Source organism: Tetrao urogallus (genome assembly GCF_951394365.1).
Source record: "Tetrao urogallus genome assembly, chromosome: 1".
NCBI lineage: Eukaryota > Metazoa > Chordata > Aves > Galliformes > Phasianidae > Tetrao > Tetrao urogallus.
This window is the reverse complement of record NC_136813.1, coordinates 26,289,470-26,394,026: the sequence shown is the minus strand read 5'-3', so window position 1 is coordinate 26,394,026 and position 104,557 is coordinate 26,289,470. Positions and strand designations below refer to the sequence as shown.

The following is a 104,557-nucleotide window of genomic DNA, read 5'->3' as shown; positions in this document are numbered from 1 at the left end:
CGCTAGCATCCGCCGGCGTGCTAAGTTAGCCTTTCCACTAGCTTCCTCCGGCGCACTAACTTGCCTTCCTGCTAGCCTCGTCCGGCGCACTGACTTACCTGTCCACTAGCCTCTGCTGGCACGCTAACTTGTCCTGCCCGCTAGCCTGCACCAGCGCACTAACTTGGCTTGTCCGCTACCCTCCTCCGGCGCACTAACTTGCATTGCCCGCTAACATCGTCCGGCGTACTACCTTGGCCTGCCCCCAAGCCTCATCCAGCGCGCTACCTTGGCCTGCCCGCTAACCTCCTCCTGCGCACTAACTTCACTGTCCGCTAGCCGACACCGGTTCTCTAACTTGGCCTGCAAGCTAACCTTCTCCGGCGCATTAACTTGCCTGCCCGCTAGCCTCCTCCGGCGCACTAACTTGCCTGCCCACTAGTCTCCTCCGGCGTGCTAAGTTAGCCTGTCCACTAGCCTCCGCCGGCGCGCTAACTTACCTGTCCACTAGCCTCCGCTGGCGTGCTATCTTGGCCTGTCCTCTAGCCTCCTCCGGCGCACTAACTTACCTGTCCATTAGCCTTCTCTGGTGCGCTAACTTACCTGTCCACTAGCCTCCGCCGGCGTGCTAACTTACGTGTCCACTAGCCTCCGCCGGCGTGCTATCTTAGCCTGACCGCTAGCCTACTCCGGCGCGCTAACTTACCTGTCCACTAGCCTTCGCCAGCGAGCTATCTTGGCCTATCCGCTAGCCTACTCCGGCGCGCTAACTTTCCCGTCCGCTAGCCTCCTCCAGCACGCTATTTTGCCTCGCAGCTAGCCTTTACCGACGTGATAAGTTGTTTGGCCGCTAACCTCTTCTGGCGCGATAACTGGGACTGCAAGATAACCTTCACCGGCACACTAACTTGCCTGTCCACTAGCCTCCTCTGGTGCGCTAACTTGCCTGCCCGCTAGCCTCCTCCGGTGCGCCAACTTACCTGTCCACTAGCCTCTGCTGGTGTGCTATCTTGGCCTGTCCGCTAACGTCCTCCGGCGCGCTACCTTGCCTGCCCACTAGCCTCCTCTGACGCGCTAACATGGCCTGGCCGCTAGCCTCTGCCGGCGCGCTAACTTGCCTTCCTGCTAGCCTCCTCCGGTGCACTGACTTAACTGCCCGCTAGTCTCCACCGTCGCGCTAACTTGGCCTGTCCACTACCATCCTCCGGCGCTCTAACTTCTCTGCCAGTTAGCCTCCTCTGGCACACTAACTTACCTGTCCACTAGCCTCTGCCGACTAGCTAACTTGTCCTGTCCGCTAGCCTCCACCAGCGCGCTAACTTGCATTGCCCGCTAATATCGTCCGGCGTACTACCTTGGCCTGCCCCCAAGCCTCATCCAGCACGCTACCTTGGCCTGCCCGCTAACCTCCTCCTGCGCACTAACTTCCCTGTCCGCTAGCTTCCATCGGTTCTCTAACTTGGCCTGCAAGCTAACCTTCTCCGGCGCATTAACTTGCCTGCCCGCTAGCCTCCTCTGGTGCGCTTACTTGCCTGCCCGCTAGCCTCCTCTGGCGTGCTAACTTACCTCTCCACTAGCCTCCGCAAGCGCACTAACATGAACACTAACCTCCTCCGGCACGCTAACTTGGCCTGCACGCTAGCCTCTGCCGGCGCACTAACTTGCCTGACCACTACCCTCCTCCGGCGTGCTAACTTACCTGTCCATGAGCCTCCGCCAGCATGCTATCTTGGCCTGTATGCTAGCCTCCACCGGCGCGCTAACGTGTCCTGTCCACTAGCCTCATCCAGCGCGCTAACTTGCCTGGCAGCTAGCCTCCACCGGAGCACTAACTTGCCTGGCCGCTAACTTTCTCTGGCGCGTTAACTTCGCCTGCAAGCTAACCTTCTCCGGCACATTAACATGCCTGCCCACAAGCCTCCTCTGGCACACTAACTTGCCTGCCCGCTAGCCTCCTCTGGCGCACTAACTTCCTGACCGCTACCCTCCTCCGGCGTACTAACTTACCTGTCCACTAGCCTCCACCGGCGTGCTATCTTGGCCAGCCCCCTAGCCTCCTCCAGCGCGCTAACTTGGCCTACCCGATAACCTCCTCTGGCGCACTAACTTGCCGGCTCGCTAGCATCCGCCGGCGTGCTAAGTTAGCCTTTCCACTAGCTTCCTCCGGCGCACTAACTTGCCTTCCTGCTAGCCTCGTCCGGCGCACTGACTTACCTGTCCACTAGCCTCTGCTGGCACGCTAACTTGTCCTGCCCGCTAGCCTGCACCAGCGCACTAACTTGGCTTGTCCGCTACCCTCCTCCGGCGCACTAACTTGCATTGCCCGCTAACATCGTCCGGCGTACTACCTTGGCCTGCCCCCAAGCCTCATCCAGCGCGCTACCTTGGCCTGCCCGCTAACCTCCTCCTGCGCACTAACTTCACTGTCCGCTAGCCGACACCGGTTCTCTAACTTGGCCTGCAAGCTAACCTTCTCCGGCGCATTAACTTGCCTGCCCGCTAGCCTCCTCCGGCGCACTAACTTGCCTGCCCACTAGTCTCCTCCGGCGTGCTAAGTTAGCCTGTCCACTAGCCTCCGCCGGCGCGCTAACTTACCTGTCCACTAGCCTCCGCTGGCGTGCTATCTTGGCCTGTCCTCTAGCCTCCTCCGGCGCACTAACTTACCTGTCCATTAGCCTTCTCTGGTGCGCTAATTTACCTGTCCACTAGCCTCCGCCGGCGTGCTAACTTACGTGTCCACTAGCCTCCGCCGGCGTGCTATCTTAGCCTGACCGCTAGCCTACTCCGGCGCGCTAACTTACCTGTCCACTAGCCTTCGCCAGCGAGCTATCTTGGCCTATCCGCTAGCCTACTCCGGCGCGCTAACTTTCCCGTCCGCTAGCCTCCTCCAGCACGCTATTTTGCCTGGCAGCTAGCCTTTACCGACGTGATAAGTTGTTTGGCCGCTAACCTCTTCTGGCGCGATAACTGGGACTGCAAGATAACCTTCACCGGCGCACTAACTTGCCTGTCCACTAGCCTCCTCTGGTGCGCTAACTTGCCTGCCCGCTAGCCTCCTCCGGTGCGCCAACTTACCTGTCCACTAGCCTCTGCTGGTGTGCTATCTTGGCCTGTCCGCTAACGTCCTCCGGCGCGCTACCTTGCCTGCCCACTAGCCTCCTCTGACGCGCTAACATGGCCTGGCCGCTAGCCTCTGCCGGCGCGCTAACTTGCCTTCCTGCTAGCCTCCTCCGGTGCACTGACTTAACTGCCCGCTAGTCTCCACCGTCGCGCTAACTTGGCCTGTCCACTACCATCCTCCGGCGCTCTAACTTCTCTGCCAGTTAGCCTCCTCTGGCACACTAACTTACCTGTCCACTAGCCTCTGCCGACTAGCTAACTTGTCCTGTCCGCTAGCCTCCACCAGCGCGCTAACTTGCATTGCCCGCTAATATCGTCCGGCGTACTACCTTGGCCTGCCCCCAAGCCTCATCCAGCACGCTACCTTGGCCTGCCCGCTAACCTCCTCCTGCGCACTAACTTCCCTGTCCGCTAGCTTCCATCGGTTCTCTAACTTGGCCTGCAAGCTAACCTTCTCCGGCGCATTAACTTGCCTGCCCGCTAGCCTCCTCTGGTGCGCTTACTTGCCTGCCCGCTAGCCTCCTCTGGCGTGCTAACTTACCTCTCCACTAGCCTCCGCAAGCGCACTAACATGAACACTAACCTCCTCCGGCACGCTAACTTGGCCTGCACGCTAGCCTCTGCCGGCGCACTAACTTGCCTGACCACTACCCTCCTCCGGCGTGCTAACTTACCTGTCCATGAGCCTCCGCCAGCATGCTATCTTGGCCTGTATGCTAGCCTCCACCGGCGCGCTAACGTGTCCCTGTCCACTAGCCTCATCCAGCGCGCTAACTTGCCTGGCAGCTAGCCTCCACCGGAGCACTAACTTGCCTGGCCGCTAACTTTCTCTGGCGCGTTAACTTCGCCTGCAAGCTAACCTTCTCCGGCACATTAACATGCCTGCCCACAAGCCTCCTCTGGCACACTAACTTGCCTGCCCGCTAGCCTCCTCTGGCGCACTAACTTCCTGACCGCTACCCTCCTCCGGCGTACTAACTTACCTGTCCACTAGCCTCCACCGGCGTGCTATCTTGGCCAGCCCCCTAGCCTCCTCCAGCGCGCTAACTTGGCCTACCCGATAACCTCCTCTGGCGCACTAACTTGCCGGCTCGCTAGCATCCGCCGGCGTGCTAAGTTAGCCTTTCCACTAGCTTCCTCCGGCGCACTAACTTGCCTTCCTGCTAGCCTCGTCCGGCGCACTGACTTACCTGTCCACTAGCCTCTGCTGGCACGCTAACTTGTCCTGCCCGCTAGCCTGCACCAGCGCACTAACTTGGCTTGTCCGCTACCCTCCTCCGGCGCACTAACTTGCATTGCCCGCTAACATCGTCCGGCGTACTACCTTGGCCTGCCCCCAAGCCTCATCCAGCGCGCTACCTTGGCCTGCCCGCTAACCTCCTCCTGCGCACTAACTTCACTGTCCGCTAGCCGACACCGGTTCTCTAACTTGGCCTGCAAGCTAACCTTCTCCGGCGCATTAACTTGCCTGCCCGCTAGCCTCCTCCGGCGCACTAACTTGCCTGCCCACTAGTCTCCTCCGGCGTGCTAAGTTAGCCTGTCCACTAGCCTCCGCCGGCGCGCTAACTTACCTGTCCACTAGCCTCCGCTGGCGTGCTATCTTGGCCTGTCCTCTAGCCTCCTCCGGCGCACTAACTTACCTGTCCATTAGCCTTCTCTGGTGCGCTAACTTACCTGTCCACTAGCCTCCGCCGGCGTGCTAACTTACGTGTCCACTAGCCTCCGCCGGCGTGCTATCTTAGCCTGACCGCTAGCCTACTCCGGCGCGCTAACTTACCTGTCCACTAGCCTTCGCCAGCGAGCTATCTTGGCCTATCCGCTAGCCTACTCCGGCGCGCTAACTTTCCCGTCCGCTAGCCTCCTCCAGCACGCTATTTTGCCTGGCAGCTAGCCTTTACCGACGTGATAAGTTGTTTGGCCGCTAACCTCTTCTGGCGCGATAACTGGGACTGCAAGATAACCTTCACCGGCGCACTAACTTGCCTGTCCACTAGCCTCCTCTGGTGCGCTAACTTGCCTGCCCGCTAGCCTCCTCCGGTGCGCCAACTTACCTGTCCACTAGCCTCTGCTGGTGTGCTATCTTGGCCTGTCCGCTAACGTCCTCCGGCGCGCTACCTTGCCTGCCCACTAGCCTCCTCTGACGCGCTAACATGGCCTGGCCGCTAGCCTCTGCCGGCGCGCTAACTTGCCTTCCTGCTAGCCTCCTCCGGTGCACTGACTTAACTGCCCGCTAGTCTCCACCGTCGCGCTAACTTGGCCTGTCCACTACCATCCTCCGGCGCTCTAACTTCTCTGCCAGTTAGCCTCCTCTGGCACACTAACTTACCTGTCCACTAGCCTCTGCCGACTAGCTAACTTGTCCTGTCCGCTAGCCTCCACCAGCGCGCTAACTTGCATTGCCCGCTAATATCGTCCGGCGTACTACCTTGGCCTGCCCCCAAGCCTCATCCAGCACGCTACCTTGGCCTGCCCGCTAACCTCCTCCTGTGCACTAACTTCCCTGTCCGCTAGCTTTCCATCGGTTCTCTAACTTGGCCTGCAAGCTAACCTTCTCCGGCGCATTAACTTGCCTGCCCGCTAGCCTCCTCTGGTGCGCTTACTTGCCTGCCCGCTAGCCTCCTCTGGCGTGCTAACTTACCTCTCCACTAGCCTCCGCAAGCGCACTAACATGAACACTAACCTCCTCCGGCACGCTAACTTGGCCTGCACGCTAGCCTCTGCCGGCGCACTAACTTGCCTGACCACTACCCTCCTCCGGCGTGCTAACTTACCTGTCCATGAGCCTCCGCCAGCATGCTATCTTGGCCTGTATGCTAGCCTCCACCGGCGCGCTAACGTGTCCTGTCCACTAGCCTCATCCAGCGCGCTAACTTGCCTGGCAGCTAGCCTCCACCGGAGCACTAACTTGCCTGGCCGCTAACTTTCTCTGGCGCGTTAACTTCGCCTGCAAGCTAACCTTCTCCGGCACATTAACATGCCTGCCCACAAGCCTCCTCTGGCACACTAACTTGCCTGCCCGCTAGCCTCCTCTGGCGCACTAACTTCCTGACCGCTACCCTCCTCCGGCGTACTAACTTACCTGTCCACTAGCCTCCACCGGCGTGCTATCTTGGCCAGCCCCCTAGCCTCCTCCAGCGCGCTAACGTGGCCTACCCGATAACCTCCTCTGGCGCACTAACTTGCCGGCCCGCTAGCATCCGCCGGCGTGCTAAGTTAGCCTTTCCACTAGCTTCCTCCGGCGCACTAACTTGCCTTCCTGCTAGCCTCGTCCGGCGCACTGACTTACCTGTCCACTAGCCTCTGCTGGCACGCTAACTTGTCCTGCCCGCTAGCCTGCACCAGCGCACTAACTTGGCTTGTCCGCTACCCTCCTCCGGCGCACTAACTTGCATTGCCCGCTAACATCGTCCGGCGTACTACCTTGGCCTGCCCCCAAGCCTCATCCAGCGCGCTACCTTGGCCTGCCCGCTAACCTCCTCCTGCGCACTAACTTCACTGTCCGCTAGCCGACACCGGTTCTCTAACTTGGCCTGCAAGCTAACCTTCTCCGGCGCATTAACTTGCCTGCCCGCTAGCCTCCTCCGGCGCACTAACTTGCCTGCCCACTAGTCTCCTCCGGCGTGCTAAGTTAGCCTGTCCACTAGCCTCCGCCGGCGCGCTAACTTACCTGTCCACTAGCCTCCGCTGGCGTGCTATCTTGGCCTGTCCTCTAGCCTCCTCCGGCGCACTAACTTACCTGTCCATTAGCCTTCTCTGGTGCGCTAACTTACCTGTCCACTAGCCTCCGCCGGCGTGCTAACTTACGTGTCCACTAGCCTCCGCCGGCGTGCTATCTTAGCCTGACCGCTAGCCTACTCCGGCGCGCTAACTTACCTGTCCACTAGCCTTCGCCAGCGAGCTATCTTGGCCTATCCGCTAGCCTACTCCGGCGCGGTAACTTTCCCGTCCGCTAGCCTCCTCCAGCACGCTATTTTGCCTGGCAGCTAGCCTTTACCGACGTGATAAGTTGTTTGGCCGCTAACCTCTTCTGGCGCGATAACTGGGACTGCAAGATAACCATCACCGGCGCACTAACTTGCCTGTCCACTAGCCTCCACTGGTGCGCTAACTTGCCTGCCCGCTAGCCTCCTCCGGTGCGCCAACTTACCTGTCCACTAGCCTCTGCTGGTGTGCTATCTTGGCCTGTCCGCTAACGTCCTCCGGCGCGCTACCTTGCCTGCCCACTAGCCTCCTCTGACGCGCTAACATGGCCTGGCCGCTAGCCTCTGCCGGCGCGCTAACTTGCCTTCCTGCTAGCCTCCTCCGGTGCACTGACTTAACTGCCCGCTAGTCTCCACCGTCGCGCTAACTTGGCCTGTCCACTACCATCCTCCGGCGCTCTAACTTCTCTGCCAGTTAGCCTCCTCTGGCACGCTAACTTACCTGTTCACTAGCCTCTGCCGACTAGCTAACTTGTCCTGTCCGCTAGCCTCCACCAGCGCGCTAACTTGGCCTGTCAGCTACCCTCCTCCGGCGCACTAACTTGCATGCCCGCTAGCCTCCTCCGGTGTACTAAGTTACCTGCACACTAACCTCCTCCGGCGCGCTAACTTGCCTGCCCACTAGCCTCCTCCGGTGCACTAACTTGCCTCCCTGCTAGCCTCCAGCGGCACGCTAGCTTACCTGTCCATAAGCATCTGCCGGCTCGCTAACTTGTCCAGCCCGCTAGCCTCCGCCGGCACGCTAAGTTCGCCTGTACACTAGCCTCCTCCGGCCCGCTAACTTGGCCTGCCTGCTAGCCTCCTCCGGCGTGCTAACTTGTCAGCCCACTAGCATCTGCGGGCACGCTAACTTGGCCAGTCCGCTACCCTCCTCTGGCGCGCTATCTTGCCTGCCCGCTAGCCACCACCAAGGCGCTAACTTGGCCAACCCACTAGCCTCTGCTGGCGCACAAACTTGCCTTCCTGCCAGTCTCCTCCGGAGCACTGACTTACCTGCCCGCTAACCTCCTCCAGCTCGCTAACTTGTCCTGTCCACTAGCCTCCACCGACGCACTAACTTGGCCTGTCCGCTACCCTCCTCCGGCGCACTAACTTGCCTGCCAGCTATCCCCCTCTGGTGCGCTAACTTGCCTGCCCGCTAGCCTCCTCCGGCGCGCTAACTTGCGTGCCCACTAGCCTCCTCCGGCGCATTAACTTGCCTCCCTGCTAGCCACCTCCGTCACGTTAACTTACCTGTCCATTAGTTTCCGCCGGCTCGCTAACTTGTCCTGCCCGCTAACCTCCTCCAGCGCACTAACTTGTCTGCCCGCTAGCCTGCACCGGCACGCTAATTTGGCCTGTCCGCTAGCCTCCTCTGGTGAACTAACTTGTCTGCCCGCTAACCTCCTCGGGCATGCTAACTTACCTGACCACTTGCCACCGCCTGCGTGCTATCATGGCCTGTCCGCTAGCCTCCTCTGGCGCACTAACTTGCCTGCCTGCTAGCGTCCTCTGGCATGCTAACTAGGCCTGCCCGCTAACCTCCTGCGGAGCACTAACTTCCCTGTCCGCTAGCCTCCACCGGTTCTCTACCTTGGCCTGCAAGCTAACCTCCTCCAGCGCACTATCTTGCCTGCCCGCTAGCCTCCTCCGGTGCGCAAACTTACCTGTACACTAGACTCCGCCAGCGCACTAACTTCCCTGAACACTAACCTCCTCCGGCACGCTAACTTGGCCTGCACGCTAGCCTCTGCCGGCGCACTAACTTGCCTGACCACTACCCTCCTCCGGCGTGCTAACTTACCTGTCCATGAGCCTCCACCAGCATGCTATCTTGGCCTGTATGCTAGCCTCCACCGGCGCGCTAACGTGTCCTGTCCACTAGCCTCATCCAGCGCGCTAACTTGCCTGGCAGCTAGCCTCCACCGGAGCACTAACTTGCCTGGCCGCTAACTTTCTCTGGCGCGTTAACTTCGCCTGCAAGCTAACCTTCTCCGGCACATTAACATGCCTGCCCACAAGCCTCCTCTGGCACACTAACTTGCCTGCCCGCTAGCCTCCTCTGGCGCACTAACTTCCTGACCGCTACCCTCCTCCGGCGTACTAACTTACCTGTCCACTAGCCTCCACCGGCGTGCTATCTTGGCCAGCCCCCTAGCCTCCTCCAGCGCGCTAACTTGGCCTACCCGATAACCTCCTCTGGCGCACTAACTTGCCGGCCCGCTAGCATCCGCCGGCGTGCTAAGTTAGCCTTTCCACTAGCTTCCTCCGGCGCACTAACTTGCCTTCCTGCCAGCCTCCTCCGGCGCACTGACTTACCTGTCCACTAGCCTCTGCCGGCACGCTAACTTGTCCTGCCCGCTAGCCTGCACCAGCGCACTAATTGGCTTGTCCGCTACCCTCCTCCGGCGCACTAACTTGCATTGCCCGCTAACATCGTCCTGCGTACTACCTTGGCCTGCCCCCAAGCCTCATCCGGCACGCTACCTTGGCCTGCCCGCTAACCTCCTCCTGCGCACTAACTTCACTGTCCGCTAGCCGACACCGGTTCTCTAACTTGGCCTGCAAGCTAACCTTCTCCGGCGCATTAACTTGCCTGCCCGCTAGCCTCCTCCGGCGCACTAACTTGCCTGCCCACTAGTCTCCTCCGGCGTGCTAAGTTAGCCTGTCCACTAGCCTCCGCCGGCGCGCTAACTTACCTGTCCACTAGCCTCCGCTGGCGTGCTATCTTGGCCTGTCCTCTAGCCTCCTCCGGCGCACTAACTTACCTGTCCATTAGCCTTCTCTGGTGCGCTAACTTACCTGTCCACTAGCCTCCGCCGGCGTGCTAACTTACGTGTCCACTAGCCTCCGCCGGCGTGCTATCTTAGCCTGACCGCTAGCCTACTCCGGCGCGCTAACTTACCTGTCCACTAGCCTTCGCCAGCGAGCTATCTTGGCCTATCCGCTAGCCTACTCTGGCGCGCTAACTTTCCCGTCCGCTAGCCTCCTCCAGCACGCTATTTTGCCTGGCAGCTAGCCTTTACCGACGCGATAAGTTGTTTGGCCGCTAACCTCTTCTGGCGCGATAACTGGGACTGCAAGATAACCTTCACCGGCGCACTAACTTGCCTGTCCACTAGCCTCCTCTGGTGCGCTAACTTGCCTGCCCGCTAGCCTCCTCCGGTGCGCCAACTTACCTGTCCACTAGCCTCTGCTGGTGTGCTATCTTGGCCTGTCCGCTAACGTCCTCCGGCGCGCTACCTTGCCTGCCCGCTAGCCTCCTCTGACGCGCTAACATGGCCTGGCCGCTAGCCTCCGCAAGCGCTAACTTGCCTTCCTGCTAGCCTCCTCCGGTGCACTGACTTAACTGCCCGCTAGTCTCCACCGTCGCGCTAACTTGGCCTGTCCACTACCATCCTCCGGCGCTCTAACTTCTCTGCCAGTTAGCCTCCTCTGGCACGCTAACTTACCTGTCCACTAGCCTCTGCCGACTAGCTAACTTGTCCTGTCCGCTAGCTTCCACCAGCGCGCTAACTTGGCCTGTCAGCTACCCTCCTCCGGCGCACTAACTTGCATGCCCGCTAGCCTCCTCCGGTGTACTAAGTTACCTGCACACTAACCTCCTCCGGCGCGCTAACTTGCCTGCCCACTAGCCTCCTCCGGTGCACTAACTTGCCTCCCTGCTAGCCTCCAGCGGCACGCTAACTTACCTGTCCATTAGCCTCTGCCGGCTCGCTAACTTGTCCAGCCCGCTAGCCTCCGCCGGCACGCTAAGTTCGCCTGTACACTAGCCTCCTCCGGCCGCTAACTTGGCCTGCCTGCTAGCCTCCTCCGGCACGCTAACTTGCCAGCCCACTAGCATCCGCGGGCACGCTAACTTGGCCAGTCCGCTACCCTCCTCCGGCGCGCTAACGTGCCTGCCCGCTAGCCACCACCAAGGCGCTAACTTGGCCTACCCACTAGCCTCTGCCGGCGCACAAACTTGCCTGCCCGCTACCCTCCTCCGGTGCACTGACTTACCTGCCCGCTAACCTCCGCCGGCTCGCTAACTTGTCCTGTCCGCTAGCCTCAACCGACGCGCTAACTTGGCCTGTCCGCTACCCTCCTCCGGCGCACTAACTTGCCTGCCTGCTATCCTCCTCCGGTGCGCTAACTTGCCTGCCCACTAACCTCCTCCGGCGTGCTAACTTGCGTGCCCACTAGCCTCCTCCGGCGCATTAACTTGCCTCCCTGCTAGCCTCCTCCGTCACGCTAACTTACCTGTCCATTAGTTTCCGCCGGCTCGCTAACTTGTCCTGCCCGCTAACCTCCTCCAGCGCACTAACTTGTCTGCCCGCTAGCCTGCACCGGCACGCTAACTTGGCCTGTCCGCTAGCCTCCTCTGGTGAACTAACTTGTCTGCCTGCTAGCCTCCTCGGGCATGCTAACTTACCTGACCACTTGCCACCGCCTGCGTGCTATCATGGCCTGTCCGCTAGCCTCCTCTGGCGCACTAACTTGCCTGCCTGCTAGCGTCCTCTGGCGGACCACTAACTTGTCCTGTCCGCCAGCCTCTGCCGGCACGCTAAGTTAGCCTGTCCGCTAGCCTCCTCCGGCGCATTAACTTGCCTGCCAACTAACCTCTCACGACATGCTAACTTGCGTGCCCACTACCCTCCTCTGACGCACTAACTTGCCTGCCCGCTAGCCTCCTACGGCGCACTAACTTACCTGCCCGCTAGCCTCCGCCAGCGCACTAACTTCCCTGTCCACTAACCTCCTCCGGCGCGCTAACTTGGCCTGCTCGCTAGCCTCCTCTGGCGCACTAACTTCCCTGACCGCTAGCCTCCGCCGGCGTGCTAACTTACCTGCCCAATAGCCTCCGCCGGCGTGCTATCTTGGCCTGTCCGCTAGCCTCCTCCAGCGCGCTAAGTTGCCTGGCAGCTAGCCTCCACCGATGCGCTATCTTGCCTGGCCGCTAACCTCCTGTGGCGCGTTAACTTGGCCTGAAAGATAACCTTCTCCGGTGCACTAACTTGCCTGTCCACTAGCCTACGCCGGCGTGCTATCTTGGCCTGTCCGCTAGCCTCCTCCGGTGCGCCAATTTGCCTGCCCGGTAGCCTCCACCGACGCGCTAACTTGGCCTGCCCGCTAGCCTCTGCCAGCGCACTAACTTGCCTTCATGCTAGCCTCCTCCGGCGCACTGACTTACCTGTCTGCTAGCCTCTGCCGGAACACTAATTTGTCCTGCCCGCTAGCCTCCACCGGCGGGCTAACTTGGCCTGTCCGCTACCCTCCTCCGGCGCACTAACTTGCCTGCCCACTAACCTCCACCGGCGTGCTAAATTGCGTGCCCACTTGCCTCCTCCGGCGCACTAACTTGCCTCCCAGCTAGCCTCCTCCGGCGCACTGACTTACCTGTCCGCTAGTTCCGCCAGCGCACTAACTTGCCTGCCCGCTAGCCTCCTCTGGCGCGCTAACTTACCTGTCCACTAGTTCCGCCAGCGCACTAACTTGCCTGTCCGCTAACCTCCTCTGGCGCTCTAACTTGGCCTGCCCGCTAGCCTACTGTGGCGCACTAACTTGCCTGTCCGCTAACCTCCTCCGGCGCGCTAACTTGGCCTGCCCGCTAGCCTACTCTGGCGCACTAACTTGCCTGACCACTAGCATTCTTTGGCGTGCTAACTTACCTGTCCACCAGCCTCCGCCCGCGTGCTATCTTGGCCTGTCCGCTAACCTCCTCTGGCGCGTTAACTGGGACTGTAAGCTAACCTTCTCTGGCGCACTAACATGCCGGTCCGCTAACCTCCTCCGGTGCACTTACTTTGAGTGTCCGCTACCCTCCTACGGCGCACTAACATGTCTGCCCGCTTGCCACCTACGGCACAATAACATGTCCTGCCCGCTAGCCTCCACCGGCACGCTAAGTTAGCCAGTCCACTACCCTCCTCCGGCGCACTAACTAGCCTGCCTGCTAACCTTCTCCGGTGCGCTCACTTGGCCTGTCCGCGACCCCCCTACAGCGCACTAACTTGCCTGCACGCTAGCCTCTACTGACGCGCTATCTTGATTGGCCGCTAACCTCCTCTGGCGCGTTAACTTTGCCTGCCCGCTAACCTTCTCAGGCGCACTAACTTGCCTGTCCACTAGCCTCCGCCAGCGCACTAACTTACCTGTCCACTAACCTCCTCCGGCGCACTATCTTGGCCTGTCCGCTAGCCTTCACCGGCGTGCTAAGTTAGCCTGCCCACTAGCTTCCTCCGGCGCACAAACTTGCCTGCCAGCTAGCCTCTGCCGGCGCACTAACTTGCCTGACAGCTACCCTCCTCCGGCGTACTAACTTACCTGTCAACTAGCCTCCGCCAGCGTGCTATCTTGGCCTGTCCGCTAGCCTCCTCCAGCGCGCTAACTTGTCCTATCCGCTAGCCTCCTCCAGCGCGCTAACTTGCCTGGCAGCTAGCCTCCACCGACGCGATAACTTCTCTGGCCGCTAACCTCCTCTGGCGCGTTAACTGGGACTGCAAGATAACCTTCTCCGGCGCACTAACTTGCCTGCCCACTAGCCTCCTCTGGCGCACTAACTTGCCTTTCTGCTAGCCTCCTTCGGCGCACTGACTTACCTGTCCACTAGCCTCTGCCGACTAGCTAACTTGTCCTGTCCGCTAGCCTCCACCGGCGCGCTAACTTGGCCTGTCAGCTACCCTGCTCCAGCGCACTAACTAGCCTCCTCCGGTGCACTAAGTTGTCTGCGCACTAACCTCCTCCGGCGTGCTAACTTGCCTGCCCACTAGCCTCCTCCGGTGCACTGACTTATATGTCCACTAGCCTCTGCCGGATCGCTAACTTGGCCTGTCCGCTACCCTCCTCCGGCGCACTAACTTGCCTGCCCACTAACCTCCTCCGGCGTGCTAACTTGCATGCCCACTAGCCTCCTCCGGCTCGCTAACTTGCCTCCCTGCTAGCCTCCTCCGTCACGCTAACTTACCTGTCCATTAGCCTCTGCCAGCGCGCTAACTTGCCTACTCTGGCGCACTAACTTGCCTGACCACTAGCATTCTTCGGCGTGCTAACTTACCTGTTCACTAGCCTCCTCCAGCGTGCTAACTTACCTGCCAACTAGTCTGCACCGGCATGCTAAGATAGCCTATCCACTAGCCTCCTCCGGCGCACTAACTTGCCTGCCTACTAGCCTCCTCCGGCGCATTAACTTGCCTGCCCGCTAGCCTCCTCTGGCACGATAACTAGGCCTGCCCTCTAGCCTCCACCAGCGCGCTAACTTGGCCTGTCCGCTACCCTCCAACGGCACGCTAAGTTAGCCAGTCCACTAGCCTCCTCCGGTGTGCTAACTTAACTGTCCACTAGCCTCCGCCGGCGTGCTATCTTGGCCTGTCCGCTAGCCTCCTCTGGCGCACTAACTTGCCTGCCTGCTAGCGTCCTCTGGCATGCTAACTAGGCCTGCCCGCTAACCTCCTGCGGAGCACTAACTAACTTACTATACGCTCCTCAGGTTTACCCTCCTCCTACTTACTATAGCCTCCTCCGGTGTGCTAACTTACCTGTCCACTTGCCACCGCCTGCGTGCTATCCTGGCCTGTCCGCTAGCCTCCTCCGGCGCGCTAACTTGCCCTGCCCGCTAACCTCCTCTGGCGCACTAACTTGCCTGCCTACTAGCCCCCTCCGGCGCACTAACTTGCCTGCCTGCTAGCCTCCTCTGGCACGCTAACTAGGCCTGCCTTCTAGCCTCCACCGGCGCGCTAACTTACCTGTACATTAGCCTCTGCCGGATTGCTAACTTGTCCTGCCCGCTAGCCTCCAACGGCACGCTAAGTTAGCCTGTCCACTAGCCTTCTCCAGCGCGCTAACTTGCCTGCCCGCTAGCCTCCGCCAGCGCACTAACTTCCCTGTCCACTAACCTCCTCCGGCGCGCTAACTTGGCCTGCCCGCTAGCCTCCTCTGGCGCACTAACTTCCCTGACCTCTAGCCTACGCCGGCGTGCTAACTTGTCCTGTCCACTAGCCTCCGCCGGCGTGCTATCTTGGCCTGTCCACTAGCCTCCACCAACGCGCTATCTTGCCTGGCCGCTAACCTCCTCTGGCGTGTTAACTTGGCCTGCAAGATAACCTTCTCCGGTGCACTAACTTGCCTGTCTACTAGCCTCCTCCGGCGCACTAACTTGCCTGCCCGCTAGCCTCCTCCGGCGCACTAAATTACCTGTCCACTAACCTCCTCCGGCGCGCTAACTTGTCCTGTCCGCTAGCCTCCTCCAGCGCACTAACTTGCCTGGCCGCTAGCCTCCACCGACACGCTAACTTACCAGTCCATTAGCCTCCTCCGGCTCGCTAACTTGTCCTGCCCGCTAGCCTCCACCGGCATGCTAAGTTAGCCTATCCACTAGCCTCCTCCGGCGTGCCAACTTGCCCTGCACGCTAACCTCCTCCGGCGCACTAACTTGCCTGCCTGCTAGCCTCCTCTGGCACGCTAACTAGGTCTGTCCGCTAACCTCCTCTGGCGCACTAACTTGCCTGACCGCTACCCTTCTCCGGTGTACTAACTTACCTGTCCACTAGCCTCCGCCGGCGTGCTATCTTGGCCTGTCCGCTAACCACCTCCGGCGCGTTAACTTGCCTGCCCGCTAGCCTCCACCAACGTGCTAACTCGTCCTGCCCACTAGCCTCTGCCAGCGGACTAACTTGCCTTCCTGCCAGCCTCCACCTGCGCACTGACTTGGCCTGCCCCCTAGCCTCCTCCAGTGCGCTAACTTGGCCTATCCAATAACCTATTCCGGTGCACTAACTTCCCTGTCCGCTAACTTCCACCGGTTCTCTAACTTGGCCTGCCCGCTAACCTCCTCCAGCGCACTAACTTGCCTGTCCGCTAGCCTCTGCCGGCGTGCTAAGTTAGCCTGTCCACTAGCCTCCTCCGGCGCACTAACTTGCCTGCCCGCTAGCGTCCTCTGGCGCACTAACTCGGCCTGCCCGCTACCCTCCTCCGGCGTGCTAACTCACCTGTACACTAGCCTCGGCCAGCGCGCTAACTTGTCCTGTCTGCTAGCCTCCTCAGTCACACTAACTTGCCTGGCAGCTAGCCTCCACCGACGCGATAACTTGTCTGGCCGCTAACCTCTACCGGCGCGTTAACTGGGACTGCAAGATAACCTTCTCCGGCACACTAACTTGCCTGTCCACTAGCCTCCTCTGGCGCACTAACTTGCCTGCCCCCTAGCCTCCTCCGGTGCGCTAAGTAACCTGTCCACTAGCCTCCGCCGGTGTGCTATCTTGGCCTGCCCGCTAACCTCCTCCGGCGTGCTAACTTGCCTGCCCGCTAGCCTCCACCAACGCGCTAACTTGGCCTGTCTGCTACCCTCCTCCAGCGCACTAACTTGCCTGCCCACTAACCTCCTCCGGCGTGCTAACTTGCGTGCCCACTAGCCTCATCCGGCGTACTAACTTGCCTGCCAGCTAGCCTCCTCCGGCACGCTAACTTACCTGTCCTTTAGCCTCTGCCGGCTCGCTAACTTGTCCTGCCCGCTAGCCTCCAACGGCACGCTAAGTTAGCCTGTCCACTAGCCTCCTCCGGCGCGCTAACTTGACCTGCCCGCTAACCTCCACTGGCACGCTAAGTTAGCCAGTCCACTAGCCTCCTCCGGCGCACTAACTAGCCTGCCTGCTAACCTTTTCTGGCACGCTAACTTGGCCTGTCCACTACCCTCCTACGGCGCGCTAACTTGCCTGCCCGGTAGCCTCCACGGACGCGGTAACTTGCCTGGCCGCTAACCTCCTCTGGCGCGTTAACTTGGCCTGCAAGCTAACCTTCTCCGGTGCACTAACTTGCCTGTCCACTAGCCTCCTCTGGCGCACTAACTTGCCTGCCCGCTGGCCTCCTCCGGCAAGCTAACCTACCTGTCCACTAGCCTCCGCCAGCGTGCTATCTTGGCCTGTCCGCTAGCCTCCACCGATGCACTAACTTGGCCTGTCCGCTAGCCTCCTCCGGCACGCTAACTTGCCTGTCCAGTAGCCTCCACCGACGCGCTAGCTTGGCCTGCCCGCTAGCCTCTGCCGGCGCACTAACTTGCCTTCCTGCTAGCCTCCTCTGGCGCACTGACTTACCTGTCCACTAGCCTCCGCCGGCTCGCTAACTTGTCCTGCCCGTTAGCCTCCACCGGCGCGCTAACTTGGCCTGTCCGCTACCCTCCTCCGGCGCACTAACTTGTCTGCCCGCTAGCCTCCTCCGGCGTATTAACTTGCCTGCCCGCTAACCTCCTCCGGCGGGCTAACTTCCCTGTCCGCTAGCCTCCTCCGGTGCTCTAACTTGCCTGCCTGCTAGCCTCCTCCGGCACGCTAACTTGTCTGCCCGCTAGCCTCCTCCGGCACGCTAACTTGCCTGCCTGCTAGCCTCCTCTGGTGCGCTAACTTACCTGTGCATTAGCCTCTGCCGGCTCGCTAACTTGTCCTGCCCGCTAGCCTCCACCGGCGTGCTAAGTTAGCCTGTCCGCTAGCCTCCTCCAGCTCACTGACTTGATCTGCCCGCTAGCGTCCTCCAGCGCGCTAACTTGCCTTGCCCGCTAGCCTCCGCCGGAGTGCTATCTTGGCCTGCCCGCTACCCTCCTCCGGCGCACTAACTTGCCTGCCCGCTACCCTCCTCCAGCGCGACAACTTACCTGTCCACCAGCCTCCTCCAGCGCGGTAACTTGCCTGCCCGCTAGCTTCCTCCGGCGCGCTACCTTGCCTGCCCGCTAGCCTTCGCCGGCGCACTGAGTTTACCCTCTAGCATCCTTCAGCTGTAATGTTCTCTTGGACGTCGCAGGTGTTCCCTGTCCTCCCTGGATGCCCTCCATTTATCTTCCACACTTTCACTCCCTGTCTTCCCCCGGTGCTGTCTTTCTTCCCCCAGCGCACTCCCTGAGACCTCGGCAGGTGCTTCCCATCCTTCCCCATCACCCTCCATCCAGCCTCCTTGGCACACTGCCTCCAGCCTCCACAGTTGCTTCCTCTGTCCTCCCCTGATGCTAACCGTATTCCCCTGGTGCACTCCCTTGGACCTCCGCAGGTGCTCCCCATCCTCCCCCGGGCAAACTCTCTCCATCCTCCCCCAGCATGTTAACTTGGATCTCCACCGGCACTCGCTCCAGCCTTCCCCAGCACGCTCCCTCAGATTGCTGCAGGCGCTCTCCATCCTCCCCCATTGTTCTCCATCTGGCCTCCACCAGCAAGCTCCCTCCGGCCTCCACAGATTCACTCTTTGTCCTCCCCCGGCGCTCTCCCTCAGACCCCTGCAGGTGCTCTTCTCTCCCCATCCTCACCAGGCACGCACGCTCCTTCCAGCCTCCCCCGGTGCGCTCCCTCAGACTTCTGCAGCCATTCCCCCTCCTCCTCCAGCATGATCCCTCGGTGCTCTGCAGGTGCTCCCCATCATCCCCCTGCGCGCTCCCTCAGGCCTCCACAGGTGCTACCTCTGTCCTCCCACCATGTGCTCCCTTGGACCCCTGCAGATGCTCCCTATCCTCCCCCGGCACGCTCCCTCTGGCCTCCCCCAGTGCTCCCCATTCAGCCACCACTGGCGCACTACCTCAGACCTCTGCCGGCACACTACATCTGTCCTCCAGTGGCACGCTACATCTGTCCTCCAGTGGCACGCTGTTCCTGTAAGATTGGTGTTTGATTATTGATTGCATTACACCAGTTTAGATGTGAAATAAGAGTGTATAGTACAAGTTATTGAGGGATTGCATTTTTGGGCATATATTTGAAGTTCAGGGATTTGACTACTCTATGGACCAGAACCACCATGCCCACTTTTTAACAAGCATGTAAATAATGATTGTAACCACCAGAAAGATCAACACAATTTAACAGTAATCTAAGAGGAGTAATGACAAAGGGACTAGCACAATAGTAAGGTGTCATTAAGGAACATTTAAAATGACTGCCTAAGCATCACTAAAGATCTAGGCTCACAGGGAAAAAAATCCACAAATAGCATATCTCCAGGGAGAGATTCTTCTACAGTGGCAGTCAGCCCTGAAATGGGATCTATGAGAGGTGGAGCCAGGCTCCACCCCTTCTGGTTTCACAGTTGAATTGCCTTCCCCTGTGCTCCCAGGGCTGACTGGGACCTTTCCCCAGGTGTTTAAACAGTGGTTCAGGCACTGAGACACAGACTCAACAGTTACCACACAATGACTCAGGGAACTACTTACCTGTCTGCACTTCAACGCTGGGGAATATCATGGAGCAGATCCTCCTAGAAGCTATGCTAAAGCACATGGAAGTGAGGAAGATGGTATGAGATAACCAGCATGACTTCACAAAGGGTAGGCCCTGCTTGTCACTTTATGATGTAACTGCATCACTGGGCAAGGAAAGCACCACCAGTGTCACACATTTGGACTTCAATAAGGCCTTTGACATAGTCCCCCATAACATCCTTCTCTCTAATTTGGTAACATTTGATGTTATTTGATAGGTGAGGAGTTGGTTATGAGATCACACACAGAGGATGGTGGTTAATGACTCCTTTTTGAAACGGATTTTAGTGAAAAGTTGTGTCCATCAGGGGTCAGTGCACTTTAACATCATCATCAGTAACATCAACAAAGGAATTGAGTGCAACCTCAGCAAGTTTGCTGATTACACCAAGCTGTGTAGTGAGATATACATACCCAAAGGACAGAACATCATTCAGAGAGACCTGGGCAGGCTCAAACAGTGGGCCCAGGAGAACCCCAGTGCAAGGTCTTGCATCTGAGTCATGGTAACCTCCATTACCAGTACAAGCTTGGGGGAGCAAGGATGGAGCACAGCCCTGACAAACAGGACCTAGGACTACTGGTGGATGGCAAGCTAGACATGAGCCAGCAACATGCCCTCTCAGCCCGGAAAGCCAACTATATCCTAGGCTGCTTCCAAAGAAGTGTGGCCAGCGAGATGAGGGAGGTGATCCTGCCTCTCTGCTCTGCACTGGTGAGACTTCACCTGGAGTACTGCATCCAGATGTACTCGTGAGACACAGACCTGCTGGAGCATGCCCAGATGACAACCACCAAAATGATCCAACAGATGTAACATCTTCCCTACAAGGATAGGCTGAGAGATCTGAGGCAGTTCCACCCAAAGAAGAGAAGGTATCCCAATAGCAGCCTTTCAGTACTAAATGGGAGCCACAGGAAAGAAAGGGACAGTCTCTTTAGCAGGGTCTGTGGTGATCAAACAAGGAGAAACTGTTTCAAGCTTCAAGAGGGTAGATTTAGGTTGGATATAAAGAAAAAGCCTTTTACACTGTGGGTGGTGAAACAGGGCAACAGGTTAGTGGTGGATGCCCCAGCCCTGAACACATTCAAGGCCAGGCTGGACCATGCTCTGAGCAATGTGACTGAGCTGCAGATGTCCCCGTTCATTGCAGGGGAGCTGGACTAGATAGCCCCTAAAGGTCCCTTCCAACTCTAAGGACTCCATGATTCTGGGTTGGGTCCCACTGGGCTTCACGCTGCAGAGCAGCCCTGCAGCTGCTCAGCATCACAGTCATTTACTCAGTCCCTCCGGGGTGGGATTAAGGGAAAAACTGAAAACAAAATACTATTTGTGCGCTGTAACAGCCAACTACCAAGACAGAAGAGGAAAACAGACACCAAAACGTTATAGTAACTGCACGCATAGTTATAAAGCAATTACTCACCGTTCACCGACGAAAACACAGCACCAAACACATGCCGATGCCGCCGATGCCGCCGATGCCGCCGCAGCTCACACAGGTACCGAACAACGACAGCCCTGCCCGTAGCATTATGGCGTTCGCCTGACGTCACGCGGTACGGAAAAGCTCCCGCTCAGGCCCGGCCCCGCCCCGGCCCCGACCCCGCTGCTGCCCGTCATGGCGGCGGCTCCGCTCCGCTCAGCGGCTCGGCCTGGCACCGGGCGCGGTCTTACGACTCAGCAGCAGTTCTCCTGCAGGAGCTGGCAGCACGTGGTTTGGACAGGTACGCTCTTGGCTGGGTAAGGAACTGGCTGGAGGAGCGGGCCCAGAGAGAGGTGGTGAATGGAGCTAAATCCAGCTGGCGACCTGTCACGAGTGGTGTTCCCTGGGGGTCGGTACTGGGCCTTCAGTATCTTTATTGATGACCTGGCAGCAAAGCTGGTGAGGGGTGTGGAGCACAGGCCCTACGAGGAGCAGCTGAAGGAGCTGGGATTGTTCAGTCTGGAGAAGAGGAGACTCAGGGGAGACCTCATTGCTCTCTATAACTGCCTGAAGGGAGGTTGTAATGAGCTGGGAGTCAACCTCTTCTGTCATGTAACTGATGACAGAACTAGAGGGAATGGCTTCAAGCTGTGCCAGAGGAGATTTAGGCTGGATGTTAGGAAATACTACTTCTCTGAGTAGAGAAGAGTGGTCAGGCACCGGAATGGGCTGCCCAGGGAGGGGATGGAGTCACTGACCCTAGCTAAGCGTATATTGCTAATTAACTTCTCACATTTGCTCATTCAGCACTGGGCCATTATTCCTGGACACCTGCTGTCCTGGGATAGAGGTAAGTTTGAAGGAAAAAGGTAGGGGAACATCACTTGCATTCCTCCTAATCCAAAAAAGGGACAGTTTGACCTCATGTCAGAGGCCCCTTAAGTTGTTCTTTTGTTGTTCTTTTGCTGAGGGCCTCTTGGCAAAACAGAATAGTCTATAATACAAAAGTTACAATTTTGGTACTTATTAAGTATTTCATCTTATCTACTAAGTGTGCATAAATGTGGAATAATAAGCCACTTTCTTCCAGAGAGGCTGTGGATGCCCCGTCCCTGGAGGTGTTCAAGGCCAGGTTGGATGGGGCCCTGGGCAGCCTGGTCTGGTATTAAATGTGGAGGTTCACAGAATCACCCAGAATCACAGAATTGTAGGGGTTGGAAGGGACCTCCAGAGATCGAGTCCAACCCCCCTGGAGGTGTTCAAGGAACGTTTGGATTTTGTGTTGAGGGCATGGTTAATGAGAACTATTAATGAGAACTATTGGTGACAGTTGGATGGTTGGACTGGATGATCTTGTAGGTCTTTTCCAACCTTGGTGATTCTATGATTCTGTGAACTGAACCTCAGTGTGCTACTAACACTTTTTTTGCTGAAACTGGGACATTCTCCTTGTAGAGATGTGCAGAGATGTGTTGAAAGACTTTGAAGTTTATAGACAAAGAAGTGTATGGTTTTCCTTGAGTAAATAACTGGACCATCACAGAACAATCAGTCCCTAATTCTTGATGCGCTTTCTGTGGGTGTTGGCAACTCAGCGTGTAATAACCAAAGTGAAACAGAAACAAAAGTGTGGGATATAGTTCCTCAGATACAATAAAATGAATTTTCCTTCATGTAATTATATTCCTACAAAAGTAGTATATATTGGATTATGTATTTTAATCAACACTGTCATTCTGGACTTTGTAGTTATAGGATGTGTCTTATTTCATAGAATCACAGAATCACAGAATCATTTGAGTTGGAATGGACTGCTAAGACCATCTGGTCCAACTGCCCTGCAGTGAACAGGGACACCTACAGCTCCATCAGGTGCTCAGAGCCCCTCCAGCCTGACCTTGGATGTCTGCAGTGATGGGGGATCCACCACCTCTTTGGGCAGTCTGTGCCACTGACTCACCACTCTGATTGTAAAAAAATTCTTTTAAAAAAAACACTGGCTTGGGTTAGTACAGTTAAGGTAGATTGTTTAAATACAGTGCAGTGATAGCCTCCAGGTTCTCATGCAACTCCACTGATGCTTCTTAATATTTCCACTACAGCTGTACTGGAATTTTTGATACCCACATATAGTGACCAGAGTCCAAAGTTCCAAGTGTACAAATTACTTCTTTGAATTAATCCATTTGAAAGAAAACATCTTCCCTTAATTTGCCAGAAAACATAGCTCTTTTGAAGCATCTGAAATGCTTAGTGCTAAGTTCTGCTATGTAATTCTTAAATCCTTCCTCTGCTGCCCTGCAGGATGTCATGAGAACACCTGCTTTGTTAGCTAGGATCACCTGTTTCACTGTCTCAGCTGTCAAAATGATGAACCTTCTGCTGAGGTTCATAAGAAAAACATAGTGTTTCAGGCTCAGGAAGAGCTTTTTGATTTACATCAGGTTTTTAATTATTGCAACATTTTAAAAAGATAGAGATGATAAGCAAACAAAATCAGTCTGTCCAGAAGGTATGGGAAAAAAATATATACTCTGCTTTGGATGTTGTATACTCTGTACATTTAAGCAATAGCATAACTGAGTCTCTACAAATAAATTAATTAATTAAAGTTTGGTGGTTTGTTGGGTGTTTTATTTATTTCTTTATTTGTTTAATCTAATGAAAAATACTGTTGCTGACCTGTGATATCTTTTTACTGTCAATTGCACATGATAGCACTGGATGGATAATCACAAAGAAATTAGTGTACAGTAGAAAAGAATGCACCCAAAGATTTCAAATCATAAAAATAAATTGTTACTGTGCATGTTCTTTCTGGCTATGCCATCTCTATTCTAGGGCTCTATGTGATCTGAGTTGCACAGAAACCCTCTGAGGTCACCAGGATTTAAGGGTAGGAATTAACAAGCTCTCAAGTGTTCCTGAATTGAGAAAGACTGATATAGGGAGATCATTTTTTGAGGCAAGCAAACTTATTCTGGTGGACAAGAGGACTGCACACCTGGATGTTTTTCTTTGTATATGCCAGCACATGTGTTTCATATGACCAAAATGGCAATTATCCCTGTCACAGAATGAGGCTTTGCATGTGTGACAAGATGATCCCATCGCATGTGTGATGAGATGATCCCATTGCCTGTACTGTGGGTGATAGATGTTGTGTTTTGGTTGCATCAGAGAGTACTTTTGGTCACGTAATGAGGAAGGACTGCGATTTGTTTTGGTGGGTCAGAACACAGATACTTCATCACCAGCTTATGCTCTATTGGAGTATGCTAAGAATATACCATTTGTCGTTTAAATGAGCTCATTTTAATGTGCAATGAAGCATGATTCATGTTTCTTTACACAATTTTGTTAGCCTTTTCAGTTTTTGTATTTATCTGTTGTTTTTCCTTTTCAGTGTATCCGCCATTAGTCATGAGGATGAAGGGCTGTGATTCTTGTCTAATAGGAATAAAAATAAGAAGAAAAATAAACTTGTTTCAATGCCAGGAGCATTTTTGTTTTGAGCAAAACCAAACAAAACAATAATGTGACATGTAACAAGAACAGTATTTCATACTACATAGCATAAAATGAATTGTAATTATTTTTACACTAAAGTTACAAGTATCGACTGGGCTCTTACTCTTCTGAAATGTAGCACTGTTCCATGCAAACAGCTGACCCTTAAACCTGCAGATCAGTGGATTTAAAGCTACAACTGTAAATCTTTGGACCACCAAAGCATAAATTGATAAATTTGGCCGTAATTGTAATTTGTGTGTTGGAAAATTGTAAAATGAAACATAATCATAAGCGGAATCATTTCTGTCTTTTAAACAACCTTTACTTAGCAATGAATCACACTTCTTTCTAAACCTTGGTTCAATTGCTCCAAGTAAAATTTAGAAGTTGTTGATTTCAAGTTTGTGTAGCAGAGGAGAAAGGGATAAATTCCACAGCTGAAGGTGGACAAAGGTAGCATTTCTTTGGCAGCAGAAAGTAATTTTTGTTTGGCAAAAAGGAATGCTTGCATTTGTGCAGACATTTGGATTATTGGAAACAGCCTTAACAGAAGTGAATGAATGGACAACCTGCAGGTGAGGTTTGAATGCATATCAAATGGCTCTGAAATGTGTAAAATGATTGGCCTCCAATAGGATGCAGTCCCATATTGCATCCATTTAGCTTTCTGTAGTGATGAGTCATTTGGACCCATGTGTGTAAAATTAAGATTTGAGTATTTACAATGATATCACCACAACAGTTCAGAGCAATCCAGTGTTTTAAACTGAGGCTTTTTCTTTTTCTTTTTCTTTTTCTTTTTCTTTTTCTTTTTCTTTTTCTTTTTCTTTTTCTTTTTCTTTTTCTTTTTCTTTTTCTTTTTCTTTTTCTTTTTTTTTTTTCTTTTTCTTTTTCTTTTTCTTTTTCTTTTTCTTTTTCTTTTTCTTTTTCTTTTTCTTTTTCTTTTTCTTTTTCTTTTTCTTTTTCTTTTTCTTTTTCTTTTTCTTTTTCTTTTTCTTTTTCTTTTTTCTTTTTCTTTTTCTTTTTCTTTTTCTTTTTCTTTTTTCTTTTCTCCTGGCAGGTATCAGGAAGGTTTAAAAATGCTGGCAAGCCTGGAGGAAAAATATTTAATCCTTAAGCAAATGAGTTTTTACTACCATCAGCTACTGACAGAGAAACCCCAAATTAGTATAATCTTTTGTTTGTAATGATATCATATATAATTGGTTTATAAAGACAGATAGTATATCACAAATGTGTGTGAGCAACAACAGAAAGTTTTAAATATTTAATATGTATAAATCACTGCATTATTTTTATTCCAAACCAATGTCATTTTAAAACATTATTCAGGCCCATTCAAGAATTTCAGTTTGGGGCATTTTGAAGTACATGAGGAAAAACATTGTTAAGTGGAAGTTCATGGAAAAAAAAAGGAGGGGACGGGAGAGGAGGGGAGGGGAGGGGAGGGGAGGGGAGGTCACCTGGAATATCCATTCAGTTCAACCGATGTTAAGCACTCAGCACATCTGAAAATGAGCTTGCTTACCAGGTGCCTAAATTAGGAAGGATTGGTGCTTTGAAAATGCGAGCTTGACAACTCAGTTTTGCAAATGTATAGAAATGTTTGCTATAACACTTCCATCACACAAGATCCTGCAAACAACAGTCAGAGAGGAAACAAGACTTCTGGAACAGACAGGTGATGCCTCTGGGCTTGAGTTTGACACTGCAACTGGTGCTTGCAGGATTGGATTCCCATCTTCTTGAGCCTTGTAAAGCATGGCAGTGTACAACAGCCTACCATGCATCACATTGTCTTTTCAGGACCAGAAGTCAAACTGTTATTGTTATTTACAGAGAACCATTTCACCATATGGGAGGCTTTACTTCTAGAAAGGTTTTGAATGCAGCAACAAATCCTGCTCTGCAATTCCAGTGCTCTTGCACGGGTCACGGTGGGACAGGTGGGAGCCTCTTTCTCTCTTCATTAAACAAGTACCAAAGAGTGTTACAAGATCCATCAGCAAATGCTGCAATCCAGGCACGTGCTAGGGCAACTCGCAGTCACTTTGTAAGCAGAACTGCTCTGTGATTTCAGCAGGGACTTCTTCAAAACACATGGTGCAGTGTGGTCTTTGGCATTTATATCCTGCCTCACTTCAGGCAGGGGAAAAAAAAGAAACAGGAAAATTAAAAAAACAAATTTAGATTAGTGTAATCTCAGAGTTATGAATGTATATGCTCTGACTTGAGGAAATTATTTTTTTCAGCCTTACATCAACTCAGCTGTTTTGCATATGTTGGCCTTGGTTAGCTGTGTTATGTTTGGGGGCATAAACGTCAGTATGTTTTTAATATTTGTTTCATATCTCCGAGATTTACAATTGATATGTATACTTTAATACTTCTGATAACATACAATGTTTGTCTTCTAAATCTCTGGGACAGTGGCCATCAGCCCATTCTTGTGCTGGTAACAATAAGTTTATGTACACGTGCACATGTATGCATATGCATGGTTCCAGATTTGTGACTGTGTCTCCTTGGGACTATTGGTAGGTGCAGGACACATTTACCAGGATATTATGCACCTCCGGAATCATAGAATCATATCATAGAATCATAGAATGGCCTGGGTTGAAAAGGACCACAATGCTCATCCAGTTTCAACCCCTGCTATGTGCAGGGTCACCAATCACCAGACCAGGCTGCCCAGAGCCACATCCAGCCTGGCCTTGAATGCCTCCAGGGATGGGGCATCCACAGCCTCCTTGGGCAACCTGTTCCAGTGCATCACCACCCTCTGAGTGAAAAACTTCCACCTAATATCTAACCTAAATCTCCCCTGTCTCAATTTAAAACCATTCCCCCTTGTCCTATCACTGTCCACCCTCATAAACAGCCGTTCCCCCTCCTGTTTATATGCTCCTTTCAAGTACTGGAAGGCTGCAATGAGGTCTCCCCAGAGCCCTCTCTTCTCCAAGCTAAACAAGCCCAATTCCCTCAACCTTTCCTCATAGAAGAGGTGTTCCAGACTTCTGATCATCTCAGTGCCCTCCTCTGGACCCATTCCAAGAGCTCTGAGTCTTTCTTGAGCTGGGGCCCCCAAGCCCAGACACAGTACTGCAGATGGGGCCTCACAACAGCCGAGTAGAGGGGGACAATCACCTCCCTCTCCCTGCTGGCCACCCCTTTTTTAATGCAGCCCAGAACACAGTTGGCCTTCCGGGCTGCAAGCACACACTGCTGGTTCATGTCCAGCTTCTCGTCCACCAGGACCCCCAAGCTGGGCCAATGACAGCAGCTTGATTGGGCCATGTCCAGTCTGGGCTTTAACACGTGTTAGCCGAAAGCTGGCAGAACATGAGCCAGCAGTGTGCCCAGGTGGCCAAGAAGGCCAGTGGCATCCTGCCTTGTATCAGAGGCAGTGCTGCCAGCAGGAGCGGGTAAGTGATCATCCCCCTGTATCAGCTCTGGTGAGGCCACACCTTGAGTACTGTGCTCAGTTCTGGGTCACTCATTACAAGAAAGACATTGAGGCCCTGGAGCGTGTCCAGAGAAGGGCAACGAAGCTGTGAAGGTCTGGAGCACAAGTCGTACGGGGAGCAGGTAAGGGAACTGGAATTGTTCAGGCTGGAGGAGCCTCAGGGAAGACCTTATTTCAGCACAGACAGGCAGCAGCAGGCGCGGGGCAGCCGTGGCCGCCCGACCGTCCTCCATAAGCAAAACGTGCGATGGGGCAGCGGTAAGAGAAGGACGCCTCTGCCTGACAGAGCTTACCAGCTACGATCGCGCCCCAAGACCGAAAGCCGCACGGTACGACGAGACTGAGCCTCTCTGCCGCCGTCCGCCCCGCCTGCAGCGGCTCGTACCATTCTCCCCACGCAGGAGGGGGGACAGAGCGGGTGATGCGCGCCGCCGCAGCCGCCGCAGCTCCCGCTCCCCCTCTGCGTCCCGCGAGGTGGTGCCTTCCTGCCGCCGGGCGCGGTGCCCTGCGGCGCTCGTGTGGAGGGGCGCGCGGTGCTTCTTCCCGCTTCTCCTCGTGCCGTCCCCGCCCCGCCTCCGCCGCCATGTTGTGGAGGCGGCGGGAGCGGCGGCGGGAGCGGCCGGCGGGGGTGGAGGAGCATGCACGGCGCGGAGCGGCGGCCCGCGGGCGCGCACCCTGACCGGTGGGTGCTCATTGCACCAGGTAACCCCGCGGGGCCCCGAGGCGGGACGGGCTCATCCGCAGCGCCGTTTGCTCGCCCGCCCCATCCCGCTGACGGAGCTCGGCAGGAGGCGAGTGCCTTGCGGCGTGCAGCCGGCCCCGGTTCTGTGACACGAAGTCCCGAGAGGACCCCCGGAATCCCGCACCGCAGCGAGGTGCTTTGTTCCCTGTGGTGGTAGGGCCGTCCCAGTTAGCAGGCGGTGCTGTGCCTCAGTTTTGTTAACAAGCTCATTGGGAAACATTCACCCTCATCGGCCGTGAGGTCTCTGTACTTTCTGAGCATTCTATATGCAGGGCAGCAAGGCCTGCACGTGTCCTAGGAATACAGGCTGAGAGTTGGGGCTGCCCTCAGGACAGCTGAGCGGCTTGTCAGTGCCTGAAGGGGGAGATTTAGAATAAGGAAAAGCTTTTTTAGAGTAGGAGTGATGAGGCACTGGCGCAGGTTGCCCAGAGGTGGTGGATGCCCCATCCCTGGAGACATTCGGGGTCAGGCTGGGTGGGGCTCCAGGAGCACCCTGGAGGTGGCCCTCTTTGCACGGGAGCCGGAACGGGTGGCCTTTAGGGCTTCCTCCCAACTAAAAACAATTTTGCACTGTACGTGGGCTGTAAACATGGCTGTCTTGGCTTCTCTCCCTTTGCATTTAGTAAGCGTTGTTGGATGTTTTTCCCCCTTTTACATTCACTTCTGTCTGGTATCAGATTTTAAGGCTTTAACTTCACAAGTCACAAAAGGTTGTAGTGTTAAGGATGATGCTTGAACATGACCTATTTCACTCTCCAAGACACAGAGCAAGGAAGCATTTTGCTAAATGCCCTTTTACTAATTTGATTTCCTAAGGCAGTGAAACTTCCCCAGTTGTGAGCCAGCTTTGTACTGTGCCTATTTCTTCTTTGACCCAAAATTTTTGAACTCTTGTGTTAATTTCAACCAAACCTGATAACAAGAAGGAGCTCTCTGGAGTATTTTTATGAGCTTTGTGAAAGTGTCTGTGATGATGTGAGAAATGCTTTAAATGGCACCCCTGGAGGGAAGGTGTAGCATGAGTTTGGTTCTGCAAGGATTGGAAACCAGGCAGGGGCTCCGCCTTGGGGGAACTGAGAAAGTGGGCTGCTCTAGTTACAAGAGCAACAGAACCAATTGTTATGGTTTCACTGACTCCTCTCTTCCTCAGGTTGTAGCTTTTCACTTCCAGCCTTTGTTACTGACATACTTGATGCCTAAGAAAGGAATTTAAAAGTGAGGAATTCCTTTCCCTGCAGACTAGGATTTAAGTTGAATCCTCTATCAGATGACTGGCTGTGTCAACAGATGTCCATACTGTGTAAATATTTACAAATATGCTTAATTTATGCACGAGCAGTGAGTTCTGTGCAGTAAGTTAAATTCTTCCGTAAGAGTTGGCAGGATTGGAGCCAGAGCTTGTAACATCCACAAAGCCAGACAGTTTGTATTACCAATTATGCCAGAGCAACTCTGTCAGAATTTATATAGTGCTCCAGACCTGTAAGAAGGTTTATTAAGCCTTACTAGAACCCCACGGCGCACAGCAATTTTAACAGATCACTGGCTGATAATTTCAGAACTCCATTGCTGATAAGACTTGCCAATCATATGAGTAGGACTGCTGAAATGAAATAAATGTAATAGTTTTTGTTGTGTTTTTTTTTTTTTTAACAGATTTTGTGTAAGGAGATTCTTAAAGTTAGTATCTGTTGCTTTTTAGAGCTTTTTAGCTCTAAAAAGAGCATATTTCTGAGCTGTTAAAAAAAAAAAAAAAAAAAAGTGTAAATGGCAAGTTTACCTTGCAGGAAGAAGAAGGACGTGTTCTAATGCTATGCAAAAGAAGCTCCAAAAGTTTTCTCACAGTAAAGGCACTTTCCAAGGCCCTGATTTCAGGTACTTAAGTTAGTTTGGACTACTCACCAGAGCAGTCTGTGTGGAACAGCTTGCACAGTTAATGCATATCATTCTATACACCTTAATACCTTTTCCACTTGGAAAATTCATTCATGTTACGTTGATTGTGACATCTTAGAAGTTCCTGTATGGTGCAGATGACAACTGTCTCCACAAAGAGGCTACATAGGAGTCTAAAAAAGAACAGTCTGTTGTGAGTATGGAATTAAAGCTCTGAGAACTGAAACTTGAGTTCTTAACTGTCAGTGCTTCTCAGTCAGTCTGACTGTTCAGTAGCTTTCTAGAGCAAGGTGAGGTTGTGGCTGGAGTTCTGAATACTGGCATGTGTTACTCATGTCTCTTAATCTTTACACCATTTTCAGAATCTTATCTGTTCTTGCAAAAGTCTCTGAGCGCTCTCGCTATTTGTATGACATGTAAAAGTGTAGATGTAAGGAAGGTGAGATTCTTATTTGGACTATGGTAGTTGCTGTTGAAGCATGCACTGCTGGGCGGTGTGCAGCCTTATCATGAGCATTCAGAGGAAGCTTGTGAAATGGGTTCTGCCCCTCTACTCTGCTCTTGTGAGACCCCATCTGCAGTGCTGCCTCCAGTTCTGAGGTCCCCAACACAAGAAGGATATGGAGCTATTGAAGAAGGTCCAGAGGAGGGCCATGAGGATGCTCAAAGGGCTGGAAGTACCTGCCCTACAAAGCCAGGCTGAGAGCTGGGGCTCTTCAGCCTGGAGAAGAGAAAGCTCTGGGGGAAGCTTATAGAGGTCCTCAAGTACCTGAACAGGGCCTACAGGAAAGCTGGGAAGGGACTCTTTAGAAGGGCATGGAGCAACAGGACAAGGGGAATAGTTCTGAAGTGGAAGAGGGTACATTTGGACAGAATATAAAGAAGAAATTCTTTCCTGTGAGGGTGGTGAGACAGTGGAACAGGTTGCCCACAGAGGTTGTGGGTGCCTCCTGCCTGGAAGCATTCAAAGCTAGGCTGGATGGGGCTGTGAGCAACCTGGTCTAGAGGGAGGTGTCCCTACCTGTAGCAGGGGCTTGGAACTAGATGATCTTAAAGGTCCCTTCCAGCCTCAACTACTCTGATTCTATGGATGTGAATCACCGAGAGAAAGCAATAAGCAATCAGAAAAAGGGAGGATTGGTCATATGGAGTGAGGTGATTAGGGTGTAAAACTTGGTGAGGATGGAAAAATTGGACATGCGCATAACGGTTGAGCTGTGCTTAAAGTCAAGTCAGCTCTCTGGGCGGTTTCTCCAGATTAACTATGTCGTGGATATACAGGTTCCAGATTTGGCCTATAGCAGATTCTGCTCAGCACTAAAAGTTTATTATTTCAAGTGCTGTGCCATGCTAACACATCTCTGCTGTTTCTAGAACCAGTATTGCAGTACAGCTGCTTTCAGCAGTGTCTGAAATAAGTCCTGGTGGACCTGAACTGGGCTCTGTGCAGACCTGCTCTGCTCCTTGTTCAGGTATTTTATGAGCTTGGCTGGAAATCTGAATGGGGGTGGTTGACATCTATGGTTAAGACGACAAATTTGGAGCACTGTAGGAGTCATAGTAGAGATACTGAAGTATTTCTGAGTATCGAAGGACACACATGAACTTCACTTTTGGGTGTCCGAGTTTCCAGGTTGTGCTCTTCTGCATTTTTCATAGTATTTGGATAATCTGGGTTGTTATATTACATTTGTGTCCACTTCTCTCCCTTCCCCTTGAGAATGTAGAGCTTTGTATACAGATTCCTCCTTTAGGAGGCACCACAAAGAGGGTGGTGATGCACTGGAACAGGTTGCCCAAGGAGGCTGTGGATGCCCCATCCCTGGAGACATTCAAGGCCAGGCTGGATGTGGCTCTGGGCAGCCTGGTCTGCTGGTTGGCAACCCTGGACATAGCAGGGGGTTGAAACTGGATGATCAGTGTGATCCTTTTCAACTCAGGCCATTCTATGATTCCTCTTACATAGGTTTAGCTACTGAATAGTTGCAAGGGAAGCAAAGTGGCTCCTGAGGATTATAATCCATCTGTCTCCCAGCCAGTATGTTGCTAATGATATGCATTTGTGGAAGAGGTTCTGTCTGTTGTTTGTTTGTTTGTTTTTTAAATCATACCCACTGATTCTGCAGTGCTTTTTAAGTGTGCATATAGGATATTTCTGCTTGCTTTGTAGAGCCTATTGTCAACATTTTCTCTGAAAATCGTAAGAGCTAGAAATTATTTTTGCTGGAAAAAGAAATAATAATGAGACCTCATCTAATTGTAGGTTTGTGAAAGTAAGGATCTTTAAGAGCCAAATACCATTGTGTGACAGATCTGATCTAGGTTCGGTATAACAAAGCAGCTTTCTTATCTAATGGCTTCAGACTGGCCTTACCAATAGCAGCCAAACACATGCGCCAATTGCTGAACGGGGAGGGGTGTGAAGGACAGTTTTGCAGGGGGAGGTGTTATCTCAGAATTGATATATTGATATATTTATATCCTCCACTGGCTTTAGCAAAGAAGTCAGCATTTGAAGGTGGTTTTCTAAGTCTGATGTTCCTCTCTACACCCCCAAGTTTAGACTGCTGCATTTGATTTGTTCTGTATTAGTAGAAGTAGGGGTTAGCTGCAAGCTGATGATTAAGTTCAACTTTTATTTTTCTGAAGTAGATAAGTTTAGATTACTACATTTTTTCATTCCTTTGTTTTCTTAACCAGCAAATTGATTAGCTTTTGTATTGTTTTATGAGAGCTGCTATTTTAGTGGGTCTGGAAGGGCTGCACAAAGGGAGGGATTTTAACAGTCCTATTATTTTTAGGAACTACTTATTTAAAAATAAAAGGAGTGGTTTCACATAATGGTTGGCAAGATTTTTGAACAAATTTCATATGCCAAAAGTCAAATGGAGGCAGAAATAAATGAACTGTGATGCCAAACCATAGGGCATAAGCATGCATTAAATTAATCCTTTCTTTCAAATGAGACTGAGGAACTTTTGTCAACATGCAACAACAGAGGACGCATTTTACTTGAAAATTTGGGGTTGTATTTAGAGAAGACGTCATATCAAAAGAAGTTTTTGTGTAATGCATAAATGCAGTTTGCACTGAAATCTGATGTAGGCAGTTTCCCTGTTTTTTTCTTGACCATTCTCACACCTTGTGTTTAAAAGCACTTTGATGCTTGCTTTATTTAACATTAAAAAAATTGTTCAAAGCATCTGCTACAAAACAGCCCGCAGTGCTGTGCTGCTAGAAAACTTGATTCAGAAGTTGTAGCAAATGTCAAAATGGGGTGGGCCAGTTGTAATTTGGAGAGAGAACATGGAAATAGTGCTCACAATTAAAAATGTGTATTTTTAAGTATCTGACTTATATTTATATAATCTTTCTTACATTTTATGTGCACATATTAATAATGTGCACCTTCTCAATAAATGAGTGTGAATATGCATATTTTTCCTTAAACTCCCTCTAAACTGGCATTTGCATCTCTTGAACAAAGCCCTTTGCCTGCAGGTAATTTGCACTATTTCTTACATCTCTTAAAATGCATGCTGAGCTCAGCTGTGTATAAAGCAGATAAAACTGGCAAGCTAAGGAGCCAGAAGGAAGCATAGCAAATAAAAGAACTGAAAAGAGATGTTTTAATGTGTAACACCATCTCTTACTTCTGCTTTCTGCCATCTGGCTTGGAAGAGACCAACATATGCCAACTTAGGCCTCTCTGCACATGGGAATAGGGCTGATTCAGCCAGTAATACAGCTGCACTGGTGTTGACCCTATAAATATTGAGAAGGGAAGTCTGAAGTTTTTAGCCTTTCAAGTGATAACCTGTTCTTGAACTTCTCAAGATTGACTTCATCATTCACCCCCAACCTCTCTGCACAATTTGCCCAGCCTCTCGATTGCAGGAACAGCTGAGTTAGTATTCTCCATTACTGCCAGTGAGTCTGCGAGCACGTGGTTTTGGATTCAGAAGTGAGTTGTGACAGCGTAAGGCAAAGCTAAAGGCTGTTCTTAAGCAAAACCCTTACCATTCAGTGCAGCTGCTTGGTTGTGTACCAGGACACAGGACTCCTCAAGCATTTCCATGGGAAGGTTTATTCAAGATAGAAACTTGGTGTCATTTTTTGTATCTCATTAAACCTCTTTCTTGTAATGTTTCCAGGTGAAGTGGGAGCCAGAAACAGCTTAAGAGGGTGTCAGTTACACTGCATTAAATGTTGTTTGCTTAAGGCAGCAGATAATAAATGTGATTACCAAAACAGATTGCTGTTCTAGCTTTTCATAATAAATGTTGCAGAAGTCCCTTTGCTGAAGCCAGTACTGCATACGGTCAGGAGGATAAGAGGGTGAGGTAATCAAACTATCGTAACTGAGTAAAGACCAAGGTGAGATCTCCAAAAATGAAGTAGGTGCTCATGCAAAGCTCTGCCTTCTGTGCGAGCATGCAGGAGAGCAGCTGTTTGCAGAGGTGATGGAGCTGTGTTTCTGTGTAGCACTCTTCTAGAGCATAGTCCAGCCAGGGACACAGTGATGTCTTGTGGCTGTTCTCGTGCTTTCCCACCTCTGTAATTCACATGTAATCTAGTTTTCTAATACTCTTAAACTAATCGAGGAGCCCATTGTCACATACAGAACATAATAGGTTATTTTCTGTATCGCCTGCTGCTGCCACAGCTTCTCTTCCACGTGTAACTGTATGGTGAGTGGGCAGTAGTTTACTGATCTGGGTGGAAATGAGCGTTTTCTTCACGGCTGGATCAGCAAACTGAGCTGACTTGCCATGTGGCCACAGAATTGCTGGTTTGAGTGGAAAGAAAGCAGGAGAGATAGGGAACTCAAGATTGTATTTTTTTAATGACCTGTGAATTTTGGTATTTGAAGCCATTTATAGAACTGTGTCCTCCGTCAGTGCATACCTGGATTTGTTCATTACACTAATACATAATTACCTTGAAAGTTACAAGGATATTTTCAAGCTACGGCAGGGGAGATTCAGGCTGGACATGAGGAAGTATTACTTTTCAGAAAGGGTGGTCAGGCACTGGAATGGACTGCCCAGGGAGGTGGTGGAGTCACCGAGCCTGGGGGTGTTCAAGGAAAGGCTGGATGTTGTGTTGAGGGACATGGTTTAGTGGGAGCTATTGGGAATAGGTGAACGGTTGGACTGGATGATCTTTTAGGTCTTTTCCAACCTTGGTGATTCCATGATTCTATGATATTAAAAGTGAGAATGATACAAAGTTCTGGATTATTTTTTGTTGGGCTTCTTTTCAGTTTGTGCTGCAGGACAGAGGACTTTGCTCATGTACCATTAGCACAGGCACTGAATTAAAGCTATTTACTTCAGGATTGACTGATTCTGGAAGGAATGTAAATAAAACAAATATTAGATCTAACGTATTTGCACCTCTAGACTGCATAGTTCAGTCTTCCATAAAATGTCCATTAAATGAGCTCCATCTGACACACCTTTTTTGCATGACTCAAAGTTCAGAAGGGAATGGAAAAGACTCGTGTAGGTGACGTATGGTTTAATATCTGTTTTTAAATGAAATCTTAACTTTATAATTCCAGACTATTAAATGATCCTGGTTTTTTGTAGGGTGATGGTGGAGGGTTTTTTCCTCTTACGCAATTGACAGATATTTACAGCCTTTTGCTTGCTTGGCTGGAAGCTTTTTTTCATGGGAATTCCATATAACTTGATATTAGTCTGTTATATATAGTATCTATAAGCAGTTTTTGGGGAAAAAAAAAAAAAAAAAAAAAAAAAGGTGAACAGACCTTGCATCATCTGTAATAGTTTCATAGATCTTAGTGGGAGTTTTATGTTCTTTTCCAATTCATTCATGTTGCAATACCAGCAACATTTTATTTTTTTAATGGCTGGATTCATTAATGCCTCATATCAATCCATTGTGGAACAAACTATTGCCAGAAATCCTAAGACAGCTGGTTCATTTTCACTTTGTTCTGTTTATACGTTTTACAGAATTTGCCTGGTTGCATGTCTGACCTCCACAAAATACAGTAGGCTTTTCTCTTTCTCTGTAATGGAAAGCTGCTATAAAGCTTTTACAGTCTCCGTAGCTCAACTTCAGGAGTCTGAGGTTCTCTCTGTGGACTCCAGTGCCACTGGTGGATGTATCACCCACGCTTCTAGGTGGGCTTTGTGCAGCTTGGTTACCAGTGAATGCGCAGTAGGCTGTAGCTTCAGCAAAGTGTGCCAACTTAGCAGCCTGGTGTTGGCATTTGGTTGTCCTGCCCCCTGCTCATCTCAGAGCTGCCTGTTGTGGTGTTGCTCCTGGCTTGTTTCTGCAGGACTGGTGTGGGGACTCTCTGGGTGTGAGACAGGACTGAGGTGGGCCAGCTGCCTCATGGAAGTGTCTGCCTGTCTGTCTTCCCTGGCAGCTTAGGGAACAGCTTGCTTTTTCACTGGGATGGGGTTATTTGGCGCCTCTGTACTCTTGAACCCAATTTTTTGTACCTTTACAATGAAACTTGTCCTAGGAGAGAGGCGTGCTGTACTGACACACCTGCTGGGGAATTGTGCTGTACAGCTGTGTGCTGCCTGTAGCTGAACTCTGCCCAATGCTTAGGAGAGAGCATAGCAGTCAGAAGAGTGCGATCCCTCTCACTTGTTTTTCCATTCTGTTACACATTCTGTGTCAGCTGAGCTACAGAAAAAGTTGCTGTTAAGAGTAGTGACATTTAGCTGTCATTTTCCATTAGAATTAGACCTATTTTAACTTAGTTTTGCTAGAAAATCTCTTCAGAACCACTTTTTAGGAAGTTTGTTTATTTAGCTGGAACAGATCCTTGCCCAAACACAAGGACTGATAAATGTAATGACATTAAAGAAATCCAGTTACCTTTCTTCTGGCAGAAGGCCAGAACACACACCAGAAAGGCTTTGGACACCTAACTTTGAAAATCCCTTGCTCAGCATTTTCCTAGTCAGTAAGTGTTTAAATTCAGATAAATAGGGCCTCCTTTGCCTATAAGGCCTCATTACTATTGCATCCAGTTTTCCAAGCAGGCATTCTCCCAAATGCCTCTTTTTATTTGCCAGTTTGACATCTAGTAGGGCCAATCTGTAACAGAAGGATACTTCAACTAGGCCTAGAAGCAGAGCGTTGAACACAGGTAGAAGAAACCCAAGGTACAAGAAGCTGGGAGAAATCACATTTTCCTTTGCCCCCTCTTTCCCTTTGTGTGTCCCATCTGGAGGGTGCCGTGTGAGATAGGGGGGGTCAGCACTGCAGCCCTGCAGTGGTTTAGCTGAGCTCCCTACGTGCGGGCATCCCAGTGAGGATGGAACATGCACTTGGTGTCAGAAAGCTGGGGAATGAACACATCAACTAAATAAAGATGCAGACTTCATTAAAAACAGCTACATTAGGAAGGGTTGTCTGCTTAATTGTTCACGTTCTACAAGATGCAGCTAGGGCTCGGCTGGATGTGTTCCCAGTGTTCATAAATCTACTCATGAAGAAAGCGGAGCAAGTGAGCGCTAAAAATTCCTTTGTTTTGTTTTGCTTTGTGTTTTAAATTTTGAAAATCATATTTGGTGTGTATATTTTCACATGTTCATATGAAACACGTCAAAATAAACACATGCAGTGTGTTTCTTTCGCTGTCATTAATCACGGCAGCGTTTTAAAAAGTAACAAAAAATACAGCAACGTTAAACTGTGGTCAAAAAATGAAATATACACAGCTATAGAAATTTGAAGTTCTCCTTTGCCAGGACAAATGTAGCTTGACAACCGTGTGTGTTTATGTATCAGCATATGAAGTAGGTCTGGTTAGCAAATATGGACTTTTTTTTTCCATTAAAAACCTCCCAACTTATATTGAAACTTTTTCGAGTACTTTTTCAACCTACCTGAAGACTCAACTGAAAATTCAGGGAAAGAAAATGGCTGTAAATTCTTCAAACACCTTTAAAAACCATTGTCTTCCAATACTTTGCCACAGAATGCACTTGAAAAACAAACAAACAAAAAAAAAAGACATTCTCTTTAAACCCTGCTTATGGCTTCATCTGGGCAATTTCTGTTTGGGGCACAGTTGAGTACCCAGGAGTAGATGTGAAAGATGAGAGTTGTTTGTTTCGGGCTTTGGGTTTGTTTTCTTTTTTTTTTTTTCAGCCACTGAGGTACCTGAGAACAAACAGCCTGTGAGAAGTCCACCCACCTGTCCTTTCCTGAGGTGTTAGGGAGCAGCTTTCAGGCAGGGGGTGGCTATTTTTGAATGCATTTGAGCTTCCTATTTCCTTGTTTCTCACAGAAAAGAAGTTTGTAGTCTCTGTGTCATTAAACCTGGATACTACCAAAAAGGGAAGGGCAGCATCACAATTCTGTTCCCTCCAGCAGCCTCCCCTGGGAGTAGATAGATGCGCAGCCCACCTCTGCTGCTTCTCTCCTCTTTCAGCAGCAGCCCAGCAACCCAACCAGCAGCCTGGTCCCTGTCAGCCCATTCTCCAGGGTCTGGATGCTAGTTATGGATGTGAAATGTTTTAGTTATTTTCCTTGCTCTGATGAATGCGTTTATGAGAGGAACTGGGACAGAACTGGCAGTCTGCAAGTTAAGAGAGATGATGCTGTCATGTTGCTCTTCAGTCAGATGTGGGAAGTTGTTTTCATAAATATAAGTTAGACTTTCCCTACAAAGAGAACTTGGATAGAATATAATTAACTGGGGATCCTTAAAGATGGTTTTCAAGCTTCAGTCCTTATGGGAGCTGTTTCCTTTCTTTTTTTTTTATTTTTTATTTTTTTTATTTTTTTTTTTTATTTTCACATAGAAATTGTACTTTTGCAGCTCTGTTTTTTGTCTAACTTTTTTTGCTTAAATACACAGAAAAGAGCACAACCATGAGGAGGCTAAGCCAGAAGTGCTGTATTTTCTCAGCTTCTTTTTCCTGCCCTCTTAAATGCACTCCTTGTTTTTTAAGATTATATACAACAGATAAACAAGTGTGCATACTTTTCACGTAACTAACAACCGCTCAGACAGTTCCTGCCTCATATTGCTGAATAATCTGAAACTTCCTGAATGCTATAGAAGACCACTGTTTCTTCCTACAAGTATTTTAGCTTGTGGGTTTGCCTAATTTACCAAAGTGTTCCAATAATCTTTGAGACTAAATAAGGCAACACATCAGTTCATTATCAAACTGAGTTATCAAACTTAGGAGTACTGTTGCTTGAGGCTCTGTGAGGGGAATTGGGTTTCAGAATCTAAATCATCCCCAGGTGCATATCTTTTCTGTGGCAAACAGAAAGTGCCAGAAGTCTGGAATCACAATTTAGGTACCTTGATCAGGTAGGATGGATTTGGGCTGAGGCATATAACTTTGTAAGCAGAAAATATGTGAGCTTTCAAATAGTGTCAAACCAGTTAATTCTTAACGTCTTGGAGAAGCATGGCAGAAAGTGAAATGCTTCTCAGTTCTCAAGTTCATAACTTTTCCCTTTCCCTCCACAGAGGCTGCTACCGACCCCCCTACAGCACCTGACAACGAACCTATGTTTACAAAACTACGCAGTCCGAGCACAGGCAAGTTTTGGAATTGTGACATGAGCCTGTTAATGCTTTGGTTGATTCCCTCCACCACCAAACTATTCGTATTTTGCAAGCTGAAATAGTGATGATAATGTAAGTCTTATGTGCCAGAGATACTGCTGTTGATGCCAGATAGCTAATGCTGTGCAAACATTTCTTTTATAATTTTAATTGGTTGAACTGTTTATTCATCAGGAATATTGGCAGCACAAAAAAGAATTGTAATTTAAGTTGTGTTTTTAAATGCATTTGATTTGGGGAACTTGCAGTGTTGGGTGTTGAACTTTGGCTTTTTTTTTTTTTAATCCAAATTTAGGCTTCATACCATTCATCTTATGCTGTAAAATAAACAGGCAGAGTCAGAAAAGTGATACAGTTATACTTACCAAGCTTTTTGAGTCTTTTCATTTTTAAAGCTAATATTCTTCTTTCCTTGCTTCAAGCAGTGCTATCTCTTTTCTTATTAATAGATGATGAGGCACTTTAAATACAAAATACATTGGAAAGACCAGCAAATGCGATATGCAAAGGTGATATAATGCAAAGGTGATATAATCATACCACCATCCCACAAATAGTTACTTTCCTCTGGTCAGATTGCCCTTTTTGTCAAGGATTTCTTATTAAGTATGAGTAATCTAATCACAGAATTGTAGGGGTTGGAAGGGACCTCCAGAGATCATTGAGTCCAACCCCCACTGTTTGCAGTATGAGATACTGGAATAGAAACTTGCAGCAAGCCTTGGTTAAGGTTAATGCGTTTTGTTTAAAGACAGAATTAATGCATTTTTTCCTTTTTTTACAATCTCATTTGATTTCTAAGTTACGTATTTTTATATTGAAATTCACTATTCTTATTTATGTGTTTGTGACTGGAGTCTTCAGGTACTTTAATACATGATATACTCATTTCTAAGTCTTCCTGAAAGAGTAATTTAAAAACAATAGATACAGAATATGAAATCATTTATCCTCATCATGATACCTATTTTTTGATTGCTCAGATTTACTGTGAGAGTATACAGCCACAGACATTTTCCACCTGCTTTATTATGTTGTCTTGTAATTTATTATGTTTTTAAAAGCACACGCGTTAATTTGCTTTTCTCTGTGGAAGATCTATTCAACTTGATGAATATGAGATCTTGGGAAAGGTTTCTGGGAAAAACCAAGAGTACAATGATTTGACTGGGTGTGTTCCTTTAGAATTTATAGAAGCTTATTTGTAGACCTGCATGAACTTCCAGTGATGTAGCGTATTAATATTTGAAAATAGAAGGACTGAGAACTCCTGATGTCTTTTGCTTATGTTTGGATCTAACAGACAAATTGTTGTTGACAAATATTGTATAAATAGCCACTGAAAGATTCAGCGTACAACAGATATTCATGCTAACCACTTTGTTTAATGAAAGCATGCATGGTCCTTTTTATAGGCAGGTAAAAAGGACAACGTTTCTGTCCTGTACAAAGACTACAAACTGGAGTTTTAGCTTGTAATTCAGAAGCGCTGCGAGAAGCATTTTTCAAAGTTCTGAACTAAAACAAGGGAATATTTATGCTACAAACTTAATCAGCTAAATGAAGTGATAGAGAATGTCTCTAATGATAGTGTTGATAACCTGCAGTGCTTGTCCTTTTAACGTAAGCAGGTAAAACAAGGAGCTGAAGTTAGGCAATAGAAATGGTCCATTTCACAACTTTTCCTTACTCTCCACCATGCTTGGCTGGAAGACTCACTGGTAGGAGTCTTTTAAGTTGTGCAACAAACTCTTCTGTGATTAGTCTTGATGTCTGGTGCTGATCAAACTATGATGTAGACCCTTGTTGAGAATCACATGGTGATGATGGATATCTCTGCTCTTCCTAGTATTTGCTGTTCATTCCTCCCACATCCAAAAGAAATGTGATTGTCAGATAACTGAATCTGTAACCTTAGGTGAAGTTAAACATCCCATCAGCTTTTGAATAAAGGGGGGAAAAAGCATCATCAGTCATTTTTTGGGAAAAGATGCATCTGCCCATTTTAGCTGACCTTCCTTCAGTAAGACCCAGGTATCTGTCCAGGCTGAAAACAGCAGTGATGACATCAGCTTTTAAGGGCTTGCACTGATACTTTTTTGAGCCTGCCCATGATCTTTAAGTTTCCAAGCTGTATTTTGAGCAGGATTGCAATAGTTAATGTTGCCTTTTGAGGATGACAGGACTAATTCAGCCTACAGACTCAAGTACCTGAACATCTGTGGCCCCTTCTGCAGTTCTGTGACTTCCTAGTTTAGACGTAGAAAATGCCAGTCTTTTTTGTAATGTATGTCATTTTTCCATTAGAGCCCAAAACTAACATGAAACAGCAGAATTGTGCTGTGGAGCAGCCTAAAATAAAGCTTCCCTTTTCAGACTGTCAGTATTCTCTTGTTCACCTTACTTGTGTACTCATACTGAGTTACTGCTATCTGCTTAGATGCACAAAAAAAGATATCACTGTCACTTGAGGGTTTTGTTCCTTACTTCTGATATCTTAGATACAAACATGAGAGAAGGCAAGGAAATTTTCTGGGTTTCCACCTTCCCCCTTCAGTACAGACGAAAAAAGTAATTTCTTGTGTGATTTTGATTTGGGTTTGGATCAAAGGCTTTGTGTTGTAAGATGAACTATTCACACATCTTATTTATTGATTCAAATTCAGTTTGGTTTATAGAGCTGGTAAACGAACATCTGTATATAATAGTTTTCTTTGTCTGAGCTTTCTTTGTAGTGAGTTTATGTAGAATGTGCGTATGTTTGTGTGTATGTGTATATAAGACACATTCTTCAGATGTATTGGGTATTCTTTTGATTTTTGTGAAAGCTTACAACACAAACCAGATTTCTTTTTCAACAGGGGAAGCAACTCTTTACTTATTCAATAGTGGTGCACAGCAGCTGTTCGAAGTAAAAGCTTTTCATGAGGAATATCGTTCCTGGTTTATAGGTGAGACTGTTCAACAAGGTGAGTAATGTTATGTATCCTTCCCCCAACCATAACTAATGTTCATACAAAGAGACCTTCTCTCTTTCTTCTATTAAATTTACAGGTGTTTCTCTTAGTTGTTTGAGGCATGCTGCATCACGTCCCCACCTTCTGACGCACTCATTTGCCATCTGGATTTAAGCAGGGCTAGGGGCTTTGTGGTCTCTCTTTAAAAGGCTGCCTTTGGCAGCTTCAATTAGACAGATGTTGATTTGTCTTTGAGGAAGGGTATGGTGGGATGGGGGAGTTGTTCAGTTGTGTTTAAACTGAAGTGCCATAAAATACTTAGCTTTCCTTGTCAAACCAGAAAGTCCTTGGTGTACGTAAAATATTTCTTATCCTATAGAAGGGGAAAAAGGGCTGGAAAGCCTGAGCTAGCTAAGTGGAGCAACGCTAAGCAGAACTCCAAGCACTGGAGTGTGGTTTGATCTGGTTTTCTTTTAATTACCTCTGTAGTCTTCTCTGTAAGTGCTGTGGGATAAGCCTGCTGTCTGAAGGTGTCATTTCAGTGCTGTGTCTAAGTGACCTCATCTGTAGCATCATAGTCTCTGATCCTAGCTCATCTTTCTGAAAATGAGAAAGAAGTTTGTGCAACCACTCGTGATGGCTTTAACAATCCTTTCTCAGTAAGGATGTCCCTGGTGTAGTGTTTCACTCCCAGAATTTCCATAGACTATGTAATTAGTATCCCTTCAGGAGATGAAGGTGTGTCCTTTTTGTCTGTTTGTAATTAGAAAAAAGACCATTTCTAATATTAAAATAAATAAAGTGACTCGAGCAGGCATATACCTTCTTTAATGGCAATATCCCAAATGTGTGTTAATGTTAAAATGTACTTTGCAGGTGTATATAGCAATGCAAGCAGTAGATCTACGAGCTTTTCCTTATTCCCTTTAGGGGTGAGCCAAAAGACTGAGTCTGCTCCCAATTATGTCCACTCTATATTCTCCCCCTCCCTTTCTAACCTCTGCTTTGGCCCTTGGGAAACAATGGCCTTAAGGACTAATTGCCTTTTTCTTTTTTCTTTTTTTTTTTTTTTTAATATATAAAAAAGGGGAAAATTTTTTCCTGAATGGAATTGGGCTGCTGCATCTCTGAAATAGTTGGGCCATGAACAACTCAGAAAAACTGTGTGTTTGCAAATCATCTCATTATCTGCCAAGAAGGAAATGACTGGAATGTAGGAATAGACAGGTATAAACTCTTCAGGAAGGACAGGCAGAGGAGAAGGGGAGAGAGGTGTTGCCCTCTGCATCAAGAACCAGCTGGAGTTCATTGAGCTCTGCCTGAGGATTGATAAAGTGCTGGCAGAGAGTTTATGGGTTAAGGTTAAAGGGAAGGCAGAGGAAGGAGACATCGTAGTGTGGGTCTGAAATGGGTGGCTCAACCAGGAAGACCAAGTGGATGAGACCCTCTATAAACAGATAGGAGCAGCTTCACATTCATAAAACACGGTCTTTGTGTGGGCTTCAATCACCATGGTATCTGTTGGAGGGGCAACACAGCAGGGCACCAGAAATCAAAGAGGTTTCTGGAATGTGTTGGTGATTACTTCTTCTAAGTGGTACAGGAATCCACAGAAGAGGTACTGTGCTGGAAATTGTCCTCACAAACTAGGAGGAGCTGGTGAGTAATGCAAAGTTCAAGGGCAGTCTTGGCTGTGGTGGAGTTCAAGATCCTCATCCACAGAATGGTGGAGTTCAAGATCCTTAGGGTGTCAAAGAGGGCTTGCTGCAAGCCTGCTACTCTGGACTTCAGGAGGGCAGACTTCAAACTCCTCAGGGAACTGCTTGGCAGGATGACATGAGATAAAGCCCTGGAGGGAAGAGGGTCCCAAGAAAGCTAGTCAGTATTAAAGGACCATCTCCTCCATGTCCAGAAGCAGTGCATCCCTAGAAGGAAGGCAGGCAAGAATGCCAGAAGGCCACTGTGGACCAGCAAGGAGCTCCTGGACTGACTTTGACTTAAAAAAGAAGTGCGTAGGGAGTGGAAGCAGGAATGGATTGCCTGGGAGGGCTACAAAGAAGGAATCAGGTTAGGAAAACTAAAACCCAGATGGAATTAAATCTAGCCAGGGACATAAGGGGTAACAAGAACAAATTCTACAGGTATATTAGTGATAAAAGGAAGGCCAGGAAAGATGTGGGCACCTTCTGGAACCAAACTGGAGACATGGTCACAGGGGATACAGAGAAAGCTCAGAAGTTCAATGACTTCTTTGCCTCAATCTTTACCAACAAGGGCTCTAGCTGCACTGCCCAAGCTGCAGAAAGCAAAGGTAAGAAATGGGAGAAGGAACCCCTGCTGCTAGTGAAGATCAAGTTTGAGACTATCTGAAGACTGAAGGTGCGCAAGTCTATGGAACTCAGTGAGATCCATTCATGGATTACAAGGGAACCAGCAGATGAAGTTGTCAAGCTGCTATCCGTCCTGTTTTGAAAGGTTGTGGCAGCCTGGTGAAGTTCCTACTGACTGGAAACATAATCCTCATGTTCAAGAAGGGAAAAAAAGAAGATCCAGAAAACTATGGTCTCATCTCTGTGCTTGTCAGCATCATGGAAGAGTTCCTCCTGAAGGCTCTGCTGAGGAGGAAATATGGAAAACAAAGTTGAGGTGATTGATGGTAACTAATATGGCTTCACCAATGGCAACTCATGCCTGACAAACTTGGTGGCCTTTTATGATGGAGTTACAGCATCAGTGGATAAAGGAAGAGTAACTGACATCATCTACCTGGACTTGCGCAAAGTGTTTGACACTGTTTGCACGACATACTGATTGTCAAATGGAAGAAAAATGGATTTGATGGATGGACCATTTGCTGGATAAGGAATTGGCTGGATGGTTGCACTCTTGAGAGTTGCAGTCAATGTCTTCAATGTCTCAGTGTCCAAGTGGAGATGGTGACAAGTGGCATTCCTCAGGGATCAGTGCTGGGACCAGTAGTACTGAACATTTTGTAGGCAGCATGGACAGTGGGATCAAGTGTAATCTCAGCACGTTTGCTAACAACACCAAGCTGAGTGGTGCAGTTGACATGCTAGAGGAAAAAGGATGCTGTTCAGAGGGTCCAGGAAAGGCTTGAGAGGTGGGCCCATGCCAGCCTCATGTATTGCAACAAGGCCAAGTGCAAGGTCCTGCATCTGGGTCAGGGCAGTCCCAAGCACAGATACAGGTTGGGTGGAGAATGGCCTGATAGTGGCCCTGAGGAGAAGGATTTGGGGGTATCAATTGATGAAAGGCTCAACATGAGCCAGCAATGTGCATTTGCAGCCCAGAAGGCCAAATGTATTCTTGTATCAAGATTGCATCAAGAGAAGCATGAACAACAGGTTGAGGGAGATGATTCTGCTCCACTACTCTGCTCTCATGAAACCCCATCTGAAGTACTGCCTCCAGTTCTGGGACCCCCAGCACAAGAATGACGTGGAGCTGTTGGAGCAGGTCCAGAGGAGGGCCACAAAGATGAATAGAGGGCTGGAGAATCCTCCCCTACCAGGACAGGCTGAGAGAGCTGGGACTTTTCAGCCTGGAGAAGAGAAAGCTCTTGGGGGAGTTTATAGAGGCCTTCAAGTACCTGAAGGGGGCCGACAGGAAAGCTGGGAAGGGACTTTTTAGAAGGGCGTGGAGCAACAGGACAAGAGGAAATAGTTCTGAAGTGGAAGAGGGTACATTTGGACAAAATATAAAGAAGAAATTCTTTCCTGTGAGGGTGGTGAGACAGTGGAACAGGTTGCCCACAGAGGTTGTGGGTGCCTCCTGCCTGGAAGCATTCAAAGCTAGGCTGGATGGGGCTTTGAGCAATCTGGTCTGGAGGAAGGTGTCCCTGCTTTTAGCAGGAAGGCTGGAACTAGATGACCAGATCTTAAAGGTCCTTTCCAACCCAAACGGTTTCATGATTCTCCAAGGTCTTCATACAGCTACAGTGAGTCAGAACTCCATAGAACAAATTAAAATACTTTTTCCTGAAGGTACAGATGAAAGCTTTTAAATGGGAGCTTTAAGAAAAGGGCTAGCTTTTTCTTTTTTTTTTTTTTTTTTGTCTCCAGTCTTATTATCAAAACTTGCAGGTTTGTGAAGAAGTAGTCTTGGTACTTTCTTTGCTAATAGCTGTGGAGTTGGGATTATTTTTGTCTAATTGTCAGGGAAATATATTCCCTTGGGACCTGGGTAGTATTCTTCCAGGGACCTGGCAGTGCCATACTTGGAGAAATATTTTGGCCCTGAATGCCTTGGTTTGACTTGCTTGGGCCGGTCTTTATAATTTTGATGCCTTATATTTGTTTTTTTTTTCATTTGATTCGCGCTGAGTACTAGAGCCATGTTTCATGGCTGGTACTTGGAGGCTTAGATTTTGAGTACTGATTTTCAGAAGGAAGACAGCAGAGTACAGTGTAAGAGCTCACTCTGCTCCAGCCTACGTGTCGTTTGGTATCCTCGAGGCTTGTCAGAAACTGTAGAAGTAGTCTTCTAACAAATAGCCATGTCTTCGATACTCCCTCTGGACAGAAAAATTGAAATTAGCTTAGAAATAAATGTGAATTGGATGCCCAAGCTAATTTGGCTGTACAGATGTAGAGACTGGAGGCATTGTGTGATCTCAGTTTTACAGACAGATTGTCAACTTTGACCAGACCATGTTGTTGCCACCCTGTCTTTTGTTAGTTTTAAGGCTGTTCCAGTAGGATTTTCTTTCTTTAATTATCTTAATCATGTGGATTGAAACAAAAAATTAAATTTATTTGTTTTCGGTTTGCTAATTAATGTCAAGTTGTTATCAATTATTTGATCTAATTAGTGGAAATCCTTAATGTTACATTGTTTCAAATTATCTATGATTGTGCAGAGAGCACGAGTACACTGTCATTCTGAAATGGTGGTGTAATTTTGAGTAGAACACTCAGTTATATATTCTCTGAACTGGCATTGCCTTGCCCAGTATCTGGGGCAGAGTGTGCTGGATATTTATCTACTACCTCAAAACAAGATTCTACTACACTGAAATCTGCCAATGGAGGGCAGCTTTAATTTTGTTGTTTGTCATGTATCACTGAAAAAGGGAAAACATAGTGCTTCAAGTCAGAAGCAACAGAGCTTGTGCTTTCATTTGGCAGGGTTGAGAATTGAGCTCCCTGTATTTTTAATACAAAATCACAAATAGTGTTCCTGACTATTTTAGTGAAATACTGGAATGCTTAATGTGAAAAAAAAAAAAAAAAAAATCCTCTCTTCTTGCTTACACTCCTAAAAAGCATCTTAAAAAAATGATCCAGTGGTAGTTCTGTGCCTAGTAGTACTAACAACACTTTTATATATCTGTCCCTTAGATGGGCGCCTGCTCTTTGTTACACCGATGGACCCCTTATTTCTGATACTTTATTACCTCATAAAGGCGGACAAAGAGGTAAGCCTGCTTATTTTTTTCATTGATATTCTCAGGAGGAAACATTATTTCTGTTATTGCATTAATTTTATGAAGAGGGACTTCAGTACTGTGGGAAATATAGTTTGCATTTAAAGCAGAGATGTTCATCCCATACGTCTTTGTTTTCATCCTTTTTATTTTTGTGACCAATAAAGTATATTCCATGAATCAGCTTGGAACCTGAACAAAATGTAAACCCCCTCTTTGTAAGAGAAGCAGAGAATCTTTTGTCCTTTTGCAAGAGCCTATCCCAGAACTGTTGAATTTAAAATGGTAGATGTCATCATAATAAAACAAACTGGTGCCCATCGTGAGGAGTGGGTGATTCACTTTGAGAAAGAGAGGAAAAAAGAAAGATGAATTTGGATGCTGTGGAAGAGGAACTTCTATGTTGTGGTTTGAACTTGAAACATTGGCTTTTCAGAAATAGTGTTTGTAGAGATGGTGTATTGCTGAACAGCAAAGAGGTGAACAACTACCCAAAAGATGGATAATACATTAATGGGTTAATCAATTTATTGTGGGCATTGCAAAACCTTACTTAAATTTCATAAGTATATCAAAAGACATAGACAATATTGTTGTTTTACAGTTTATTATCTGCCTTTGAAGAAATGACAAAATAAAAGCATGAATCCATATTTTGTATTTCATGGAGGCACTGATTTTGTTTCATGCATCCTAAGAGGTTTTTCTTCCATTAAGGTGGCTTGCTGTTTTCTGCTTTGGGTTACAAGTAGAGACTGCAGAAAAACTCTTCTTCTCTACTGAAGAAATAAAGTTCTACTAGACATTTGTATTAGTAACCTATTGTTCTGTAATTGTTTCTAAATTATTTATGGTATAGGATATACCAAGATATTCAGTTTTTCTGTGATCTGTTCTGCTTCAGGGTGGCCCATTAGAAGTCTCTTTACAGTCATAGTATTTTCATTTCTCTAGGTTTGAATTCAGCATCCCTTTGAAGACTTTATATCAAACTTAATTAGAGAATCAGTGTATTTCTGTCTGTGATAAGTGCTAAGGTAAATTGAATAAAGGATGACCTTTCCTATGCATAGAAACTGCAGCAATAGTCCTGTACTGCCCTTTTCTTCTTAGGTACGTTGTTTCCTAAGTGTGACATGGTTCCAGATAAGTGTGTCGAGCTGTTACGGGTTACTCATTAAAGGCAAATGCATTTCTGCAGTGTCCTGCCTAAATTAATTTACTCTTGAGTAAAGGGAAGTCTTGAGGCCTGTGTGGCGGATACTTCATGCAAAGCCAGCTTGAATGCGGCAGATTTATTTTCTGGCTTGAACTAGTAAGTGTTAAGATACTCACTGGGTTCTGTAGAGTTATTATTTGCACCATCCTTTCATTTTGAAAATACAGTCCAGGGTTGCTGAAGTCTCTCTGAGCAGAGCCATCTCCTGTCCAGTAGACCTTAGCTTAGGCTCTGTGTTGCTTCACAAGGTGAATGTGGCTGTCTTGCTTCTGGACACAAGCTGGCTTGTGCGTGTAAGTTATCCACAGGAAGCTGTTTATTTCAGCTTTGTTTTTGCCTCTCATAACGTTTTGCCATTGTAATTGTGCCTTTTTAATTGGAAAAAATAAAGTGCATTTTTTTTTTTTAATCTTACTTTACGATATATGGTTATTTTTATTAAGGCTCTGTCTGCCTAATAAGAGGATTAATTAATAACGAAAGCGTTTTACCCAAGTACTTTTTTTTTTTTTGTCCTAACCGATGTAATGATTTCAGCTTTGGCTCCTGACACCGTGCACTCCCAAAGGATGGAGAGTTCACCAAGTCTTTGTACTGATGCGCTGAAGGATCTTTCCAAGGGGAAGGCTGCCAGTTGTGCCAAACTGTGCTGAGTGATTATGCATTGTTTGGCAACAGCAAGATTTGTTTGATGATTCTGTCATATGTAGGGCTATTTAAGTGCTGCCAAAATCACTTTATATGCATACTGTGGCCAAACTGAAATTGACTTTGCAGAGGTGAAAGGTTAATACTATGTTCCAGAAGTATGCCCTGCTCCTTTGAGATTTATCTTTATGGAGGGAAAAGCAAAATTTGAATGGGAGTTATGACACTGGATTTAATCCAACAGGTTTTGGTCTCAGACACTATTGGCACACATTGACTACTGTTTCTTATGTCATCTTCCAAAAAATTTTTGCTGTACTTCACATTAGTTTATCCCATGTAGTTTTAAATTTGGATTCTTATGTGCAGTCGTTGAATAGTTCGGCATTTAGGAGATATTTGCTGGTTTGAAATAAATATTTATAGTTTACTTTGTAATCAGTTTCTAAATGTCATGTGGTACCATTCAAAGTAAATCTTCTTTAAGTCCTTTATTTTAAAGCTGTGGCAACTGCATGCATCTGCATTTCTATATGTGCATATGTGTGTATGTCTTAACAATATAATAATGCTTTTATTGTCCCTTTGATGTATTTTCAGCAGCAAGGAAAGTTCCAGCCACTGGATCAAGTTGTGCTAGATTCAGAGTACCCGTATTGCCCATTGCTGCTGAAGTGTGAAGGAGTCAAACGATCCATATGTCATATAACAGAAGAAAAAGGTGAAAAAAGTGCAGGGGAGGGTGTGGGAAAAGGCTGGGTTTATCTGTGCTTTCATTACAATATAGATTTCAGTACTGTTTTTTGCTTTCCAAACAAATCAAGGTATGCAAGATGAGGCTGTACTTTCAAAGCAGAAGTTTAGGCTTAGAAGTCATTGTTGCAGTATCGTGAATCAGGTGTAACTGCTGTTACTGAAACAGTTGTGCAGTCTTCCTGCAAAGTGACATAAAAATGAAGAACTCATCAGAGCTGGCTTCCTAGACGTTCCTGTCTTCCACTAACAAGTAATATGCCAGACTTCTTTATCATTGCATAAAACATCATTGTGGCTGTGAGCTTTTCCTGAAGGATTTAGATGCACAAGCTCAAGTATTTCCTGTATGCTGTGATATATATAGAGAGAGTTAACATGGAGCTCTTACTTCTCTAAAAGAATCAGTTTGAACTTTGTGGCAGGACTGGTTTCAGTTGAAATGATAACCAGACAGCAGAAAATCTAGGCAGTGAGATAGTATGTTTTGCTGGGACTGAGGTAGTTGGAATTATGTACTGTCCTGGATTTTCAAAAGAAACTGAGGAAAGCATTAACTTGCACTTGGTATTGGTGGGAGTAGGCAACACTTTTCCTAGGATGAGTTGTGATTTTTGAGAAGACTTCCTTAACACGGGTACATCTGAATTACAGAACCTCTTTTTTTCTTCCCAGAGTGATAAATGCTTCCAATAGAAATTAGCATTAAGCTTTTAGGCATTTTCTGTCCCCCTGCAGCTTATCTAATGCTGACTAAGGTGCTGTGAGTGAGAGAGAAGATAGTAAAATTCTGCCCACCTGTCTGGGAAGGTGAAAAATGCTGTCAGATTTTCTTGACTGTCAAACTAGATCTCTGCATAGGAACATAGGGCAAGGTGAAATCATTTTTCTGAAATGCCACTTCCCCCAAGCAGGGGTACTGTGTTTGGGCAGCATTTGTTTTCTTTTTAACAGCAAAAGAATGTATATGTATATTTAAAGTATTTGCCATAGACACATAAGATGTGGGACTTGTTCTTAGAATTTCTTTAATTTCTTAGAATGCTAAAGTTGTGATTATGCAATAGACACATTAGGGCTTGCCCACTTGTCGTGCACGAGATCACCTTTTTGTGCAATCCCCCTCTATGTGTTTCATTTTCACATCTCTTTTACTGCTTGTAAAAAAGTACCAATATTATGACTAATATACCCTTTTCCAGTGCTAGGACTTGTCCCCTACGTAGCCTTTCTTATTTAAGGAGTTGGGCTTTAGGGTAAGAAGTATCTGTCATGTTCTGTCTTCTGCAACTCTGTTCTGTTTGGCAGAAGCTAACAACATGATTATTTCACTTTCAATTTAATTCAAAGGCTCTTAACATCTGTATAACAAGCTCTTACCCTAGAGCACTCACAGTTTACACTTAATGAGTTAGTAGAAAGTCCACCTTCCCTGGCCTCACTGTCAAAGGGCACTGAAAATTCATTTTGCTGGATTAAATTCCCATTTACCTGCTTCAGTAGTTGGGGAAAAGAGTGTGTTATGGCTCACTAAGCCTGGGTTGGGCAGGTTGTTTGCTAATAAATTCAAAGATTGGATAATGTGTATGACAGAGAAGGTTTGAGAAAAGGTTATGAACTCCAGTGCCAAAGTGTTACTCTTTGTTTCATTTTGCAAGGCAAAAACTGCACTGTGATCTTGTCTGATGTGATTAACATGAAGAGCCAAGAGAACTTACCTGATTAGAATAACTAAGTAATATTGCCAAACTTGTATTCCCAGAAGGAAGGAAAAAGGGGCCATATGAGTTTCTGAGTTATGGAAAACACTGAGAAAATGGATGTTAAAATGTGCTTTAGGCAGTTTGCTCAACAATACATCGGGGAAACTTCCAAGTCTACATAGCGATTACCCGATCGCTGAACATATTATTTAATTGTAGAACCACTTATATTCCATCTGTATTTCTCAAACCCAGTCTTTCCAGATGTCTCAGACCAGTTTTATAGGCACCAGACACATTAGGGGGAAAAAAAGCTTTCCAATATATACTCATATTATCAAACATAGTCACTAACTCTCACCAATATCAAATGTGCATCACATGTTAAATCCACGTTCCAATATTGAATCCTTTTGTCAGCAGTTTGTGACTTTCATAACTCACTTTAATTCTTCAGAGGTCTCAGATACTGTCAGTTCTAGAGTTTAATAGTCAAAACTATCAAGCACACAAAATATTTTCAAACAAAGTGATCTCTGAAGGATTCAGCATAATTATTTTTCACATGTTTTAATGAAAATGGCTTCACAGTTCTACGTTTCCTTTCCCTAACTGAGTCACTCTGAATCATACTGTTGTGGGGGAGTCTGCCTGGGAATCCAGACTGGAATTACTTTTCAGCGTGGGTTGGGGGATGGTGGCAGGAGGACGTCCCTTCCTCGAACTTTTTCAGATAAGAGAGGAATCCATGAATCGTACTCACTGTACTTGGACCCAAACCATGTTAGCTCTTTGAGAAGCAGGTTCAAGAATCCAGAGTGTCTCCCCCATTTTCTGCTTCTCTTTCAGATCTTGTAAGTCACTGCAGCCAGCAATGTCACGCCTAATTATTTTATCTGTGACTCATCAACTTCATGAAGCAAAGTATATTAGCCCTTTTTTCCTTCTTATTCAGAAAAAATTGTGTTTTACTCTTCTACAGCTAGCGAGATGGATTTAAACTTTATCTTGAAGACAGCTTTCCCTGACCTCTCTGTACCCCCTACCATGCATACATAAAGAGTGCATAATAGTTAGATATTTGTATGCAGTTTGAAGGAGCCAAGATAAACCCCAAAGAAGGAAATGCTGAAACAATCATAAATAATATGTTGTTGTTTGCAAGGGGAAAAGGAAACTCCATGAACCGAGTGTTGAAATATGATAGTGAGTCAATAAATGACATGAAACAGATGTATGTATTTATGGGAATGGTATAGAGGAGATTAAAAGCTATTGAAATACCTGCTAAAGAACAAGCTTCAAACATTGCGGACTCTGAAATCTCCTGTGTAATCTGATTAGGCATTCTTTTCCATTTCTAAACTGAAGCTCTGTGAAGTAATACTCAATAATTTTTATCCTAAAATTTCGATCAGCCCATGTAATTTTCTCTCTCCTTTACCTCAGCATCCTGAATTCACATATTTGCAGCTAACTGATCACACATGGATAGTGAAGTGTTCATGGTACCCTAGTTGTCACAGGGGATAAAGTTTCTGAAATTCTTATATCATCGAGTTAATTTATGCTGCACAATAAATCAAAAATGAACCTTGTACTTCCTCCCACTAGGAGTATGCTTCACTGTTTTAATTCTGTTTTCTTCTGACACTGTATTATGTCGCATAAAAAGGGAATAGAGGTAAAACTTCAGTTAGAGTTGCCTTGTGAAGTAAAAGGAGAGGGAGTTATAGGAAAAGGGATTATTGAAAGGGCAGATAGTTTATCTTCCTAACCAACCCTCTCTCCTGGCCCCCTACTAATTGCTGGAATTCATAAATTATTGGTTTAACATACTGTGTAGTGGGGTTTGGTGTGGTTTTGTCGGATTTTTTTTTAATTTTATTTTGTTGGGTTTTTTTTTAAAGCAGTCATAGAAACAACGTTTTATGTTGCAAACTGTGCAATTAAAATGACCATTCCAGCAACGCAGGGCAGTGAAAATTTGGCAAACAAGAGGGCTTGAGAAAAGTCTTACTGAATTCAGGCAGCAAGAGATTACACATATATAAATAAAATATGTACTTTGCTGGATTGGAGCCTAATTAAGGATTGTTAGGTTGTTCATATCAGTTCAGTCTGTTTATTTTTTCATGTTTCCAGTATTTTTGAAACTTTTTGTCCTGATATCAAACATGTGCAAGTTGCAAATTAACTTTCATACTCTGTCTACAACTCTGAAGATTCTAAGCGTATTGAAAATGCAGTCCATACCAGTTGTGACTTTCTTCCCCTTATTTGGTTTTATCTCAGAGATTGGCAGTCAGAAATTTCACAAGTACAGCCAAGAGAAAACATTGAAGTGGTTAAAGAAAAAGGTATTGTGTTTCTCTTTTACTTTCAGAATTACTTGATGTTTAAAATCCAAGTGCATATTGGCTTGTTCATATCTGTGCTTTGAGCCATGTGGCATCCCTCAATTGAATCTAGGGGAAACGTACTTTGCAGCGAATGCCTGAGTTTTTATGTCCAAGCAGTACCTGTTAGTGTTGTTGAAAACTTCTTTGTCTGACAGTGTTCTGTGTTAGATACGGTGTAACAGCGCTCGGTAATCCATCTTTGCAGTTCATCTGAGCTCAGGGATTCTCTGTTCTCCTAGCAGGTATATTTCTCACCTGTATAATGGTGGCCGTTCCTTCTGAATAGCTCTGCTCATCTCAGGGTGCTGCAAAATTGGTGCTGTGTTACCAAGGCAACATGCTCAAAAACGTGCTAGCTTCTTTGCGTTTTTGAGCTCATATGCTAGTCATTACAAATGTATATTAAATTTCACCACAGTCCATAACTTGAGTGTTTTATATGCTTGAAACAAAATTACAAGAGCTTTGTCACTGCATTAACTTGTGCATAACAACACTGATATAGACATTTCATTCTGTGGTTTCCTATAGGTCAATCAAACAGTGAAAGCACTTAAAAACAACAATATATGTGTAGGCGAAAGGATATATTCAGCTACATTTGTCAGCGGTAAACAAATCACTGATGCTGAAGAAGGTAAGGAAACTAACCATTTAAGCACTGTAATAAATTCAGTTTTTGTGAAGTTGCGTGCCTGTAGTTAAAACACAGCATCTGAAACGTACTTAAAGTGTACTAAAGTCTGCAGTGAGTGTATTCCTTACACAGAAAGATTCAGACAGATTGTGACTGAGTCTCTTGACTTTTCTGAGGTGGTATCTTCATCGAGGCCATTGCATTTAACTGTAGGTCTCAGCTGGATTGTTTTTGCTTCTTAACCTGCAGAAAAGTTGTTTTCTCATTGGAATATATGCTGAAGTGTTTTGCGGAACTGAGACCATCTTGTGTAATAGGGCACGTGCATTTAATGTGTGCGAGTATCCACACAATAAAAGTCTACACTAGAAAAGACTATTTTTATTAGCATGCAAATGCTGTTTATATGATTGTCCTTAAAGGAAAAGGATCATAAGAAAGACATAGTCAAAGAGGAAGATTAGGTGTAGAATACACAAGTGCACTTATTCAGGGCAAAAACTTCAATACTATATATATTAAATATCTCTGAAAGTGGCTTTGTCTGTACCAGAAGGCCTGAAGTGGTCCTGTTTGATTCTAATCACCTTTTTTTGCTGGTGAGGGCTGTGTCCTGATTGTCACTTACATATGAAGTTGTGTAGACAAACCTAAAAATGACCTGGGAAATAAGTTGTTTGAAAGTTAATGAAAATTAAAAAAGGTTTCGAACAAAATGAACAAAATCAAATTGTTTCTGATTACTACTGAGACATTCAGAAGTCTGCATGCCACTGAAAAATAAAGAAAAACAAAGCAATTTGCTGACAAAGTGGAAAAGGAGTTACCAAGTAATGATATCAAAGGAAACAGCATGAATGAGATTTAAGAGGCAGCTAGACAGTTTTATAGAACAGAGATTGTAATACATGGTTTTTAAAAAGAGGCAGTGCTGTAAAACTTGTAAGTTACTTTAACTTCACAGTAGCTTTTTTTTTTTTTTTCCTACCTTTACTTTAATGAAATGGAAAGCTGTCCTGTCCTGACAGTGACAATCTTGATGATACCTAAATACTTTATCTCTGAAATTTTTTACCAAACTGCTAATCTGCACTGTTTTTTCCACCTTCCTGCTTGCTTATGGAAGTATGCATATACTTGCCTTTTTAGATTTGTAAATCTAAACGAGCAGCAATTAAGTTGGGAATACTGAAGGTTAAAAATAGGTAAGTTTTGGGGGAAGTTCCGCTGTATGTAGCAAGATGAATGACAGGAAGTCAAACAAGACCTTACTCAACACTTCTTTTTAATAAGCATCATTTTCTTGCCTGATCTTTCACTGTCTTGACAGTGCAGTTTATATCTGTAGAGAATTACTTGTGTAGGAGTACTGTGAAATTTCAGTACGTTACAAATAGATTAATATTATAGTTAGCTTTTACACATGTCATAGGGCAAAAACCTAGATGTACATAATAAGTGCAAGGAGGAAAGGAGGCAAAGTTTAAGATGTGAAACTTTAGTATTTCATTGGGAAGACAAAGAAGGTAGGTGCACAGATATTCCTGGTGTTTGACAGGTGAATCAAGACTATCAATGAATCAAGACTAAGTTCCAGTACCTGGAAGGCAAACAGTGATTGGGGTCAAGTGAAACTTCAACTAGTTTGCTAATGACATCTAGCTGAGTGGTGCAGTTGATAACGGCAGAAGGAAGGGGTGCCATCCAAAGACACCTTGATAAATTCTAAAAGTGGGCCCGTGTGTAGCTAATAAGGTTCAACAAAGCAAAGTGCAAGGTTTTGCATTTAGTTTGGGGTAATCCCGGGTATGTATACAGACTGGGAGAAGAAACTCCTTGAGAATAGCCCTGCTGAGAAAGATTTAGAAGTCTTGGTAGATGAAGAACTTAATGTGACCCAGCAGTGTGCACTTGCAACCCAGAATGCCAACAACATCCTAGGCTGCATCAGAAGAGGGGTGGCCAGCAAGGTGAGGGAAGTATTTGTCCCTCTCCACTCTGCCCTCATGAGGCCCCATCTGAAGTACTGCATCCGGGTCTGGGACTGACAGTACAGGAGGGATGTAGAGCTGTTGGAGTGTATCCAGAGGAGGGCCATGAAGATAGTCAGAGGTCTGGAGCACCTCCCCGATGAAGACAGGCTGAAGGAGCTAGGCTTGTTCAGTCTGATGAAGAGAAGGCTGTGGGGAGACCTCGATATGGCATTCCTGTATTTAATGGGAGGTTATAAATAGGAGGGAAATCGACTTGTTACATGGGTAGATAGTGACAGGATAAAGGGAATGGTTTTAAACTAAGAGAGGAAAGAGTTAGGTTAGATTTCAGAGTGAAGTTTTTCATTGAGAGGGTGGTGAGGTGCTGGAACAGGTAACCCAGAGAAATTGTGGATTCCCCATCCCTGGTGATATTCAAGGCCAGGTCGGTTGGGGCCCTGGGCAACCTGATCTGTTGCTTGATCTTGCAGTTGTGGCACAGAGGTTGGAACTTGATGATCCTTGAGGTCCCTTCCAACCCAAGCCATTCTATTAATCTAAAGGAAGTCAGTGAAGATTGCTTGAAGGCAGAAATACATTTTCAATTTTATATTTGTCTATGATAGTAAGTAGTTGACTTGTCCTTGCCATTCAGTCTTACAGTGCTGAGAGTGAAATGATTGGAATAATTTTCTTAGGAGATAAATTGTGCATATTAAATACAGAAGTGAAGTTGTCTTGGATTGGAATTGTTTCTTCTTCTCTCCTGACCTCCTGATTCTGTAAAAAAAAACTTAGGGAGTGACAAAGACTTGATGAATAAAGGTAGTGGAGGAAGAAGTGCAGACAGAAGATTCTGTGAATTTGATGACAGTCTGATTGAAATGCATATGTTGATGTCAGTTTGTTAATGCTCTCAGCTTCAATGCCAATTTGTACTGGGCTTTTTTGATTAAAAAATAAAAAAATAAAAAAAGAAACTCTCTCTGACACCTTAAAAATAGTTCTTTACCACTGAGGGAAGTTTACCATGCGCTTCTGAACTCTCTCAAGTGTGTCATATGAGCAGATAGAACTGGCGTACTGTATGTGGAATTCAGAGGTGAGATTTTAGTTTAATGTCTCTCTGGCAAATGCTTCCTGTGTGGATAAAGTTACTCCCTAGCAGCCTCGACAACAGTAAGTTTTAGAAGATCCAGCCCATGATCAGTCAGTGCTAGTGTAGAACGTGACTGGAAAAGGTCTGGTTTAGAACTTCATGTTTTAAAAGAGTCACCTTTTTTTTTTTTTCCTTTCTCTCAGAAAGACGTTTATAGCAGGAGTGCCCTGTACTGAGAACAGCTTCTAGTAGTTCTTATTTCCACAGATAATTATCCTGTCTTGCCAGCGATGTTTAGATAGGCCTTGGCATTTTCCATAAAGTACTGAAATTAAGTACAAGACTTTGAAATAGACTCATTGTCTCATCTAATTGTTTTCAGTTGAAGCCAGAAAATGTACTTTAGTACTGAAGCGCTTGCCAAGTAATTGTAAGATCCAGATGCTTTAAAATTAATGATTGCATATTCTGTTGAGTCAGCTTTTTACTTTTGCAGGTTTTTAAAATTTAATTTCTTCGGAAAAATACACGATATCTGGTGTTCTCTGAAAGTGAACAGTTTTTGTTAAGTACATACAGCAGATATTAATAACATGTGCTGACAAAGTGAGTGTAGTAAGTCTTTACTTTTTAAATAAACCTACAAGTGTCATGTAACATAAACTACTCAACACAGAGAACCATCACAGTGTATCCATTAGAAGTCTCTTACTGTTAGTTCAATCTTATGATTTATGGTAGTGCATACATCATGACTAAGGCAGCATGACTATATATAATGTGAATGCTCTTTTTTTTTCTTCTCTTTTCTTTTCTCTGCCCTGTTGCTGAAGACTATGTGCGATATGCCCATGGGTTAATATCAGAATATATTACTGAAGAGCTGAGCAAGGAGCTGTCAAAATACCTAGGGTAAGCATTGTTTCAGCTAGCTGCTAGCCACATGTGGCATATATTAATGTCCTTTTGGTCATTTCTATTGAATATTTATATCTGGTCATCAAAATTACAGTGAATAACACAATCCTACCCCTTCACATTCTGTTTAAATGTGATATTTTCAAATGTACATTGTGCCCTTCTGTGATACTAAGGACGTGGGCTGGAGGAGAGATGTAATAATACCTAAATCTCCTAAACGTCTGTTATCACAATTGCATCTGAAATGCTCAAGCAATTTATGCAATTCTAGAGGGGAATAAAAGGAAATCCAAAGAGTTAAAGCACTGTGTCCGTAATTGTGGAGCGTGAATAACGCTGCCTGGGAATACAGTCCTCATCCCCAGTGCTCTTTCCTTTTTCCTAATCACTCAGTGCTGCTGGAATTTGAGTCCACATATCTAGCCTGTGCTAACTTACACTTCTTATCTATTCTTATCAGGTGAGTCAGTGTCCTCATACTGTGTTCTTAACCAGCAGCAGTTTGCTTGGAGCATGTCTGGGACTCTGCGTTTTCCCCTCCATTCAGATTTGCTTAGTGCATTCTCTTATTGTGGCCTATAGAAAAAATGTGCAGTTCACACCTCAGAGGCCCCATATCTTAACTTTGTTATAGTTATGTGTTAGTGCTGCTATTGTGTTATGTACTTTATGATATCATCTTACTAAAAAAACCAAAGTTTTCAAAGGTAAGGTGGGAGTCTCCTGTTTTGGCTGCCCAGACTAAGAAATTTTAAGAGCCCATGTTTCTGGCTCTGTTTTAGTTACCTAAGGGTCCATGAGCCATTTTTTGTAAACACATGCCGTGTGTGAGCAACTGACACACAAAGCAGCCACTGCTGGGGAGGAGTTAAACTTTAGGTTGTGCCATCCAGCTGTCTAAATTTATAATGTGAAGTCTTTTTGTTCTGCAGTCTTCCAGAGCATACGGTCCCAGAACCAGAGCCACCGTTGAAGGTAAGAGAAAGATATTGACAGATATAGTATGTTGTAAGCTAATCTCTCTGAATTGTTATTAAAACTGAATTAAGCCAAGCACTGGGTACAATACAATATGTAAAGTAAATTGGCCTTGTAAAAATCCAGTCTGAAATAACACAAGAACATTATCATGTACTTTTATCTTTTATGTTAAGCAATATTTTGGTTGGTTTTCCAATTTGAAAAATAAAAAGGGAAGGGGGGGGGGGGAGGTGAAGAGAGAGACTTATTTTATAGTTTTGGTCAGCAATCTTTTCTCGTGTGTTTTGCTCATTTAGTTTTATTCAGGTTGATGGGACAATATGACCTCATAGGTTTCCTTTTGTATGTAATTTATGAGGACCCTGAAAGGGACCTCCTGGGTCACAGATTTCCAGACAACCATGTTGGGTAATCTCTTGTACACTGACCATTCTCCACTGTAGGATTCATTAGGATTTTTATTTCCATTACTTCTCTTGGAATTCTGTTCTATAACCTCATTCCTCTGATGCTTAGAAACCTTCCTGTAAATTCCACCTTGAATTTATTCATAGCCAATTTATTCCTCTGTGGTTTTGTGCTAACATTATTGTGTTCATTTTTTCATTGAAATGGTTCTTTTCCCTCCATAACCATTAGTTCTCTCTGTGTGTAAAGGGAAAATGCATATCCTTTCTCTTTTCATTTTGTAAATCTAAGCTTGAATTGTGGAAGATGGGTTCTCCATTTTCTCATAATTGTAGTCACATTTCTTTGCACCTGTTCCAAGATTGCTTGAAGACAGGTGACCAAAGTAATATAATTTTTCATGATAACATCTTTATCAATGCAATGCGGTGGCATTAATCCGTTCTGGTCTTTACTGGAAGTACTGTCTCTCATCATATTTTAGAGTCCCATTTGCCACTCTTACTGTGTGATGTGGCAGATATGCTGCAAACAGTTTAGACACGCAGGTCTTTTTTTTCTCTCCACTGCAACCCTTAGTGGATCAGCATTCAGTTTATACCTGAAATTCATACAGCCAGCTGGTAGGTAGGTACATGACCTTGTACTTCTGGACATTTCATCCATTTATAACATTTCAAGACTTGAAGGATCTTTGGCTTTTCCTTCACAGTGTTGCAAGCTCTTTAGGTAGCCATAATGGTACCCAGTGGTGTACATTCAGTAAATGTTAGCATGCTTTTATCTTTAACAATGATCATTTTGAGTATATATTGTACATGGCACTCCATTGGTAATATTCACCAATCCCTGTGGGATCCCTTTCTGCATTATTTGCCTTTGTTTCCCTTTCACACAGATTCTTACCTACCCTAAAATCCTCATGTAATCTTAATTTTATATCATTTCAGTTACCTCAGGGGTCAAATCCTCTGGCAGTCTCTTACATTTACTGTCACTAGAAAATGTATTATCTTTGTGGAGGAGAAAAAAAAGGCCACGTCAGTAGGCATTACCCACATTTAGTTTTTACTTAGTCTATGTCTTTAATTGTTCTTCTTTCACTTTTTCCCCTTTTCTACTCTTCTGAGTCCTATTATTACTACTTTTCTTCTCTAACGTATGATGGATATTTTGCTGTTCTGTAGAATATAGCCCCTGTCTAGTAGAATAGTTGCCAGGGTTTACGTCTGGACTTGTGATTTTTTGAAGCATTCTCCCAACGGTGTCAGTGTATTTCTACTTCTGTCCTGAACAGAGCGATTTATTTTTTTTCTGCTCATGTTTAAACTCTTCATCTTCTTTGAAAACAAAGAGGCAAAGGATTTAACCTGTTTTAGGGTTAGACATAGATTAGTTTTAATATCTATTCATGTGTAGCAGCCATGCTTTTTTGATTCCATTTTTGCTTCTGCGGCTAAAACACCTTTTGCTGTTTGTTTTAATTTCCATCCCAAGGTCTAACTCAGCTTGACTTTTTGGCAGTTCTCACTTTATCCCTGTATTACCTGACCCTAAAACAAACGTGTTTTTTTCTTGTTTGTTTTTTTTCCCATTTGTTGTAGAATTTTGCTTACTCCCAATGTCTTTTAATTTGAGGAGGGTTGGGAAATGTGTGCATCTGTTCAAGTGTTTGTAGGGGCAATATTCATTTGGCTTAGTCTGATAAACTCCTTTCTTCAAGTTTTATCACTTTGAGGTTGAACATCCAAAATGACTTCATCTTTTTCTTTTGCATTCAAAATGTCTTCCTCACGTATCAAGCCTTCTGCTTTGGCTTTGAGAAATAGCACAGATGATTTGCACAGCTTGCCCTTCTGGAATCCTAAGTCCCACTTTTGAGTTTCTTTGTCATTTAATATACAGGCACTCTGTATACTGAACATTCTGTATTCTAAAACTAGATTTCTTACTGCAGTGACCTTTCCTGCAAAGTCCCTGCTACTTACTGAAACAATGTCTAAAATAACTTTGTTTCTGGCTGGTTCAATGACTGTTTTGCTAAGCAGTATGTCAGCTAGCACATGTAGGAATAATTGGGCCCTACTGTTATTAATAGCATTTGTTCTCCAATGTATATGTGTGGATAGAAGTTATTTCCATGTGGTTGGACAGTTGTTCTGGCTGCACAATTACTTGGCCCTTTGATTCTGTTAAGAATTATCTTTACACATTGTAAGAAGTATTAAGCACACATCATGAGCCAACTGATATTCATTAGCTGTATAAGGATGTATAAGATGTTACAACAACTATATTAAACTACACGTGATGTACATTACATATTGTGTATGAACAGCTTTTATTCCATTGGGATAGTTCTTTGAATCTATTTTTAAAAACTGTTGTATTTCAGCAGTTGGGTTACAGAGGAAACGAGGCTTAGAACTATTCAGTTGTTGGGCAGTGAAATCTTGCTGAGGATCCCATGAATTTCCAGAGCAGGATTTGCATGATGCATCTATCTTTGCAACTTAAGGAGCTTAAAATTCTCCTTTATTTCACAACCTCAGAGGAGTGTGACTTGTACACTGAAATCGTTAGTGCATTTTTGACCATTTTTACTTGCACTGAAATTTTTCCTTGTGAGGGCAAGGTGTCTTGGCAGTCATAGTATACAATTACTGCAAATAAAGTAGAGTATAGCATGTATTTTCTAGTATAGTAAAGTAGTTGCACATTTGGAAATGCTGTTAAGATAAGTTAGCAAGGAAGGAGAAATTTAGAAGCTTCTATGCTTGACAGAAGAAGCTGTGGCAGATTCTGTCTCTTTTAGTACCAAAGTAAGCTGGATGCAGTCTGGACATTGTGATTTAATGATTAAATCAAAATTATTTGTAATCTGTATTGTAATCAAGAGCGTGCCATTGATCTTGTGTTGTAATCTTCATACTATCCAGTTTGTCAGCACAGGGAGTCTGGCCATTGGCTGTAGATAAGACAGCTTAGAAAAAGAATGTGTATGCTCTACTACAGCTGAAGAGCAAATCCTTTGCTGAAATGCAAACATTTTATTAAAGTTTTAAACATTTGTTTATCAGATTCCAAAAAGAGGAGAATAGTCGTTATTCATTAGATTGTCATTTGAAAATGTAATCACAGCTCAGTAAACAGCCTCCCAGAGAGTCTGATCCAGATACCGTTGAAATCAAAAGAGAAGGCTGCTGTTGGATCTGGTTCTAAGAACTGAGAAATCTAAGCTGCAGACCTGGTTTCAGTGCCAGAGAGAGAGAAAGCAGGGTGGGGAGTAGGAATCACAAGCTCTGTAAACAAAATGAATAAAACAGGATCTTAAAATGGTACGGTACCATCCAAGTTGCTTGCAAAATCACTCTCCTTGGCACAGAAACTAGGAAGGCCATAGCTTAGATTTCACAGGATATTAAGGACAGGGTAGTAATAGCAGATATATAATAATAATAAAAATAGGACATTGTAAAATATATACAGTTTTTTCCCCTTTTGGAAGCATACCAGAAAGTTTTCACCTTTAAACTAAGCACATGCTTACAGTTTGTGGAAAGAAATACTCATTCTTACAGCCTGATCATGTGAAGTTCTGAGAACCCTTAAGTCCTATTATTTCTGAAGCTAAAAGGCACTCAACACATGCGGAGTCAAACTTCTCAATATACTGCTGGATTCAAATGATGAAACAGTCAGCAGAACTGTATGTCAGTGTTTCATTTTTTGCCAAACTGTAAGAACTAATTAATTTTAGAGGTTGTGCACAGACAGATAAGAGACTAGATAGTGATCCACCTGTGCTGGCAGATAGCAATAATACTGGCTGGAGTGGCTGGTCCTTTACAGTTCTGTGAGATTGACAAGAGTCTGGGTTCACTGGCTGTTAGACACTGGCTTCCAACAGCTGCTCCATAAAGGTTCTCTAAATATTTAGAGTCTGACACCACAGATAAAATCATGGAAATTAGAAACTGGATTGAAGTCATTTCTGTAAGTCATTCTTCAGAGGCTGGGAAGAAATAATAGTTCTTACGACAGTGAATGATATATTCTCATTACTGTAGAGACTACAGATATGTAAAGAAGACAATTACAAAAAGAAATCTTCAGCTTTTACTGCAGATTCCTCTGTTCATTGCCAGTCCTGTTTTGGTGCTATGGTTACGTTACAAAGCCAAAGCTTTGTAACTACCATGTGTGTACATCATAAAAGTGGTTGACAGGGCAACTTCCTCACTCTAACATTTCAGAAAAGGAAGTTATCAGATGTCCCTGTGGAAACAGAAGAAGACTATACTAAGTTTAACAGCAGTAATCTGAAAAACAAAAAGGTAAGTGAGCCTTGCATTCGTGCATGTTCTGTTAAAGCATAGCTTAAAGCTCAGTATTAGCACAGAGCCCCTTTTTCTCAACTCCAAAACACATTAAAAGAAAAAAATGAGAAAAAAAAGCCTAATGTCAGATGTATGCAGCTGCATCATCATCAGCTTTCAGGCATAACTTCACTCAGGTCTTCTGTTCCATACTGAACTCTTCTAAACTGTTATTTATTTATTATTTATAACTGTATTTTATCAGTGAACATTCCAGTGAAGCTGTCAGATTTTGACACGTGTTAAGATGCTCAGCTGATGTTTGCAAAGCTCTTTGAAATTAGTACATGATAAATCTTATGGCATAGTGATTACAACTGTTATATTTTGGTTATTTGAAAAAGAGGCAAAGGTGGCAGCATGCACTTAAATTCCAAGGGCTGTGAAAGCAGGTTGTATTTTAACATAGAAATATTGCTTGTGCATTTATTTATGTCAGTTTAGCACAGTTAAATCAACACTGAGCTTGATGTCTTCCAGGTCTTACACAAGTTTGGAGGCCAATTCAAATCTGAGTTCAGTGTTGCTTGCCACTGTACTATTCCTAGGAGAGCAACATAGATGTGAAAAATAGATTGTGTTTTTGCCAAGCTTGTGAGGCTTGCACTGGGTTGTTTCTTGTAGTATTGAAAGAAGATGAATCCTTCTGTGGTCCAGTGGGAGCTAAAAAGTCCCTCTGTGGTGGTCTTGTGACCTTGAGGCCTTAAGGCTGACTATTCTTCATCCTTCTGCAAAGAGAAACAGCTATTGACAGATAAAACCCTTTCTCCCTTCAAATTTTTTTATATTTGGGGCACACACTAATTTTGAAGTGAGCAGGTTGACCCCAAGTGGAGATGACGACTGGTATAAAATCTACGTTTTCCCCTTTCTCTGTTATCTACCCACTGGTTTTGAACTGAGCATAAAGGTAGACTGAGGGGAGATAATTCCTTTTAATGTTAGATATGATAATAAAACACACTGATGAGAGATTCTGGGAAAGAAAGATTAGCTCTTGGGTTCCATATAGTATAGTATTCTTTTCCTTTTTTAAAGCACTGTTCATGTTTGTACAGCAGCGTGATCATACTGTAGTTGCCTATCTCCATCTTATCCATAACCTTCTAGCTGATCTCAAGTAGTGTAATTATGAAGTCCCACAGTCTGAGAAATATCATAAAGAAAGGACAATGCAAAGTTTTCTTAATAGGGAAAACACCTAGAGATTTAAAAAATAACGTTTTTAAAATGTAAGAAAGAAATGAGGTCAGCGCTGTCTAAAAATAAATAAATAAATACCTCATAAAATTTGTTTTAGGTGTAGAAGTCTGGGAAGTTGTCCCAGTGGCCTCAAAGTGCTTTGCAAATGTTGGTTACCTTCTTCATTCTCAGTTCTTCCATTTCTTTTCTCTTTATTTCACTGCACGTGAAGAATTTGATAATAAATCAGTGTGAATTATTCATCATCAGTAATGCAAGGCTGTAATTCAGCCTGCTGACAGCATAATCATGAGATTGAGTCGGAGGGTACAGTATGCATCTGTTATATTGCATGCATTATTCCTCTTAATGTACACTCAGGGATTATCCAAAAGTAAACATTTGAGTTGGGATATCTCATTCTGCAGAAAGGAAAGATGTTTCACCTCCTTTTCCTTGTAATTGATTCTCTGTCTTTGTCTGAGGCTAAGCAATTTATGACAAGTATTTTTCTGATAGAATAATCTTAAATTTGTTTTGTAAGGTTTTTTTCTCCCTACAATTTAAAGCCTGCATAACACTATCTTAGTGAAAACGTAATTCAACTTCTTACTTGACTTGTATATTTAGGAGCTTGTACCTTATACTCCCCTCCTATGGGCATGCTTTTTAACTTGTTCTGTTCCTCATTTCACTCACAGACAAACAGCAAGATGTCTGCAGCTCAGAAGGCTCTGGCCAAAGTTGATAAGAGTGGAATGAAATCCATTTCTTCTTTTTTTAGCTCCAAACCTAAAGCATCAAAATGAACACTTGTTCTTGAAAAAGTTTTATATAGTGGTTACTTTTACATTAAGCTATCTTTTGTTTGTTTGCTTGTTTTTTTGTTACTAGTTTATTTGAGACATGTCTGCGTCTGTGGTGGAGTGTGATGAAGGAAGGTATCTGTGGGACTGCTGTTGTCTCAGTATTATGGTGAAATTCCAGCCTGGAATTAGCACATACCATACAGTGCAGCCATATTAATTCGTCTTCTAGGGCAACCTCAGTCAAGGTCACCACAGAGTTTTGTCATTGCACTCCATTCTGGCCTGGAGACATGCCCTTTCCTGTGACAAATGTTAAAGGAGAGGATTTTTGTTCATTAGGAAGATTATTTCTTGAAACGCTCTGGAGGTTTTTACTCAGTATAACACCCGAATGGGGTGGCATAATCAGATTTCTATGTGGATGAGAATCTAAGTGCTGAAGTAAGCATCACCGTTAGTGCCAGTTTATCAAGGCAAAGGTATATTGGGATTTTGGTTTTGAATATGCTGGAAACAATTGTGATAAATTTCAACATCCGTGTAATGCAATAAAGTGCTTTATGTAACAGTTTGTGTTTATTGTGTTTGCTGTATGTTTCAGGGGTTGGGTTAGCCTTAAAGACATTCCTTGTGGACTTTTGGTATTTTTCAGTGTGTGAATTGTAATCCTTAATGAATTACAATGTTGCTGTGGACTTCAATGATAAATCTCTTAACACATAGTAATATAGGAATATTTTATGTTTAGTTCCAAGGTGTATAGGTCCTTACGAAAGTAATTAAGGGAAGATTTACTTGAAGACAACAGTGTACATTTGAAAAAGCCTATGTGGTGTTGGATGCAAAATTATAAATGTTGAGTATCTTAGATAAGATTTAAGTTTATGAAGACCTGCACATAGTTGGACTATTATTTGAACATATAACTCACTCTTGTATGTATTCTTTCCTCATTATAAGGAATTCCTGTATTGTACAGAGGGATATAGCTATCTACTATGATGCAACCTTTACATTTCACAGAATGAAAAAATGAAGTCACTGGGATTGTTTGTATAGATGTAGCCAGTCCTGCAGAGCTGGAAGAAACCAAGCATTAAGCATTTCATGGGCTGCACCATTACTGTGGTTGAGCTGCAATGTTTTAAAGAGACGGACGATCTTAACATCATTCTTTGCTACTTGAGCTCAGTAGAGAATCTACTTAAATCCCTTGATAATAGGAATTTTTAGGGAAAATGTGACTGCCATTTTCCCATTTCAGACCTACTTGCCTTTTACAGCCCTTGTGCTACAGAGGTATCTGTTAGGTTTAAGAGCTCTGCGGTGTTCTTTTCCAAACAGAAGTGAATGTAAAACTTTGCTGTGCATTGTATGCTGTTTTGTAGTTGCTGTTGGCATCTGTAGGCCTTTCAAAACAGTGTTTTTTCAAAGCTGTGCTTGTAAATAGGCAAATACATGGAATTATCTCTGATTGCAAAGATACTTATTTCACCATTGAGCCTTCTCAATGAAGCTGGAACAAGGAATGAATGCAGAGTTAATTCTCCCATTTTGTCCAAACTGAATCATCTAGGCCAAGAATGACATTCTTTAGAATAAATAAACGGTTTTCAGGCATTCTGAAGAATCATTTCTATGTCTTCCTTATTTCTGGAAGACAGTTTGTAGTATTTCTCAGTATACATCCAAACAGTAATGTGTGATTCAGATGCAGACACTTCATTGATTTTTAAGCTTACAGAAATTCTTATTATACCACATTGCCTTGCTCTTCAGGTGTCTTTAGCAAAGTATCAGCAGCTTTGTCAGTAGAGCTGCCTGTTTTGACATTAACTATTAGATAAGCTTAAAAAATAATAGTAAGTGCCACTGTGATAATTTTTGATGTGCACTACTTCGTGAATTTCCATCTTGCCTTTTTTTTTTTTTTCTACCTTACTTGTCTGCACTAGAAGTGAAAACAAACCCTGTAGCAGATGTGTTTGTTTATCCAGAGGTTTTTCTTACTATGAGTTGGAAAGAAAAGCACTCAATGAGCCCAGAATGAGCAACTGCAGTTGTGAACTTGGAAGGGTTGGGTTTTGAAAAGCATTCAATTTAGCCCAGTGGTTTATTTTGAGAATAAAAGATGCCTTCCAAATTGGTATCAGTAGAAAAAAGGATGCACCACTGATGAAGCCTTTTGAAGAACACTAATCAAAGTGCAGGATAGTGTAATGAAAATAGAACAAATGGGCACTTATTATCATGTTAATGGTGAAGCTTTCTGCAGTAAGCAACATCTTAAGGAATGTTTTGGAAAATGAGAGGAAAGAAACTGCATCTCTTAAGAGAAGGCCCATTCTGAGCATTGGAAAATTTTGAGAAAGGAAGCAAGCATGGGATGGGAATTTCAGCGGAAAAACACGAATGGGAGAGATTTACAGAAGAAAGAAGCTGTGAAGTGGGACAGATAGATAATAATATTTTTTATTCTAAATATATAAATCTGCTACTTTTGGTATTTTTTTTAAATAGTTTTGGAAATGTATCAACCTGTTCATTGACTGAACAATTTGAGAACATTTCTTCTAAGAAAGGAATCCTATTTCTCTGTCAGACTTTAGGACAGAAGGGCAGTCCTGATACAGGTGGAAGGCTTTTGTGGACTTCTGATCTGAGCTTTTCTTTTTTTCTTTCTCTAAACACAGCTTTCACATCAATCTCTGCATGTAAGAAATAGTCTAGAGTTCTTCTGTATGTGCATGTACTGTGCTTTAGTTTGTCACATCTCAACTTCAGCTGACTGCTATACTGTAACTTACAGCAACTGAGGTTTGATTAGTTACTGTGCCTTTGAGCAGAAATTTGTGCATGACAGAGGAACATGAGCCATTTCCAAGAGCCATTACAGCTTTCATGTGAAAACAAAACTCTTTTCCTGTTAGGAAAGAATGTAATACATTTAGTAACTTTGAAACCTTCTTAACGTGTAGCTGTAAGAAGTTATGAAGAACACGTGGTGCCAAATACATAAAACAATATTTCCTACCACAGTGAGGATTTAAATATAGTTACTGTGACTGGCCAGCAGTAGCACTCGGTCATCATGAAGTGCTGCTTTGCTGTTTCTTGCTTCTTAGCTTAGTTTGGGACAATATGCCAGCACCATTCAGAAATGTGGTCTAACTTTATTGCTCTTTCAGAATTAGCATGCTGTTTCTACACGCTCATGTAAATATCTGATGAGTTGTGATCCTTTTGTTGTAGTTGGTTTTGGATTAAGCTGCTCTTGTAGTCCCACTCTCTTAAGACTTCGCATTGCAAACAGACTGACATCAGTGAGCATGGAAAACTTCATATGGAAATAAAGCACTGACTTGGGGATTTATCAGGGTTGGACTTGCACATCATTTTCAGTCTGAAGTAATAAAATCAGTTCTATTTGTAGGAGTGACAATTGATGATTTGGTATTTTTCAGTGAAAATGATGGCACAAAATGATGGTAGTATTTGCATTCACATCTGAAATTTAAAAGAGCGTTTCTTTCAAGTATTAATTGCATCTGACTTCATGGCTTTTAGAGACAAAGTAAATGCATGGATGCTTATTTGAATAGATTAATTCTTATGCCTAGGATTTTTTCTTTTCTTTTTAGATGCCTGCACAAAAACATCCAAAGAAGAAATGAAAGAAGCGTAAGGAGACTTGCTAATATTATTTTAACTTGCCATAATCTCAAAGCAGCTTTTAAAGGCTTTTTTAGTGCACTTTCTGAAAATAAATGCTTAAAGTTAGATGTGCCCTGTTCCAAGAAAAAGCAAATCTCAGCAGATTAACATTGTTAAATATGCGGTGTGTTAAACATACAGTGCTTCAGATTTTATAGCTTATCCACTATTGGTCTATCGGGCCCTTCCAGGAAAGCACTTACAAGCATGCCTAATGTTAAGCACATGAGCAGTGATCTTCAAGTCAGCAGTGTTGTTCGTGTGGATAAGTGCTTTGCTGGACCAGGGCCTAAAGTCCTGTTAGGTGCTGAGCATCCTGATCCATATCCAGCAAAGCACTTATGTCTATGCTTATCTTGAAGTGGAAGAGCTGGTCTAACTAATATTTGTGCATTAGTGTTTGCCATAAAACCTCTCTTGGCACGGTGACTCATATGCTTAAAATTAAGCACCTGCCTATGTGTTTTGCAAGAGCAGACCAACAGCATCCTTGAGCAATTCCTATATAATTACTTGATTTTGTATGAACTTTCTATTTTCTGGTTGATTTTAACAGAGCAAATGATTTTAGTGGCCATAATTTCAAGATTTAGAAGCTGCGTAGCAAAATGCTTTGTGCAATTTCCACATTTATATTTCCAATTCTAGTCACATTCAACAAAATACTCTTTTAGACTAAAAGTCCAATTGTTCAGATTTAAAATAATCAAAAAATGAAAAATGTTGGTTTTTTATATTTTAAGGTCGTTTCAATTTTTTTTTGTTCAGAGTTATTTCACTGAACTTAATCTGAATGATTTTGTCCAACCAACCATGTTCTGGTATCCAGAATAGGTTACCTAGGTCTGTCTGTGTGAGCAGGCTGATTCTTGAGGTGCTAAGGTTGGGCTACGGGGTATGTTCCGAGGGGCTAATGGAGGAGCTGTAGTTCTATTTTTTTCTTCCTGGCAGAATGAAACCTAAACATGATTAAATCAACATGTACTTTTTTTAATGTTGAGAACAAAGCTGAAACCTATGTAGTCCTTTAGGTTAAAACAAAAAATAAGAGACACTTTGTTATATTATTGTTGTGGATGTGTACAAGATATTTTCCATGGGGTGAACTTCAACCAAAATATCAACCAGAGTTCACATAAAACAAGGAGGAAATGGATGCTAATGAGATCCTTAATGATAGGCCAGATGCAGGCTGACATTTTTAACTTAAATAACTTTATCAAACTGCCTTCGTTTTTTTTGTTTTTTTGTTTTGTTTTGTTTTGTTTTGTTTGTTACAGAACTGTTAAAAGTAATGAGGGACACGATTTTAAACATCATGTCTATATATTTTAACTGTGAACCCAGTTCACTGTGATACCTACAGCAAGTGACCAAAATGTTCTGCAAATCTTGAATGTGTTTGAGGCATTCTAGATCAGAAATCAAGAGATGCTTTGCTTCCACAAAATTTACCCGACTTCAGGTCAAACAAGAACATCCAGAAGAATTTATTAGGACATTCCTGAAATCTAAAAGATGAAGAGGCATTGGTGTATTCAATTTTCCCTTGCATTTATGATTATGTTTGTTTCAAAATGGGAGAGAACTGAACTGTGAACTGTTTAGAAATCAAGTATGAAAGGAAATATAATCTGAATGTTCATTTGAGAAATTTGCACTGAATTCTTTGTTATTTTCACACTTGTCTAGTTCAGAAGTGTTCACTGTCCCTTTTCAAGGAAAAAAAAAAAATGTATTTTAGTTTCCTAGGCAGTAATGCATGAATATTAAATGGGTCCAAGATGAAATTTATATTTTTCTAACTTGTATTCAAAAAAGTACTTGATGTAAAAATAAGGCTATATGTTTCAGAAAACTTGGTCTATTTTTTATTTCGGATTTTACTTATCATTCATGTGCAAAAAAAAAAAAAGAAATAAATACTTTTTTACTCATTTGTTGATTATTTATTAATTTCACAGAGAAATACGAAGAGAAATGCAGTTCCATCAGAGTACAAATTCCCCTGGTCTCTGTAAGCTCATCAGTATTTCTCGGACTGAGGTGAAGGAAAAAAATGAATCCTGAAATAGGTACAAATCTAAAAATGTGATAAGACAGAATCAGTGATGCAGTTACTTTAATTCTTGAGGACTTTACAGTACAGTCAGTCTGGTGAAAACCCATCTGTGTGTACGTGTAGTTGGTGGCCGAAGCACTTTGGCCATTTTGATTTTCACGAGTGCTTTTTTTGGGTGATTGTGTGTTTTTTTTTCTTGTTGGTTTTGTTGTTTTTATTTCTCATTTTTAGTTGTTTGTTTGTTTGTTTTTCCTGTTATTGGTTTTGGGTTGGTTTGGATTTTTTATGTCTTTTTTTTTTTTTTTTTTTGTGGTGGTGTTTTTGTTTTGTAGAGAATATTCAGACTCAAAGTAAAAGCAGTTCCTCAGTCATTATGTTATTCTGGTTTCACTAATTGTATCTGGTTTCACAGTATTGACATGAGGCTGAAGGGCTCTTAGACTTACTGCCATTTCTTTTGCAAAATCCAGAGAACAAGGGACAGCGCAAATGTAGAGGGGGTTTTTTGTGCTTTGTTTGGCTGGGGTTTTTTTTGGTTGTCGTTTGTGTTTTTTGGGTTGTTTTGTTGTTTTTTTTTTCAATTAGGTAGGCTTATTAGAATCATAGAATCATAGAATCACCAAGGTTGGAAAAGACCTAAAGGATCATCCAGTCCAACCGTTCACCTATTCCCAATTGCTCCCACTAAACCATGTCCCTCAACACAACATCCAGCCTTTCCTTGAACACCCCCAGGCTCGGTGACTCCACCACCTCCCTGGGCAGTCCATTCCAGTGCCTGACCACCCTTTCTGAAAAGTAATACTTCCTAATGTCCAGCCTGAATCTCTCCTGCCGTAGCTTGAAACCATTCCCTCTGGTCCTATCACTAATGACACGAGAGAAGAGGCCGACCCCCAGCTCACTACAACCTCCCTTCAGGAAGTTACAGAGAGCAATGAGGTCTCCCCTGAGCCTCCTCTTCTCCAGGCTGAACATTCCCAGCTCCTTCAGCCTCTCCTCCTATGGCCTGTGTTCCAGACCCCTCACCAGCTTTGTTGCCCTCCTTTGAACACGTTCCAGGGCCTCAATATCTTTCTTGCAGCGAGGGGCCCAAAACTGGACACAGTACGTGATTGGTATTAATGAGAACCAAGCATGGAAAGTCTTAAGGTTTACACTGTTTCAAACCCGTCACCTGCCAGCAGTCTTCTGTTGAAACAGAATGACCAGTGCTAAGGACAAAGCATAAAGGCAGCTTCTAAATGTGAAATGGCATTTACACTGCTAAGTTTAATACAGACAGTTTGCAAAGTAATGCAAAGACTGAAAAATGTCATAGCTCAAGTGTCAAAGCTTAGCTCTCTAGTATCTCTGTGCCCAACTCTTAAATCCTTTGGGGTCTGTCATGTCACAAATGGCCATACTTTTTCCAAAGCTCCCTTTTCAAAATGTGGCTTTTCAAACTTTGGTTGCAAAGCAAGCGATGTTATCCCAGCTATACCATGCCTCTGTGAGGTTTAGCAATTTTCTAAAAAGGAGAGCTAATTGAAAATTGAAAAGGTACACATTAAAATCCAGCTTCTTGTTTGGGTGTATGTTCACTGAATGAGCATTCACTGTGCTCATCCTTTGCTTTTTCACTCTAACTGAGGGCTTGGTTCTTTTTCCAAAGATGCTAACTTGGTACAGCCTCATCCTTCCTTAACTTCAAGCTAGCCAAGCAAACTGATTTAGAACAGGCACCTACATTTATGAAGACAGCCAAAATCTAAGGTTTCCCCAACCCTGCTGATAATGTGGAGTTGGTCCTGGTGTGAATGGAACCACCAACCACTTCCACGAGTCTCACTCTTGAAGTCCCTGTGCAGTTGACCTTATTAGGCATTCTTCATAAACTGTCACATTTGATTTCGTGATAGCTGATGATCTTTCTAATCTCAGCCAATCCAACATCAGAGAAGCTGAGCAGAAAGTACTGAGATTGGTAGCTAGTGATAAAGCAGTGATCTTTGAAAGGGCCTGCTGAGGGAGGCCTACAGGGAAGCTGGGGAGAGACTTGTTAGAAGGGCATGTAGTGACAAGATGAGGGGAAATGCTTTTAAAGTGGAAGAGGGTAGATATAGACTAGATATTAGGAAGAAGTTCTTTACTTTGAGGGTGGTGAGACACTGGAACAGGTTGCCCAGAGCAGCTGTGCGTGCTCCCTCCCTGGAAGCTTTGAGCAACCTGGTCTAGAGGGAGGTGTCCCTGCCTATAGCAGCGGATTGGAACTAGATGATCTTAAATGTCCCTTCCAACCCAAACCATTCTATTCTGTTCTATGAAGTAAGCCACTAAGGACTCATTTCACTTCATTTTAAACGCCTGCAAGTTAAATCTCAACACAGTTTCTCCATTATTAATAGGGAGCATCCTGAAAAGGTGACTGTATTCCAGGAAGAATCATCCACTGGAAAATGGCTCTTTCTCATGTGTAGTAAGATGAGCCTGGACAACTATGTGTGCTTGCACACAACATTTGCAGGTGGTTGTCCTCAGCATCTCTGTAGTATCTTCAAGAGTGGGAGTCAATCGTGTATTTGAGGAATTGAATGTAACCTCCAGGCTAGATGGATCAGGCTCTGAAGATCTCTTTGGCTTTCCATTAAATATTGTGCCCAGGCATCCAGGTGGCCAGCCATATCGTGGGGGGCATTGAGCACAGCACTGCCAACCGGGCAAGGGAAGGGACTGTCCACTCTGCACTGCGCTGGAACAGCCTCACCTCCAGTACTGTGTGCAGTTTTGAGCACCACAGTACAAAAAGGACATAAAGCCATTAGAGAGTGTCCAAAGGAGGACTACAGAGATGGTGAGAGTTCTGGAGGGGAAGACATATGAGGAGTGCCTGAGGTGCCTTAGTTTGTTACTTCCTCCCTGCCTCACAATTTACTATTCCGTGATTGTAAGGGCAACATTTGCTAGTGCTTATTTTGAAGTTCACTCTCCAATGCCTGAAACGTTCCCACCAGCCCACGAGGAAGCACTGAGAAACTGAACTAAGCTGTCTGCTTAGCGTGTAAGCAATGAAAGTAGGCAAGTTTATCCATGCGCCCTTTTCCAGACATGCTTGTGACTGATTTTAAGGAGTTTTAGCCCCTTAATTTCCAGTTATCGTTTCTCAGCTGTTAACTGCCCCCCACCCCTCTGGCTGCGATGCTGTGAAGTATTGGTGAGGTACATCCAGGCTTTCAGTGTGAATTAAAGCAGCAACCAGCAGCCAAGGGGTCGTAACCGCTTAAGCTGTTAAGGCTCAGCTGAAAGAGTGTATCTGAGCATACCCTTCAGTTCTCTGTCCCTCAGCCTTCCATCTATAAACTGTGAATTATGTCTCCCAGCCTCATCACAGCGATTTGTGACAGTTGCTAGCCCACAGGATTACATTTAAATAAAAATGTATTTAAAATTGAACCCTGTGAACTCAGCCTGAACTTTCTGAATTCCCGTACACCTACCACAAGGAAGAATACCTCCTCGGAGAATGGAGCTACACGGAGACACCGATTTACTCTGATTTCAGGAAAAGCAGTGTGGGATTACCACACTGACGTTCATGACGCTGTAGGAGGCTGACAATGGAGTGTCCGGGCCCTGACTTGGGCTCCTAAACCTCAACAGAGGGAAGTTTTCCTCTAGATCCAGCTTAAGAGTTGTTAGGCTGGGCCCTAAGGAATAGAAGCTTTGTGGAAGATTTAGTACAGCCAATTGCTCCCATAAGCAAAAGCCCCTAGAGCTTTTGTGCTGCTTTAGTACAATTTTGCCTTCAGTAAGCACAGATTGAGACTTCTGGTCTTCCTGGAGTACTGAACTGTAAGCCCAGCAAAAAACATATTTGTAGGGTTGTAGTGGGATGATTCCTCCCAAGGTAACATGCTGGATGGCAGATAAACTCAGCAGCTTGCGAGGTCTGTGAGCATGCGATCAAGGGCAGAAGTAGAAAGGGCAGAGAGAGAGAGACAGAGCTTGGACAACAGGAGAACAAAAACAACCAGGGTTCAGCACTTTTCCATCTCCACTTTTTGTCTGGAAGTTAAGCAGTAAGTGCTCTTCTTTAGTTGTATGAATGGGATGTGAAAAGCAGTAGGCAGCATGCAACCTCAAAGAGAAAATGTTACTGGACCTTTTTAAGAGACAACCACTACAGAAATGAGTTGGCTCAGTAGCACTTGTAAGGATCAGAGAGATGCTGGGACCAGAGTTTTCCAGGGCCCTGCTCAGCAATTCTTTACAGAGGGAGATTTATTTTTACAGTGCATGAAAAGTTTGCTTGGGTTTGAAGACCACTGAGAAATATCTGTCCCAGGGGACTTGCAGAGTAACTACAAGCAATGGCATTCTCAGATGTCTTCATCCTTGTGTCCATGTATTCTACTCTGGATACGTGGAAGCATTTTTCAACTGCCAAAATTTAACCATACAAATCCTAGTGAACATAATGGGAGTTGTGTATCTATATTCTGTCCTGGAGTTTGGAACTATTGAGTTTAAATAAGCAGCAAGTATTAACACATTTATGGGTTGACAGAGAGCAAGCCGTTATCCTAACAGTACCAGGTACTCATGAGTGAAGGGGAAAGGTTTGGGATTGTGGCATCACTTGCACTGATTTTACCAACGTTTTTGACACAGTTTCCAATAGTATTGTTGTACCCAGGCTGTGACATTATAGTCTGTATGATGGACAATCAGATGAATAAGAAGCCTGATTGCATGGTCAGGCTTGGAAGGTCAAGGCTACTGGTCAAGCCCTACCTGGATGCCTATGATGTGGGGTATTGCAGGTCTGCCTTGGGACCTGTCCTGTTTAACAGATGTATTAATGACCTGAAGGAGATGGAGGAGTATGCTCGTCAGGTTTGCAGATGACACCAAGGTAGGTAGACCAGTCAATACACTCAGGGCTGTCATTCAGAGGAAGAGAGGCAAGCTGGGGTAGCAGAGTGACAGGAGCCTTATGAAATTTAGCAATGACAACTGCCAAGACCTGAACCTAGGAAGGAAGAATCCCCTGCAGTGATATAGATTGAGGGCTGCCTGGACAGAGAGCAGCTTTGCAGAAAGGACTTGGGCTGCTACTCAGCATTCTTCAATTCTATATATATATAGATCACATTCTGCCTTTTGACCACACGGTGCAGGCAGTCCATTGATAGTACTCTGGGACCACACCATGCATTTTTCTCAGATTCGTAGCTTCCAGGGCTGCCTGCAGTGCAACGGGCATAGATTTTTTGTGACCCACTGTTATATCACTAACTTTTTTTTTTTTTCCTTTGGCACTCAATGAGACATTGCATCAGCTATGAATATGCATAGGAAGAATTCTATGTGTTTTACACATAGAATTTACCACAAGTTGTGGTAAAATATGTATTTATAGAGGGCTAGAAAGGGTTGTCTTCCTCAGCTCAGCCTTACTTGACAGAAGCCCACCTGGTGCTAATGCCCCTACCTAATCTGTAGGTCAGTGATACTTGTTTCTTATTGAAGAAGCCATGGCTGGCGTTACAGCAGCACTAGTCCTTTCAGCAAACTTTAACATCCTCAAGCACTGCTTTCAGGTTTTGTCTCCTGTCATGGGTCTGGAAATGAAGTAAGTAAGGTCTTAATGAACAGGGGACACTTTCTTGAGGGGGAACGGGGAAAGAATCAAAACAGAAGCTGGGGCCAGGGCAGGTAGGTCAGCAGGAGAAGGGAGCAGGGAGTTGGAGAATGCAGTGCCAGACGGGTTCTTGTCCTGCAGCCAGATACATCTGTGCTGGTTCCCTGCCCAAAACCTATGGATTGTATCTTCTAGCCAGGTTCCTTGGGCTGCAGAGATGGAGTAGAGTCATCTCTCTGGATACAGCAGATATATCCAGGAGCCAACAAATGCCTCTGAGAGCTTCAGGCCTCAGGCATCTCCATCCTGCTGAATCTGAACCCACATCTGTGGTTTTTTTCCCCCTCTCCCAGTGGTAAACCTGACCTTCCCAACAGGAAGAGTTGAAGAGGTGTAGCTGGCATCTGAGTCATCTTGATTTGGTTCTTGACTTCCTCCAAAACCCCTCTGAGATCTGAGATGAGGCACACCTTTACTTCCTCATGGAGGAGAGAGAAGATAGATAGAAATCTCTATTCTTCCCCTGCCTGTGGTTTAGTGATGTCTTGTATTTTTAAGGTGAACTCCTTGAGGCAAGACCCATTTCTTTAGCTATGTTCAGTGCAGCCCTTGGCTTACAGGAATCTTGATCTCCAATTGACCCTTGTAAACTCAACAATAGGAATTGTGCCTTACTGAGGACTGATTTGCCCATCTAAAATATCCATTAAACAAAAACAAAAAAAACCCAAGCAGTGCTAAGTGCTTTTTTAATATTGCCTTTAAATTGATTTATTTAGATGCTTTGTTTTTTATGTACAGCCCATAATGAATGCCATGCATTTACTGAATATTTGATTGAAGCATTTTTAAAAGACTTTATTCTTCAACATGTTTCTTGTGCCCCAGATTCATGTTGACTTCCACTGGCACAAGCATAGCTCCTTGGTCCATGCTGACTGCCTGCCAGCTGTGGGCTGCTGTTGGTCAACAGCCCCTGGGAAGCAGGATGAAGCTAATGGACAAGGGCAGGGAATAATTACATAGAAGGCTGCTGAATGCAGCCTGTAACAAACCAAAAATAATGAGTGGAAGGCAAGGAGGAAGAGAGAGGGCTGTGCCACATGAGCTGCATTACGACAGTGTGGGCTGAGCAGAAACTCAAGCCATATCCCATGGGACTCAGTCATCACTGGGTGCGGGACCTCAGCTTCCTACCCTGAGGATGCTGCCTGGCCAGCGCAGAGCTGATGTTGGGTGAACTGGAATATGGCATGGCTCTTCCAGACATACAGCACTTAAGTGGCTCTACAGCACTAAAACTGCTAGCCAAGCAGTGCTAATAGCAAGCATAGGACAAGAGGAAGCAGCCTCAAGTTGCACCAGGGGAGGTTCAGGTTGGCTATTAAGAAAAATTTCTTCTCAGTAAGAGCAGTGAGGAATTGGAATAGGCTGCCCAGGGAGGTAGTGGAGTCACCGTCCCTGGAGGTGTCCAAGAACTGTGTGGATGAAGCACTGAAGGACATGGTTAGTGGACATGGTGAGGCATGGTGGTGATGGGCTGATCGTTAGATGAGGTGATCTTGGTGGTCTTTTCCAACCTTAATGATTCTATGATTCATACAGCAGCATCCTGGTTTAACCCTAGGTGGAAGTTAAGATAGGGTTGAAAACGTGTACTTGTGTTTTAAAGGCTACCGCCAGGCTCCTTTTCAAGGATGAGTTAAGTAGACCCATTGTCCTGTCTTTACTGCATCATGAAGTTAAACAGCCCCATGATCTATGAACTTGAATCACATAGTTAATTACCCCACGCCCCCTCCCTAGTCCCCTTCCCACCCCCCTTTGCTCTTGGAATACATTATATTTCTTTGACAGTCCGCCGAGAACAATGTCTGCTTTTGTGACAGCGACATTGCCAGTGGTGTAAAAATCTATGCATCTGTCAGGTTTCCCCATGTGAAACATAATTGCTTAATTTCCATTTGAAAGTACATCCCTGACATTAGAACAACGTAGACACACCAAGGATAACAGTGATTTCCTGACACCTAGAATGGGGCATAATGTGGTAATAAATAAGTGCGCAGAATGAATGCTCTGCACACAGAGGGAGCAGGTCTGAATTTACAGCTGCAGATGAAGTGTTCCTCAGGAAAAAAAAAAAAAAAAAATTAAAAAAAAGGAAAAAAAAAAGAAAAAACCAACAGATTAGCATCAATGTGAGTCTATGTCAACCAGATGGCTTGCTGTGGAAAAAGAGCTTCTCTGCTTTATTCCAGTAACCCTGGCTAGCAGGCTAAATGTCTGAGATGAGAAGAGAAAAATGATCTCATTCGGGACTTTTTTTTTTCCCTTTGCATACATGCAGCTTGAGCTGAAGAAGAGAAAAGCTCTGAAAAGAGCACAGAAGTTCTCCCTTAGCGGTGACGTGTGAGACCCTGTGGACCACAGAGAGCTCATGGACACAGTTCAAAAATGCAGAATGCGCAGCATGAAAGCACTGCATCACTGGTGGATAGGAGGGAGCCTTGGGGACATCACCTTGAGATGGTGATGTGCTGCTCTTTTGGCTTATCCCTCTCTCATGTAGCCCCTGACAGACCTGGAACAGAATTCATCTCCCCAGGCCCTAGTTCATAGAATTGTAGCACCATAGAATGGCTTGGATGGGAAGAGACCTCAAAGATTGCTTAGTTTCAACTCCCTGCTGTGAGCAGAGTTGGCAGCCTCTAAATCAGGCACTAAGTCAGACTGTCCAGGGCTCCATCCCAGCTGTCCTTGAATACCCTTTGGTGCAGATGGGATATCTGCTGTGGTCAGGCACATCGGCCCCAACCTGCCAATGGACATAGCAATGGAGCACACAGGCAGTTCGTGTGGAGGCAGCTACATGAGCTGCTGCCTCGCCCTGGTCACCCTGCCTCATTTTACACATGTAATTGAATGCCTTGCTAGCTCAGTTCTCTCCAGAGTCACTGTAGACAGCAGAAGTGTATCTTCATTTGAGTGCTGACAAGGGCCCTGGTGGTGCCTCATTCCACTGATCATGGGAAGAAAAATCTCACTGTAATAAGATTCTGAACTTGACCTGGAGTCAGGCAGGATGAGCCCAAGCTCAGCTACCTGCCTTCAGCGCAGTGAATGCCCTCCCATCTTGGGGCAGGTCAGGATGCCCTTACCAACTGCCTATCTGGGTCACATGTCACCTTCCCTGGAGCCACTGCAGGTTGACAGCTGGGGAAGGGTTCTGAAAGCAGCAACTCGAAGAAGGCCAAGTGTACTTATTTGTACAGACTTTTGAGACCCAGTACTAGATTTATTGCTGTGGCTCACTACTAAACGTCAAGAAAACTCTAGTGCGGTGGTTTCTAAGTTGGGCCATGTCATTGGACGCTGCTTTGCACAGCAGGAAATTTGGCTTGGGGTGCCTGGATTCCAGTGAGAAAAAAAAAGTGCATTTTAGTGAGGTTGTGATGAGAGCAATCCTGCAGGGAGATCGTAAAAGTAATTGGAGTGACTTGACCTGTCTTATCCGTAACAGCTGATAGATGTGAGTGATGTGAGTGTGAACCAAGGAATGGGAGATGGGAGTCCTCTTTCTCAATGGAGAAGGTGTGACGTTGTTTGACAAGGCCTGCTTCAAGGCGTCATTCACAGGGCAAGAGCTGAATCGTTATTTTTTCGTTTTCTTTGTTTTAATTCTGTGCCCAGTGAAAATTTCTCACAGTAAGAAGGGAGGAGGATGTTTAACTTTGATTGGGCCCATGATAGAATTAACGTGCATGCAATATCCAGTCCTTGATTCTTTGCTTGTCTTTGGCAGTGAATGAATGTCTGTCAGTGCAAATGTCTACAAAATTACTATTTTAATGACCTGTTTGCTTCAATTAAGGCCTGGCTATTATCTTTCCAAGAAGCGAAGGATTGGGGAGGGGGAGATGAAGCGAGAGAAAAGAGTTGATCACTGGGACGCGTGAGCAGAACATTTAAGGGGCCAGTTGAAACCGAGAGTAGATTTGGAAAGGCTGTATGATGAATCTGTGACAATGCAATATTTCAATCATCACATTTCAGATTCTGGTTCATGCATCATTTGCTATGAAAGTTTTGAGATTTTAATCAGTGTTTCAAGAGTAAATTGATACAGCCTAATCATTTAAAATCTCTGGCACGAGACCAAAGTGTATTATGTTAAGTGTATGTTATGTATTATAAAAGCTGCTTGCTGAAAATTAATTGAGTATTCCCGTGCTAGATAATGTTTCTCCATTCCCCAGAGCCCATCCCTTTGCGTGCGAGTGTTTTCCCAAGTGCAATGCAGATGCCAGACAAAAGGTGAATATATAACATATGTAAAAGACTGGCTCAGCACAGTATCAGGCCTGCTAACCTCCTTGGCTAGATTGTATGGCTGTTTATTTGTCTGCAAGATGTGTAGGAGGAAAACTCCCGGGTACGAAATAAAAAAAGTATTTTCCATAGAAGTGAAGCATGAGAGAGCCTGTGCCGTGACTCTAATTCATATAAAAAGTTGGAAATGTGTTTGCTTTTCTCCTCATGCCTTATGTGGACTTGGCAGAACAAGCCACCCAAGTAAGTGACACAGATAGCAGCCAGTGAGTCTAGGTAATGAATGCGCTGTCATACTGTGTACTCAAAGGCTTGGGAACTTCCCACATTCTTGTCCTTCTTTTTGTACCTGTGGCCATGCTGACAAAATGGATGTGTATGGAGATGAGGGATTGGGTACACCTCTAATGTGTCAGTGGATAGTCCCCAGCATTATTTGTGCTCTATGCTGACATTTCTGATGCAAACCATTTCTATCTGGAGGGGTTGGTTTCCCAGGGAAAATTGGGCCTCTTTTGCTAAGAGGGACTGGTTTTGGAGCCTACCCTACCTCCCTAGTGCACAGGCAGTAGGTTAAAATACTTTTGGCTTAAGTTCAAATACCCCTGCTCCCTGACTCAGGGTTATGAACAGAGGCTCTCCAGCTGAATATCCCCAGTGTTAAGGCATTTTCCTCAGAACTCTGGCTGAAGCTGTTCCAATTCATATGTGTTTTTTAGCCATTCTCAATGTCTAGCATATGAAGATGTGTACCCACTGCCTGTCTCAAGTCATTCTCACACTTGCTTCCTCTTGACCACACGGAAGTGATTTTGATGAAGTGGAACATGGACATTCAGAGCATGTATCTACCCTCTTGAAATGGGTGGATCAAAGCTTTGAAGTCCATTAGTGCTAATGGATCTTGATCCAGCTTGCAGATACCTGCCCTCCTCCTATTTATTAAATAGTCTCTTGGTGAATATCATACCAGCAAACCAACTTTCGAGGGCTCTTTCCTCATTGAAAAGGCTGCTGCTGTGTCACAGTGTTATATCCCATCATCTTTATATTAGCAGCCAAAGTGAAAGGCTCTAGACTTAAATAAAAAAAAGTAATAAAACCTCCTCTTTTTTCATTTTGGGGCTCAAAGCAAAAGCTCTGAATGCTTCTGTTTACCATTTTTATTACACAATATTGGCATTCGTAAACTCTGGAATGAAACCTTTTTCTTTTTTTTTTTTTCCATTAAAGAGCTCAGTATCAATGTTTCCTACTTTCCATGTATTATGACAAAACATTAAGCCCAGAATATCTGTTGCCATTGCTAAAGCACTGTGTTCTTGTGCGACTGGAAATCCACTCTCTTCATTGCTCCCTTTTGTACACCCTCCATAAAGCCAACTGGCTTCAGCTGTTGACAGATAATAGTGAGAACAAGAAGAGGTGTTAAAAAAAAACTGCCAGGAAAGTCTCCAAGCAGAGCGCATTGTGAGCAGACCTCTCTCATTAGCTACCCCAGGAGAAAGCTCTGGTCAAGACAATGTGCCTCCGTCTCAGATGCCTGTGCTGTCCTGTGAGACTCCTTGTTCTTCTGGGCTCTGCTGGTTCATTGAGTCCAGCTCTGTCTGATAGAGCTGCTGCTTTGCTTCTGATTCCTGTTGTTGCTTGCCACACTGTGAGTTCTATGCACCACGCAGCAGAAGAAGCAATGACAAATCTAGAGCTACGGTGTGAAACTATGTTAGAATTTGCTTGTGGGAAATGGAGGAAGACAAGCATAGTGTAACATGGCCAGGCATGTGAGGTGGCTTGAAGAAATGTATCAGACCAAGGGAATAAGAAGGCAAAATCCTGAGAATTATGTTCTGACTGTGACTTGGCAGACTAGAGGTGATGCTACAGAAGCACTGTGTGTATGCATTCTTATATTCCTTCGCCCACTTTGTATCTGTATTGACTCATCTGCTTCCACTCCCTCAGGAAGCCAACAGCAGTTTCATGACATCCCTTGGAGATTCCAGCAGTGTAGAATAAAGAACACTCTCAAAAACTCAGTGAAGGTCACTTGTGATTTTGAAGCAAGACTGTTGCAGGTAAGTGGCAACAGGAGAGGCAGGCAATTTGGCATCAGCAGGACTGGTTGCCCAAGCAGCTTGAGAGCTGATGGCTTGTTCTTTGCAAAGTAAATGAGCCTCATACTAATTTGTCATCAGAACATGAAAATGTGAACTCTGACCAAACCAGATTAGTGCTGTACTCAATGGCAGCAGTGCTCAGAGCAAATAAGGCCAAATCAGGTCATAAAACCCTTTAACTTGTTTTAAAGTGTCCCTCATAGTGCATTGGCTGAAATCTGGCTTTCAACGTGGTTTTGCTACTGTCACAACCCAGCAGAGATGCCCTGTAGCTACAGTTGGATTTAATACTAGTATCAGTCTCTGTTGACAGATCTCATTGCTGCTGTGTGGATCCGTCAGGCTAAGCATAGCTTTTCACTGGCATCAGCAATCATGAGATTTGCCCCAGGAACCAGCTGCACACCCAGGTCAGCAAAGCCACTGCTTCTGCCAGCACTAAACAGAGGTAAATCATTAGTGGTGTAGTAGCAGTACCAAAGGGGCAGATTTTAAAGGGACCTAGTTGCCTTGTTCCTGGGGCAATTAGAGGAGTGGAGTACATAAGTGCTGTGGAACACATCTGGCCCTTGGGGCATGCTTTTCACAGCATATGTATTACCTGATTCATCTGGACCATCCTCAACCTGCCTGCCCTTGTGTGAAATACAACATCAGGGCCACTTTAAAGCTTGCAGAGAACAGGTGGTTGTCATCAGCATGCTTCATCCAGCTGCCACTCTCCTGGCTGGGCTTCTGCCTGCTTAAGAAGCTAGAGGAGGCAGAAAGCAGCCCCTGGTAGGCAGAAGAGCTGAGATACCAAGGCCTCAAAAGAGGGCTGGGAGGGAAGGAAGGCTCTGAAAGTCTACTCTTTCTTAGATTTTTATTTTCTTTAACAAGCTTAGGCATGCTTGGTTTCTCCCGTACATGTATCACTGCCAAGTGGTGTCTGTGAGTGCAGCTATTACAGAGCTGTGAAGTAATGGGTCCAAAAGGGGATTAGACAGATTCAGGGAAGGTAAGGTGATGTCTGTTAAGCTTGGTGGTCTGGACCCAACCCTGGCGGCAGGGAGGCTATAAGTTGCTGATTTCTGGAAGCCAACAGGCTGTTCCAAGTGGAGCCTCAGTTGCTACGCTTCGCATTCTCAAGGATCTTCCCTAGGGAATTTCTCCTGGCCCCTACCAACGTGCTGAGATAGATTGACCTTTGATCTGCCTTCATATTGTTATTTCCTCATGTAACTTGGACACAAAAGTAAGAAATGAACTTAGCCGTCCTCCTCCATCCCTAGATCCCAGCATGCCCAGCACATGCAGGCTCAGCAATCCGGGCTTCTGCAGGCTGAAGGCTAAAGGCTACATGCATCATGGAGGAATACATACATCTCCTGCTGTTTTCATAGTTCGATATGCAGTCTTTTCCAAACGAAATCCTTTTGCTCTTAAGTCTATTGATACCTTATTCATGTAGACTTTGTGTTGTGTCCTTCGGTTTCAAGCTCTTTGCTGGAGACATACCTCTTCTGGGCCAAGACAGTGCTTCCCTTTTTCACATGTATGATTTCCCAAGCATGAGTGTATCTAATTGTATGTTTACTGCTTAAATTTTACTTTCCATCTGCTTTCCAGTAACATCCAGTCATGTCATTCAGTGTGCTCACTGACAGCCAAGGTATACCTTGGGCAATGTAATATTATAGAATCTTAGAATGGCTTGGGTTGGAAGGGACCTTTAAGATCATCTAGTTCCATCCTCCTGCTATAGGCAGGGACACCTCCCTCTAGACCAGGTTGCTCACAGCCCCATCCAGCCTGGCCTTGAATGCTTCCAGGGAGGGGGCATCCACAGCCTCAACGGGCAAACCTGTTCCAGTGTCTCACCACCCTTACAGCAAAGAATTTCTTCCTAATATCTAGTCAAAATCTACCCTCTTCCATTTTAAAGCCATTTCCCCTCATCCTGTTGCTACATGCCATTTTAAAATGCCCCTTCCCAGCTTTCCGTCGGCCCCCCCTTCAGGTTCTGGGAGGCCACTATGACGTCCTCCTGGATCCTTCTGCTGAAAAGCCCCAGCTCTCTCAGCCTGTCCTTGTAGGGGAAGTGCTCCAGCCCTCTGATCATCTTTGTGGCCCTCCTCTGGACCTGCTCCAACAGCTCCATGTCATTCTTGTGTTGGGGGCCGCAGAACTGGAGCAGCACTGCAGATGGGGTCTCATGAGAACAGAGTAGAGGGGCAGAATCATCTCCCTTAACCTGCTGGTCATGCTTGTCTTGATGCAACCCAGAATACACTTGGCCTTCTAGGCTGCAAATGCACACTGCTGGCCCATGTTGAGTCTTTCATCAATTGATACCCCCAAATCCTTCTCTCAGGGCCACTATCAAGCCATTCTCCACCCAGCCTGTATCTGTGCTTGGGACTGCCCTGACCTAGATGCAGGACCTTGCACTTGGCCTTGTTGCACTACATGAGGTTGGCATGGGCCTGTCCAGATCTCTCTGGCTGGCATGAATTTAACATATATGAATTTAATTTATTGAAGGACTTTACATATTGAAGGGGCTTTACATGAAGTATAGACGAATTACTCAACACAAAAAATATATTGAGCTCACTGCCTCAATATAGCACTCAGAACAACATTGTTTTACCTGCTACATACTGAAGCAGCAACTCCCCTGCACTTGCCATTCTGCTTACTGGCTGCAGTGCGGTGCCCTCACTTTGACTCCTTTCTCACCTGCATGCAGATTCTTCCTCAAAAATCATGCAGTCTTTCTCCCTCTCCCTTTCTCTTCAGTTTCTTTTCTTAGATTTTTTTCATGGCTTTGGTTTCACTGTGCTCTACGCAAGAGGAAACATCGAAGTTATGACAGGGAGGCCCTAAGGCAACACTGAGACCGAGAACTATCAAAAAGAAGTGAAAAACCTAAATGTCTGTGCAGCACCATTAGTTCTGGGTCCATTTTGGTGAACAGAACATTGATACTCAAGGCAAAATCTCAGTAAGGGTTCTTGCCTGTGTTGTAATGAGTTCTGGGCATAAGCTGTTCTCAGCATACTATGTCCTTTTGTAGAGCATTGCATAAAAACACCTGGCAGCGTAAACTCCCATCCTCCACGTAATCAGTATACCATGGAGTACTACTGGTGAGGGGTCTGGAGCAGAAGTCTTATGAGGAGCGGCTGAGGGAGCTGGGATTGTTCAGTCTGGAGAAGAGGAGGCTCAGGGGAGACCTCATTGCACTCTACAACTTCCTGAAGGGAGGTTGTGGTGCAAAAGGGTCTGGCCTCTTCTCCCAGGCAAATAGTAGGACCCGAGGAAACGGCCAGAAGTTATACCAGAGGAGGTTTAGGTTGGATATTAGGAGAAACTTTTTCTCTCAAAGGATGGTCAGGCTCTGGAATGGCTGCCCAGGGAGGTGGTAGAGTCACCGTCCCTGGTAGTGTTCAAGAGGCGCCTGGATGAGGAGCTATGAGATATGGTTTAGCTTGTGGTACTAATAGGAATGGGAGGGTGGTTGGACTAGATGATCTTGCAGGTCGTTTCCAACCTTGTGATTCTGTGTCTGTGTCTGTACTTCTGGTAAGAGCCGTGGAATAATTAAGTTAGAAGGACCTCTAAGATCATGTAGTCCAACCATCAGCCAATCTCCACCATGCCTGCTAACCATGTCCCTCACTGTCACGTCTACATGGTTCTTGAGCACCTCCAGGGACGGTGACTCCTGGACACCTCCCTGGACAGCCTGTGCCACTGCCTCACTGCTCTTTCTGAAAAGGAATGTTTCCTAACATCTAACTTGAATCTTCCCTGGTGCAACTTAAGGTCCATTACCCTCTTGTCCTATTGATCTGGAAGAAGAGGCTGAACCCCACCTCACTACAACGTCCTTTCAGGGAGTAATGGAGAGTGATAAGATCTTTCATGAACCTCCTCAAAGCTGATCAATCCCAGTTCCCTCAGCCTCTCCCCATAAGACTTGTGCTCCAGGCTTTTACAGCTTTGTTGCCCTTTTCCGGACACACTCCAGAGCCTCAGTGACTTTCTTGTAGTGAGGGACCCAAAAACTGAACTCAGTGCTTGAGTTGCACCCTCACCAGTGCTGAGTACAGGAAGGATCTGCCTGAACTGGAAGAGATACCAAGAACACATTTGCTTTGAGAAAGGAAACTATTCTTACACAGCTGTATGGAAGGTGAGGTCTCTGGATGTTATCTAGCTGTTCAAATGAATTCAAATAGAAAGCCCCAAATCCCCATTCATAATGGACAGAACATGAATAACAGCTGAACCACTACTCAGGAATGTCAGGCTGCAGGACTAGGGTTCAGTGATACCCTCCGTAATGGTAAATTTCATTTATACACCCAGGTTCCATGCACAAAACAAAACAGTGACAAACAAGAAAACAGGAAAATGAGTGGTTTGAAATAAGATTGTGAAGGTTCACGTTTATGATTTCTGATCTGATTTGCTCAGCTTTTACTAGGAAATATATTTCATGATTGCCAACTTTACTGCCATTCGGCCTCTGCTCTTTTCTGGCTCATGCATCATCACCAGAAATAAAAAGTCCTGCAACTGGAACTTAACGATTCCGCTGCGAGGCATGAATCAGAAATGAATCCAGAGTTCTCTCCTACAGCACCATTAGCTCTGCAGTGCTCATAAAAATCATTGGTTGCTAGCAAATTTTTTGAGCAGAAAAGAACTTCACAGGACTTCTCAAAAAGAGACCCACACTAGTCTTTCAAGACTTAATTTGCAAACTTGTTTTGCTGTTTGTTATGGCACATTAGAGTACTTATTACTGGTGTGAAAACACGAAGGTGTTATATGTGGAGCACAGCATGTGGCATTTCGTGACTCTTTAATGAGTATTTCTGTCTGTTTTCATGGGATCACATATCGGTAATGCACAATGCAAATCAAACAGACTCTATGGTGCTCAGCTCTCAAATTGCACTACAATAGCATTTTTTTCTTCTTTACATAAAAACACATACATATATTGACCTCACTAACTGGACATTGTTTTTCCTGCCAATAAAATCAAAATTATTCTGGATTGTGTATTGCAAAGAGATGCCCGAAGTGATGAGGTTGTAAGAATCTGCTGAGAACCTCAGCTTTACACAGGGAGCAGAGCAGGCCAGCTTCAATCATCTGTGGCACTGTTACACGGCTGAGCACATATTGGACTACAGAGGCAAAGTCCCATTAGCACCACCAGAAATTATTTCTGAACATGGAATGCAAAGGAGAAGTCTGTATTTGTTCACTAGGGGAGGAAGTAATGCCACAGTAAGAAAGCTGTTCTTGCAAATTATTTATGGCTGAGTTTGGGGATGATTAGGACTTGTGCCAGGTATTAAATCACTGCAGGCCACGGAAATTTTATTTTTAAGCATTGCTCTTTTGGATGCCCCAAAAATTGCTTTAGCTGTGAATTATTCTGAAAGAGCATGGACAATAAAAATGTGTGAACCATAAATCAGAGCCAATGCCTCCCTGCTGGAGAACCTGAGTACAGAATGGGAAACCAAAATTGGAACTACTAAGAAATGGGTTTCTTTTTCTTCTGCAAGTACAGGCAAGCGTAAATCCTAAGCCTAAGTGTTCAATGGGGTTGCCTCAACTACTCCACAAACCTATAGGCATCCACAGAAAAATCACCTCTGTGTGCCCAAGCAACTTGTCTGCATTGTCTATGTGTGTTGCTTTCCTCTCCTGTCAATTCTGCCAGTCTATTGAGTGTAAAAGCCTGGTTCCAGCTATCTGTCCCACATTTAGCATGGCAACCAAGTTCTCATTGCTCTTGAGCTGCAGCAGAGAGGACAGGACCAAGTTGCTCAAAGAATCTCTAGCTCCTCTGTAGCTCAGCACCCTCCAGGTAAAAGAGTGAACAGAAAGAGAAGGGGAGTCTGCCAGTAAAGAAGTCCAAACAGAGAAGGCAGTGGCTATTCCACTCTTTCCAAGTCATTACTTCACACAGCACAGCCTGTTATTTGGAGAGCCCATGGAAAGCTGTCCAGGCAGGGAAGCACACTGCTGCTGAGAGGTCCGCCTCCGCTCATCAGCAATGGGCGCTTGTGTGAGCAGAACTTTTGTGAGGAGTTTTACAAGCTGAGTGGTAGGGGAATCTGAATTTTAGGTGGTGGATGGAAATACTAAGTAATGTGAGAATAATTCTGTTCATGTGACCTATGTCTGTGGGTGGCAGCATTTGCACCTTCATTATGACTTCCCTTGATGTGTTAGATGTTCTGGGTTGTCCCAGTGGAGCACCAACGCACTGATTTGTGTTGAACAGTTTGTGTTGAACTGACTGATCATATGAACACTCCTCAGTGAAACCTTCAAAATAGCCACTTACAGGTAATATAAATATGTTCTTTGCCAAATGACTGCTCTAGCCAGAAGTCATGGGAAAGAATACATTCAATTTGGTTTGTTCTATTTGATACTTCTTTTTCCCTACCTAAAAGCTGTTGGAAGGAGTGTGACTCTCCTTCAGTGGAGTTCTGCTGGCAGTGTCAATAGATGTAAGTTGTAAAACAAGCTGCACTTTGGCATTTTTCTCACCAACAGCCCAAACCAGCACTAGTCCAGGATGGATCCCAGCTCTGAATCATAAGCATGAATCAAAAAGAAAATGTGATACATCACTTAGCTTCTCACTGTTGCTACCTGCAGTATTAGTATTAGCAGTACTTCCAGAGCCACTATGCCATGCCAAACCTTGAATGGGCTCTTCCCCACACCCCATTCCAGGGGCGAAATAAAGGCTTACTTCTCCACAGGCACTCATGCACTTTCTTGCAGAAACAAGGACTTAGCTGACAGGGAGTGCACTGTTTGAAGGAGAAGAGGATGAAGGTGTGTAGCAGTATGGCTACTTTCCCTCTTCTGACCCCCTGTATCTTATCATCCTCACTCTGGTAACTGTAATTTGCAGAAGAGAAGAGTACACTCGCTTGTATCATAGCAAGCATTGCTTCGGACATCTCTGCACTAGATTTTCTTTGCCCAGCATTTTGAAGTCAGTTCTTCGCATGTACAATTAGTGCAAGGTTTTTATACTTTGTCAGCGAAGAGTTACAATATTAAATATTTTCAACACACCAGCTAATGCATGCCCTTATGTAAGCAGCTCTTGCAAGAGAAGAACAAGTTCAAAATAAATCATTACATCCATTACTTTGTGTCTGTGCACAAGTTACTAATGATCTCTGAATATAAACACCAATAAAGATAGAGTCTATTTCTGAGTATTTACTTCTGCAAATTGTCAGTGACCTGACTACTTGGCTACTACGTTAAATGATTGTTTCTCTGTGTTAATGTATTCCAGACTGCAAAGTCCTGCCTGCTCTAAAATTAAAGCTCTGAATTCAGCAGAGCACATGGATGTTACCTCGAAGTGAAAGTGTTGGAATTTCTGGAACTTGAGGTCTTGCTTGAAGTATCTACTGATAGATAACATCTATTTCAAAGCAAAAATTCACTCAACCCTACCTGAATGGGCTTCTCGGTCGTGGGGATCGTGACCTCTTAGGAGGTAAGTCCCACACCAAGTCCAATTGGCTAATCTTGGTTCATGGTTAGCAATGGGGACGGGGACTCAATATTTATATCCTGTTTCTCCAACTTCATGGAAAGAAGTTCTAGTAAAATAAAATAAAACAAAATAAAATAAAATAGAAGTACTTGTTCTCTTTGACCCACTGACATCAACGGAAAGGCTCGCATAGATGTGATATGGATTCAGATAAAGACTCCATTTCCATTGATGGTACAGGTGTTCAACCATCGAAATGATAAAGAGAGACATAAATGCTGAATTAGAAAAGTTCTCATTTCACAGATTTCTCAGATACAAATTTTTAGTTATTTTCTGCGTGGACAAATGAAAGAGACATGGAAATGATCTCTGGATTCTTGTTTCAATACATTGAAGAGATAGCAAGAATGTCAGGTTGCAAAACCTGATGGCTGAAGGAACTCTGATCATCCCAAATTTTCAGCCAGTTATTTCATTTTGTTTTATCACCACCCATTCTGTTTTGTTAAATGGAATAAAACCCACTGTTCAATAATAATAATAATAACAATAAATATTATGGACACTGACTAATCAGTCAAACTTGGATGGGCTCAGAGCAAGTATTTGTGAACTGTGAGCAAAGATTTCTGTGTCATGCTGTGGAGGTGCACTTTTGTGGAGCGGAAATTTAGGCTTCTGCTAACAAGATACGTCCAATCCTTTCCCACTCAGTGATTCTTCTGCTAATGGAAAGTAGTGTGCTGTAGTGGGATGGGGAGAGAGGGGAGATGTGCCCTGCAGAACTGGGCATGGTGAGGATGTAGATCGGGACTCAGGAATTTAGGAGTACTCTTATACTGCCACTTCAGCTGTAATCGAAGAATCTCTTTGAAATCTATTTTCAGTGAAAAATTAAAGGAGTACATTTGCAGAAATAACTCCAAATTCAAGGTTCTAAAGTAAAGAAATGCAAAGTGGGCAGCAAAGTACTTGTGCCAGACACCTCAGACTGGAGTGACTAACAGCACTTTTTAGCAAGCACTGCATGGGACTTTGCTGATTTAGTAGGTTCCAGATTGGAAGCAAAGAAATACCCACACCACAGATGCCTTCCTTGTTGTGAAGGCTTCTACTTCTTCCTATCTACTTCCCCTGTCCATGCCCTGTAATAGAACAGTTGCAGGACTTATTCAGTGGAACAGAAACAAAGACACTTGGAAGGTTTTCCAGACATTTAATCAACCATCATCTTCATGGAAAGATAGACAAGGTGTAATTTTCAATAAATTCTTAGGAACACGGACAGAGCTAAAATCATTGTAAGGTTGCATTAATGAAAAGATGTTTGAATATGGGCATTGGCAATGCACCTTTACTGCCACTTCATTCAGTGCTAAAAATCCCACTGAGAGCAGCTATGACAATGCAAATAGACATACATGCATACCACAGATTATACTGGGAATCTTGGGTGCTCCTTTGAATGCAGAGTGCCAAAAGGAAAAGGATCTCCAGAAGAGCTGACATTGTGTATCGTGCATTTTTTCCATAAATAATATATTTACAAAAGCTCTTCTTCAGATTGTTTTTGTTTGTTTGTTTTTGTTTGCTTTTGTTTTTGTTTTATCCTCTCCATACTTTCAGTCCACAAAGAGAGAAGTGAAAAGATACCCCCGGATTGGTTTGTTCATGGTTTAGATGAATTCTCCTGTTTTAGGAACAAAAAGTCATGATGAGTTTCCTTATACTGAAAATGGCGACAATAACTGTTAGATCAGTAGTGGCAAAATATTTATCTAAACAAGTCCCATATTTCTGATATAAAATGCCACAATGTGTGTCTGCAGATATGTAAAAGAGGGAGACAGAGAAAGATTGAGTCCATGGTGAGAGAGGAAAAGAAAATAAGGACCCTCTGCATGATGTTTGGAGTAAATTTCTCAGGCAGCTGATGTTTATAGCAGCAGTGTTCCCATCAGATTAAGGCACGTAATGTAGGGACATAACCATTGTTAACTTCCCCTCGTAATCAAAGGGAAAAAGCAGTGATACATGCTGAGGTCCTGTGATACATGCTCTGAATTTAGAAGCTCTAAACAGAGTATTCTGTAGATTTTCCTTACACCACTAACTATAGAGGGGTCTTTGGTTGACCAAATTCTTGATTCCCATGCTTCAACTTCTGACAGAACTGTGACTCCACAGATGCCAGAATTCCACTTCAATCTCAGTTCCTTCATTTGGGAAATGCTATAGCATCACTTAATGATGAAGGTCACAAAGCTCAACATCCCAATCCTGAAGTAGATGTCATTTTTTGAGACTAAGCTGGTTTTCATTTCCCAGGCAACACAATCATCAAGCCAAGAACGTGGTGCTCCAACATGAGATAACAGAGGTTCCTAAAAAAATAGTAATAATAGTAATAATAATAAAAAAGATCTTCTCTGCATCAATTTAATCGATTTCACTATAGAGTGAGGCAATTATTTGTGCCAGATGGGGAGCCAGCCCATAGATGTATTGCTCTGCAACAGAGGTTTGTCTCCATGTTCAAACTAAAATGTTGCCTTACTGCTCCATCAAGCACAGCATGGAATGGAAATAGGCAGCAAAATCTTCTGTCTTCAGCTCTAAGCTTTTCTGAATGGTAAAGATGACAAAGAGACTGGAGCATCTCCCATATGAGGAAAGGGTGAGTAACATGGGTCTGTTTAACCCGGGGAAAAGAAGACTTAGAGGGGATCTGATTAATATTTATAAATATATAAAGGGAGGTGGGAGACAAATGGATGAGGCCAGGTTCTTCTCGGTGGTGCATAGTGATTGGGCAAGGAATGATGACCTAAAACCTGAACATAGGAAGTTCCAATTCTAACAAGTGGAAAAACTTCGTTATGGCAAGAGTGATAGAGCACTGGATCAGATTGCCCGGAGAAGCTGTGGATTATATTTCTCCAGAGATATTCAAGACCCGTCTGGATGCCCACCTGTGTGACCTATTGTAGGGAACCTGCTTTAGTAGGGGTTGGACTCAGGGATCTCTTGAGGTCTCTTCCGATTTCTGCGATTCTGTGATTCTGTGAATAGAGTAGAAGATTCTGTAACGGAACACAGGATAAAACAAACTTTAATATCAAGGAGAAGATTTTGAAAGGCATAAGTGATGATGAAACAAAAGTGCTGCTGAAGGTGTTGTGTGCTTTTCTGCTCTTTGTAAGTCCAGAAATGTTCTTTCTCTATAGCAAATCCCAACTAATTGGTCAATTGATCAAAATATATTTCTTTTTCCACAAAAGTGTCTTAACAAAACCAGTATGTAGAAATTCATCAAACATTTATATGGGGTGATGCTTATGAGAAAGTGAAAAATATTTATGTTTTCAGATTTTCAAGGAAATCCAAACTACTTCCATGAACTTTCATTTCACTTTGCCTGCAGAAGTGTATTTTATTACACTTTTCATCAAATTAATGAACTGAAAATGTGCTCAGCTAATTTATTCTGGTGAAGAAAGAAATCATACAGCAATGCAACATTTTGAAATATTTCTAAGAAGCAGGTGAAATGTGTTTGGTTTTTTTCCAGCCCTAATGATTTCGTGCAAATACATTGTCCCTTTCTTGTTGACTGCAACCTTATCAAAGTAAAAGCAACAAGTGATATGCCAAGGATAAAAACATGCCAGAGAGGGTGAAATCTGCATGCCTGAAGCCAGGTACAGTCATGTGCAAATTAGCAGTGTCCATATGAATCTTAATTTCCCAAAATAAAACAGAAGAAGACCTTAGTTACAATGTTGTTACTGCTCTCCAGTGCCGTATTTCTGCCCACAGTATAGTTTTATGGAGAATTCTATGAGTTCAGAAAGAAAGAAAGAAAGAAAAAGCTGCCAAAAAAAGTCTGCCCATACTAATATAAACACTGTTCTTATTGCTATACAAAACTGCCTTGTATAGTGCTGGAGCTACCTGGGTGATTTCTGAGATGGCACTATCTTCATTACAAATGCTCTGAAGGCAATAGTTGTAGCTGTAGTGTGGCTCAGTGGAAATGGCAGTAACTTACTGCCTCAGCCTACTGAAATTCTGTGGCTGACCAAAAGTGCATTATTCTTTAATTGACAGTGCAAGAGTTCAAAAGGAAACCAGAAGCGGTCACAAAGAAGCAATGAAATGCAGCACATCTGGGAGCATGTATCAATTCACACTGTGTATGAAGCCATGATCCTCAAAACTAAGGTCTTGTCTTTCTCCAGTGTACACACAAACAGAGTTTGCACTTGTGGTACATTTGTGGAGGCAACAGACAACCAGCAGCAGCTCAGACCTGATATCTGAGCTGTTATTCTGTTAAGTTATTCCTATAAAGAAAGAGCTACTTCTTCCTACTCCTCCTCACCCTTCACGATATCAGTGTCCCATCTGACACCACCAAGGGTGTCATTTCCTTCACTTCAGGCACTTAGAAAATTTAACTGAGAATAAATATTATCTCTTTCGCTGGTTGTATAAGCAACCACAGCAATTATATAACTACATAACTTCCTTTCAGGATAAAATGCACATAGAATGATAGAAAGATACGTAAGGAAATTCAGAATGTGTATTTTTCCTGAGAAGCTAACCCAACAATTTAAACTATAAAAATGAAAGCTAAGCAAAATTAAAAAATACTGCAATATGAAGAATATAGAATATGAAGAAAATAGACTCACTGCATATCACAGTCTGACTGCATTTGGACGAGAAATCCTCTCCCATCAAATCCAAACCCTGCAGTCCTTGCATAAATCAGTGACTTCATCTTTGGTGACTCATTGCCTACAATATTTATATTCAGCAGACTATATTCCTCGTGGGAAAGTGTCTGTGCTGCTGGGACCTATATCTCTTTCTGATCCTTGTAGACAAGGTAAAGAGGATGTTCTCTCACCTTGCCTTAATTCCACACACTTTGCGCAGTATTCCAGTAGGATTTCTATCCTCAATTTCATAACAATGTTGAACAGTTCTTCATCTCCTGAGAAACTTCATCTTGTGCTGTCGAGGGAATAGTGGAGAGAAGAACGTATGTGAGTGCGTTCATGTCCATGATGTGAATTCTCTTGGTAGACTGTTATAGCACAGTACACTAAGATAACAGGAAGGCTTAAAGATAAGTACTTACTAAGCATGAGATAGCAGTGGTGCATGCAATATTCATTTAGCTCCAGTCTCCGAAAGAGTGATGATGCATTCTTTCATTACATGCTCATACACTCTTTCGCGGATACTCTCTCCCATTTTTGGTTATGTTTTCCTATTATCTGAGCTGGTCACCCAAGGCTCCCTTTATAGTCAATAAGAATAAACTGGCATTTCTGCAGTACAATTCACCTCATCTGAAAACAGACAACTAAAATATGACAGCCGAATCACACTTTGGAAGTACACTTCAGTTATTTACACCTGCATAAAATATAGCCACTTGGCCTGATTTACCTCACAGGCAATTGCCCCATATAAAAGGCAGGATAAAGCACAATCCAACTCATCCATTTCTATTCCTCTTTAGACTTCAAGGCAGTAATATTTCTGAGAGATGAAAAGAAAGCCAAACTGGCAGAGAAAATTGCTTACAATTTCCCTCATTTCTGTAGATCATTGTATGCAACGCATTATCCTTATGAAAGGCTTCATTTTCTGAATTTGTATCCATTCTTCTGTTTCTCTTTGGGCTGCTGAACTTCTGCAGCGGAAGGAATTCTACATGCTTCTCTCTCCCTTTATGCTCCTGTTCTGTTCCTTAAGAATTTCCATTGTTCCTTCAGTGTGGAAGAATTCTCTGGCAACATACTCTACCTGATTTAAAAGCAATCACAGATTTGTATTATGGCCTAATTGTTTAAGTACATAAAAATTATTCTACATAAAATACTTCTTCTTTTTTTTAACTTATTGATGAAACTTTTATTGTCTTTCTAGCTTGACTTGCCTTTCTACTGTTACCTATTTAATCAGGAGCACTATTTGGTATAAAATATGCCATACAAGGGACAATTAGAACCACATTTAATAGTGATTTATGCTCCCACGAGTTTGTAAATCTCTGCGAATTTTACTCAAGGCATAATGATCCCAGATTTACACCAGAAGAACTGAAGTAAACATCTGGCTCAATTTCAATGAGAGTAAGAATGGTTCAAATTGTGACACTTTTTTTGTGCATGTGTTGGTGGAGAGTAAAAAAAAGCCAAGAAAGAGGCTGTCTTTTTGATTTGGAAACATCAGGCAGTTTCATAATTATATTATTAAAAGCTGGGAAGACAATTTTTGTTTCCCATTCCAAACATGAAATTATGAACCCAAACCCAAAAGTATTCATTTGACCTTATAAATGCTGAGTTACTTTCACTCTATGTTATTTATGGAGTATCTATCACTGTATAAAGGCACCAGCTGCATGACCACAGCTATTTGGATATGTTCAAATTAAACCATAGGACTAAGAGTAGCAATTACTAACTTATATTGTGATTCCCAGTGCCCAAAACAATGTGATGCTCACAATAATGCATACATATGTACAGAAAATAAACTGTGATCTTCAGATGAACAACCAGAGCTGTCTTTTTGCAAGAGGATACATCTTAAAGCCCAACCAAAATTTCATGCACTTGTAAGTGTAGATAATGCAAATCATGTGTTGACTCCAATGCACAGTATTTCTAGACACACTGATATGGTTCACATATAGTTCAGGCTTTGTTCATGAAGCCTCCTCTAGGTACAGTTTTGTTGGTAAAGGGACTGTCATTTCCAGCCTGCCCAAGAAGGTTCTTACCACCATGCATGCTGGCTAGATTTGCCAGCTGTACTACTTGTCATAGAATCATAGAACCATAGAATCATAGAATCATTAAGCTGGAAAAGGCGTCTAGGATCATTAAGTCCAACCATCAACCCATCCCCACCATGCCTGCTAACCATGTCCCTCAGTGTTATGTCTACATGGTTCTTGAGCACCTCCAGGGACGGTGACTCCACCACCTCCCTGGGCAGCCTGTGCCACTGCCTCTCTGCTCCTGTAGTGAGGGGCCCAAACTGAGAGTTTAGGGTCATTTTCATTACATTAACATAGGTGTATAGTGATATTTGAGACATCCTAGGGTCCCACATGCCCCAGTGCTGTTTCTCCACAGGAGATGTGAGGCGTATGCCTTATTCATCAGCCTTGGATACTAAGACAATCTCAAAAGGAAGAAAGTTCCTGTGATTAGGCAACTGAACTGAGTTCCTCATGAATGAATGAACAGAGTAGGTAGAATTATTCATTTTCTGGAAGCAGAGATATACATCTGGTCAGCAGAATAACTGCAGACTCCATTTGGTCCATTAACAGGATCTCCACTGCCTTTCTTTAACTTATGCACCTAACTCTTGTGTGGATAACAATACTAAAGCAGCTACTGTCTGAATCTGAATCCTAAATTTGCTCTCAGTTCATTTATCAACATATTGCAGTCTTGTACCATTTTAGGTTTTACAGGATATCTGAAGCATTCATACATAGTGGTTGTGTACACTACATACGTAGTGAAAAGATAATAGTCATGATATGTATTGAGGGGGCCCTGTAAGAACTGACCTTTTGGAAGAGCAGATGAGGGCCAGGCACTACATTCCAGGTACCTCAAATTAAACCAGACATGTCAGGGTAGACAACCAGATTCCTTGGATCCTTGTGATCAGGGTGTCACAGGCTTCTCAAATTGGCCATAAGGTTGTAACCTCATCATACGCAGCACAGATCATGAAGGTGTTTTTGTACTTCTCCTCTCTGAAAAATAGAGAAGACAATCTCTAATCTCTGCCAGCAACACAGAGGGAAAATCATCTGGTCTTGTTTTCTCTGAAAATAATCCTTCTGGTTATAGGGTTGGACACAGGAAAACCAGAAAGCAGGGCCCAGCACTCTTTAAATTTCTTGATTTAATAGAAGGAGTTCCCAATGGGCAATAAGGAAAAAGTGGAACTTCAGAAAGGTGAAAGCTCTATACTTTTTCCAGGAGGTGGTTTCTCAAACAGAAATGCAAGTGGAAGAAAAGCCATGTGAGAAAAGAAAATATTATCTTCACCTCTTTAGATAGCTTTATCTCTTTGTGCTTGTTTATCCTAAGCATTTTCATCTCAGCACATAACTACTTACTCTTTCCCTGTTGATAAGGAAGATCCATAGATTCTCTCAATTGAAAATAATAATAATAATAATAATAATAATAATAATAATAATAATAATAATAATTTTTATTAAATTAAATTAATTAATTTAATTTAATTAATAATTAATAATAATAGTTTAAAGAAAAAAAAGTCAGAAAGCCACAAGCAGTGGTTCATCGGAGATCTATTCCTCTGCATTTTCTGAACTTGAGCAACTTCTAAAAGGCCCAGACAATACCCCGTCCCTGGTGTGTCAGGTGCTGCAAAAATACACCCTGATAACGACCCATTGCCACAGTGGGTGCATACAAAGGATACCAAGAAAGATGGCATGAGTTAAAGGAGTGGTTAACACCGAGGCTTCAAAAGCAAGTTTTGGTCACATAGTTTGAAATAATTCAAAGGACTTCATGACCAAATGTTTTAAACTGGTAAACAAAAGTCACAGGAAGTTTCCCAAAACTTTGACCTTGTGTTATGATCAACAGAATTCCCATTCAGGATTGAGGGTTCATCTCCTGGTGCCCTACTGTACTTTAAATATCACTCCTATCTACCTAGCAATGCTCCTCATGGGGACAGAGCCTGTCATGATTGCCTTCTAGATCTCGTCAATCAATGACATAAAGCAGGCAGAAGTAAATAAACTCAAATTTCTTCCCAGTGCAGCTGCTGAGGTTGATTTAGTCTTCAATCCTTTACATTTGGCCATGTAGACATTATCAAAGCAGCATAAAACCTAAGAGGGTGAGACAGGTTTTCAGTCTACTCACAGAGTGCTTAAGCACATGACTCCTTTCTACTTATGACCAAGAGCACTGGATTCAAGCACCTCTGGGTATTCAGCCATCTGGCTGAATGGCACATTGCTCTGAGATAGCACACATGTTTCGAAGAAAAGATTTGCAACTTATTCCACTTGACTTTGGATTGCTAGAAGTCATGCATGTAAATCAGAGCTAACTGCCAAAGGACTGTTTATAGGCTGAGAGAAAGGCATTTTCAGAAGGTGATTCATCCTAATGCAAAGATGACAGAGAAGATAGTGCAATAGGACAAGGGGGAATGGCTTTAAATTAAAAGAGGGGAGATTTACATTAAATGTTAGGAAGAAATTCTTCACTGTCAGTGCTGTAAGGTCCTGACACAGATGCTCAGAGAAGCTGTGGGTGCCCCAACCTTGGAGGTGTGGGGCCCTGAGCAGCCTGAGCTTCTGGGTAGAACTCTGCCCACAGAAGGGGTTTGAAATTGGATGGGCTGTAAGGCTCCTTCCAACTCAAGCCATTCAGTGGTTCTACAACTCAGTGGTTCTATGTGCAGCCTGTATGAATGGCTGTCAACCTGTGTTGAGCAGAGGGAGTTTAGGCATGCCTTATACTAGAAATGTAAATCTTTATATGGTAAAAGTTGTGTCAGCCAATTATATACATTGACTGTGGACCTGTGAACTCTGTTCCAGAAGAGTTTAGGTGTATGCATTTCTTTACGTTTAACAGAGAACGCTTCCACTGCCTAACCCTCTTTGTCTCCATGCTCTTGTGTTTTGCCTACATCTATGACTATATTTCTCTTCTTGTTCTCATGGCATTGGTACGGTAAGGCACTACTGGAGAAATACAGCTGTACTGAGGAAAGGAGGAGAAATAAAATGTACTGTGTGCAAACCCATTTGAGAGGCTGAGAGCAGAAAATCTGAGTGCAAGCAGAAGTCGGAGCGATTCTGGCATGCTCACAGGCACAACACAAGTAAACAGCTAAACGACAAAACTACTACTATCAATTCAGCAATGAAAGTTGCCAGATTCAGACAAAAATGAGTGTGAGGCCCAACCTAAGCATATGTGTGCCCGCTGAAGGGAGCCAGAAACCCTCCACAAGTGTCACCATCCACTCCAATTCGATATACAGGCCTCAGAGGCCAAGAACTCAACTCTCGGATCTTTTTGTGCAAACTTTTGTGACAGCTCTGACTCACATCAAGAGCTTTCTATATGTTTTGGCTCAATATCTGCTCCCAGTTAGGTTGGTGGAAGGAACTCCAGATTCGCACCAACCTAACAGAGTTTATTTTGCCATCTGTCTGTGTTTAGTCTTCATATTAATAATTAAGGCAAGCAATGAGGGTTGGGATGGAAATTCTTTCTCGGGGAACAGAGCAGTGTGCCGTGCAAACCACCTCACAGCCGCTGAAACTTGGTTCAAAAATTGAAACAAGTGAGAGAGTGAGAAAGATTTCTGCTCATTTTTCCATAAGTAACGGCACTTCTAGCATGTCCATTGCCACGGACCTGTTATTTAATGTTTCTACTGAACAAGAGCACATCCAAAAAGCAGTGGGCTCTGTTAATATCACACTTTGTAAGATTATTTTTAAGTTATAAATGTATTTTCTGTGGTCTGTTAATGAAATCATCTTTCCTGTCAATGAAACAGGGCTGTGGAGAGTTTCTCCTCGTGGATTTTTTCCCAGACCATTTCATTGAGGGTAGTGTGGGGCTGCCAATCCAACTCCCCTGTCTATGCACAGACATACACATGCACACCGTCTCACTGCTGCCAGCAGCTGCACAAGCCTTAGGATATCCTTCAGGGGCACAGCACAGGGTTATCTGCACAGAGGCTCCTTGCCCCTTCGCTGGTCCAGGATACTCTTCCAGTTGATGGTGACATCTCAAAATGCTTATATGTATTTGGTGTGGCTTTGGCTCACCACATTTCTCCACCCAAGAAAGAGATGTCACTGTCTTGGTCACTGTCTCAGGACTAAAACGGGATGTGAAGAATCAGGTCTGAACAAACACAGTTATTTGATGATCACACAGGTCACAATACAGCTGAGGCTGGCAGGACCCTCTGAGTCCCTCTGCTCCAGTCCCTGTCCCAGCAGGGACACCCAGAGCAGGGTGCCCAGGGCCACGTCCAGGCAACTCTGGAGATCCCAGGGAGGAGACCCCACAGCCTCTGTGAGCCTGTTCCAGTGCTCCATCACTGCACAGCACAGAAGGGCTCCTGGTGTTCAGAGGGAACCTCCTGTGCTCCAGTTTGTGCCCATGGACTCTGGTCCTGGCACTGGGCACCACTGACAGCCTGGCTCTGGCCTCTTGCACGCTCCCTTCAGAGATTTAAGGATGCTGATGTGATCCTCCTGAGCCTCCTTTTCTTTAGCTGAGCAGCCCAGATCTCTCAGCCTTTCCTCACAGAGGAGGTGCTCCAGGCCCTTTGTCATCTTGGTGGCCTTATGCTGGACTCTCTCCAGTATGTCCAACATCTATGCAATGAATGAAAACCCAGAGGGGAACACTGAACCCAGCAGAAGGTGATGGCACTATCAATCTCACAAACAAATGAATCTGTCACCACTGAAGTGGGATGTCTTTGCTTCTTCTCAGTTGTTTTCTGATTTACACTGGTCACAATCCACCCAACTTCTATGGGGATATGACTCAGCACTGAATTTTGGCACAAGCTGCTCTGAATTAATTATAATTGTGAAGTGCAGAGCTGTGGGGGCCCCAGTTTTTTTGGTAATCCTCTTCTTGATGTAATTAGATTTTAACCCCCTT

At 44.6% G+C, this 104,557-nt stretch overlaps 1 protein-coding gene across 1 annotated transcript; it reads left to right on the top strand.

Annotated features, from left to right (window-relative positions):
- Window positions 1–28,310: 28,310 nt before the first annotated feature.
- RNASEH2B (ribonuclease H2 subunit B) lies at window positions 28,311–67,410 on the top strand (the record flags this gene model as incomplete). Its single annotated transcript, XM_079549223.1, has 11 exons — window positions 28,311–28,374; window positions 39,795–39,866; window positions 42,755–42,862; window positions 48,211–48,287; window positions 50,764–50,884; window positions 54,915–54,979; window positions 55,553–55,658; window positions 59,564–59,642; window positions 60,584–60,626; window positions 65,297–65,377; window positions 67,303–67,410. 11 exons carry the CDS (start codon window positions 28,311–28,313, stop codon window positions 67,408–67,410), a joined length of 924 nt encoding a protein of 307 aa, XP_079405349.1.
- Window positions 67,411–104,557: the final 37,147 nt, after the last annotated feature.